Source organism: Elephas maximus, chromosome 16 (genome assembly GCF_024166365.1).
Source record: "Elephas maximus indicus isolate mEleMax1 chromosome 16, mEleMax1 primary haplotype, whole genome shotgun sequence".
NCBI lineage: Eukaryota > Metazoa > Chordata > Mammalia > Proboscidea > Elephantidae > Elephas > Elephas maximus.
Window position 1 is genome coordinate 30,938,427 of NC_064834.1, and position 144,179 is coordinate 31,082,605.

Consider the following 144,179-nt stretch of genomic DNA (forward strand, 5'->3'; position numbering starts at 1 on the left):
CAAAGCAAAGGGATGATATAACTGTGTCATTCAGATGTTTAGGTTACATGATACTTCGTAGACGACAGTGGCCGTCCAGAACTTCTGTGTGGTTGCAAAATTTTATTATTTTGTTTAAATATGAATATCACGTGTTGTCAGATAAATGACAATCAAACGGAGTCCTTGGAGCTTTTAGATCCTTAAGGGCAAGTGTGGCAGGTGTAACATGTATTCTTGATATGTCATATTGTTGTTGTTGTATGCCTTCGATTCCGACTCACAGAGATGCAATGTAACAGAGTAGAACTGCACCATAGAGTTTCTTAGGCTGTAATCTTTGAACATATTATCAGGAGGGACGAGTCCCTGGAGAAGGATATCATGCTTGGTAAAGTAGCGGGTCAGTGAAAAAGAGGAAGACCCTCAACGAGATGGATTGACAGAGTGGCTGCAGCGATGGACTCAAACATAGCAACAATTGTGAGGATGGTGCAGGACTGGGCAGTGTTTTGTTCTGTGATACATAGGGTCGCTATGAGTTGGAACTGACTTGAGGGCACCTAAAAACAACAACAACAGCAATATTTACAAGGTCACGATGAGTCAAAATTGACTTGACAACAACAAGTATAACCTTTATGGGAACACATTGCCAGGTTCTTAATCCCGTGGAGCAGCTGGTGGGTTTGAGCTATTGGTCTTTTTTTTTTTTTTTTTGCTTTTTTTTTTTTAATAACTTTTATTAAGCTTCAAGTGAACGTTTACAAATCCAATCAGTCTGTCACATATAAGTTTACATACATCTCACTCCCTACTCCCACTTGCTCTCCCCCTCTTGATTCAGCCCTTTCAGTCTCTCCTTTCTTGACAATTTTGCCTGCTTCCCTCTCTCTCTATCCTCCCATCCCCCCTCCAGACAAGAGTTGCCAACACAATCTCAAGTGTCCACCTCATATAATTAGCTCACTCTTCATCAGCGTCTCTCTCCCACCCGCTGACCAGTCCCTTTCATTTCTGATGAGTTGTCTTCGGGAATGGTTCCTGTCCTGTGTCAACAGAAGGTCTGGGGAGCATGGCCGCCGGGATTCCTCCAGTCTCAGTCCGACCATTAAGTTTGGTCTTTTTATGAGAATTTGGGGTCTGTATCCCACTGATCTCCTGCTCCCTCAGGGGTCCTCTGCTGTGCTCCCTGTCAGGGCAGTCATCGATTGTGGCCGGGCACCAACTAGTTCTTCTGGTCTCAGGATAATGTAGGTCTCTGGTTCATGTGGCCCTTTCTGTCTCTTGGGCTCTTAGTTGTCGTGTGGCCTTGGTGTTCTTCATTTTCCTTTGCTCCAGGTGGGTTGAGACCAATTGCTGCATCTTAGATGGCCGCTTGTTAGCATTTAAGACCCCAGACAGCACATTTCAAAGTGGGATGCAGAATGTTTTCATAATAGAATTATTTTGCCTATTGACTTAGAAGTTCCCTCAAACCATGTTCCCCAGACCCCCGCGCTTGCTCCGCTGACCTTTGAAGCATTCATTTTATCCCGGAAACTTCTTTGCTTTTGGTCCAGTCCAATTGAGCTGACCTTCCATGTATTGAGTGTTGTCTTTCCCTTCACCTAAAGCAGTTCTTATCTACTGATTAATCAATAAAAAACCCTCTCCCACCCTCCCTCCCTCCCCCCCTCGTAACCACAAAAGTATGTGTTCTTCTCAGGTTTACTATTTCTCAAGATCTTATAATAGTGGTCTTATACAATATTTGTCCTTTTGCCTCTGACTCATTTCGCTCAGCATAATGCCTTCCAGGTTCCTCCATGTTATGAAATGTTTCAGAGATTCGTCACTGTTCTTTATCGATGCGTAGTATTCCATTGTGTGAATATACCATAATTTATTTACCCATTCATCTGTTGATGGACACCTTGGTTGCTTCCAACTTTTTGCTATTGTAAACAGAGCTGCAATAAACATGGGTGGGCATATATCTGTTTGTATGAAGGCTCTTGTATCTCTAGGGTATATTCCCAGGAGTGGGATTTCTGGGTTGTATGGTAGTTCTATTTCTAACTGTTTAAGATAATGCCAGATAGATTTCCAAAGTGGTTGTACCATTTTACATTCCCACCAGCAGTGTATGAGAGTTCCAATCTCTCCGCAGCCTCTCCAACATTTATTATTTTGTGTTTTTTGGATTAATGCCAGCCTTGCTGGTGTGAGATGGAATCTCATCGTAGTTTTAATTTGCATTTCTCTAATGGCTAATGATCGAGAGCATTTTCTCATGTATCTGTTGGCTGCCTGAATATCTTCTTTAGTGAAATGTGTGTTCATATCCTTTGCCCACTTCTTGATTGGGTTGTTTGTCTTTTTGTGGTTGAGTTTTGACAGAATCATGTAGATTTTAGAGATCAGGCGCTGGTCGGAGATGTCATAGCTGAAAATTCTTTCCCAGTCTGTAGGTGGTCTTTTTACTCTTTTGGAGAAGTCTTTAGATGAGCATAGGTGTTTGATTTTTAGGAGCTCCCAGTTATCGGGTTTCTCTTCATCATTTTTGGTAATGTTTTGTATTCTGTTTATACCTTGTATTAGGGCTCCTAGGGTTGTCCCAATTTTTTCTTCCATGATCTTTATCGTTTTAGTCTTTATGTTTAGGTCTTTGATCCACTTGGAGTTAGTTTTTGTGCATGGTGTGAGGTATGGGTCCTGTTTCATTTTTTTGCAAATGGATATCCAGTTATGCCAGCGCCATTTGTTAAAAAGGCTATCTTTTCCCCAGTTAATTGACACTGGTTCTTTGTCAAATATCAGCTGCTCATACGTGGATGGATCTATGTCTGGGTTCTCAATTCTGTTCCATTGGTCTATGTGTCTGTTGTTGTACCAATACCAGGCTGTTTTGACTACTGTGGCTGTATAATAGGTTCTGAAGTCGGGTAAGGTGAGGCCTCCCACTTTCTTCTTCTTTTTCAGTAGTGCTTTGCTTATCCGGGGCTTCTTTCCCTTCCATATGAAATTGGTGATTTGTTTCTCTATCCCCTTAAAATATGACATTGGAATTTGGATCGGAAGTGCGTTAAATGTATAGATGGCTTTTGGTAGAATAGACATTTTTACTATGTTAAGTCTTCCTATCCATGAGCAGGGTATGTTTTTCCACTTAAGTATGTCCTTTTGAATTTCTTGTAGTAGAGCTTTGTAGTTTTCTTTGTATAGGTCTTTTACATCCTTGGTAAGATTTATTCCTAAGTATCTTATCTTCTTGGGGGCTACTGTGAATGGTATTGATTTGGTTATTTCCTCTTCGGTGTTCTTTTTGTTGATGTAGAGGAATCCAAGTGATTTTTGTATGTTTATTTTATAACCTGAGACTCTGCCAAACTCTTCTATTAGTTTCAGTAGTTTTCTGGAGGATTCCTTAGGGTTTTCTGTGTATATAATCATGTCATCTGCAAATAGTGATAACTTTACTTCTTCCTTGCCAATCTGGATACCTTTTATTTCTTTGTCTAGCCTAATTGCCCTGGCTAGGACTTCAAGTACGATGTTGAATAAGAGCGGTGATAAAGGGCATCCTTGTCTGGTTCCCGTTCTCAAGGGAAATGCTTTCAGGTTCTCTCCATTTAGAGTGATATTGGCTGTTGGCTTTGCATAGATGCCCTTTATTATGTTGAGGAATTTTCCTTCAATTCCTATTTTGGTAAGAGTTTTTATCATGAATGGGTGTTGGACTTTGTCAAATGCCTTTTCTGCATCAATTGATAAGATCATGTGGTTTTTGTCTTTTGTTTTATTTATGTGATGGATTACATTAATGGTTTTTCTGATATTAAACCAGGCTTGCATACCTGGTATAAATCCCACTTGATCAGGGTGAATTATTTTTTTGATGTGTTGTTGGATTCTATTGGCTAGAATTTTGTTGAGGATTTTTGCATCAATGTTCATGAGGGATATAGGTCTATAATTTTCTTTTTTTGTAATGTCTTTACCTGGTTTTGGTATCAGGGAGATGGTGGCTTCATAGAATGAGTTGGGTAGTATTCCGTCATTTTCTATGCTTTGGAATACCTTTAGTAGTAGTGGTGTTAACTCTTCTCTGAAAGTTTGGTAGAACTCTGCAGTGAAGCCATCCGGGCCAGGGCTTTTTCTTGTTGGGAGTTTTTTGATTACCATTTCAATCTCTTTTTTTGTTATGGGTCTATTTAGTTGTTCTACTTCTGAATGTGTTAGTTTAGGTAGGTAGTGTTTTTCCAGGAATTCATCCATTTCTTCTAGGTTTTCAAATTTGTTAGAGTACAATTTTTCGTAATAATCTGAAATGATTCTTTCAATTTCATTTGGTTCTGTTGTGATGTGGTCCTTCTCATTTCTTATTCGGGTTATTTGTTTCCTTTCCTGTATTTCTTTAGTCAGTCTAGCCAATGGTTTATCAATTTTGTTAATTTTTTCAAAGAACCAGCTTTTGGCTTTGTTAATTCAATTGTTTTTCTGTTCTCTAATTCATTTAGTTCAGCTCTAATTTTTATTATTTGTGTTCTTCTGGTGCCTGATGCATTCTTTTGTTGCTCACTTTCTATTTGTTCAAGTTGTAGGGACAGTTCTCTGGTTTTGGCTCTTTCTTCTTTTTGTATGTGTGCATTTATCGATATAAATTGGCCTCTGAGCACTGCTTTTGCTGTGTCCCAGAGGTTTTGATAGGAAGTATTTTCATTCTCGTTGCTTTCTAAGAATTTCCTTATTCCCTCCTTGATGTCTTCTATAACCCAGTCTTTTTTCAGGAGGGTATTGTTCATTTTCCAAGTATTTGATTTCTTTTCCCTAGTTTTTCTGTTATTGATCTCTAGTTTTATTGCCTTGTGGTCTGAGAAGATGCTTTGTAATATTTCAATGTTTTGGACTCTGCAAAGGTTTGTTTTATGACCTAATATGTGGTCTATTCTAGAGAATGTTCCATGTGCACTAGAAAAAAAAGTATATTTTGCAGCAGTTGGGTGGAGAGTTCTGTATAAGTCAATGAGGTCAAGTTGGTTGATTGTTGTAATTAGATCTTCTGTGTCTCTGTTGAGCTTCTTACTGGATGTCCTGTCCTTCTCCGAAAGTGGTGTGTTGAAGTCTCCTACTATAATTGTTGAGGTATCTATCTCGCTTTTCAATTCTGTTAAAATTTGATTTATGTATCTTGCAGCCCTGTCATTGGGTGCATAAATATTTAATATGGTTATGTCTTCCTGATCAATTATCCCTTTTATCATTATATAGTGTCCTTCTTTATCCTTTGTGGTGGATTTAAGTCTAAAGTCTATTTCGTCAGAAATTAATATTGCTACTCCTCTTCTTTTTTGCTTATTGTTTGCTTGATATACTTTTTTCCATCCTTTGAGTTTTAGTTTGTTTGTGTCTCTAAGTCTAAGGTGTGTCTCTTGTAGGCAGCATATAGATGGATCGTGTTTCTTTATCCAGTCTGTGACTCTCTGTCTCTTTATTGGTGCATTTAGTCCATTTACATTCAGGGTAATTATAGATAAATAAGTTTTTAGTGCTGTCATTTTGATGCCTTTTTATGTGTGTTGTTGACAATTTCATTTTTCTACATACTTTTTTGTGCTGAGGCATTTTTCTTAGTAAATTGTGAGATCCTCATTTTCATAGTGCTTGACTTTATGTTAGTTGAGTCGTTACATTTTTCTTGGTTTTTATCTTGAGTTATAGAGTTGTTATACCTTTTTGTGGTTACCTTATTATTTACCCCTATTTTTCTAAGTAAAAACCTAACTTGTATTGTTCTATATCGCCTTGTATCACTCTCCATATGGCAGTTCAATGCCTCCTGTATTTAGTCCCTCTTTTTGATTATTGTGATCTTTTACCTATTGACTCCCATGATTCCCTGTTATGTGTATTTTTTTTTAATTAATCTTAATTTGTTTGTTTTTGTGATTTCTCTATTTGAGTTGATATCAGGACGTTCTGTTTTGTGACCTTGTGTTGTGCTGATATCTGATATTATTGGTTCTCTGACCAAACAATATCCTTTAGTATTTCTTGTAGCTTTGGTTTGGTTTTTGCAAATTCTCTAAACTTGTTTTTGTCTGTAAATATCTTAATTTCGCCTTCATATTTCAGAGAGAGTTTTGCTGGATATATGATCCTTGGCTGGCAGTCGTTCTCCTTCAGTGTTTTGTATATGTCGTCCCATTCCCTTCTTGCCTGCATGGTTTCTGCTGAGTAGTCAGAACATATTCTTACTGATTCTCCCTTGAAGGAAACCTTTCTTTTCTCCCTGGCTGCTTTTAAAATTTTCTGTTTGTCTTTGGTTTTGGTGAGTTTGATGATAATATGTCTTGGTGTTTTTCTTTTTGGATCAATCTTAAATGGGGTTCGATGAGCATCTTGGATAGCTATCCTTTCGTCTTTCATGATGTCAAGGAAGTTTTCTGTCAGGAGTTCTTCAACTATTTTCTCTGTGTTTTCTGTCCCCCCTCCCTGTTCTGGGACTCCAATCACCCGCAGGTTATCCTTCTTGATAGAGTCCCACATAATTCTTAGGGTTTCTTCATTTTTTTAAATTCTTTTATCTGATTTTTTTTCAGCTATGTTGGTGTTGATTCCCTGGTCCTCCAGATGTCCCAGTCTGCATTCTAATTGCTCGAGTCTGCTCCTCTGAGTTCCTAGTGCGTTGTCTAATTCTGTTATTTTATTGTTAATCTTTTGGATTTCTACATGTTATCTCTCTATGGATTCTTGCAACTTATTAATTTTTCCAGTATGTTCTTGAATAATCTTTTTGAGTTCTTCAACAGTTTTATCAGTGTGTTCCTTGGCTTTTTCTGCAGTTATCCTAATTTCATTTGTGATATCATTAAGCATTCTGTAAATTAGTTTTTTATATTCTGTATCTGATAATTCCAAGATTGTATCTTCATTTGGGAAAGATTTTGATTCTTTTGTTGGGGGGGTTGGAGAAGCTGTCATGGTCTGCTTCTTTAAGTGGTTTGATATGGATTGTTGTCTCCGAGCCATCACTGGGAAACTAGTTTTTCCAGAAAATCCGCTAAAAAGAAAAATGCAGTCAGATCCCTATCAGAGTTCTCCCTCTGGCTCAGGCTATTCAGATGTTAATGAAGCTGCCTGGGGAGGGTGGGGGAGGGAACAGAGAGATAGGAGAGTAGCACCTCAGAATATAGCCAGAGTTGCTTGTCTTGCTTGGAATGGCTATTATATCTGAGATTCCCGCGGGCGCGTCGCCTATGTGTGCTGGCTGTGTGGAGATTGCCCCCGGGGGGTCTGGCCCGCTGGAGTCACGGTCAGATCCTCCGCTTCCAGCCCCACGCCCAGCGTCAAGGCTCCCCTACTGGGACGGTGCACTCTCGACTCCAAAATCAGTCGCTGCCTCCCGGGGACTTCTTGTCCCTCCAGCCACGTCGCCGTGCCGCCCCCGAGAACCAGTTGGGCGGCCTCCCGGGGTTAGTTCAGATGGGTGGAGCAGCTCCCCGTGCTTGTGCCGTGACCGAGTGTCCCGGCTGGGACGCTGTTCTCCCCTCTCCAATACCAGTCGCTGCCTCCCGGGGACTTCTTCTACCGGCTGAGTCCCACGCCTCCCGCGCAACCCGGCTGGTCCCCTTCCCGGGGTTAGTTCAGGGGGGTGGAGCAACTCTCCGTGTTTATGTTGTACCTGCGTCCAGTCCAAATCCCTGCGGGACGGTTCCCCGGCTCGGACGCTGGTCTTTCTGCTCCAAGACCAGTCACTGCCTCCCGGGGACTTCTTCTACCGGCTGAGTCCCACACCGCCCACGGAACCGGCTGGTCCCCCTCCCGGGGTTAGTTCAGGGGGGTGGGGCAGCTCTCTGTGCTTGTGCCATACCTGACTGGTACGCTGGCTCCAGGCTCTGGAAACAATCGCTGCTTCCCCATATTAGTTCGTTCTCCATGTCTAAATCTGTGTTTGTTGTTCAGGGTTCGTAGATTGTTATGTATGTGATCGATTCACTTGTTTTTCCGTGTCTTTGTTGTAAGAGGGATCCGAGGTAGCGTCTGCCTAGTCCGCCATCTTGGCTCCACCCTCTCGCTATTGGTCTTTTGATTAGCAGCCAATCACTTAACCATTGTGCCACTAGGGCTCCTTATATGTCATATCGAAGTGTATAAATTATCTAATTGCAAGGGTCACAAAGTGCAGAAATTAACAAAAGGGGGGGGGTCATTCAAGCCCTGCATTGGGATTAAAAAAATTTAGATGATACAAATTGTTTGTTCTTGACTACCAACCTAAAGTTTGGCAGTTCAAAACCCACCCAGTGGTGCTGCAGAAAAAAGGCCTGGCGATCTGTTTCTGTAAAGGCTATAGTCAAGAAAACCCTGTGGAGTAGTTCTACTCTGTAACACAGGGTCACTATGAGTTTAAATCAACTCGAGGGTAATGACTTGAGTTTGGTTTTGCAATTTTACATTGTTGTTAGATGCTCTTGAGTCAGTCTGACTCATAGTGACCCTATGCACAATGCAATGAAACACTGCATGTTCCTTCACCATACTCACAATCCTTGCTATGCTTGAGCCCATTGTTGCAGCCCACCGTGTCAGTTCATCTCACTGAAGATCTTCCTCTCTTTCGCTGACCCTGTGCTTTATCATGAGGCCCTTCTCCAGGGACTGGGCCCTTCATGATAACATGCCTGAAGTACTTGAGATGAAGTCTCCCCATTCTCTCTTCTAAGAAGCATTCTGGATGTACTTCTTCCAAGACAGATTTGTTTGTTCTTCTGGCAGCTCATAGTATATTCAATATTCTTTGCCAACACCATAATTCAAATACATCAATTTTTCTTCAGCTTTCCTTATTCCTTGTCCAGCTTTCACATGCATATAAGGTGATTGAAAGTACCAAAGTGACATCTTTGCTTTTTAAACTTTAAAAAGGCTTGTGTAGCAGATTTGCCCAATGCAATGCGTCATTTGGTTTCATGACTGCTGCTTTCAAAGGCATTGATTGTGGATCCAAGTAAAATAGAGTTCTGTACAAGAAATTAAATCAGAGGAAAAATATTAATCGTGACCTAAAAGCATGTATTGTCTTATCTCCCTCTGAACCACTAGGTTTTATTTACTAGTATTAGACAAATGTATGTGAAACCCATGACAGCAAATGCATGACAACTGTAAGAAAATTTGAGATATTCTTAAAAAAAAAAAAAATGAGAAAGGAGTGAAGATAATTTCCCATCATTCTAACAGACTTAAAAAATTTTTTTTTTTTTAACAGACTTAGCTGTTGGATAATTCAGTCTCTTTATTTCAGTGGTGATCAGGAAGATAATCTGAGATCAGATTATGACTTCACCAAGTGTCATTTTATTTATTTTTTTGTAAAACTGTGCTCCATAGGGTTTTCATTGGCTGATTTTTTTTTTCTATTGTACTTTTGATGAAGGTTTACTGAACAAACTAGCTTCTCATTAAATAGTACATATATTGTTTTATGACACTGATTGGCAACCCCATGACATGTCAACACTCTCCCTTCTCAAACTTTGTTCCCTATTATCAGCTTTCCTGTCCCCTCCTGCCTTCTAGTCCTTGCCCTTGGGTTGGTGTGCCCCTTCAGTCTTGTTTTGTTTTATGGGCCTGTCTGATCTTTGGCTGAAGGGTGAACGTTGGGAGTGACTTCATTACTGAGCTAAGAGGGTGTCCAGAGGCCATACTCTCAGGGTTTCTCCAGTCTTTGTCAGGTCAGTAAGTCTGGTCTTTCTGTGTGTGAGTAAGTTTTTTTTTTTTTCTGCATTTTTCTCCAGCTCTGTCAGGAACCCTCTATTGTATCTCTGTTAGAGCAGTCAGTGGCGGTAGCCAGGCACCAACTTGTTGTATGGAACTCAGTGTGGTGGATGCCATGGTAGTTGTGGTCCACTAGTCCTTTGGACTAATCTTTGCTTTGTGTCTTCAGTTTTCTTCATTCTCCCTTGCTCCTGAAGGGGTGAGACCAGTGCAGTATCTTAGATGGACGCACACAGGCTTTTAGGACCCCAGGCGCTACTCACCAAAGTAGAACGTATAACATTTTCTTTATAAACTATGCTATGCCAATTGAGCTAGATGATCCCCAAGACCATGGTCCCCACAGCCCCCACTCCAGCAATTCCATCCCTCAGGGAGTTTGGGTGTGTCTATGGGCCTTCCATGTCCTTGTCTTAGATAACTTGTTCTGGCTTCCCCAGAAATGTGTACTGTCTTAACCTTCACCAAAGTTACCTCTTATCTATTACTTAGTGTTTTACCAAACTCACCCAATCCCTCCCTTGTAACCATCAAAGATTGTTTCTTTTTGTGTGTAAACCTTTTCGTGAGTTTTTATAGTAGTGGTCTCATACAATATCTGTCCTTTTGTGATTGACTTATTTAACTCAGCATAATGCCCTCCAGATTCATCCATGTTATGAGATGCTTGGCTGATTCATCATTGTTCTTTACCATTGGGTAGTGTGCCATTGTATGTACCACAGTTTGTTTATTCATTTACCTGTTAATGGGCATCCAGGTTGTTTCTACCTTTTTACTATTGTGAATAATGCTGTGATGAAAATGGATGTGCATATGTCTGTTCATGTGACGGGTCTTATTTCTCTAGGATATATTCCTAGGAGTGGAATTGCTGGATCATATGGTATTTCTTTTTCTAGCTTTCTAAGGAAGCACCATATTGTTTTCCAAAATTCTTGTATCATTTTGGATTCCCACCAGCAGTGCATAAGAGTTCCAATCTCCCCACAGCCTCTCCAGCATGCGGTATTCTCTGTTTTTTTTTTTTTCCTTTTCTTTTTTTTATTCTTGCCAGTAATGCTGGAGTGAGATGGTATTTTGTTGTGGTCTTGATTTGCATTTCTCTAATGGCTAGTGGTCTTGAGCATTTCCTCATGTGTTTGTTGGCCGCTTGAAAGTCTTCTTTGATGAAATGTCATTCATTTTCTTTGCCTATTTTTTAGTTGGACTATTTGTCTTTTTATTGTAGAGGTGCTGGATTTTCCTGTAGATTTTAGAGATTAGACCTTTGTCTGAATTGTAGTAGTAAAAAATTTTTTTCCAGTCTGTAGGTTCTCGTTTTACTCTTTTGGTGAATTCTTTTGATGAGCACAAGTGTTTAATTTTCAGAAGATCCCAGTTATCTAGTTTATCTTCTGGAGTTTGTGTGTTTTTGGTTATGGTTTGTATTCTGTTAATGCCGTGTATTAGGGTCTCTAGTGTTGATCCTATTTTTTCCTCTATGAACTTCATAGTTCTTGGCTTTGTATTTACATCTTTGATTCATTTTGAATTAGTTTTTGTGTATGGTGTTAGGTATGGGTCTTGTTCATTTTTTTTTTTTCTGCAGATGAACATCCAGTTTTGCCAGCACTATTTGTGAAAAAGACTTCTTCCCATTCGATGGATTATGGGCCCTTGTTGAAGATCAGGTGACTGTAGGTGGATGGATTTACATCTGGGTTCTCAATTTTGTTCCATTGGTCAATGTATCTGTTATTGTACCAGTACCAGGCTGTATTGACTACTGTAGCTGTAGAGTAGGTTATGAGATCAGTTAGTGGGAGTCCTACGTTATTCTTCTTCCTCAACAGTGCTTTACTTATCCAGGACTTCTTCCCTTTCCATATGAAGTTAATAAGTTTTTCCATGTCTTTAAAGAATGTTTTTGGTATTTGGATCTAGATTGCATTGTATTTGTAAATCACATTGGGTAGGATTGTCATTTTCACAATGTTGAGTCTACCTATCCATGAGCATGGTATGTTTTTTTCCATTTATATAGATTTTTTTGGTTTCTTGCAGTAGTGTTTTGTAGTTTTCTTTGTATAGATCTTTTACATCCCTGGTTAGATTTATTCCTAAATATTTTATTTTTTTAAGGGTTATTATAAGTAGCACTGTTTTCCTGATTTCCTTTTCATCATTCTCTGATTTTTGTGTATTTATTTTGTATCCTGCTTCTCTGCTGAATCTTTCTATTAGTTACAGTAGTTTTCTCACGGAGTCTTTTGGGTTTTCTATGTATAGTATCATATCATGCTCAAATAGGGACAGTTTTACTTCTTCATTACCAATTTGGATGCCTTTTATTTCTTTTTCTTGCCTTATTGCTCTAGCTAGGACTTCCAGCACAATGTTAAATAGGAGTGGTGATAAAAGGCATCCTTGTCTTGTTCCTTTTCTCAAGAGGACTGTTTTCAGCCTCTGTTGGCTGTTGGTTTTGCATAGATGCCCTTTATTATGTTGAGAAATTTCCCTGTGTAGCAATTATATTGAGAGTTTTTATCAGGAATGGGTGTTGGACTTTGTTGAATGGCTTTTCTGCATTGATTGAGATGATCATGTGGTTCTTTTCTTTCCTTTTATTTATATGGTTTATTACATTGATTGATTTTCTAATATTCATACTTGGTATGAATCCTACTTGGTCATGTTGTGTTATTATTTTGATATGATGCTGAATTCTATTTGCTAGAATTTTGTTGAAAATTTTTGCATCTATACTCATGAGAGATGTTGGTCTGTAATTTTCTTTTTTTATCACATCTTTGCCTCATTTTGGTATCAGGGTTATGTTGGCTATATAGAATGAATTCGGAAGTATCCCTTCCTTTTCTCTGTTCTGAAAAAGTTTGAGTAGTAATAGTGTAGACTTTTCTCTGAATGTTTGGTAGAATTCTCCAGTGAGGCCATGTGGACCAGGGCTTTTTTTGTTGGGAGTTTTTTTTTAATACCCTTTCAATCTCTTCTCTTGTTGTGGGTCTGTTCAGATTTTCAATGTTGTTTTGTGTTTGGGTAGATAGTGTGTTTCTAGAAATTTGTCCACTTCCTCTAGGTTTTCAAATTTGTTGGAGTATAGTTTTTTATAATACTTTGTCATGATCCTTTTTATTTCATTTGGGTCTGTTGTAATGTCACCCATTTCATTTCTTGCTTGGGTTATTTGCATCCTCTTCTCTTTCTCTTTTGTCAGTTTAGCCAGTGGTTTGTCAATTTTGTTGATCTTTTCAAAGAACCAACTTTTGGTTTTGTTGATTCTTTCTATTGTTTTCCTAGTCTCTATTTTATTTACTTCTGCTCTGATCTTTGTTATTTCCTTTCTTCTGGTGGTTGTAGGTTTCTTGAGCTGTTCCTTTTGTATTTGTTCAAGTTGTGTAGCTAATATTTTGATTTTGTTCCTTTCTTTTTTTTTGATGTGTGCATCTATTGCTATAAATTGACCTTTGAGGACTGCCTTTGCTGTCTCCCAAAGGTTTTGGTACGATGGGTTTTCATTCTTGTTTGATTCTAGGAATTTTTGATTCCATCTCTGATTTCTTCTACTACCCAGTGGTTTTTAAGGAGGGCATTATTCAGTTTCCATGTAATTGATTTTTTTTTTTTTCGTTGCTCTTCCTATTGCTTCCTTGCTCCTTGGAAACTCTGTGGGGCAGTTCTACTCTGACCTATAGGGTTGCTATGAGTCGGAATCAACTCGACGGCAGTGGGTTAGTGGGTTCTTCCTATTGTTAATTTCCACTTCGGTGGCGTAGTGGTCAGAGAAGATACTTTGTATTATTTCATTATTTTGGATTTTGTTGATGGTTGCTCTGTGGCCTGAAGTGTGGTCTATTCTGGTGAATGTTCCATGTGCATTGCAAAAGAATGTGCACTTTACAGCTGTCAGGTGGAATGTTCTATATATGTCTATGGGATCAAATGGTTGCTTGTGTTAGCTCTTCAGTATCTCCACTGAGTTTCTTTCTAGATGTCCTGTCTTTTACAGGGAGTGGTGTGTTGAAGTCTCCTACTATTATTGTGGAACTGATGATGTCCCTTTTCATTGCTGTTAGAGTTTATGTCTTTTGGAGCCCTGTCATTGGGTATGTAAATGTTTTTTACGGTTATGTCTTCATAATGGATGGTCCCTCAATCATTATATTGTGCCCTTCTTTGTTTTTTATAGCGGATTTCATTTTAAAGTCTATTTTATCTGAGATTAGTATTGTCACTCCTACTTTTTTCGGTAGCTGTTTGCTTGGTATATTTTCTTCCCTCCTCTGACTTTTAATAAATTTACATCTTTGTTTCTAAGGAGTGTCTCTTGTAGACAGCATATTGATGGATCCTGTTTTTTTTTTTTTTTTTTTAATCCATTCTGTCACTCTCTGTCTCTTTATAGGTGCACTTAGGCCATTTACATTCAGTGTGTAATTATTGATAGGTGTGAGTTTATTGCTATCATTTTGTAGTGCTTTTTTGTGTGGGTGTGTGGGTGTGTGTGTGTGTGGTGCTAACATTTACTTTGTTCCTCTTACTGTCCTGTGGTGAATGCCTTTTGTTTGTGGATTTGTTTTCATTTCTTCTGTTTTTGTAGATTTTGTTTTTACTCAGGTTTTATGTTTTTCTTCTTTATTCTGATGAGTAGGTTTGTTAGCTTTCTTTGTGATTACCTTGAAATTTAACCTTATCTTTCTAGGTATGAACCAGTCTACTATGACTCTGTATTGCCTTGCCTTCAGCTTCATTAGAAAGTTCTCTATCTACACTGTTTATTCCCTCTTTTACTGTTCTGACTTTGTTGTTATTTACAAATTAATCTCTCTGGTTCCCCTGTTGTAATTCTTTTGTTTTGGATAGTCCTTGAGGGTTCATTTCCTAGGTCGGTATCTGGCTGGTACAATCTTGTGTCCTAGATTCAGGCTGTGATGTGATGTTGTTTGTTCTCAGACCAAAGGACTCCCTTTAATAATTCTTGAAAGTTTGGTTTGGTTTTTAAATATTCCCTTAATTTCTGTTTATCTGGAAATATCCTGATTTCACCATCATATTTCAATAAGAGTTTTGCAAGGTATATATATATATTTTTTCTTTCAAGCTCTTATATATGTCATCCATTGCCTTATTTCCTGCATGGTTTCTGCCAGATAATCAGAGCTTAGTCTTATTGTGTTCCCTCTGTGTGTGACTTTTCATTTTTCTTGAGCAGCTCTCAGGGTTCTCTCTTTGTCTTTGGTTTTACTGAATGTGATTATGATATGCTTTGGTGATTTTCTTTTGGGGTCTATCCTATATAGGGTTCTTTGAGCTTCTTGGATGGTCAGCTTTTCATCTTTCATGATATTAGGGAAGTTTCCAGTCAGCAAATCTTCAATAATCTTCTCTGTGTTTTCCATTTTCTCCCCCTGTTCTGGAACTCCGATCGCTTGCAAATTTTTGCTTTTGACTGTATCCCACATAATTCTCAGGGTTTCTTCATTTTTCTTTGTCCTTTTTTCTGATTTTTCCTCAAACAAAATTATATCCAAATGTTTGTCTTCAATTTCACTGATCCTGTCTTCCATTAATTCAGACCTGTTCCTCAGCCCTTCTATGGCACTGTCCATTTCTGGAATCTTCTTGTTTATCTTTTGGATTTCTAATTGTTGTTTTTGTATGATTTCTAGTTGTGAATTTATTTTAGCATTTTGTCCTGTATTATTTTCCTGAATTTTTGCTTTTTTTTTTTGGTATTTTCCATGAATTTGTCTACCTTTTCCATGAATTTGCTTATTTTCTCCTCATTTTTGTCTTCCTTTTGCTTCAACTCCTGGATAGCTATGAATATTTAAAAAATTATATATATCGGGTAGTCCTAGTGCCTTTTCTTCTAAGTCATCTGGTGTTTTATTTTGGATGCCTACTGGAACCATCCTGTCCTGTTTTTTTTTTTTTTAGTATGTTTTGGTATTAACTGGTGTCTTCAGGACATTCAGTAGTTATTTTCTTCATATAGTAATTGCAGAATTTTTGTTTCAACCTGCTTTTGTTTTTAATTTGGTTTTATCTGAGCAAGTGGGCTGTGCGTTCTTTGTTGTTTGTTCATCTTTGGGTATGATACTTTTCATCTCCTTGTCCAATGAGCAGAGCCAGTTGCTCAGATATGGTGCTGCAGAGCAGGTTCAGCTGAAGTGGAAGTTCTGGGATGGGTTGTTTGTGCCTAGTACTAGGGCCTACAGGGCAGGCTGGGCATTAGTACAGGGCAGGTTCCAGCAGACTGTGCCTGTGCTGCATGGTGCAGGTAGGTAGGAAGGAGGGGAGAGGTTGTGATGCGTGGAGCTAAGATGCGTATGGGAAAGAAGATAGAGAGGAGAGAGAAACAGGAGTCTGAAAAAAAAAAAAGAATGCTACAGGAGCTTGCTGTTGAAGTGGAGACAAGAAACCAGGAAATGGAGTAAAATAAAATAGACAAAAGAAAAAGAAAAAAATAAATAAAGATTAAAAAAAAAGGAGAAAAGAAAAGCCTCCAAGGATCCCACTGGTGTGACTGCACAGACTGAGTGGGTGTCTCCCAAGCTGCACAGTACAGCCCAGCTAGAGGGGGCTTCCAAGCAGTGATAAGAAAAATAAAACAAACAAACAAAACACAAAACAAAACAGAATAGAACAAAACAAATCAAACACAAACAAAACAAAAAGTCCCCGTGGATCCCCAGTGTGATGGCGTGGATTAGGGGAGCAATTCTCCAGCCAAGTGGTGCTTCACAGCCCTTCAAGAAGAAGCAAAGCTGTCACACAGTGCCAGGTATTCAAGAGAAAGGAGTGAGAGGAGGTGAGGGACAAGGAAGAAACCAAAAGAATTGGAGAATAGCAACACTAGCAACAAAGAACTGGCACTGAGAGAGCTGGCCTGAGTGAGTAGGTGAATCCAAGCAGCACAGAGCATAAGCCGGTACCTCCCAGCCAAAAGACTGTGGGCAGGGGAAGCGGTGGAGTCCAAGTAGGAGGGAAGAAGGGTAGGGGGTGGGAAGGCATATATTGCTGGTTACTGGGTGCTCTGTCTCCTGTTGGGAGTTCTGTGGAGCTGGTTTCCCATACTCCCCATCTGCCACTGTTCAATGTGGGCAGGGCAAATCCAAGCAGCAGCACTGAGTGTGAAGCTCCCAGCTGGCCAAGCTACCACCTCCAACTAGGAAACAGTGGGGGCCAAGCCGGGGGGAAGAGTGGGGAGGTGAGAGAATATGTATTGCTGGTTACTGGGTGCTGTGTTTCCTGTTGGGAGCTCCATGGAGCCACTTTCCCATACTACCTGTCTGCCACTCTTTGATGTGGGCAAAGTGAATCCAAGCAGTGGCATGGAGTCAGCAGCTCCTGGCCAGCAGAGCTATTGCTGCCAGCTAGGTAGAGGTTGGGGCCAAGGGGCGGGGGGAAGGGTGGGAAATGGTAAAGCTTATATAGCTAGTTACTGGGTGCTTTGTCTTCTCTTGGGAGTTCCATGAAACTGCTTTCCTGTGGTTCCTGTCTGTCAATATCTGACAGGAGTCCAAGATAGTGAATCTGTGCTGCGTTACCTGACAGGTGACCTCCACTGGTGTCTCTCCTCTGTTCTCCGTCAGTTTCTTATTCCACTAGGTGATTGGCTGAGTTCTTTATCTCTTCATTTGATGCTCAGGGTTCCAGAATTGATGTTTGTCTCAATTTCACTTAGTTTTTCAGGTCTTTGCTGTGGAGGGATGGCGTGATGTTTCTGCCTCTAGAGCCATGTTGGCTCCTCCCCCTTCAGTAAGTTTTTTTACTTAGGCAAAAGGATGATATTGAGAGTGTTTAAGTAAGAGCTGATACGAAGAGATCTGAACAGAAGATAAATAAGTATAAATGTGTCAACAGTGAAGAGTATAAAAATGAGAATAAGGATGACAGCAAAGGGGGGAAAGTAGCAAATAGGACTTCATGATGATAGAGATCTATTATGCAGGTGAGTATCAATTAGGAAAGACATACAAATATGTCTGACAAGGTGACAAATAAGGTACATTTAAGAGATAGATCTACCTCTTTAATAAGGTGGGTGAAGGGATGAATACTACTAGGATGACTCCTGGGCTGCTGAATTTGTTAACTGAGTAGAATCCACCAGGACAGAGACTAGAGGCAGTGTAGCAGGTTTGAAGAGATAACAACATGATGAGTTGAGCGCTAGACATCTTGCCATCACCATACCCATGAGACACAAAGGACCCGGGCAACTAGGGAATTTGAGTATTTTTAGCAAAAGGGAGACATAAGTCAATTAGCATGTTAAAGATCATTTGTCAAAGCTGTAGGAAAATAAATTCTGTAAAAGCAGAGAAAGTACTTCTTTTGGTTTGATGATTATAGGGGGAGCTCCAGCATTTTTAATGCTTCCTTAGTTTATATCCAGATCAGAAGCCTTGCCATAGTTGGATGAAAAAAAAATTCCTTTACACGCAGAGTTAATATTTTATAAAAATTGGCTGCACATTAATGACTCAAATGTGTCTGCAGTGTTTATGAAGACAGGCTCAAAATGAGTCTTTCAAATTACTTGTTGTGCCTACTTTTTTTCCTTTTCCTGGATTATATAAAGGGAAGTAATTGCATTGACAATATTAAATATACTACATTTCTCTCTATATACCAAAGGATTTTTCAAGATGTAAGTCAAAGAATGAAAATACCTCCAATGTCACCAACTCTCTTCCTCCTTAGGATCATAGAGAAGTATACCAGAGGAAAAAAAGAGAATATCTTTCCATTATTTTCTCCATGGCTTAGGCCTGAGCTGTATAGATCTAAGAGCAACATGAACTGCTTATCAATTTATTAATTATCCTGATATCCAAGGTATAGCTTTGACATGATTTTCTACTTTTGTGTTCACTGAACTCTATAACAGCATATGCTATAATGATGTGAATTTAAAGCTTTCACTGTATATTACCTGTAAGCAAAAATAGCAATTGCTGCCTGGATATCTGCCAGTCCCTCATACTATTACTGAGTTCAATTGTGTTGAAGATAGTGTTGCTCACTTATTCTGTTGTATAGATTTGAAACCCTGGTGGTGTAGTGGTTAAGTGCTATGGCTGCTAACCAAAGGGTGGGCAGTTCGAATCCACCAGGCGCTCCTTGGAAACTCTACGGGGCAGTTCTACTCTGTCTTATAGGGTTGCTATGAGTCGGAATCAACTCAATGGCACTGGGTTTTGGGTTTTTTTTTGTTTGTTTTTATGGTTTGTTCAGAAGAACCATCAGTGCTCGACGACACTGGGTTTGGTTTGGTTTTTGGTGTAGATTGGTTATTTAAATAAAAACCTAGCACATTTTCAAGGCCCATATAATTCCTTAAGCATGTCAGTCAATTCTATGGGTTTTATTTATTTATTAATATTGGCTTTATTTGTACCTAACTCTGACAGACTTTATGCAAATTATTTACTCTCTATCTGAATTTCACTGACCAAAGAGCTTTAACTGTTGAAATCTCTGAAAACACAGTGATTCACAAATGGAATATTATGATGATTGTGTCATTTTAATAAGAACAAGTTCCATTTGCCTTATTACACATTCCTATCATTAGTTTTTTCTCATGTTCAAGCTATGTATGGGTAATATTAACATTGGCAATATTAAAATCAAATAATTTTTTTTTTGTCCGAGTCAAATGCTCTGTCATAGAATTTGTATTCTCAGTATTTTCTAATACCATGAACCATCTTAAAGCTAAAATTCATGAAATCTCAACTGGATACAGTAAATACTTAAATACAAATGCTTGACTGCTATCAAAAAGTTGGCAGTTTGAACCCACCAGCTGCTCCTTGGAAACCCTATAGGGGCAGTTCTACTTTGTCTTATAAGGTTGCTATGAATCAGAATCGAATTGGTGGCAATGGGTTTGGGGTTTTTTGGTCTCATAAATAATAGTTACTGTTGTTGTTGTTAGGTGGTGTCAAGTCAATCACAACTCATAGGGACCCTACAGGACAGAGTAGAAGTGCCCCATAGGGTTTCCAAGAAGTGGCTGGTGGATTTTAACTGCCAAACTTTTGGTTGGCAGCCAAGCTCTTAACCACTTTGACACCAGAGCTCCAATAGTTATTGTAGTCATCTACAAAAGTGACCATAATTGCCCATCTCTTTTTTTCCCCTACACTCTTTGTAATGTGACTGCAGCTTCTCTCATCAACTGCTAGAGTCGATTTCCTCTCCCCTTCAATCTGGACTGCCCTTGTGACTTGCTTTGGCCAATGGACTGCAGTGGAAGTGACAGTGTGCCTTTTCTGAGTGTTGGCCTTGAGAAGTTTTGCATTGCTCTCTCTTTCTGTTTCTCTATTTCTATCTCTAACAGAATTTTGCCTATTCACCTTGTAAGTTAGTTGGCTTAGCCTTCTAGGATGTGAGAAACCACATAGACCAGAAACCAGTCTTCCTCGCTGGAGCCACCCTAGAAAAACCAGCTCCCAATGACCCAAAGTTGATTGCAGATGTGTGAATGACCCAGCGGACACCAGAAAAATCGCCTCACTGTGCCCAGCCAAAATTGTTGACTTAAAAAATTATAAGCTAAAAAAATGGATATTTCTTTTATGCCATTGTCTTGGCTATCTAGTTCTGCTGTAGCAGAAATACCACAAGTGGATGGCTGTAACAAACAGAAGCTTATTCCGTCATGGTCTAGTAGGGTAGAAGTCCAAATTCAGGGTGTCAGCTCCAGGGGAAGGCTTTCTCTGTCACCTCTGGAGGAAGATCCTTGTCATCATTATTCCCCTGGATTAAGAGTATCTCTGTGCAGAAACCCTGGGTCCAAAGTATGCACTCTGCTCCTGGTTCTGCTTTCTTCCTTGTATGAAGTCCTCCTCGCTGCTCACTTCCCCTCCCTTTTATCTCTTGTAAGATAAAAGGTGATGCAGGCCACACCCCAGGGAAACTCCCTTTATATTGGATCAGGGATGTGACCTGAGTAAGGGTGTTACATCCCACAGTAATTCTTTTTAACACAATCTAATCCCTTCCTCATTAACCACAACATCCATTAGGATTTACAACACATAGGAAAATGACATCAATCACAAAATGGAGAAAAACCATACAATACTGGAAATCATGGCCTAACCAAGTTGACACATATTTTGGGGGGACACATTTGAATCCATGACATCATTAGAGTGGTTATTATGAAGTAAATCTAATAGACCCGGTTAGAAATAGAATACTTCAAGGAAAACTGGAGAAGAGGAGATTTAAAGAGAGGTCTAGAGAATGGGAAAGAGTAATATAAAGAGTGGTTAAAACAGCTTTCCAGACAGAGGGAATGGCATGTTCTAACGCTTGTTGGCTACATTAGGTTAGTGCATTTTATGAGCTCAAAGAAGGCGCATGTGGATGAAATATATTAAATGAAGAGAAGAACGGCTTAAGAAGAGATTGGAGATGTGAACAAGAGCCATAGTATGCAAGGCCTTGTAAGTCATGTGCAGAAGTTGGATTTTATCCCTAAAGGCAAAGGAAAACTACTGGATTATTGTAAGCAGGGAAGTAATATAGTATAATTTATGTTTTAGAAAGATTAGTGGGGTAGACTAGGTTGGAGACTATTTAGTCTGGAAAAGAGATAGTAGTAATTTATACCAGAGCCCTGTTATCTCTCCTTTGATCTTCCCCTTAGTAGGCATGGACAGCATATGGCATTTCTTAAAATTGTCTTTGTGCTAGCCTCTAAGTCTGCCTACTTCCAGAGCTGTCCCTGAATAAATCTGTGATTTTTGCACATTTTTATATAGCTATATATCCGTATATCCGTTAACATGGATTTTGATGGGAGCTGCAGAAGCCTGTTTTAGAAACTTGCATTTCTAGTTATATGAAAAGGTCAGACTTGTCCACGGCAAAAAAAAAAAAAATGCTTTCCTTGATTTTTTAAATTTTCTACATAATGTAAATTCCCTTCCCCCCAACATTTGCTTTATTATTTTATGAATCTGATTCCTGATTTTAACCCAACATTATCAATATTTTATTCAAAAATTTTTTTAGTACTAATAGGAACATGATGAAATACTAATAAAATCATTTTTTTCCAATTTTTTAAAAACTTTCCCTGTTGTATTCTATGCAATCTGAATTAGCAGGCTCTGTGTCTTTCAGTCATCCTATCTACCTAGTGTATTAATTCACATGAATTGTTCCTTACTACTCATTTGCTCTAGATTTTTACAAAATATTAGAAAGGATATATTTTTCATTCAGATTGTAGTAACAATGTAACCTCATGGAATCAGAACTAAAAGGGAATTAGAAATTATTTGCCAACCCCTCTTATTGGTAGAGAAAATCCAGCTAGTAAACACCAAAATTAGGAATTATCACAGTTGTCATATCCCCTGGTATTGTGGACTGCCTATTATGAAGGGTAGTCTACCTATAAAAAAAATAAACCAGATAATTAAATGGGAACTCAGATGATTTGATTTTAAATTGGTATTCTATGTATTGTCCAGAATTTCTCATTGAAAAAAAATTATTAAATAGAAACATCTTCATAGACAATTTTAACTGTGTTTGTGCTATGGGCTTCCTGATTTCTATCCAGTACTTTTTTTTTTTTAATTGTTGTTGAGATGAAGGTTTACAGAGCAAACTAGTTCCTCATTAAACGCTTAATACACATATTGTTTTGTGACATTGGTTGCCAACCTCAGGACGTGTGAACACTCTCCCCTTCTCAACCTTGGGTTCTCCATTTCCAGCTTACCTGTCCCTTCTTATCTTCTGCTCCTTGCCCCTGGGGAGGTGTGCCCATTTAGTCTGGCTTTGTATTATGGGCCTATCTAATCTTTGGCTGAAGGGTAAACCTCAGGAGTGACTTCATTACTGAGTTATAAGTGTGTCCAGGGGCTATACTCTCAGGGTTTCTCCAGTCTCTGTCAGACCGGTAAGTCTGTTTTTTTTTTTAAGTTAGAATTTTGTTCTACATTTTTTTCCAGCTCTGTCTGGAACTCTCTCTTGTGATCCCTGTTAGAGCAGTTGGTGCTGGTAGCTCAGCACCATCTAGCTGTGCTGCACTCAGTCTGGTGCAGGTCATGGTAGTTGTGATCTCTTAGTCCTTTGGACTAGTCTTTCCCTTTTGTCTTTGGTTTTCTTCATCTTCCCTTGTTCCCAATGGGGTGAGACCAGTGGAGTATCTTAGATGGCTGCTCACAAGCTTTTAAGACCCCAGACACTACTCACCAAAGTAGAATGTAGAACATTTTCTTTATAAACTATGTTATACCAGTTGAGCCAGAAGTTCCCTGAGACCATGGTCCCCACAGACCTTAGCCCAGTGATTTGGTCTCTCAGGGAGTTTGTAAGTATCTATGGAGCTTCCATGACCTTGCTTTGTACAATTTGTGCTGGCTTCCCCAGTATTGTGTGCTGTCTTGCCCTTTACCAAAGTTACCACTTATCTGTTGTCTATTTAGTGTTTTTCCCTCCCACCCTTCCCCTCTGTCATAACCATCAAAGATTGTTTCTTTTTGTGTGTAAACCTTTTTATGAGTTTTTACAATAGAGTTCTCATACAATATTTTTCCTTTGGCGATTGACTTATTTCACTCAGCATAATGCTGTCCAGATTCTTCCATGTTGTAAGATGCTTAGCAGACTCATCATTGTTCTTTATTGTTGCATAGTACTCCATTGTGTGTATGTACCGTAATTTGTCCAGTCATTCATCTGTTGAGGGGCACCTAGGTTGTTTCCATCTTTTTGCTGTTGTGAACAATGCTGCAATGAACATGGGTGTGTATGTGTCTATTTGTGTGACAGCTCTTACTTCTCTAGGATATATTCCTAGGAGGGGAATTGCTGGATCATATGGTATTTCTTTTCTAGCTTTTTAAGGAAGCGCCATATAGTTTTCCAAAATGGTGGTACCATTTTGCATTCCCACTAGCAGCGCATAAGAGTTCCAATTTCCCTGCAGCCTCTTCAACATTTGTTATTTTCTTTTTTTTCATTTGTGTCAGTAATGTCAGAGTGAGATGGTACCTCATTGTGATTTCGATTAACATTTCCCTAATGGCTAGTGATTGCGAGCATTTTCTCATGTTTCTGTTAGCTGCTTCTATCCATTACTTTTCATTTTTCACTTCAACCTAGCTAAATATAGACCTGAAGATTGGTCCATTTCTTTTTTCATTTGAGTTCAATTTCCTATTCAATTGCAGTCTGAAGAAAAATGATAATAATGGTATTCATTTCAGCAGATTTGTTTTCAATGCTCTGAACTCATTTGTCCATAAAAGGAAGATATCATTTCCCATGTGATTAAATTAATCAACACAGAGAGAGATGAAATGATTTGCTTACTGTGACTGTATTACCTTAAGTCTCCTTTCTCAAATCGTAGTCTGCTTCTATTGACCCATAAAGATTTTCCTGGTGGTTACAGTGTTATTCTAACAACTATGAGATTACTCACATTAGTGAATTACATCTTCTTTGAGGGACTTTTGTTAAGAATGAAAAAGAAAGAGACAAAACAGAAAAATATATACATTGGTCCTATGAGGTACTGCATGCATACACACATATGCACACACACACGTGCACACACACACACGATAAAGGAACATTGAATATATATTTTTCAGTGATTTTTTGAAAGCTCTTTCAAGCTTTGACTTCTTTTTAATCAACAATGGGCTCAAAAGGTAATTGGAAACTTAAATGAAACATAAATATTTTTATTTCCTACTGCTTAAAGCACACAGAAATGGAAGGGAATTATCCATCTAACTCTAAAATTGTTTGCTTTCATTTTGAAATCAATCAATAAACTCAGAACAGTGAACTAAGATTCATGAGACACACAGAGGTTATGGAACAAAAAGTGACTAAAAATAAAAATGACTAGAATACATGACAGAAAATATTTCTCTGTATCACAGATGCTGACCATGAAATACCCACTAACACGTTTATAAATTCTGTGTTTAAAACCCACGCACTTTAAATTTAATTCATTTTTACTTTCTTTTTCATAGCCAGAGATAAATATAATTGACACCAAATTTTTCCCATAGCTTAGGGAAATATGTCTGTCCATATCTTTTCAGATTTAGTCAAATGAATGATTTAAGCATATCTGTTTATTTCAGGAAGGAATTGCCTAACCAAAATAGTTTACTTGTATGTGCTAAAATAGTACAAACTATTCCTCTGAAGCATGTCCTTGGAAGTTACCCATATGTTTGCTATTAATTGTATACAGTGCAGCCTTGTGAGAGCTTTTCTATTGCTAATTGAGCATTTCACAAAATGTTATAATCAGTCTCCCTAACTAGACCATAATGTCTTTGAAGAAAATGGTTGTAGCTGGTATTTGTATTCTCCACAGACCTTAGTAAAGTCTTAGCATGAAGCATTAAGTTATTCACTTAACAAAGCTAACTATTTGGAAGGCTAACCATTTAAAAAATCAAAATTCATTTGTTAGTTTTGAAATATCAAAACTCCAAAGAGAAAAGTGGTTATAAAAATCAACAAATAATTTTTTTTTTACAAAATATTGTATTTATTACTTTTGCTAAAGTCAACCTTATTTTAGATTGGGAAAGAGGAATACAACAAAAGCTGGAATTTTCTAGCTTTTTTGGTTCTCTTACTTTTGACTCAAAGTTCAAAAATTTAATAGAGAAATATTTCAAATGAGCTTGTACTTGTTAATGAGTATTTTTGTGTCCTTATTATATGCTAAGTGTTGGTCTCCATGAATCTTCCTCCCCTTTATATGTGGGGGGTGAGGCAGAGGGGTGGCTGTCCAGTGCAGAAAATAGACACTTAAATGTGTGTGTATATATATATGTGTGTGTGTACATATTTACACATATATGTATATATAATCATCTGTCTACATCATTATACATCATGGAAGTGCTATAAATAAGTAGAGTTACACCCTGTATCTTAACAAGAAAGAATCAACTTTAGATAGGGTGGTAAGAAAAAGGTGATATTTAAATTGAGGAAGGAGACATCCATATGGTCGTGGGGCAAAGGAATTCTGGGTAAAGAAAATATAAGACCTTGAAGATGTGTAGGGAATGAGCAAAGAAGGCGTCCAACGTGAGGATTGAGGTAAAAGCAGGGAAAAGTCTAAACAATGTTCCTTCTAGCCCTTGGAGTGGATTTCAAGTTGCAGCTGGAAGCTATTGACATTATTTAAACAGGTGTATGTTTTAAGTGGAGTTCCTGGGTGATATAAATGATTAAAGCACTTGGCTGCTAACCAAAAGGTTAGAGGCTTGAGTCCACTCAGAGGGGCATTGGAAAGGAGGCCTGGCAATCTACTTCCAAAAAATCAGCAATAGTAAACCCTGTGGAGGACAGCTCTACTCTGACAAATGTGGAGGTGCCTTGAGTAGAAAATGACTCCATGGCAAGTGTTTTTTTCTTTTTAAATTTAAGTAACAGCTCATTCTGCTTTCTGTGTAGAGAATGGATGAGTGAAAGGCAAATAAGTCAATCTGAATATGTCTTTAGAAGTCAACATAGTCACCCAATGACAAAGGCAAGGTAGCAAAGCCAGATAGATATGGACAGAAGAAAATGGATTCACAGTAGCTTTGGAAGGAGACTCCAATTTTGCATACTCAAGAGATTAAGGTAATGACCAAATGATCCTTCTCTCTAGTTTCCCAAAATGTTTGAAATTCCTTTAGTGCTAATCTATGAAAAATAAAATGAATATAAAAGTTACTAATATATAGTGTTGGTTAAAATTAAAAAATATAATGGCTTGGGCTATATACATTTCAGAAAAGAGTAAAATGTGTAATTAAAAAAAAAAACGAAGAAATCTAACTACTTTTTAGTATGTCATGCTACTGAAAAGACCATAAGTGTTTGTTTCTATTTAGAATTCATTGTAACCCAAGGAGGAAAAAGCTAAGAAATTACACAGTTATGAGAAAATGGATTTTGTCTCCCTCCACATCCCAGTGTTGATGGAGGTTTGCATTTCTACGTCTCCTATAACTTTCATAAATGGACTGGGCAATATGCCTGGTTGTCTACGAGGAGACCCATGACTGATTTAAAATGAGAATTGCATTAACCCTGAAAACATAATATGTGAAATCACAATCTGAAAAAAGATTTAAGACTTATCGTAAAAGGTGGCTTTGCCACACTCTCATTCCAGCAGTAATATTTTATATTATTGCTAGAGTAGAGCCACAGAATTTGTCTAGTGTTCTTTTTTTCCTTTAAAAAATTTAATGGCCAGTCTACAACATAAGATTTTTATAAAATGAGACTCTGAGCATCAGGGGAATAAAATAGTCTATCAATACTATGGTGAACTAATCTTTTTATTGCAAAACCTTTAATAACACTTGATGCATTTACTACTCTGACATTTAAGATCGCAAGAGACTTGAAGAGAGGTAAGTCACTTGGATGGGAGAGCTCTTTGCTCATGAAATATTTTTAGAAATGTAAAATGAAAAGAAAAAAACCTCTACTGGAATGACAAGAGAGTGTATAGATAATTTTCATTCTCAGTAATGTTTGTAATATTTATTACGGGCTGGTAAGTTCGGTGGTAGAAGTATTCTGTTACTGTTGAAACAGCTTGGAGCATATAATATGTACTTACTATGTTATGCAGCCAGCCCTGGAGGCATTTAGACAATAAAATACTCTTGATTAATGCACTATTCCTTCCTACTCTACCTATCACTATGAAATATTCATAATGTATATAAGTTCACTTTATAAAATACAGATGTGTCCACTTGCTAAATGGTACTTAAAGCCTTTGGTTGAATTTTTGTGATAATTTCAACTATTCCACTGCAGATTTTTCCTTCCAAGAGAGATAATTCTTTGCATTTTTTATTTTTTAATTAAAAGTCTATCTCAGAATTGCATTTTTAATTAACTCTTAAGGTAAAATATAATGTACAGTAGGATTTTGCCTTCAGCCAATATATAGAAATATTTTTTTTTAATGGAACATGTAAGATTAAGTTTGGTGTTTTTTGGAATTCAGGAAGCTTCTCTTTACTTCACATATGTGTTAATGTTTCTCTAGAACGTATAGAACCCATCGCCGTCAAGTCGATTCCTACTCATAATGACCCTATAGGACAAAGTAGAACTGCCCCATAGAGTTTCCAAGGAGTGTCTGGTGAACTCAAACTGCCGACCTTTTGGTTAGCAGCCATAGCACTTAACCACTATGTCACCAGGGTTTCCCTAGAACATATAAAATGATGCCTACTGAACTGTCATAGTTCATCCTCATGAATGGGATAGTCTTTAGCTGTTCTCTTGCAGAAGTTTTTGGAGAGCTTTGGTAAAATTTCTTCACACCATATGAGCTGCTAGTTCGGGAAAAATGATAGAGGAGAGCTATAAAAATAACTCTCTCATCAGTCTCAGAGTTGCAGAAAGCTTTACTTAGACCCAGAAGAGGCCAATGTATTAGTGGAAAGCTTTACATAGACCCAAAAGAGGCCAATGTATTAGTGCTGGTGCTCCTTGACAAGGAATATAAAACCAGAACATTTTATCTTTCTTCTCACAAGAGGCCGTGCTATCTGTGAAGAACATGCCACAGTCCTTTATGTTGTTTTTAGATACTGTCAAGTCAGTTCCGACTCATAACAATCCTATGAAAAGCAGAACGAAACACTGTCTAGTCCCACGGATGTGTGCAGCTGTTTCTCATTTTGAGCCATGCCACGTCAGCAAATAAAAGCCCGAAAAGCTTTAAGGTCGACTCTACTTTGAGGAGGCAGCTCTTCCCCAGTAGTATTTTGATACCTTCCAACCTGAAGGGCTCACCTTCCAGCACTGTACCAGAAAGTGTTCTGCTGCTATTTGTAAGGTTTTCACTGGCCTTATTTTTTAGAGGTAGATCGCCAGCTCCTTCTTCCTAGTCTGTCTTAGTCTGGAAGTGCCACTGAAACTTGTCCACCATGGGTGTCCCTGATGGTATTTGAAATACTGGTGGCACAGCTTTCAGCATCACAGCAACACGCAAGCCACAACAGTATGACAAACTGACAGATGACTGGTAGTCCTTTATACATGAATATAATCTGTATATTGTAAGTGCATCCATAGAGCAGAATGGATGAAAAAGACTACCCTATGGTTTGGAAGCCCTGGTGGCATAGTGGTTAAGTGCTACAGCTGCTAACCAAAGGGTCAGCAGTTCAAATCCACCAGGTGCTCCTTGGAAACTCTATGGGGCAGTTCTACTCTGTCCTATAGGGTCGCTATGAGTCGGAGTCAACTCAATGGCACTGGGTTTTGGGCTTTTTTGTTTGTTTGTTTTTATGGTTTGTTCAGAAGAACCATCAGGGTAAAATAATCAATTTGTAGACCTCTGATTTTAAATTTATCAATCCCGATTCTGAATATAATTTGATTTACCACTGAAACTTGACTACAGGAAACTAATGATAATCTACTTCATTTATACTTAGTATTTTCCATTACGTATTACTATTTTGGCATTCTGGTTTCTGTGTATGTATTTATGTGTCACATGATCTATGTTCATTTTTATCAATATATGTATTTTTAAATATGCAGTAATACATTTATGAAAACAAAATAACTTTAAATTCATGAATACTGTTAAGTCTTTTATTTGTCAGTATGTGTTTTTCTGATAAACTTTATAACCAACATGGTACATTTTTGATTCCCAGTAAACATTGTCAAAGCAAATTATTGAAAAATATATCAATTTTAACCACTACCCTACAAAACATAATACATCATTTTGTGGCGGTAATAGGGGAATGGTCACCTTACATACATTATGCTTTTGTGGCTGTACCAGGAGACTCCAATGTGGCAATAGAATCCAGGCATTTAATTTTCTATAGCCTTATAAAGGTATACCAGTGGTCAGTGTAGTTGTTTCTCTCTTTCATATGTTATGCTTTTGTATATTAAATTTCAGAGAAAATTACCTGGATATTTCAATTGATCAAACCTCAAGCCTACTCTCTAACGGCTCTTAAAATTTTAATTTTCAGGGTTTAGGGTAAAGGGAAGGGCCTTTCTACAGAGGCCAGGGAGTTTAAGGCAGAATTGGACAAGTGCTATCTGTCCATTCATAGTACTTAATTACCAGAATCCAGTCCAAAGAAAGAGAAAGGTTGTGAGCAGAGTATGCACAGATATCCATATGTGTAATCGACTCCATATTCTTTTTTTTTATTAACTTTTATTGAGCTTCAAGTGAACGTTTACAAATCAAGTCAGTCTGTCACATATAAGTTTACATACATCTTACTCCGTACTCCCACTTGCTCTCTCCCTAATGAGTCAGAACTTCCAGTCTCTCCCTTCGTGACAATTTTGCCAGCTTCCCACTCTCTCTATCCTCCCATCCCCCCTCCAGACAGGAGATGCCAACACAATCTCAAGTGTCCACCTGATATAATTAGCTCACTCTTCATCAGCATCTCTCTCCCACCCACTGTCCAGTCCCTTTCATGTCTGATGAGTTGTCTTCGGGAATGGTTCCTGTCCTGGGCCAACAGAAGGTCTGGGGACCATGACCGCCGGGATTCCTCTAGTCTCAGTCAGACCATTAAGTACGGTCTTTTTATGAGAATTTGGGGTCTGCATCCCACTGTTCTCCTGCTCCCTCAGGGGTTCTCTGTTGTGCTCCCTGTCAGGGCAGTCATCGATTGTGGCCGGGCACCAACTAGTTCTTCTGGTCTCAGGATGATGTAGGTCTCTGGTTCATGTGGCCCTTTCTGTCTCTTGGGCTCTTAGTTGTCGTGTGACCTTGGTGTTCTTCATTCTCCTTTGCTCCAGGTGGGTTGAGACCAATTGATGCATCTTAGATGGCCGCTTGTTAGCATTTAAGACCCCAGACAGCACATTTCAAAGTGGGATGCAGAATGTTTTCATAATAGAATTATTTTGCCAATTGACTTAGAAGTCCCCTTAAACCATGGTCCCCAAACCCCCGCCCTTGCTCTGCTGACCTTTGAAGCATTCATTTTATCCCAGAAACTTCTTTGCTTTTGGTCCAGTCCAATTGAGCTGACCTTCCATGTATTGAGTGTTGTCCTTCCCTTCACCTAAAGCAGTTCTTATCTACTAATTAATCAATAAAAAACCCTCTCCCTCCCTCCCTCCCTCCCCCCCTCGTAACCACAAAAGTATGTGTTCTTCTCAGTTTATACTATTTCTCAAGATCTTATAATAGTGGTCTTATACAATATTTGTCCTTTTGCCTCTGACTAATTTCGCTCAGCATAATGCCTTCCAGGTTCCTCCGTGTTATGAAATGTTTCACAGATTCGTCACTGTTCTTTATCGATGCGTAGTATTCCATTGTGTGAATATACCACAATTTATTTACCCATTCATTCGTTGATGGACACCTTGGTTGCTTCCAGCTTTTTGCTATTGTAAACAGAGCTGCAATAAACATGGGTGTGCATATATCTGTTTGTGTGAAGGCTCTTGTTTCTCTAGGGTATATTCCAAGGAGTGGGATTTCTGGGTTGTATGGTAATTCTATTTCTAACTTTTTAAGATAACGCCAGATAGATTTCCAAAGTGGTTGTACCATTTGACATTCCCACCAGCAGTGTATAAGAGTTCCAATCTCTCCACAGCCTCTCCAACATTTATTATTTTGTGTTTTTTGGATTAATGCCAGCCTTGTTGGAGTGAGATGGAATCTCATCATAGTTTTAATTTGCATTTCTCTAATGGCTAATGATCGAGAGCATTTTCTCATGTATCTGTTAGCTGCCTGAATATCTTCTTTAGTGAAGTGTGTGTTCATATCCTTTGCCCACTTCTTGATTGGGTTGTTTGTCTTTTTGTGGTTGAGTTTTGACAGAATCATGTAGATTTTAGAGATCAGGCACTGGTCGGAGATGTCATAGCTGAAAATTCTTTCCCAGTCTGTAGGTGGTCTTTTTACTCTTTTGGTGAAGTCTTTAGATGAGCATAGGTGTTTGATTTTTAGGAGCTCCCAGTTATTGGGTTTCTCTTCATCATTTTTGGTAATGTTTTGTATTCTGTTTATACCTTGTATTAGGGCTCCTAAGGTTGTCCCTATTTTTTCTTCCATGATCTTTATCGTTTCAGACTCCATATTCTTGTATACTGTACTTTAAAATATTTTTGGACGTAGATGGATCTATTCTACTGATATATATTTTGACGTTTTGTTAAATAATTGTACTAGGTTCCTTGACAACACTCTTTGATTAGTCTTGTTTTCATCTGTTTATAACCTCAGAATATTTTGCTTCTATATTAAAATTTAGGGACAAAGTAAGCCTGGAATATGAAAATAAATGCCTTATGAATTTAAAAATGTTACAAATTTAATTTAAATTTCTCACAATTCTGCAAAATAAAATATTGCTTCTCCATTCCTTTTGCAGTTTGCTGTAAGGTGTACAGATGTGTACTTTCACATCATTTTTTTAAGGCGGAAGAAGTAAGTGTCTAGGCGGTGCAAGCAGTTAACATTCTTGGCTGCTAACCAAAAGATTTGAAGTTTGAGTACACCCAGAGGTGCTTTGGGAGAAAAGCCGAGGGACTAACTTCTGAAAAATCAGCCACTGAAAACTCTATGGAGCACAGTTTTACTCTGACAGACATGAGGTCACCATGAGTTGGGGTTGCCATACATTGGAGTCAACTGGATGGCTACTGGTACTCATATTAGTACTATTTTTGGAGGGAGATTGTTTTAATAATAGAGAACATTATTCAGTGTTTTCCAATTTTGTTTTATTATTTGACAAAAATTGCATAACAATGACTAAAAATTGCTGTTTGAAATTAACAATCTTCTTAAGAGGAACGTAGATTATAGATGTCATTTCAGTTCATTAAAAAAGTGAACTTGCTTTCAAAGTGGGGATGCACTGAAATATAAAGAAGACAAAGCTGGACTGAAGTTTCTAAGTCCTGTGTTCTAAGTCACATTTTGTGACTTGACTTGCTTTGTAACTTTGGGTTAATGTTTTAACCTGTCTGAACCTTGTTTTCTTATTGGAAAAAGAAGAGTAATGAGGTTAGATGACCTACAAAATCATCTAAATGAATGCGTATGGCTGTGTTCCAATAAAACTTCATTATCAAAAACAGTCAGTGAGGAAGAATTGGTCCATTGACCATTGTTTGCTAACCTCTGATTTAATAGATGGTTAAAGTTTTTGAAGTCAGTATGATACTACCGTGGATTCACAAAGAATAATATTGTGGAAATTATTTTTAAATAAAAAAAACTTAGAAACGATGAAAAAGTGGCACTGTTGAATTTTTCTTCTTTAGATTCTGAGTTATTTTTACCAGTAATATCACATAAAAATAAAGCCACATTAATGATCTGACTGAGACTAGAAGAATCCCGGCAGTCATGGTCCCCAAACCTTCTGTTGGCCCAGGACAGGAACCATTCCTGAAGACAACTCATCAGACATGGAAGGGACTGGACAATGGGCTGGAGAGAGATGCTGATGAAGAGTGAGCTACTTGTATCAGATGGACACTTGAGACTGTATTGGCATCTCCTGTCTGGAGGGGAGATGGGAGGGTAGAGAGGGTTAGAAACTGGCAAAAGGGTCACGAAAGGAGAGACTGGAAGAAGGGAGCTGGCTGACTCATTAGGGGGAGAGTAATTGGGAGTATGTAGTAAGGTATATATAAGCTTACATGTGACAGACTGACTTGATTTGTAAACTTTCACTTAAAGCACAATAAAAATTATTAAAATAAAAAATAAAGCCACATAATACTTTAGTTTCTGGTCCAGCTCTTGAATACCTATTATGCACCATGATTGGGTATGTAAAGAGGTATATGCAAGCTAATAAAATGTGATATTCAGATCGGGCAAATTGAACATCTCATTTCTATTCAGTAGGAACAAATGGAATAATTGAAAAATGTGTATTAACGTGACAAAAATCTAAGAAGTATGTGCAAACTATTTTTTCAACAGTTGTAGTTCTTTTTTCCTCCTAAAGATTGTTTCATCACTGTAAGCAGGAGAATCAATCAGGGACATTTACTATGCTCCAGGCATTTTGTTAAGAGATTCACATCCGTTCTATCATTTAATAAACACGATAATAACACTGATGGCCTAAAAGAATGTATTTATATTGCAAATGAGGAAATTGTATGTCAAATGGCTCAATAAATTATGTATGTATAGTAGTTTCAAACCTAGGTCTGTGGACTTCAAAGTTTGTTTTTTTTTTAATATTGTACAGCCTCTCGGGCTGATCCATATTTCTCCTTCAGGTAGCCCTAATCTCTTTTTTTTTTTTTCTTATTTTTTAGATGATCAAATATGAAACTTGTTGGAAAAATATATGGGTATCTCTAATCAGGTTTTCAGAACCAAGAACAGAATAAAAAAGCTAATTCAAGTGAATCACAAGTAACAATCTTTCCGTTATTGTTGTTATTAGGTCCTCTATAGTTGATTTTGACTCATAGCAACCTCATGTGACAGAATAGACCTGCTCCATAGTTTCTATGCTGTAATCTTCCCAGGTGCAGAGTGCCAGGTCTTTCTGCTGCCTGACATGCTGGGTGGTTCGAACACCCAACCTTTTGGTTAGCAGCTGAGGGCTTAATCATTGTGCCAGTAGGGATCCTTAAAAGTCCTTCTACTTTCTACTAAATTTCTGAATATTTATTTAGTATTAACTTCCATTTGTCTAATATGAGGCACCACTCTTTGGAGGCAAAGTCAGTTATCTTTACGGTGACTACCTTGATCAATAAAACCTTTTATTGAGTTTTTCCTTTGTTCATCTCTTTGAAATTTTCCACCCAGATATAATTACTAAGAACCAATTTTGTTTAAGAGATATTAACTTTTGGGAATTAATCAAAATTGTATTTTCTTAATTAAAAATTAAGAATCAGCTAGAAAAGCTGTTCTTAGCCCTTCCTTCTATTACTACCCATATGATAGACAGCAGCTGTGGGAGCAATGCATATTGTTATGGGCATTATTGAATTTTTCCACTGATTTTAAATAAAGATCAATGAGGGTCACTGACTATGAGCCTCAGCATAAATAAGGTTGGCTATAATGCCATTCCCTGTTTCCTACTGGAGAAGGCATGTTGTTGTTGTGTGCCATTGAGTTGCTTCCAACTCATAGCAACCCTGTAGGACAGAGCAGAACTGCCCCATAGACGTTTCCTAGGCTGTTTCCTAGACTGCCAGTTCTTTTCTCCCTTGGACTCACTGGTGGGTTCAAAACACTGACATTTCATTTAGCAGCCAAGAGCTTAACCATTGCTCCACCAGGGCTCCTTAGAGAAGGCATACTCGATTGGAAATGAGGGAGACTAATGCTAATAAATGGAGAGCCTTGAATCATAGATAAGGATTTTTTTTGTGGCATATATATACCAAAACATTTGCCATTTTAACAGTTTTTACATATATGATTCAGTAACATTATTTTCATCGTGTTGTACAACCATCACAAGTATGCATTTCTAAAATTTTCCTTAATACACGATCAATACTTCGTGTATTAATGACCCCCTTTTTCTTCCTCCCTCCTGTCTGCCCCTGGTAATCGCTGATAAACTTTGCCTATTCTAGATATTTTACATAACTAGGGTTATACAATATTTGCCCTTTTGTGACTGACTTAGTCAACATAATATTTTCAAGGTTCATCCATGTTGTAGCATGTATCAGGGCTTTTTTCCTACTTATGGCTGAATAATATCCTGTGGTATGTTTCAGAAGCAGTGATTAAGCACTTGGCCACTAACTGAAAGCTCAGCAATTTGAACCTACCAGCCACTCCACAGTTTGTTTATCCATTCATCTTTTGATGGGCATTTAGGTTATTTCTACCTTTTGGCTATTGTGAATAAAGTTGCAATGAACATTGATATACAAGTATCAGTTTGTGTTCCTGCTTTCAATTCTTTTGGGTATATACCTAGGAGTGGAATTACTGGATCTGTGGGCTTTTCATCAGAAGTGTCTGTCTATTCCAACATCTTGGCTCCGCCTCCCTGGCTGGATTTTTATTCAGACTACAAAAGTTGAGCCTAAGGTGATTCTAAGCTTGATAGGGTAGAAAAAGATGTTATTTTTGAAGAGGGTTAGTGTCTAATGAAGAAAGAGACAGAAACATAGAAAAAGAGAGAGAAAAGTCTTATTCTGTATTCATAGCAGTGAAGTTATCAGTAGTAAATATATATACTTAATTAATTTAGGGAAATCTCAACCCACATAGTTCACCAAAGAAGGAATAAGCTCAGGCGACTGTCATTGTCTTACCAGGTATCCCTCCTTTTTGTCAGAGCTACAGGGATGAAGCATCTGGCCTCTGGACTCCTGTCACTAAAACAAAACCAGAGGCAACAATGGGGATCTGAACATACCGAACCTGAAGTTTCCACCAAATTTCTTTGTTTGGTGACAATTTTAGTTTCTGAAAATCTGGTTTGGTGTTGCTTAAAAGATACCCACTTCCTTAATTATATCTTTCTCAGGCCAAACCTGTGATACAGTCATTAACAAGCAAAACCAAAGGGTGGGGGGGGGGAAGACCATTGTTTCAAGTCGATTCCGACTCATAGGAACCATATAGGACAGAGTAGAACTGCCCCATAGGGTTTGCAAGAAGTGGCTTATGGAATCGAACTGCTGACTTTTCCGCTAGCAGCCATGCTCTCAACCACTGCACCACCAGGGCTCAAAAGAGGGGACCAAATCTGCTCAAGGCTGGAATTTTAGTGCAGCAGAAAATCTGAAATTAGGTGTTTCATGGAACATAAATTGGTTTTATAGGCATAAGATTTAGGTGGGAATCGAGAAGCATCCAAAGAACAAAGGAGTTTATGGCAATGCTAATATATACTTTAACCTTTTCTAAGACAACTCCTTATTATATACTAGTATTTTTTCATCATATTTTTAACCGAAAACCAGGGTTGTTTTCTTAAGTACTGTTGCAAGTTGCTTCCTAGAAACAGGACTTGGCTATGTGAATTTGCATCTGGGAAGTTTATTTGGAAATGTTACCAACATCAACATCTGTGAGGGAAGGAAAGGAAGCAGGGTTGGTCAGACAGAGAGGTTGACCTATGCATACACAACAGTGCCAGGGAAGCCTTAAGCTGGGGGTGGTGGTGGGTTGAGGTATCTGGGAGTGAGGCCTATGGGACAGGCCTTTAAACTCCTTCATAGACTCTTCACTTGGTATAGGAATTGCCTGAGAAGGAGCGTGCCCTTGGGTGAGGCAGCTCCCTTCCACCTTCCTTCAGTCAATGGGTTCTAGATAGAGAAAATGGACAAGTGACTGCCCTCAGACTCCTTGGTTTGTTTTGTTTGTTGGCTGCTGTTGACCGCAGGGATGCTGACTTCCGTTAAACATCTCCATAACTTTCTATGTGTCAGGTCCCCTGTCTGGTTTTCTGACCTTGTCTCTCACTACAATAATTACATCCACTGGATTTTTGATGATAATACACCACCACCTGACCTCTATTATTCCGAGGTTATTCCAGGATCTTACCTTTCCCCACAGAATTCAATGAACACATTTGTGTAGCAACATCTGTTACAATGAGTCCTGGCCTACAAGAAAACAGACACCATTGAGCTTCTCCTGATGCTGAGGCTGCTCTCGGTAATGAATTTCCTATTGCTTTGATAAATGTAACGCCTTCTGGAACCTCCTGCAGATCATCATCTTGATGCCTTCTTTTACTCCATTCTTCCACTGTCTGCCAGGGCAGCTTATCTCCACTTTACTTAAAGTGAGCCATTGCTTTCCTCAAGCTTCTAAGTCATTCTAACAGCATTTTGGAATCTTCTGGGGTCTTTGCCAAGTGTCTTTCAAGAGTGCTCTCATACCAATATACTCTTTCTTTTATGGTGTTATGTGCTCCTTCCTTGATCCAACACACTCAGGATCAAGTCCCATATATATGTTTACTAGTTCCTATAGCCCTTTGAGGTATTGTCATGGATTGAATTGTGTCCCCCGAAAATATCTGTCAACTTGGCTAAGTCATGATTCCCTTGTATGATTGTACAATTGTCTACCATTTATCTTATGATGTTATTTCCCCGTGTGTTGTAAATCATATCACTGTGATGTAATAAGATGGATTAATAGCATTTATATTAATGAGGTCTACGAAATTAGATAGTGTCTTAAGCCAATCTCTTTGAGATCTAAAAGAGAAGTGACCAGAGAGATATGTGGACCTCATACCACCAAGAAAACAGCGCAGGGAGTAGAGCATGTCCTTTGGACCTGAGTTTCTTGTACTGAGATGCTCCCAGACCAAGGGAAGACTGATGACAAGGACGTTCCTCCAGAGCCTACAGAGAGAGAAAGCCTTCCCCTGGAGCCTGTGCCCTGAATTCGGACTTCTAGGCTACTGGACTGTAAGAGAATAAAGTTGTCTTTGTTAAAGCCATCCACTTGTGGTATTTCTGTTACAGCAGCACTAGATGACTAAGACAGGTACAGTTCCTTTTTATTGATCAGGGGGCCAGGAAGGGAAGTGGAGAAAATTCTGTGGGGAGGTAATATTATCTGGCAGGAAAGGGTCATCTCTATCACTTTCACACAAGGGAGGAGCACTAGTCCTTAACAGCAAAGCATGGGCCACTTCTATGAGCTCAGTATGTCCAGAGGAATCTGGGAATCCAAGATTCTCAAGTTCACCAACCACAACCCACATGCAAGTGTCCCATTCTATCCTAATCAGGGCCCTGAGGTTGGTTAGCATAGCAGACCTGCCCAGGTTGTGAATTTAACTTTCTGATGAGCTCCGCTACTTTTATGACAAAAATTTTGGGCCCAATCCTCAGCTTTCTCTACATCTTCACTCTTGGAGATAAGACTCTTTTATATTGTGAAGGGGGCACTCTCATGTTCACATTTAACTTTTAACTGATGATTAATCTTGGCTAGCCTTTCACTTTATTTCTCCAGAACATCGCTTATCCCTATAACTATCTAATTTCTTTGCTCTTATAATTACTATTTTTCTCATATTTCTTAAATGTTTCATTCGTTTCACTTGCTAGTTGCATTGTTTTTACTGGCACATCGCTGAGTTGCCCATCAGATAAAATTTTAATGATTATACAGCTGCCTTTTACCAAAAATTATCCTTGCTGTCAGGATTTATACCCGTGGAGAAAGGAAAAGAAGAAGATTGGAGCAAGGGGAAATTTAGGCTGAAATGCACACAGATGCCTCAACCAACTCTATCAGGTAATCTGAAGCTAGGCTAGCCATTTAAAGTGCCTGTGTTGGATGTGAAATGGGCTTTTATACCTCTAGCAAGCATGAACTACAATTGAAAATGGTAGTTTATTAAGGAAAAGGATAAACTTCTAATACTGTCATCTTCTTACCTACTATTTGGACCACCACACTTATCCTTGAACTTTCCAATGACTAAGATTGTTTCTATAAAGTGAAAGGTAATACTAACTTAAAGGAAATGCATTGTTATAAACATTCACTACAAATATACCTGCACTCGTACATAGCTAAAATTTCTTTAGGTGATATATCTGGAAGAAAATATTACAATGACTTGTTAGTTTTTAAAAGAACACAGATGGACTATAAGATTTTTCTTTATAAAAATAATACAGAAAAATTAACACTGTAATATCTACAAATTAATAATGAAAAGTAGATGTGGGAAGAACTCATTAATCATAGCTTGTTATTTATTTGAAGATTTTTATGGAAGTATAACCCATAAATAACCTAATCGAAAAATAAAATATATATTTACAGAGTCTTAGACATTACAATGAATATAGAGTTCTACATCATAAAAAAAAAAAAAAATTATTAAAACTTTTCTTATGTAGAAAGGTTTGCTATAGATTATTTTAGACACATGTTATAAAATTACTCTAAAAGCTGCTTATGTTTTAATTTATGGTAACAGGCATATTTTTCTCAAAATAGCAGAAATTGCATTTCAGACATGAGAATATTCCATGATACCAAAATCTACCTCTAAAGCTAAATTTAAAGCAGATTATTACCAATTCTTGGTCTTCAATAATTGCTAGTTATGTGTTCCGACTCATGGGTTTTTTGGGTTAGTTATATGTTAAACATTTTAGGTCACAGTAGTTAAGTAAAAAATAAGCTAGTAGAATTTTATAAAAATTGTGCATTATTTCAAGACTAATTACATTGAATCAAGGAAGGTGGAACACCTTCCAAAGCAAACTCAATAATTCTTTATATCCGTGGAGATGTGGGACATCTCAATTCTTCAAGAGCAGTAAAATATATTTACTATGAAAGAACTATTTCATTATGGCTTATATAAAGGCAAGATTCAGATCATGCCTCTACTGATGATTTAATTATGTTAGTAACTATCATAGTGTCTTAGAGCTGAACATTGCTACTAATGTTGTTAGGAGCACTCGAGTTCGTTCTGACTCATAGCGATCTGTGTGCAACAGAGTGAAACAATCATTGTTATGCTTGAGCCCATTGTTAAGGGTACTGGAATTATCCACCTTATTGAGGGTCTTCCTTTTTTTCACTGACCCTCTGCTTTACCAAGCATGATGTCCTTCAGAGGCTGGTCATTCCTGATAACATGTCCAAAGCACATAAGATGAAGTCTTGACATCCTCCCTTCTAAGGTACCTTCTGGCTGTACTTCCCAGATAGATTTGTTTTTTCTTCTAGCAGTTCATGGTATATTCAATATTCTTCACTAATAGAAAGGCATCAATTCTTCTTCAGTCTTCCTTATTCATTGTCCAGCTTTTGCATGCATATAAGGCAATTGAAAATATCATGGCTTGGATCAGGTGCACTTTAGTCCTCAAAGTAATATATTTGCTTCTTAACACTTTAAGCAGACCAAATGCAATACACAGAAATCAAATCGAATACATCTGTGGAAAGGAACAATGGAGAAGCTCAACATTATCAGTCAGAACAAGGCCAGGGGCTGACTATGGAATAGATGATTATTCGCTCATATGCAAGTTCAGGCTGAAACTAAAGAAAATTAAAACAAGTCCATGAAAGCCAAAGTAGCACCTTGACTATATTCCATCTGAATTTAGAGAGTATCTCAAAAATAGATTGGACACATTGAATACTAAGAATCAAAGACTAGATGAGTTGTGGGAAGATATCGAAGACATCATACATGAAGAAAGAAAAAGGTCATTAAAAATACAAGAAAGAAAGGAAAAAGACCAAAACTGATGTCAGAAGAGACTCTAAAACTTGCTCTTGAACGTAGGGTAGCTAAAGTGAAAGGCGAAAATGATGAAATATAAGAGCAGAACAGAAGATTTCAAAGGGCGGCTGGAGAAGGCAAAGTAAAATGTTATAATGAAATGTGCAAAGACCTGGAGTTAGGAAACCGAAAGAGAAGAACACACTCAGCATTTCTCAAGCTGAAGGAACTGAAAATAAAAATTTAAGCCTTGAGTTACAATGTTGGAAGACCTTATGGGCAAAATATTGAATGACTTGGAAAGCATCAAAAGAAGGTGAAAGGAATACAAAGAGTCACTGTACCAAAAACAATTGCTTGACATTCAGTCATATCAGGAGGTAGCATATGATCAAGAACCAACGATACTGAGGGAAGAAGTCCAAACTTCACTGAAGGCGTTGGCAAAAAACAAGGCTCCAGAAATTGACAGAATACCAACTGAGTTGTTTCAAACAACAGAGGCAGTGCTGGCAATGCTCACTCATCTATGCCAAGAAATTTGGAAGACAGTTACCTGGTCAACCAACTGGAAGAGATCCATATTTGGGCTCATTCCAAAGAAAGTTGATCCAACAGAATGTGAAAATTATTGAATAATATCATTACTATCACACACAAGCAAAATTTTTCTGACGATAATTCAAAAAGTGGTTGCAGCAGAACATTGACAGGGAACTGCCAGAAATTCAAGCCAGATTTAGAAGAGGACATGGAATAAAGAATATTATTGCTGATGTCAGATGGATGTTGGCTAAAAGCAGAGAATATCAGAAAGACGTTTACCTGTGCTTTGTCAACTGCAAAGACATTTGACTGTGTGGATCATAACAAATCATGGATAACATTGCAAAGAATGGGAATTCCAGAACACTTAATTGTGCTCATGCAGAAAAAGACCGAGAGGCAGTCATTTGAATAGATCAAGGGAATACTGCATGGTTTAAAATCAGGAAAGCTGTGCACCTGAATTTTATCCTTTCACCATACTATTCAACCTGTATGCTGAGCAAATAATCTGAGAAGCTGGACTATCTGAAGAAAACTGGGCATGAGGATTAGAGGAAGACTCATTAACAACCTGCAATATGCAGATGACTAACCTTGCTTATGGAAAGCAAAGAGGGCTTGAAGTACTTACTGGTGAAGATCAAAAACTAAAGCATTTAATATGGATTACACCTCAACAAAAAGAAAACAAAAAAATCCTCACAAGTGGACCAATAAGCAACAACACGATAAACAGAGACAATGTTGAAGCTGCCAAGGATTTCATTTTACTTGGATCCAAAACCAATGCCCATGGAATCAGCAGTCAAGAAATTAAAAGACATATTGCATTGTGCAAATCTTTGTGAAAGGCCTCTTTAAAGTACTAAAAAGAAGTTAATTTGAGGACTAAGGTGTACCTGACCCAAGCCATGGTATTTTCAGTCACCTCATATACATGAGGAAGCTGCACAATGAATAAGCAAGACTGAAGAAGAACTGATGAGTTTGAATTATGGTGTTGGAAAAGAATTTTGAATATACTATGGACAAGAAGAATGGAAACCCTGGTGGCATAGTGGTTAAGTACTATGGCTGCCAACCAAGAGGTTGGCAGTTCAAATCCACCAGGCACTCCTTGGAAGCTCTGTGGGGCAGTTCTACTCTGTCCTACAGGGTTGCTATGAGTTGGAATCGACTTGACGGCAGTGGGTTGGTCGGACCAGAAGAAAGAACAAATCTGTCTTAGAAGAAGTACAGATAGAATGTTCCTTAGAAGCAACAATGGCAAGACTTTGTCTCAAGTACTCTGGGGATATTATCAGAGGAACCAGTCCCTGGAAAAGGACATCATGCTTGATAAAGTAGAGGGTCAGCGAAAGAGAGGAAGACCCACAATGAGATGGATTGACTCAGCAGCTGCAGCAATGTGCTCAAACATAGAAAGGATTCTGAGGTAGGCACAGGACCAGAAGTGTTTTGTTTTGTTTTACATAGGATTGCTATGAGTCAGAACTGACTCAATAGCACCTAACAACTACAAAGAGGTCTTTGCATCAGGTTTGATTTCTTGACTGCTGCTTGCATTGTGTGTTGATTGTGGGTCCAAGTAAAATGAAGTTCTTGACAAATTCAATATTTTCTTCATTTATCATGATATTGCTTATTGGTCCAGTTGTGAGGATTTCTGTTTTCTTTATGTTGAGGTGCAATGAATACTGATATCTGTAGTCTTTGATCTTCATAAGTAAGTGCTTCAAGTTCTCTTCACTTTCAGCAAGCAAGTTTGCATCCTTTGCATATAGTAGATTGTTAAAGAGTCTTCCTGCAAACCTGATGCCCACTCTTCTTCATATAGTCCATCTTCTCAGATTATTTGATCATCATACAGATTGGATAACATGGTGAAAGGATACCCGGATGTACACCTACCCTGATTTTAAGCCATGCGGTGTCCTCTGGCTGTGTTGGAATGACTGCCTCTTGGTCTATGTACAGTTTCTGCATGAGCTCCACTCATTTGTCAGTTCGTCATACTGTGGTGGCTTGTGTGTTGATGTGATGCTGGAAGATATGCTACAGGTATTTCAAATGCCAGCAGGGTCACCCATGATAGCCAGGTGTTAGTGGAGCATCCGGACTAAGACAGACTGGGAAGAAGGACCTGGTGACCTGCTTCTGAAAAAATTGGCTGGTGAAAACCTTATGCAGAGCAGTGGAACATTCCTGTTAACACCAAATTCAAATTCTGCCAACATTTGCCTTGATTGTAACAACAGGGAAATTTTCATCTTTATGATGCTTCGCTACTGAAATTTTCATTTAGTGTTGTTCTGTGCTGACCAGTCAATTCCGACTCATAGTGACCTTATAAGAGAAAGTATGGGGTTTTCTAGGCTGTGATCTTTACTGGAGCAGATTGCCAGGTCTTTTCTCCTGTGTAGCCACTGGCGGGTCAAATCATTGTGCTACCAGTGCTCCTTAACTTGTCCTTTACTTCCCCAAAATTCATTATTTACCTTTTTTTAAAATTATACTTTGTGTTTTAAAGTAGTAGTTCCTAACTCTGCCACAATGTACTCTTTTCAGTTTGCCAAATATATATCTCAAATTATTTTATAATTTTAAAAAACATGTATCTGTTCTCAAAAAATCCCAGTTAAGAATTGTTACCCTATAAGAGAAGTTTTGAATTTTAATCTGTTTAAAGAATTCAATTTTACTGTAAGAACATGAGACTATTGTAATTTTGACATTATATCATGTCAATTTAAAGGCACCAGACATGTTGGCATTTACCAACACATTAAATGTCATCTCTTTAGGGAATCACTTAGCTTCAAACCAGCCACTGACACCGCACACTGGCATTTTTCTAAATGGAAGTCATTAATGTGATCCAAAATCTGCTCATATTTATTTTTGTTAAAATTGAAAATGTAAATTTAATATTTGTTTTGGAATTTGAGGCGTATTAAAGCAATTTGTTGGCTACTATACATTACAAATTTTGGAAAACTTACACAAAATAAAAGATAAAAATAGTACTCAAAGAGAGGTGACATTTGGGGGATGAATTTTATCTTGTTTTGGGAAAAAAGATAGGCACAAACACGGTTGCTCAAGATGCTTTCAAAGTCTCCACGAATCGCAGCAAAGACTCTGCATTTATACACCATGTAAAAAAGGGAGACACCAATTCCAGAGAGAGCCTGTAGGGTGCGCCATAAACTACCTGCAGTGTCATTGTGGTTTCACCTTACGGAAACAGGTGGCCAGGTTGGCTTATATTGAGTAAATATATTTAATTTTTTTTTTTAATGTTATCAACTTCTTTCAAAATGATTTTGAAAGAGCTTCAAGGCATTAGGTATAAAATTTTTTTGAGGGCCAAATCATAACAATAGCCTCTACTAAAAGAATAAGTACAGTTACCCTGCATGAATAGAATGAGTTGCTTTTAATACAATTGAAGTTTTTCAATTTTTTTCTTATTAACAATATTCAGTATAAATCTATTCAATGCAAGTTCCATGTACTTGTCACTAGTAGTTATGCTAACAGAAATGGTAGTAGTAATATTTTCTATTAGCACACACTAATAATAACCCAGTAATCACTTATCTTCTCAAGGACTCCATAATGTAGGTGTTATTTTCTATATTTTACAGGTAAGGGGGTTGGTGCTTTGGCAAATTATCAATTGGTCAAAGGTGAAATCCAGTAAGAGTTCAAGGCCGAATTGGAACCCAGGTTACAAAGTCCACGCTCATCTTCCTGTTCTCTTTACAAGGTGTTTTGAAGGAGTTTCAACCTTTACTTGATAATGCAGTTTTAGTTGTGAACATACGCACTGTAGGGTCAGAACATATAGGGCCGCTATGAGTTGGAATCGACTCAATGGCAACGGGGTTTTTTATGCACTGTATTGATTACTGTCCTCAGATCCTACTGAGGGTTATTTATCACCTAAATAAATAATCCAGGATGGTATGCTTTGAATTCTTAAGTTTTTCTGTGTAGGTTTTTGTTCCTTCTTTTTGACTGTAGGACTGTATCAGGCACTCACAATTCTGCCTATTGACCTACCTATCTTCCTAAACCTAATCCCTTACACCTCCATTTCCTGCAAACTGACATTTTTTATTTTTGTGTGAGCTAAAAGATCAGAAAAGAGTGCTAGTCACACTTGTCTGAATGACATATCTAGGGATAAAGTACATTAGTCTGTTTTTGTCTTTTAACATAGTACTTATCTATAGAGAGAGGCTATGTTAAAAGACAAAACCCTGATAGCATAGTGGCTAAGAGGCTGACTGCTAACCAAAAGGTCTGCAGTTCGAATCCACCAGCTGCTCCTTGGAAACCCTATGGGACAGTTCTACCCTGTCCTATAGGGTCGCTATGAGTCGGAATCAACTTGACGGCAACAGGTTTATAGTGTTTAAGTTGGCTACTAGGAAAATTTTCTAGTTATTCTCTGGTTCTCATTTCATTTTGGAAGATGGAGTTTCCAGAGAAGAGAATTTTGTATAAGTGGGAACAATTTAAGTGACTTAAAAAAAAAGTAGTTTTATTAGTTTTATGGATGTGATTTTAGTATGCATAAAATTATTGACAAACATGGGGTATTTTGCTTTGTTTTGTAGGAACTAGATTTTTGTGGTTTCAAAATTTGTAAAAAAAAAAGAAGCAAACATTGCATGCCAAATTACGAACAGCAAATTACTAGTTTCAGGAGATCGTCCATCTTAAAAGTTTCTATGGAAAATATCCCTCTGGAATTTTTCACACTTGTTATTATCTTGGAGATTTCCAATTCAGCATGGCGTTTAAAAGCCATGAAGTGTTCTGTAAAAAGTAAACCTAGTTTTATTGATTTAGCTCTTGTTTCCAAAGGAGAAACAAATTTTATATATATATATATATGTATGTATGCATTTGGCTTCGGAATGTACTTTTTGTTTACTTCAATTTCTCTCTTTCTCCTATTAAAACAGACATACAACTACACATTGACTGAAAGATGTTTTTCTCATATATTAGCATATATTCCTTATATATTTCATTCTAAAGCCAGTGAAACAGTATTCTAAGTTGGAGCTAAAGATTAGGAATCATATAGATATTAAAATGGCACATTATCATAACAGCAATAAATTTTAATTTTATAACTTTCAATACTTCTTGAGAGGAAGGAAGAATGGTTTGCACTCCAGCCACTCAGTGGTAAAAAATGTACCACAGAAGAAAAGGCCTGGTGATCTGCTTCCATTAAGATTACAGAAAGAAAACACTATGGAGCAGTTCTGTTCTGTGACACATGGGGTCTCCATGAGTCTGAATCAACTTAATGGCAACTATCAACAACAACAACAAAAATATATTTGTTTTAAAAGAAATTACTTTGTACTTTTCTGAAAGCTATTGTTTAGAAATTCATTTTGTCTGAGAGATAATTCAAGATAACAGTTTAGCCCTTCTGAGGAGTCATGAATTCAGGAAAAGATTTACTCCATTTATTAAATATCCTAGCACCCTTAAACTGAGTTCCAGGTTAATCTGCATCTGAGCTCTTCCTGAGAGGCATACATTCTCTCCTGCCAAATCTATATATTACAAATATCAAGAAAGCGTAAAGTAAAATAAGAAACCGTGAAAGCCTGGTGAATAATGTAGAAAGCCTACCTGTTGCATTTAAGCTGGTCTCTCTTTTCCTTGGCCTGGCACCAAGCTTAACTGACATGAGAAGTTAGAAACAGTGGCATATGATCACACTGGAACCATGCTTCAAGTTTCTGAGAATCTCAAAGAAGCATGAAACTCAGAATGAAAGGCCAATGAAAATAGAAACAGAGGATTTTTAATATGGACTATTAGGACATTTCAAGGAATCTGGCATTTGGTCTGCTATATATAGCGATTCAGTGAAGAAACTGAAATTCTTAAGGATTTCATTCTATCCAGTTAGACAATTAAAACCCACGGAAGCAGCAGTCAAGAAATCAAACAACGCATTGCACTGGACAAATCTACTGAAAAAGAGCTCTTTAAAATCTTGAATACCAAAGATGTCACTTTGATGACTAAGGTACACCTGACTCGAGCCACCATATTGCCAATTGACTCACATGCATACAAAGGGTAGACAATGAAAAAGGAGCATTGAAGAAAATTTGACACATTTAAATTGTAGTGTTGGCAAAGAATGCTGATTATTTCATGGAATACCAGAAGAAAGAACAAATCTGTCTTGACAGAAACATAGTCCAAATCCTCCCTAGAAGCAAGGATGGTGAGACTTTGTCTCTCTTTGGACATGTTATCAGAGGGAACTAATTGGAAAAGGACATCATGCTTGGTAAAGTAGAGGGTCATTGGAAAAGAAAGACACCTTCAATGAGTTGGGTTGACACAGTGGCTGCAACAATGGGCTCAAACATAGCAATAATCGCGAGGATGTCCCTGGAGGTGTAGTGGTTAAGAGCTCAGTTGCTAACAAAAGGGTTGGCAGTTCTAATCCAGCAGCTGCTCCTTGGAAACCCTATGGGGTAGGGTTTCTACTCTGTCCAATAGGGTCACTATGAGTTGAAATTCACTCAGTGGCAATAGGTTTGGTTTTGGTCTTAGCACAGGATCAGGCAACATTTTGTTCTGTTAAACGTAGGGTTGCAATGAGTCAGAGCCAACTGAAGGGCACCTAACAACAACAGCAGCATAGCACTTACGTTCTATTTAACCTGTAAACCTGTAAACATTATATGTGTGGAGGCTCTTAGAGTAAATGAGTGTCATAACAGATTTTTTACTCCCATTTCATGTTTTCAATAGATTCCTTGGGCTTCATTTGATTTTCCAAAGCACTATGTGGAGAAGATCATTTACTTTCAAAATTTAGGATTATAAAATCATAAAATATAAAATTAAAGAAAACATGGACTATTTAATAAAATCTTGCTTCTTAATTGGAGAAGAAATAAACTAAAGCTTAGTGAGTTTTATTGGACATATTGTCTCTATAGATTTGACAACTGGCATTCTGAATGCTTAGCATGCTAAGCCAATATCCCTAGTAGGACAAAAAAAGTAAAATATGAATCTATTTAGAAAACACATTTTTGTCTAATGTTGCCTCACAAATTTATGAAGATCAAAGTAAATGTTGCACTAGAAATGAAAACAATATCTAAACTATAATATATATCAGTTTCATTCTTTGTTTTGTTAATAAAATTTTATTTTCTGATATAAAATTATCCTATGTTAATTGCAATGGCATATGTTAATTTTTTCTGGGTATGATTTGTCCTTTAATAAACTACTAAGTGACATTCTGATGAGTAAATCTGGGTGAGTGTACACTGTGATGCAGAGATACAACAGTAACACAGGGCTTCTTTTAACTAGCTGTCTTGATCCTCTGATATAAAATACAAGTGTCACCTTCTTAATATTTCATGTCATTTCTGTTTTTCACTGTGTAGAACTTGAGACTTTTGCTTTACATTTAAGGAAACATTTTTCACATTTATGTCTTTTTTCTCCTTTTGTAGCTTTCGTGCTAATAAGGGGCTATTTATCCATACCTAACAAAACATTTTAATACAAACACTATAGTGAAAGTCCATAACACGACTGCCAACTTGTTTAATGGTTGGCATTAAGAATGCCCATTTCTTTACCTTCGTAGAGATTCTCTCGAAAAAAACAAAACATTTCACTTTATGCCATCAGGGTGCTTGATAAATTCAAAGGACAGAGCCTGAAAAACTGTCAACTCCTGATCAAACAAAGAACAAGGGAATATTAAAATAATAGACTAATTCATTGTTGACAAAATGTTTTTGAGCCCTTCTGAGAGAGACACTGCAAATGTCAAGCCAGCTAGCTGCTGCTTCCTGAAAAATGAAGGGTAGTGCTTACAAAACTGTAAAGAAGGCTAAGTTTGTTTATGGATCCCTCATGCATCTTCATTCAGAGTCTTTCTCTTCACTTATACCTGGAGACGATATCTCATAGAAACATCCCACACGGAGAAGAGGAAAAATGCCAATATTAGAAATGTTGTCTCTTACATTCAACTATGCTTTCATTCTGTGATAGAATTATTCATTAAATCATTACCATCAATTAGTGAAATACCTTTTCTTATAAAGTGCTATGTGATCTAGTTCTTTGTGAAATAGATTATGATTGAATACAATTTAATGAGCCAATAGATATGTATACCTTAACTAAGAGATACTAATAAGCACATTTTGGCATGCAGCAGAAAACCTTCAGTACAGAATATATATATATTTATATATATCCTTTTGGATTTTTAAGTTTACTGATGCTGCTCAAGTAAAATGCTCTTTGAAGCTCATGAAATGCTCTTTGAAGCTCATGACACCAATCAGCAATAGCTCCATTCTGTGAAAAGTTACTTACTTTGGATAAGTCAACTAGGGATATCAGAAAAAACTTGACATTTACTTCCTAGCTTCTCTACAACATTAACACAGTGAAAGAAAAATTACATCTAAATTTGTCTCCACTTCCAATAAGATTGCTATAGATCACAGTCTCAATTCGGCGTACGTAATTCATTATTGTTCTATTTGATTTTGGATCTCTAGATAAGTAATTTAAGGTTGTGTGAGTTCAAATCAATAGCTATGCCTTAAGCACCTGTTCACATGAATCACTGAGCTAAATATTGTAAGGATAAAAAATAATTTTGAGTCATACTCCCTTTTACTAAAATTGTAAAATAGGTCAGAGTCTAACAAAATTCTGTGATCCATTCAATTATTTTTAAAACATGCCGAACCTGTTATTTTTCTGCAAAAAACCCACATTTCCTGCAGAAAAAAAAATATGCTGAGCATATAAATCCGCTGACAAACCACCCTTCGTATACTCATGTTGATTATAATTTGTGATTTTAAACCATTACAACTTATAATATTTTACAGATAGTTTTTTATCTGAAAGATTTTCTTCATCGTTTAAGATAAATTCTTCAAAAGGAAAACAAATTGCTTTTACTAAGCACATATTTCTCATTTAGACCAAAAAAATGGGGAGACAGTTACCTGGCTAACCAATAGGAGAGATTCATATACATGCCTGTTCCAAAGAAAGGAGTTCCAGTGGAATGTGGAAATTATCGAACAATATCAGTAATATCACACACGTAAAATTCTGCTGAAAATAATTTTAAAAAATGGTTGAAGCAGTACATCGACAGGAACCACCATGAATTCATGTCAAATTTAAATGAGAATGGGGAGCAAGGGATATCATTGTTGATATCAGATGGCTCTTGGCTGAAAGCAAAGAATACCAGAAAGATGTTTACCTGTGTTTTATTGACTATGCAAAGGTGATAGACTGTGTGGATCATAAGAAATTACGGGTAACATTTTGAAGAATGGGAATTCCAGAACACTTAATTGTGCTGATGTGGAACCTGTACATAGACCAAGAGGCAGTCGTTTGACTAAAACAGGGGGACACTGCATTGTAAAAAATCCCGAAAGGTGTGCATAAGGGTTATATCCTTTCACCATACTTATTCAAACTGTATGCTAAGCAAATAATCCGAGAAGCTGGACTATATGAAGAAGAACATGGCATCAGGATTAGAGGAAGACTCATTAACAACTTTTGACACGTAGATAACACAACCTTGCTTGCTGAAAGTGAAGAGGGCTTGAAGCACTTACTGATGAAGATCAGAGACTACAGCCTTCAGTATGGATTACAACTCAAGATAAAGAAAAAAAAAAATCCTCACAACTGGACCAATAAATAGCATCGTGAAAAACAGAGAAAATATTGAAGTTGTCAAGGATTTCATTTTATGTGGATTCACAGTCAATGCCTACTGAAGCGGTAGTCAAGAAATTAAATGATGTATCGCATTGGGAAAATCTGCTGTAAAAGACCTCTTTAATGTCTTAAAAAGCAAAGGTGCTACTTTGAGAACTAATGCGTGCCTGATCAATCCATGGTATTTTCAGTCACCTCATATGCATTCAAAAGGTGGACAATGAATACATAAGACTAAAGAAAAATTGATGCCTTCAAATTATGGTGTTGGCGAAGAATATTAAATATACCATCATTGCCAGAGAACGAACAAGTCTGTCTCGGAAGAAGTACAGCCAGAATACTCCTTAGAAGCAAGCATGGCCAGACTTTGCCTCAAGTACTTTGGACATGTTACCATGAGAGATGAGTCCCTAGAGAAGGACATTAGTACTTCTCCAAAGTTTTCTTTTTCATTTTAACTATCTTTTTCTTTTATTATCTGGTGAAATAAATTCTCTTGTAATAATGCAAGTGGATTTTGTATCAATATTTTATGACAATATTTCTAGATAAAGATGAATTTTTAATTTGCAGAATGCAGAGCTCTGATTACATCTGAAAATCAGCAGATACCTTGGATGCCACAAAGGGTTTTTCCACCACAGGGAGAAATAGTGTGTCTGTGGTGGTAGAAATTTAGGTTTACTGCCTGTGACTCCTTTTGCTCAAAGGCTCCACCCATCCTCACCCCCAACATCTTCCCCAGTTCTACATTCTTCTGCTTCCCCTTCACCCAACTTCCTCAACCCAACCTCAACTTTAAGGCGGTAATACACAGTGTTCTTTGGGCAGTCAAAAAAATATCCCTAGGCACTTTGTCTGCAGCAACTGCGTGCTGACGTACATGTCTAGCTTTGAGGGTACATCCTTCGCTGTTTTCAATGCATTGTGATGAAGCAGCAACCGAATGGCATTGCCAGTAATGCTCTCTATCTATGATGACTATGCCGTATGCAGTCATACCTCATTCACCTTGGTTGTTCTCCAGGGTTTTCTAAACCAGGAAGTTTATCACCACAGGCAACTGGCTGGAGCTCTGCATTCCCTCGCGCGCTGAGAGTATCAGCATTTTGATGCACAACTGAGATCCAGCTAATAATAAACATGCAGAATATTTTCCCCGTTACCATTAAATTTGGACCAAAAGAAAAGTTATAATTATTCATAAATATCATGACATTAATTTTGTTTTTCATTTATCTCAGGTGCACAGAATTGTTTTCATCATAACCATGTGCTATCCTTATTAGTCCATTCCTCTATTGCAAAATAATCATCGATTCAGGAAATTTATTATTAAAATTTAAAAATATTGAACAGAGCAAATTCAAAATAAGGTAACAAATGACATAATAAAAACATTCAATATAAACTAGCACTGGATAATGGAAAAATAGTAGGACATGTTCTTAACATGATACACAATTCTTCATTTTACTGTAGCCCCCATTATGAATTTACTTGCAAAGCATAAGATTCATATCAGCACAGTTAGGAATATAAAACAGATGCAAAAAAAAAAAAAGTTAACCTTTATTACATAGTAGTAATCTGGGAGTTCTAGTCAATGCAATAAGATATAATCTGATTAAATAATTTTAATTATTAGAAAGGAGACAATGAATCATTTCTATAACATAAAATATGACATAATAAGCTTAAGATAATAAAACCAAAAGTGATATGATGTTACATAATTATTAATATGTTTGAAGAATTTTAATGTATGCTAATTTGTAATAGTAGCTCCGGCAGCGCAGTGGTTAAGAGGTTGGCCATTAACCAAGATGTTGACAGTTCAAATACACCAGCTGCCCCCTGGAAACCCTACGGGGCAGTTCTACTCTGTCCTATAGGGTCGCTATGAGTCTGAATTGACTTGATGGCAACAAGTTTGGTTTTAAGTTTTATTGAACTCATAATAAAATAAATTAATATTATAATGATAAAATGAATTAATACAGATTATTACTAATGTCAACATGTATTGTGACATAGTATAAATATATAAGGATATATATATAGTCATAGCATAATAATACACACATTTAATACAAATATCTCAAAGAATAAATAGAAATTCAAATTTTCAGTAATGTATACATATTTTTATACATATACTCGTATATTCAACATGTACACAAATATATGTATAGCATATGAATTTTATATAAATAATCCATAGAAAAAATATCTTAAAAAATCCAAACTATCATAATGGTTATCACTATTTTGTAGAATTTGAGGTCTTTTTGCTTATTTGTTTTATGTTTTGATATTTCTCAAATTCTCTACATGGACAATGAATTCCATTATCAGAAATAGACCTGTATTTTTTTAATTGTATTTATTTTGTTATTGTTGTTGAGAATATACACAGCAAAACATACACCAATTCAACAGTTTCTATGTGTATAATTTAGTAACACTGATTACATTCTTTGAGTTGTGCAACCCATTCACACCTTTTTCTGAATTGTTCCTCCCTAATTAACATAAATTTTTTTTTAATTAACATAAACTCATTGCCCCATAAGGTTCCTATCTAATTTTTAGAGTTGCTGTTTTCAGTTTGATCCTATATTGACAGTTCTGAAAATTGCTTAATGCCCAAGGCAAACCTTTCTTATCAGTAAGTTAAACTATGGTTCGGTTTTTTGGTGGCTTCAGGGGATATTTTTGGTTTGAGGTTTAAAGATTATCTCAGGGAAATAGTTCTAAGGGTTCATTCAATCTTCATGGCTCCAAAAGTCTGGAGTCCGTGAGAGTTTTAAATTCTGTTCTATATTTTCCCCTTTTTGATCAAGATTCTTCCACGGTGTCTTTGCTCAAAATGCTCAATAATGATAGCCAGGCACCATCCAGATCTTCACGGCAAAGAAGGCAGTTGCTCAAGGAGGCAATTAGCCCTATCCTTCTCCTATTCCTGACTCTCCTTCTTCCTCTGTTGCTCCAGATGAATAGACACAAATTGTTGTGCCTTGGATGGCTGCTGGCAAGCTTTTAAGACCCGAGGCACTACACGACAAACTAGGAGATAAAACAGAAGCACTAAACGTATTAGGCCAAGTAACTAGGATGTTCCATGAAACCATGACCCTAAACCTCCAAACCAAGAAACCAAATCCCATGAGGTGTTTGGTTGTACATAAACAGCCTCAGCAGCTACCCTTTTTTTGGTCATTGTTGTAAATATACCTACTCCTCACTTATCAGCTATCTTGTTATCCAATATTACAACAGAAAAAAAATCTATTATTGGCCTATTTTGCACATTAACAAGTAGCCAAGGCAGAGGGGGAGGAGGAAGAGAAGGGGGTGCTTTGTGAGAGGGAGCGAGGCCACATGAGCCAGTGGTGGTTTGTATTACCCTGGTCGGGTGGAGGAGCTAGACTGGGCCCAAAATGAGCTTGGATCAGGCAGGTGGGTGGTGCACAGAAGACGGGGGAGCCAGGGCCACAGGATTTAGGCGGGGGGCTTGGTAGTCTGTTCTTCCGAAGAGGCCTCTCTGCTGCCTCCACAGTCTGCTCCTGGCCTAGGTGGCTGGGCCTCACCTACCGGCAGGCCCAGGAGCCACCAGCCACTGAGGCCTGTCTCTGAGGCCAGCAGAACGGGAGGGAGGTGGAGAAATAAGGCGCAGGGGTCTGCATGAAAGCCTGAAGCATGGCCAGGTGACTGTGGGTGCCTGCTGTTCCAATGGCAGTGGGCAGCCCACAATGACGACCACCACCACCTCCAACCCCCTGGGTTCTGTAGTGGTGAGGAAGGCATGGCAGAGAAAGAGAGCCCACCACGCCATGTGTATTCTGAGATGCAAGAGGGGCAACCAATGGACAGTGAGCAACAGGGGGCACCAGCTTCAAAGATGGGTCATGGCTTTGACTGGCATAACACTGATTTTCACATAATACCCTTGTCTTTGGAATCTAACCATGTTGTTAAATGAGGAGTGGGCGTATATTTACTACATAACTTTTGCCAGTTCAACTCTTAACGCATGTACAACTTTTTGACAGCAATTACAATAATCAGCTGTGCAACCCTACCTTAATCAATGTGATTTTTCCATCATCATTAACCTCCCTTTTTCTCCTCCCTCCTGCCCCTGGTAACCACTAACAAACTTTGGTCTCTGTAAAATTGCCTTTTCTTATCTTTTTATATAAGTAAGGTCATACAATATTTGTCCTTTTGTGGTTGGCTTATTTCACTCAACATAATGCCTTCAAGCTCCATCCAAACTGTAGCATGTATCAAGGCTTCATTTCTTCCACTAGCTGAGTATTATTCTGTTGTCCGTATGTACCCCAATTTGTTTATCCATTAATCCGTTGATGGTCATTTAGGTTGTTTCCACCTCTTGGTTATTTTTTGAGTCTCTGGTTTCAAGTCTTTTGGGTATACACCTAGGGGTGGAATTGCTGAGTCATATGGTAGTTCTGGAAACCCTGGTGGTTCAGTGGTTAAATGCTACGGCTGCTAACCAAAGGATTGGCAGTTTGAATCTGCCAGGCGCTCCTTGGAAACTCTGTGGGGCAGTTCTACTCTGTCCATAGGGTCGCTATGAGTTGGAATCGACTCGATGGTACTGGGTTTGGTTTTTTTGGTTTATGATAGTTCTATTTTTAGTTTTTTGAGGAACAGCTACACCATTTTGCATTTCTACCAGCAATATGTAAGTTTTCCAATTTCCCCACATCCTTGCTGATATTTGTTATTTTCCATTTTTTTTTTTAACTTTAGCCATCCTAATGAGAGTGAAATGGTATCTCGTTGTAGTTTTCATTTGCATCTCTTCAATGGCTAATGTTGCTGAGCATCTTTTCATGTGTCCAGTGGCCATTTGAATATTCTCTTTAGTGAAATATCTATTCAAATTCTTTACTCATTTTATGATTTGATTATTTGTCTTTTTGTTGTTAAGTTGTAGAAGTTTTATGCATATTTTGGTTATTAGATTCTTATTGAATATATGGTTTCTAAAGATGTTTTCCCAGTTGGCAGCTTTACTTTTCACTTCTTTTTTTTTTTTGGTAATAAAAATTTTTAATTTTTATTAAGTTTCATTTATAGTTTTGCTGTTTGTGGTTTTGTTATTATATTAGATAATCCATGGTTGAAAACTAGGTCTGACAGCATTGCCGCTGCCTGTTCTTCTAAGCATTTTATGGTTTTAGTTTGCACATTTAGGTCCTTATTCCATTTTTAATTTTTTTTTTTTTTGTGGATGATGTGAGGCACGGATCCTCTTTCATTTTTCTGCACGTGGAAATCAAATTTTCCCAACACCATTTATTGAAGAGATTCTTCTTTCCCTGTTGAATGGTCTTAGCACCCTTGTCAAAAATCAATTGCCCATAGATGTATGAGTTTATTTCTGGACTCTCAATTCTATTCCATTGGGCTATGTGTCTATTGTTATGCCATTACCAGGCTGTTTTGATTACTGTAGCTGTACAATATATTTTAAAATCAGGTAATGTGAGTCCTCCTACTTTGTTCTCTTTCAACATTGTTTTAGCCGTTTGGGGCCTCTTGCCATTCCATATAAAGTTGAGAGTTGTTTTTTTTATTTCTGTAAGGAAGGTTGTTGGAATTTTGATCAGGATTGCATTGATTTTTTATATTAATTGCAATTGTTTTAGAATGTAAATGTCTAGTATAATATTTTCTTTTTTTTTATTATTGTACTTTAGATGAGGGTTTACAGAACAAACTAATTACTCATTAAACAGTTAGTATACTGTTTTGTGATATTGGTTACCAACTCCACTACAAGTCAACACTCTCCCCTTCTTGACCTTGGGCTCCCTGTCCAGCTTTCCTGTGTGCTCCTGCCTTCTAGTCCTTGCCCCTGGCCTGGTGTGCCCATTTAGTCTCAGTTTGTTTTATGGGCCCAACCAATCCCTGGCTGAAAGGTGAACATCAGGAATGACTTTTTACTGAGCTAAAGCGGTGTCCAGGGTGTGTACTGTCACGGTTTCTCTGCCTCTGTCAGGACAGTAAGTCTGGTCTTTTTTGCAAGTAAGAATTTTGTTCTACATTTTTCTCCAGCTCTGTCCAGGACCCTCTATTGTGATCTCTGTCAGAGCAGTCAGTGGTAGCCAGGCCCCATCTAGTTGTATTCAGTCCAGTGGAGGCTGTGGTAGTTGTGGTCCATTAGTTCCCTGGACTTATCTTTCCCTTGTGTCTTTAGTTTTCTTCATTCTCCCTTCCTTTCAATGGAGTGAGACCTGTGGAGTATATTAGATGGCCACTCACAAGCTTTTAAGACCCCAGATGCTACTCACCAAAGTAGAATGTAGAAAACTTTCTTTATAAACCATATTATACCAATTGAGCTAGGTGTTCCTGGAGACCATGGTCCCCTCAGCCTCCAGCCCAGCAATTTAATCCCTCAAGGAGTTTGGATGTGTCTGTGTAGCTTCTGTGACCTTGCCTTGTACAAGTTGAGCTGGCTTCCCCAGTATTGTGTACTGTCTTACCCTTCACCAAAATTACCACTTATTTATTGTCTGTTTAGTGTTTTTTCATCTCCACCTCTCCCCTCCCTCATAGCCATTAAGGATTGTTTCTTTTTGTGTGTAAAACTTTTCATGAGTTTTTATAGTGGTGGTCTCACACAATATTTGTCCTTTTGTGATTGAATTATTTCACTCAGCATAATGCCCTCCAGATTCATCCATGTTGTGAGATGCTTTGCAGATTCATCATTGTTCTTTGTCCTCACATAGTACTCCGTTATGTGTATGTGCCATAGTTTGTTTATCCATTCATCTGTTGTTGGGCACTGATTCCATCTTTTTGCTATTGTGAATAATGCTGCAATGAACATGGGTGTGCATATGGTCTAATAATGTGATGGCTCTTATTTCTCTAGGATATATTCCTCGGAGTGTGATTGCTGGATCATATGGTATTTCTATTTCTAGCTTTCTAAGGAAGCACCATACTGTTTTCCAAAATGATTGTACCATTTTGCATTCCCACCAGCAGTGCATAAGTGTTCCAATGTCCCTGCAGCCTCTCCAACGTTTGTTATTTTCTGTTTTTATTTTTTTAATTCATGTCATTAATGCCAGGGTAAGCTGCTATCTCATCGTGGTTTTGATTTGCATTCCCCAATGGCTAGTGATCTTGAACTTTTCCTCATGTGTCTGGCAGCTGCTTGAATGTCTTCTTCGGTGAAGTGTTCCTTTGCCCATTTTTACATTGGATTATTTGCCTTTTTGTTATAGAGGTGTTAGATTTTCCTGTAGATTTTAGAGATTACATCTTTTTCAGATTTGTAATAGCCAATTTTTTTTTCCCCAGTCTGTAGATTCTCTTTTTACTCTTTTGGTAAAGCCTTTTGATGAGCATAAGTGTTGAATTTTTAGAAGATCCCAGTTATCTAGCTTATCTTCTGGAGTTTGTGTATTGTTATTTATGGTTTGTATCCCAGTAATGCCATGTTTTAGGGCCTCTAGGGTTGATCTTTTTTTTTTTTTCCTATGATCTTTATACTTGGTTTTATATTTAGGTCTCTGATCCATTTTGAATTAGTTTTTGTGTATGGTGTGAGCTATGGGCCCTGTTTCTTTTTTTTGCAGATGGACACCCAGTTTTGCCAGCTCCATTTCTCTTTTCGCCTTTTGATGGACTTTGGACCCTTGTAGAAGATCAGGTGACCATAGGTGGGTGGATTTACATCTGGATTCTCAATTCTTTTCCATTGGTCAATGTCTTTGTCATTGTACAAAAACCAGGCTGTATTGACTACTGTAGCTGTGTAGTAGGTTCTGAGGTCAGGTAGTGCAAGTTCTCCTACATTATTCTTCTTCTTCAATATGGTCTTACTTATCCAGGGCCTCTTCCCTTTCCATATAATGATTAGTTTTTCCATCTCTTTAAACAATGTTGTTGGTATTTGGATTGGGATTGCATTGTGTTTGTAAATTGCTTTGGGTAGAATTGTCATTTTCACAATGTTGAGTCTACCTATTCATGAGCATGGTATGTTTTTCCATTATGTAGATCTCTTTCGGTTTCTTGCAGTAGTGTTTTGTAGTTTTCTTTGTATAGGTCTTTTACATCCCTGGTTAGATTTATTCCTAAGTTTTTTATTTTTATAGCAGCTGTTATAAATAGTATTGTTTTCCTGGTTTCCTTTTCATCATTCTTTTTATTAATATATAGGAATCCAACTGATTTTTACATGTTTACCTTGTATCCTGCTACTCTGCTGAATCTTTTATTAGTTCTATTAGTTTTCTCATGGAGTCTTTTGGGTTTTCTACATATAGTATCATACCATCCAAAAATAAGGACAGTTTTACTTCTTCCTTATGAATTTGGATGGCTTTATTTCTTTTTCTTGCCTTATTGTTCTAGCTAGGACTGCCAGCACAGCGTTAAATAGGAGTGGTGATAGAGGGCGTGCTTGTCTTGTTCCTGTTCTCAAGGGGAATGTTTTCAGCCTCTCTCCATTAAGAATGATTTTGGCTGTTGGTTTTCTATAGATGTCCTTTATTGTGTTGAGGAATTTCCCTTCTATACTTCTTTATTGAGAGTTTTTTTTCAGGAAAGTGTGTCAGATTTTGTCAAATGCCTTTTCTGTGTCTATTGAGATGATCATGTGATTCTTTTCTTTTATTTATGTGTTTATTTATGTGTTGAATTATGTTAATTAATTTTCTAATGTTGAACCTGGTATGAATCCTACTTGGTCATGGTGTATTATTTTTTGATATGGTGATGAGTTCTATTGGCTAAAATTTTTGTGAGAATTTTTGGGCATCATGAGAGGTATTGGTCTGTAATTTTCCTCTTTTTTTTTTTTTTTGTGGTGTCTTTGCCTGGTTTTGGTATCATGGTTATGCTGGCTTCATAGAATGAATTCGGAAGCATCCCTTTCTTTTCTATGTTCTGAAATAGTTTAAGTAGTACTGGTATAATCTCTTCTCTAAATATTTGGTAGACTTCAGTGAAGCCACCTGGGCCAAGGATTTTTTTGTTTTGGAAGGTTTTTTTTGTTACCTTTTCAATCTCTTCTCTTGTTATGGGTCTGTTCAGATATTTTTCAGCATCATTTTGTGTTAGTTTGGGTAGGTAGTGTGTTTCTAGAAATTTGTCCATTTCTTTTAGGTTTTCAAATTTGTTGGAGTGTACTTTTTCTTAATACTCTGTTAATGATCCTTTTTATTTCAGTTGAGTCTGCTGTAATGTCCCCCATTTTACTTCTTATTTGGGTTATTTGCATTCCCTCCTAAACACTTTTGCCAATTTGGCCAGTGGTTTGTCAATTTTGTTGATCTTTTCAAAGAACCAATCTTTGGTTTTGTTGATTCTTTCTATTATTTTTCTATTCTCTATTTCATTTATTTCTGCTCTGATCTCTATTATTTCCTTTCTTCTGGTGGCTGTGGGCTTTTTTTTTTTTTTTTGCTGTTCTCTTTCTATTTGTTTGAGTTGTGTAGCTAATGTTTTGATTTTGTCCATTTCTTCTTTTTTGATGTGTGCATCTATTGCTAGAAATTGACCTCTGAGGACAGCCTTTGCTGTGTCCCAAAGGTTTTGTTATGATGTGTTTTCATACTCATTTGATTCTAGGAATTTTTTGATTCCATCTCTGATTTCTTCTGTTACCCAGTTGTTTAAGCAGGGTATTATTCAGTTTCCATGTAATTGATTTTGTTTCCTTGTTCTTCCTGTTGTTAATTTCTACTTTGATGGCACTGTGGTCAGAGAATATACTTTGTATTATATGTCAATATTTTGGATTTTGTTGAAAGTAGCTTTGTGGCCTAAGATGTGGTCTCTTCTGGAGAACACTTCGTATGCTTTGAAAAACTGTTGGGTGGAGTGTTCTATATGTCTGTGAGGTCAGGTTGGCTGATTGTGGCCTTTAGATCGTCTGTATCTTTGCTGAGTTTCTTTCTAGATGTTCTGTCCTTTACCAAGAGTGGTGTGTTGGAGTCCCCAGCTATTATTGCGGAAGTGTCAATTTCTCTTTTAAGTTCTGTTAGGGTTTTTTTTTATGTATTTTGGAGCCCTGTCACTGGATGTGTAGATATTTATTATGGTTACATCTTCATGAAGAATTGTCCCTTTAATCATTATATAATGCCTTTGTCTTTTATGGTGGATTTTGTTGTAAAGTCTATTTTATCTGAGATTAGTATTGTCACTCCTGCTCTTTTTCAGTAGCCATTTTTAATTTTTTTTCCATCCTTTGATTTTTAATAAATTTATGTCTTTGTTTCTAAGGTGTGTCTCTTGTAGACAGCATATTGATGGATCCTGTTTTTTTAATGCATTCTGCCATTCTCTCTTTATGGGAGCATTTAGGCCATTTACATTCAGTGTAATTATTGATAGGTGTGAGTTTATTGCTGTCATTTTGTAGACTCTTTTTTGTGGCGTTGACATTTTCTTTGTTCCTCCCACTCTGCTGGGCTGAATTCCTTTTGTTTGTGGATTTTTTTTTTCATTTCTTTTGTTTTTGCAGATTTTGTTTTTAGTGAGACTTTGTGTTTTTCTTCTTTATTTTGATGAGTAGGTTTGTTAGCTCTCTTTGTGGTTAAGTTGAAATTTACCCTTATCTTCCTAGGTTTGAACCCATCTTTTATTACTTGGTATTGCCTCGCCTTCCTCTCTGTTAGAAAGTTCTATACCTACACCATTTATTCCCTCTTCTATTGTTCTGACGTTGTTGTCATATACAGATTAACCTCTCTGGTTCCCTGCTGTAAATCTTTTAGTTTTGGCTAATATTTGAGAGTTCATTTCTTAGGTTGGTATCTGGTTGGTGCGGTCTTGCATCCTAGATTTGGGCTGTGATCTGATGCTGTTTGCTCTGAAACTGGAGGAGTCCCTTTAATAATTCTTATATATTTGGTTTGGTTTTTACATATTCCCTTAATTTTTATTTATCTGGAAATATCCTGATTTTGCAATCGTATTTGAACAAGAGTTTTACAGGATATATTATTTCTGGTTGGCCATTTTTTTCTATCAAGGTTTTATATGTGTCATCCCATTGCCTTCTTGCCTGCATAGTTTCTGCTGCATAATTAGAGTTTAGCCTCATTCTTTCCGCTCTGTATGTGACTACTCATTTTTCTCAAGCTGCTCTCGGGGTTCTTTCTTTGTCTTCAGTTTTAGCAAGCATGATTACGATATACATTATTGATTTTCTTTTGGGGTCTATCCTATATGGAGTTCATTGAGTTTCTTGGATGGTCAGCTCTTCATCTTTCCCGATGTTAGGGAAGTTTTCCATTAGCAATTCTTCAATGATCCTTTCTGTGTTTTTCATTTTCTTCCCCTGTTCTGGAACTCCGATCACTCACAAATTTTTGGTTTTGATTTTATCCCACATCATTCTTGGAGTTTCTTCATTCTTTTCTCTGATTTTTCCTTAAACAAAATGATACCCTGGTATTTGTCTTCAGTTTCTCTGATCCTGTCTTCCATTGTTTCAAACCTGCTCCTCAGACCTTCTATGGCACTGTTCCTGAAATCTCGTTGTTTATCTTTTAGGTTTCTAATAGCTGTTTTTGTATGATTTCTAGTTGTGAATTTATTTTCACATTTTGTTCTTGTATTATTTTCCTGAATCCTTCCATTATTTTTTTGCCTTTTCCATGGTTTTGTCTAAATTTTACTTGTATTTCTCTGCTGTTTTCCCTCATCTATCAGATAGTTCTAAATATCAGAGATTTGAATTCCCTAACAAGTAGTTTAAATGCCTTTTCTTCTACCGGAAAGTCATCTGGTGTTTTATTTTGGATGCCTACTGGAACCATCCTGTCCTTTTTTTTTTTTTTATGTTTTGATACTGTTTGCTCTCTTTGGGACATTCAGTAGTTATTTTCTTTGTTTATTGACTGTAGATTTGTTTGTTTCATCCTGCTTTTTTGTTTTATTTGGTTATGTCTGAGCAGATGGGCTATGTGTTCTTTGTTGTTTACTCATCTGTGGGCATGATACTTCTCACCATCTTGTACAATGGGCAGGACCAGTTACACAGCTATGGTGCAGCAGGACAAGTCCTGCTGAAGGGGAGGGGCTGGGATGGGTTTTTTTGGTGGCACATGGTGGGGTTGACTATTTATGGGATTTTCATTGGCTAATTCTTTTTAGAAGTAGGCTACTGGATCCTTCTTAACAGTCTGTTCTAGTCTGAAAGCTCAGCTGAAACCTGTCTGCCATGGGTTACCCTGCTGTTATCTGAAAACCGGAGGCATAGCTTCCAGCATCAGAACAACATACAAGCCCCCACAGTATGACAAACTGACAGACACATTGTGAAGAATGGGAATTCCAGAACACTTAATTGTGCTCATGAGGAACCTGTACATAGATCAAGAGGAAGTTGTGCCAGAGTTGTATCCTTTCACCATATTTACCCAAACCGTAACACTGAGCAAATAGTCTGAGAAGCTGGACTATATGAAGAAGAATGGGGCATCAGGATTGGTGGAAGATTCAACAACCTGCATTATGCAGATGACACAATCTTGCTTGCTGAAAGTGAAGAGGACTTGAAGCACTTACTGATGAAGATCAAAGGCCACAGTCTTCAGTATGAATTGCACCTCAACATAAAGAAAACAAAAATCCTCACAAGTGGACCAATAAGCAACATCATGATAAATGGAGAAAAGATTGAAGTTGTCAATGATTTCATTTTACTTGGAAACACAATCAGCAGCCATGGAAGCAGCAGTCAAGAAATCAAAAGATGCATTGCATTGGACTAATCTGCTGCAAATGACCTCCTTAAAGTGTTGAAAAGCAACGACGTCGCCTTGAAGACTAAGGTGTGCCTGACCTAAGCCATGGTATTTTCAATAGCAGCATCTGTATGTGAAAGCTGGACCATGAATAAAGAAGACCAAAGAAGAATTGACACCTTTGAGTTGTGGCGTTGGCGAAGAATTTGAATACCATGGACTGCCAAAAGAACAAACAATTCTGTCTTCGAAGAAGTACAACCAGAAAGCTCCTTAGAAGCAAGGATGGTGAGACTATGTCTTACATAATTTGGATATACTGTCAGGAGAGATCAGTCCCTAAAGAAGGACATCATGCTTGGTAAGGTACAGGGTCAAAGAAAAAGAGGAAGACCCTCAACGAGATGGATTGACACAGTGGTTTCAACAATAGGCTCAAGCATAACAATCATTGTGGGCAAGGTGCAGACCAGGCAGTGTTTTGTTCTGTTGTGCATAAGGTCGTTATGAGTCAGAACTGACTCGATGGCACCTAACAACAATAACAACAACTGGGGCTGATAGAGCAGGACTGAGGGCCAGTGCAGGGTATATCCTAGTAGACCTTTCCTGTGCTGCTTGTGGTGCGGTGTTCAGCACAAGGTGCAGGTAGGCAGAAGGGTGGGAGGAGGCCGTGATGTGTGCAGCTAAGTAGGTATGGGAAAAAAAGAGAAAAAGGGCAGAGAAACAGGAGCCAAAAAAAGTGCTGAGGGAGCTTGCCGTTAGAGGGGCATGGACCCAGGGAAGCTGTGTGCTGGTGGCTTTCTAGCCAGGCATTGAGGCACAGTCCCTTAAGAAGGGACAGATAGAGCACACACAGCCAAATGAACAGAAGAAAGGAAAGGAAGGAAGAGAGAGAGATTAGAAGCTAGATTTTTTTAAAAAAGGAGAGAGACAGGCACACGTGACTAGAAGGATGGGGAAAGGAATGGAAGGAATATAGAGAGAGGCAAGAAACTGAAAGAAAAAAAAATGTCAGGTAGCTGGGAGGAAGGAAAAGAAGGGAGGTAGAGAGAGACACAAACCAAGAAATGAAAAACAGAAAAAATCATAACAATAAAATGAATTGCCCCCAGAACTCCCACTGGAACTGGGGAAGTGGCTCCTAGCCCTCAGGGCACAGCCTATCTAGAAGAGGCAGAGATGACACACAGTGCCAGTCCTTGCTTGAGTTCTTTATCTCTTTATTTGACTCCCAGGGTTTCAGGGTTGACATTTGTCTCTGTTTTGCTTAGTTTTTCAGGTCTTTGCTGTGAAGGGACTGCGTGGTGCTTCTGTCATGTTGGCTCTACCACCTAATATTTTCTATGATTAAAAATTATATTTAATTATTTTTATTTCACTTGGAATTTTAATGGAAATGAGTATAAAACTTTATCAATGTCATTTTAAGCAGTATTGTAAAGCATTTTTACATTCTGTTATTTATAATGTAACTGTTTAAATTAACACATTTGCTTAGTTTTGCATAACTGGAATAAATCCAACTTGGCCATAAATTATTTAGATATATTCCTGGTTTTTATTTGCTAACATCTTACTTAGAATTTTTGTGTCTGTACTTATTAGGGAAGTATATAACTCTCCTTTGTAGCACATTTACCAGTATTTGTCAATTCATACTGGAGTTTACAGAACTGGAAAGTTTTCCAAATTTTACTATACTCTCATTTATATAACATCAAAATTTTGTATTTTTTATATAGCACGTTTATATATCAGGTTATGGTGATTTTAAAACAAGTCTGCACAAAGACACAATGTATAATATAAAGGGTTACAGTCAGAAGAGGTAGCAGGAACGTGTTGTGATTAGCTGAAGAGGGAACTTTGAGTTTTAACAATGTACAGATCATTCACATATTCTGCATTTGGTTCTAAATAACTAAATGTTGACTGCTAGCCATCTTGAGGAAGTGTGGCAGTAAAACTATGGTACCATGTGAGCAAAAGGGGAAGTTGCCCTTGGCCTAGTTCATATTTGAAATTTATCTGCATTGTTGCTGTATCCCACTGCCAAATTTTTGTTCTCTAATGTACACCCTGACACTGGTTTCTTAGGGTCAAACTCACTTAGTTAGAAATAAAGGAAACAGCCAGTCAGCATCTAAATATATCACTCTTTGGTGATTTACTTAAGCAAAAGTAAGAACAAGAAATTTTACTGCCAGCTGGAAATTTGCCACAAAGATTCTCAAGAGTGCTGAATTTCAACATTAATTAAATTTTAAATAAGGGAATTGCATTAACTGTTTTAGATCACAAGGGCACTATTCAGTCCAACCTAAGGTAGTAATTTTCTAACTTTGACCCAAGTGGCCATTAAAAATAATGACATTTGGAAAAAAATGCTTATTTTCTCAGTGCAAATTCACAGAAATATTGTCTGAGTAATTATCTAAATTGCATAAGATGACACTAGTATCCTAAGGGAGGAAGGTTCATTGAAAGATTAGGGAAAAATAATTAATTGCAGATTAAAATGCTTGATTGTATCTTTATAAAAGATCACTGTGGGGTAAGCTCTCTCAATACAGACAGTTTACCCTGGATCACATAAATTCTGATACTAGAGATAGCTGAGTGAATATTCACATCCACCTTTAATGAAAGGATTTTAAGAGGAAGGTCATTGACTTGTAGTTGTCCTGTGATACAATAGAATAACTCCTGTAATAGAAAAACCTGTTGCTATTGAGTGGATTGCAACTCTTCATGACTGCATATATGTCAGGATAGAACTGTGCTCCATGAGTTTTCAATGGCTGATTTTTTGGAAGTATATTTTAAGGTTTTTCTTCCGAGGTGCCTCTGGTGTAACCTCAAACTTCCAGCCTTTCAGGAACCAGACAAGCAAGTTAACTGCACCACCCAGGGACTCGTCATGAGTCAGAATCAACTTCATGGCAACTGGATTCAGATATACAAAAGATCTTAAAGTGCATGCCTTGTAAACTCTTTGAAATCATTTCTTATAATCTTAAGGCTGACACAGGAAGCTTCAGTGGAAACTTGAGATAGAGAAAGTGTTGTCTCAAGGAGTTTTGTGATTTTGACTTTTGTCTGATGAAGTGAAATTCAATAAAATTCATAGAATACCTAAAACTGTTTTAAAGGAATTCTAAGAGTAGAAACACGGCCAGCTTAAACTGAAATGGACAGAGACAGTAAAAAATGAAAATAGGCCTTTGAACCCTAAACTTCTATAGGCAGGAAGCAGGCTGTTAAGGCTTCTCAGCAGCAAATAGGAATAGGAAAGATGACACAGAAGTACAACCAAAGACCCAAAAGAGTGGAGAGCAGAGCAAAGATTCATGGAAAGTTACCAGGGAGCAGTAATGGGCCTAATCAAGGAACTGATGATATTTATCTGGCTGAAGTTCAGAGCTGCTTAGAGACCATACTATATGCTTACCGCTTTCTTCTTGTTGAATGGAAGTGTTTGTTGAACTTATGTTATCCCCTGTATTTCCATTGTATGTGGAGTGTGTGGGGGAAAGAAAATAAGTCTTTAGAATGAGGAAACCGAACTCATGACACTGAACTTGAAGAGCCTTTAACACTGATTATGAATCAGATGACAAGAACCTAAGCCTAAGTACCTTGAACTGATGTTAGGGGTTGTTGAGGTACAAGTGTATTCTGTAGTAACTCTTCCTTCTGGAAGCAACCACAATTTGATTTTTATCTCATGGTCTTTTTTTTTTTCTTGATCTTAGACTTCTTATAAATGGATTCATATGGTATCTGCTCTTTTGTGTCTATATTCTTGTTAATATTAAGATTTGTCCACCTGTTGTGCATATCAGTAGTTTGTAATTTCAACAGCTTAGTGACATTCCATTATGTGAATGAATGTATTACAATGTGTTTAATCCATCCTGCTCCTGATAGACATTTTGGTTGTTTTCAGTTTGGCTGCTAAGAACAGAACTATGAATATTCTTTACAAGTCTTCATGTAGACATGCTGTTTCGTGTCTGGTTAGTAAATACCTAGAAATTGCTGCTCAAATATGATCTGTAGTATTCATGACACCACCCATTTGTCAATTTGTTATGCTGTGGTGACTCGTGTGTTTCTGTGATGCTGGAATTTATGCAATTGGTATTTCAAATTCCAGTCGGGTCACGCATGTGGACAGGTTTCAGACTAAGACAGACTAGAAAGAAAGGAAAGGCCTAGAAATCTACTTTGAAAAAATTAGCCGGTGAAAACCTTATGGATCACTACAGAATTTTGTTTGATATAATATTGGAAGATGAGTTCTCTAGCTACAGCAATGGACTCAGGCATACCAACAGTCATGAGAATGGCACAGTACAGGAAAACATTTCGTTCTATTATACATAAGATCACCACAAGTTGGAACTGACTTGAGAACTAACAACAAGGAACATAAGAAACTGAAAAAAGTTTTTCCTAACTGGTTGCCCATTTTATCCTCTCAGCTTCATAGTATGAGAATTCCAGGAACTCCATATTCTTGCCAAAACTTGGTATTGTGATTATCTTTATTTTTTGCTATTCTGGTTGATGTTGGTGTTATCTAACTTACGTGTTTTGTATCTTTTGTGTTTTCAATCTTGCACATATCACAATTTTTTAATTTAATTGTGCTCTTGTTTATCTCCTGAGACACTTCTCATAGCACAAGGAGTTTTTCACTTATTTGTCAACACACTTAGGGCTAAGCTTTAATAGTTCTATGTTGAATGACCAAGGAAAATGTAAAGTAAGAATGCTACAAGTGTTCTGGATTTAGAGATCTTATTGTCAAGTTCTTATTCTGCCAATTTGAAAAACATGGACCTTTAGACAAGCACCTATTTAATTTTTCCTGTTTTTATTATTGGGATAAAGATCAGAAGTGCCTTATTGACTTGCTATAAGGACTAACTCTAAAGCTCTTTGGACAGTGTCTGAGATTCATTTAACATTCAATAAATGTCAGCATTTGTTTAAAATGAATTGATATTTTCTGTTTATCCAAAGAGTATTTTTAAATATTAATTCTTACAAAAGAAGAAAAAAGAACAAGTGAACAGGAGTGTTTACTTTTAAATATCTCCCAGGCCTAGAGTTATGTTACCATGAAGTACAAGGCTGGCTTTCATTTTCTCAACAACCACTGGATAGCATGTGCACCATTGCTGTCAGTCCTGTTGCTCTTATGGCTGCCAGCGTTCTCATTTTCCACTCATCAATATTCACAGTCATTCCTGTGTGGCCTTGGAGCATTTCCTCCTCCTGACTCTTGCTTGATAGCTGTTCTTTCTCCATCAGCTCAGTCCACAGCAATTGCTGCAAGAGCCCAATTTTATCCCATCACCTGCCTCACCAAATCACTACCATCAGTGGGAGAAATTTTTATGCAAAAAAGCATACAGACACACACCTTTGTCTTCCTCAGAATGGAAAGCGTTTCTTTTCACTGAAGCCAAATTATTTATTTATTTAGTTTGCTTCTGGCTAGTCACATTATTTACCTTGGTTTTCCAGGTTTTCTTACATTTTAATGAAGCAAAATGGATTCTTAATATCGGCTTATAAAAAAATGCGATGTGTGAGAAAACTGGGGAAAACTTAGAAGTTGAAAAACTATGGACATAGTTATAATATTATCATCATTGTAGATATTTGTTTCACTTTTTAGAGGCCTGTCAAGCCCAAACTATATTTTTTCCCTTCAACATATCTTACTCATCTATTTGGAATATTTCAGTTCAAAATAAGCCTACATTATCAATATAACCAAACCAAACCCATTGCCATTGAGTCGATTCCAACTCATAATGACCCTAGAGTCTCTATAGACCCTATTGACCCGTTGTCAATGCTAACTCAAAAACATTGGCTTTCTTTCAGTCTGCATTTTAGAAGCAATTTGCTCAGTAGTCAATTATCTATTTGGCCTTTAGGTCAGTAGAAGGCATCATTATGATCCATTGAGTGAAAACTCAGCTGTATGCATGAAAGAGGTGTATTCTAGTGTTACCAACATGAAGCTACAGATGGAGGTTTTGATTTCCTCTCCTGAGCTCAATACAACAAGTTTAATAAGTAACATAACAAACACCCTGTATACATAGGCCCAAAGGGTTGTGTCCAGTGTAGTTAAATTTAGTGAACAAATTGCTATGTCACACATTTGATGCCACGTTGGCCTTAAATTGAACATCAAAATTTAATGCTAGTTTTGCCTAGTTCCTTTTGTTTAATAAAATTTTATTAAAAATGGTTGTTTTGAAATTTTGTCCAGTTTTATTATTGCCTTGGGGGCAGGATTGGCGAAGCTTCTCATTAAGCCATTCCGGTAGTCCCACTAGTCTGCTTACTTTTACTGTAATCACTGATTTATTTGAGATTAAATATGCCCTTTTATATGTGTTTTCTTTTTTTTATTTTTTGCCTCTTGCATGTTTATTTTTCTCTCTCTTGCTTTTGGAAGGTTTATTTATGTATTTTGCTCTCTATTAGCTCATTACATATTTTTTCACTATTGTTTTATTGGTTACCCTAGAAATTGAAACCTGCATTCTTGATTTATTGACGTCTAGCATAAGCAGCTCTTTTTATAATTTACCTCACATAATATTGACCTTAGAATACTTTATTTGTATCTATGCCTTCCTGCCTTATGGGCTACACTTGTCATGCATTTTAGATAGATAAATAATAGATATATAGCTAGATGTATGCTTGTATTCACAAAACATGGGTTATCAAATTTATTATTGCTTGTAAAGGCAGTATCGCCATTTTTCTCTTGTTCTTTTAAGATTTTTTCTTTAGTTTTTATTAATATTACTATGAGCTCCCCAATGTATTTTTCTGTTTGTAATTTATAGCAGTTGTAGTTGTTGAAGGTGTTGTCCCTTGTCCAGTTTCTCTTCAAATACATCTTCTGACCCATTATCTTACTTCTTATTTTTATGTACTCCAATTACACCAGCATTAATTATTTTCAGCATGTTCCATAGCTGTATTACACTATTTTCCATAAATTCTAAATCTAATTCCTTTTTTTTTCCCTCTGTGATGTACCCAATGCATTTTCTTCTCTCCTATGTTTCATTTTACCTGTTTTCTTTTTAATTGTGTCTAATTGGATGTTAACCTCATTCCTAAAATTCTTAATTTTAGTTATTACTTCTTCTATTGTAGAATAAAAGTATAAAAAATTCTTTATGCTTTCCAATTGTTTTCCAAAATATATTCTTTAATATGTTAATCATATTTATATCATAGTCTGTGTCTATTAATTTCATAATCTGGGTGCCCTATGGTTTTTCTTTTTTATTTCATTTGTCTTTTTCCCCTCTTTTTATTTCTGTAATGATTAATGTTATGTGTTAACTTGGCTAGGCTATGATTCTCAGTGGTTTGGCAGACGTTAGACTGATTGCTCTTGCATAATGTAATATAATATAATCACTTCCATGAAGTGATCTGATGTGGTTGGCCAATCAGTTGAAAGCGGAGTTTCCTTGGGGGTGTGACCTGCCTCCAGTATAAAAGTGGGTGTTTTAGCAAGTCTCACTCTCTCTCTCGACTCTGCACTCTTCTCATCACCTGACCTTTGGTTCTTGGGACATAAGTCTGCAGAAATCTTCAGCCTGCTGCCTAACCTACAGATTTTAGATTTCCCAGCCCCTGCAATTCCATGAGTCAGCAGAAGTCTCCAGTCTAACACCTGACCCACAAATTTGGAACTTGCAAGCCCCTATAATTGCTTGAACCATTTCCTTGAAGTAAATCTCTCTGTGTATATTTCTATGTATGCTTCACTGGTTTTGGTGTCCTAGAGAACCCAGACTAAGACAGTTTCCTATTATGTTGTCATATCTTTACCATCTTTACCTATCCCTAGTTATTTTGTCTTGGGTGCCTAACACTGTCATAAAAAATGGTAGAATCCTCAACAAAATTCTAGCCAGTAGAATTCAATAATATATAAAAAAAAATAATTCACCATGCCCAAGTGGGATTCATACCAGGTATGCAGGGATGGTTCAACATTAGAAAAACAATTAATGCAGTCCACCACATCAATAAAACAAAAGACAAGAATCACATGATTTTATCAATTGAATGCAGAAAAGGCATTTGGCAAAGTTCAATGCTCATTTATGATAAAAACTCTCAGCAAAATAGGAATAGAAGGAAAATTTCTCAACATAATAAAGGGCATTTATACAAAGCCAACAGCCAACATCACCCTAAATGGAGAGAGCCTGACAACATTCCCCTTGAGATCGGGAACCAGACAAGGATGCCCTTTATCACCACTCTTATTCAACATTGTGCTGGAAGTCCTAGCCAGAGCAATTAGGCTAGATAAAGAAATAAAGGGCATCCAGATTGGCAAGGAAGACGTAAAAGTATCTCTATTTGCAGATGACATGATCTTATACACAGGAAACCCTAAGGAATCCTCCAGAAAACTACTGAAACTAATAGAAGAGTTCAGCAGAATATCAGGATAAAAGATAAACATACAAAAATCAGTTGGATTCCTCTACACCAAGAAAAAGAACATTAAAAAGGAAATCACCAAATCAATGCCATTTACAGTAGCCCCCAAGAAGATAAAATACTTAGGGATAAATCTTACCAGAGATGTAAAAGACTTATACAAAGAAAACTACAGTACGCTTCTGCAAGAAACCAAAAGAGACTTACATAAGTGGAAGAACATACCTTGCTCATGGATAGGAAGACTTAACATTATAAAAATGTCTATTCTACCAAAAGCGATCTATACATTTAATGCAATTCCGATCCAAATCCCAACGACATTCTTTAATGAGACGGAGAAACAAATCACCAATTTCATATGGAGGGGAAAGAGGCCCTGGATAAATAAGGCATTACTGAAAAAGAAGAACAAAGTAGGAGGCCTTACTTTACCTGATTTTAGAAACTATTATACTGCCACAGTAGTCAAAACAGTCTCAAACTGGTACAACAACAGATACATGGACCAATGGAACAGAATTCAGAATCCGGACATGAATCCATCCACATGTGAACAGCTGATATTTGACAAAGGCCCCAAAACAGTTAAATGGGGAAAAGACAGTCTTTTTAACAAATGGTGCTGGCATAACTGGATAACCATCTGCAAAAAAATGAAACAAGACCCATACCTCACTCTGTGCACAAAAACTAACGCAAAATGGATCAAAGACCTAAATATAAAATCTAAAACAATAAAGATCATGGAAGGAAAAACAGGGACAACATTAGGAACCCTAGTACATGCCATAAACAGTATAGAAAACATTATAAAGAACATAGAAGAAAAACTAGATAACTGGGAGCTCCTAAAAATCAAACACTTATGCTCATCCAAAGACTTCACCAAAAGAGTAAAAAGACTACCTACAGACTGGGAAAAAAGTTTTTAGCTATGACATTTCTGATCAGCGCTTGATCTCTAAAATCTACATGATACTGCAAAAACTCAACTGCAAAAAGACAACTAACCCAATTAAAAAATGGGCAAAAGATATGAATAGACACTTCACTAAAGAAGACATTCAGGTAGCTAACAGATATATGAGGAAATGTTCACGATCATTAGCCATTAGAGAAATGCAGATCCAAACTACAATGAGATTTCATCTCACTCCAACAAAAAAATAAAATAAAATAAATAAAAAACACAAAGTAATAGACGTTGGAGAGGCTGTGGAGAGATTGGAACACTTATACACTGCTGGTGGGAATGTCAAATGGCACAACCACTTTGGAAATCAATTTGGCGCTTCCTTAAAAAGCTAGAAATAGAACTATCATATGATCAGCAATCCCACTCCTTGGAATATATTCTAGAGAAATAAGAGCCTTTACACAAACAGATATATGCACACCCATGTTTATTGCAGCACTGTTTACAATAGCAAAAACATGGAAGCAACCAAGGTGTCCATCAAGGGATGAATGGATAAATAAATTATGGTATATTCACACAATGGATACTATGCATTGATAAAGTACAGTGAGGAATCTGTGAAACATTTCATAACATGGAGGAACCTGGAAGGCATTATGCTGAGTGAAATTAGTCAGTTGCAATAGAACAAATATTGTATAAGACCACTATTATGAGAACTTGAGAAACAGTTTAAACAGAGAAGCAAACATTCTTTTGTGGTTACGAGAGGGGGGAGGAAGGGAGGGTAGGAGAGGGTATTCACTAATTAGATAGTAGATAAGAACTACTTTAGGTGAAGGGAAAGACAGCACACAATACAGGGGAGGTCAGCATAATTGGACTAAACCAAAAGCAAAGAAGTTTCCTGAATAAACTGAATGCTTCGAAGGCCAGCATAGTAGAGGCAGGGGCTTGGGGACCATGGTTTCAGGGGACATCTAAGGCAATTGGCATAGCAAAATCTATTAGGAAAACATTCTGCATCCCACTTTGAAGAGTGGCGTTTGCGGTCTTAAACTCTAGCAAGCAGCCATCTAAGATGCATCAATTGGTCTCAACTCACCTAGATCAAAGGAGAATGAAGAACTCCAAGGACACAAGGTGATTACAAGCCCAAAAGACAGAAAGGGCCTCATGAACCAGCGACTACATCATCCTGAGACCAGAAGAACCAGATGGTGCCCGGCTATAACCGATGACTGCCCTGACAGGGAACACAACAAAGAACCCCTGAGGGAGCAGGAGAGCTGTGGGATACAGACCCCAAATTCTCATAACTAGACTTAATGGTCTGACTGAGACTGGAAGGACCCCGGTGGTCATGGCCCCAAGACCTTCTGTTGCCCCAGGACAGGAAGTATTCCTGAAGCCAACTCTTCTGACATGGATTGGACTGGACAACGGGTTGGAGAGGGATGCTGGTGAGGAGTGAGCTTCTTGGATCAGGTGGACACTTGAGACTATGTTGGCATCTCCTGCCTGGAGGGGAGATGACAGGGTGGAGGGGGTTAGAAGCTGGTGAAAAGGACACAAAAAGAGGGAGTGGAGAGAGACAGCGGGCTGTCTCATTAGGGGGAGAGTAATTGGGAGTGTGTAAAAAAAGAAAAAAAAATTTCTTTTTTTAGCAAGGTGTATACGGGTTTTTGTGTGAGAGACTGACTTGATTTGTAAACTTTCACTTAAAGCACAATAAAAATTATTAAAAAAAAATGGTAGAGACAATGTGAAATTCTGAATAATGTTATCTTATTTTTTAGTTCGGGCCTGCTGCTTGGCTACTGGAAGATTATCTTAATCCATTCAGAGATTAAATTGACACTCCCCCTCAATTTTTCATAACCTTTTCATATATTGGCAAATCAAGTTATTCATTTTGTCCTGAAAGATATCAAAAAGTCTTCTATGTGGTAATCATGTCCTTTCCATAACTTCCTTACTAATAATGTGTTGGCAAATGATAATACTATTAAGGCCAATTATAGCAAAACATCTTGAAAGATTTTTTAAAAAGAAAAGAGATGTAACAGAACAGTTGTGAATTAGTTTAAGCTGGCAGCTCTAGCTCTGTACCAGGCCCTCTGCCAGACACTAGTATGTGATGCTTATCAAAACAGATACTGCCCCTACCTTGTTCCTATCTTCACAAAGCTCAGAGCCAGGTGAGGAAGGAACAAATATAATGAAAGTTAAAACGAAATAAATAACTCTAAATAGAAGTAAAAATTGTCCTAAAAGTATTTCCTATAATTCGTATGAGTACATGTAATTATTTGTTAGCCTAAACCAACCCAGTCTCTTACACAAACATTCTATCTTCTGCTCTGGAACAGTTTCAGAGACAGGAGTTTCAATGTCTAAAGCAGGGTTTCTCAACCTCAGCACTATCAACACTGTGTGTCAGGTAATTCTTTATTTTGAGGAGCTGCCCCATGTGTTGTAGATGCTTAGCATCATCCCTGGCTTCTATCTACCAGATACCAGTAGAAAGACCCTCCCCAGTTGTCACACCCAAAAATGTCTCCAAACCCAAAGCAAACTCATTACCATCCAGTTAATTCTGACTGATAGCCACCCTATAGGACAGGGTAGAACTGCCCCATAGAGTGTCCAAGGAGCACCTGTTAGATTCAAACTGCTGACCCTTTGTTTGGCAGCCATCGCACTTAACCACTATGCTACCAGGGTTTCCAAAACACCTCCATATATTGCCAAATTTTCCCTGCAGTGCAAAATTACCCTTCTTGAGAACTCTTGATCTACAATATTTTTATAGATGGATTAGAAGCAAGTTCACATCTCTTTGGAGGCTCTTTCAGTCAGCAAAGGTATCTGAGCTGCCTCTCAGGTGGTCAGAGTCTAGATCTATTGCTGACAACAATGCTTGAGGACACACCTGTTCCAGCTTCTGTGTTAGGAATTTCCACCCAGATTCCTATCGATGATTGACACACACGAGAAATTGGCCCCCAGGGTGACATCCAATCACCTTAATACAAAATATACCATGAGAGGGCAAAGGATTGAGAAGAAAAAGTAGATCTAGCTGAGAATAGCAAACACTATACACAACTTAAATCTGTGCTATTGTTTCAAATTATTTCCTGATCAAGCATTGTATCAAAATTACTTTCAAGCAGTGCTTTTTCTTTTATTTTTATTGAGCTTTAAGTGAAAGTTTACAGACCAAGTCCGTCTCTCACACAAAAACTTATATACACCTTGTTATATACTCCTAGTTGCTCTCCCTCTAGTGAGACAGCACACTCCTTCCCTCCACTCTCTATTTTCATGTCCATTTGGCCAGCTTCTGACCGCCTCTGCTCTATCATCTCCTCTCCAGACAGGAGCTGCTCCCATAGTCTCTTGTGTCTACTTGATCCAAGAAGCTCACTCTTCACCAGTGTCATTTTCTATCCCATAGTACAGTCCAACCTGTCTGAAGAGTTGGCTTTGGGAATGGTTCCTGTCTTGGGCTAACAGAAGGTCTGGGGACCATGGCCTCCAGGGGTCCCACTACTCAGTCAGATCATTAAGTCTGGTCTTTTTACAAGAACTTGGGGTCTGCATCCCACTGCTCTCCTGCTCCCTCAGGGGTTCTCTTTTGGTTTCCTGTCAGGGCAGTCATCAGTTGTAGCTGGGCACCATCTACATCTAGTTCTTTTGGTGTCAGGCTAATGTAGTCTCTGGTTTATGTGGCCCTTTCTGTCTCCTGGGCTCATAATTACCTTGTATCTTTGGTGTTCATTCTCCTTTGCTCCAGATGGGTTGAGACCAATCAATGCATCTTAGATGGACGTCAAGCAGTACATTTTTTAACAAAGTAATTTAACTTCCTTTTTCCCCAAGATGTCAAGAAGAAAATTTTTTTTAATCCTAAAATTGTCAAAATGTAGGACTAAAGTAGGCTTAAAAGAAGATGAGAATAACAAAGAACGACAGATCTTGTTAAATCATATAGTAGATTTCCTTGGGTCTTTGAATCATATTTGTCCCTTTGTTATGTAGTATCTGTCTTAAAAGTTGAATCAAACTGAATTTCATGTTGCTAAGAAGTATTTAAGAATTATCTTAAAGCAATATTCATTTCAATGTATTAATTCAGCATCAACAGATAGCTTTATAATCAAGACCTACATGTTGCAAGCTATAATATGGTTTGAATCCTCTGTATGAGAAGAGACTCCCTACTTTGCCTCTCCCTTCTTCTCTAGATATGTATGAGCTGATAGAAGGTGGCACAATCCAATTACTAGCATTTGGTGGCAAAGGTAAGGACTGGGTAATTGTAGGGGCTGTTGAGCACCATGGGGCAATTTTCTTCCTGGCACATAGGCAATTAACTTTATTGGGAATTGTGTGGCTAATCTGGAAATTTTCACACTGAATCAGCACAAGAGAACAAGTGATTAACTGATGGAGTTAAATTCAGAGCTGAATAGGTTAAAAGACCAAAGAATAAAAACTTACCACTTCCAAAGATGGGAAGGTCTGCAAAACAAAATTTTAGACTAAATTTGGTACAGACAAGAAAATTTTATGAAAAGAACAAAGAGAATCTATCAAAGAAATCTTAGTTTTATCTGATACAGTAAATTTGGTTGTAGATATGCCTCTGTCTTTATTTGCTCTCCAAATGTACAAGGAAAAAATTAAAAGTTATAATATTAAAAAAGTTACATTATTTTGGAATTTTTGGTTGAAATTCTGTAATTATCAATGTTTTATGTTTTTAAATTCTGTAGATAAATAACCGTCTTTCCAAATCTCTTTTTTAGGTACTGAAACATTAAGCTTTCTTCTTTAATGTGTTCTTAATAAAATGTACCCAATACACCTAGGAATATGCTTCAGTAAGAATCAACGAGATTGACGTTTTTTGGTGTTCAGTGAGGTAGAAAAGTCATGACCTTACTACATGATTTAAGCCACAAGCAAGAAACAGAGCTCCCAAGAATATTTAGGGTACTTTTTCTAGTTACCCTAATACAAGAAGAGTGCCATTAAAAAAAAAAAAAAAAAAACCTAGGTGAATATATATATACACACACACATATCACCAAGTAACCTAATATTACGTCTGCGTTCTCCAAATAAACACTTTTATTTCATTGTTATTTTGCAGCTTACTGCTGAGTTATTTCATAATGAATATCATTTGAGTGCAGTGCCTATATTATTACATGATGAGGATGGCTGCACCTTTGTTTTTAAAATGTTAGAGTTTATTTCACTTCTTATATTTCTTAATTATGTGGGAGCTTATATTCACATGGATTTGCTAAAAACAAAAACAAAAAACATGTTATCATGTACTCAGGATTTTTAAAAAAGGGCATTTGTAGATTGTACAATTAGTAGATTCTACAACCTTCAATGGGAATGTGTGATCCCATTTCGTGGGACAGAGCTAATCTGGTCATTCATTCAGAAGCCAGTACTCTGAAAATCCTTCTAAATGTATATTGAGTAGAAAGTAATCTCTGTTGTCACACATATGTGAGTTTTGAATACTTACATGTCCTCTGACAAGTCATGTAGTCTTAAAACCTCTGAAATTCAACTTCCTGGAATACAACAAATCAATTGCTATTGAGTCAATTCTGACTCATGTTGATGCCATGTGCACAGTAGAGCTGCTTCATAGAGTTTTTAAGGCTGTGACCTTTTGGAAGTAGATTGCCAGGCCTTTCCTCTGAGTGCCTCTGGGTGGGTTCAAACCACCAACTTTTCACTTAGTCATGGAGCCATTAACATTTTGTGTCACCCAGAGACTCCTTCTGGTATATGTGTTGTTGTTAGGTGCTGTAGATGGGATTCCGACTCATAGCAACCTTATGTACAACAGAAAGAAACACTGCCCACTGCCCATTTCTGTGCCATCCTCACGACTATTGCTACGCTCGAGTCCATTGTTGCAGCCACTGTGTCAATCCATCTTATTGAGGGTCTTCCTCTCTTTGCTGACCCTCTATTTTACCAAGCATAAAGTAATGTCCTTCTCCAGTGACTGGTCCCTTCTGATAACATGTCTAAAGTATGTGGGACAAAGTCTCTCCACCCCTGCCTCTAAGGAGGATTCTGGCTGTACTTCTTCCAAGACAAATCTGTTTGTTCTTCTAAGAGTTCATGGTATATTCAGTATTCTTTGCCAACACCATAATTCAAAGTCATTATTTCTTCTTCTTCTTCCAGTATGTAATAAGATAATAATAATTTGTGCATTTTCAGGATCAAGTGTGAGCTGTGTTTGCCATTTAAACCAAATCAATAAATACTTCTTTTCCTTTTTCTCATGTGTTAGCAACTGAAAATACTTTTAAAATCCATTGTTATGAAGACCCAGTACCTTGAGAAACAATCTACACTCAGTCATTTTTTCTTTACATCCATGTTTCTAGTACTAGTTTTTTTTTTTAATGTAATTCTTTTTATTGTACCTTAGATGAAGGTTTACAGAAAAAAATAGTTTCTCATTAAACAATTCATACACATATTGTTTTGTGACATTGCTTGCCAAACCCATGACATGTCAACATTCTCCTCTTCTTAACTTTGGGTTCCCCGTTGTCAGCTTTCCTGTCTCCTCCTGCCTTCTCGTCGTTGCCTCTGGGCTGGTGTGCCTATTTAGTCCCATTTTGTTTTATAGACCTGTCTACACTTTGGCTGAAGTGTGAACCTTAGTAGTGACTTCAGTACTAAGTTAAAAGTATGTCTGAGGGTCATACTCTCGGGGTTTGTCCGGTTTCTGTCAGACCAGTAAGTCTGGTCTTTGTTTGTGAGTTTGAATTTTTTTCTACATTTTTCTCCCACCTGGTCTGGGACCCTCTGTTGTGATCCCTGTCAGAGAAGTTGGTGGTGGTAGTGGGCACCATCTAGTTGTGCTGGACTGAGCCTGGTGGAGGCTTTGTAGTTGTAGTCCGTTAGTCCTTTGGACTAATCTTTCCCTTGTGTCTTTGGTTTTCTTCATTCTTCCTTGCCCCAGATGGCTGTTCACAAGCTTCTAAGACCTCAGATGCTACTCACCAAAGTCGAATGTAGAGCATTTTCTTTATGAACTATGTTATGCCAGTCGAGATAGATGTACCCCAAGACCATGGTCCCCAGCAATGAAATACCATTATCAAGTAAAAAGGAATTTCAAGGTGCCAAACAATGCATACGTTATGATCCTATTTACATAAAAAATATATGTGTGTATAATATGTAATGTAAATACTGTCAGAATACATACCAAATGTTTATCATCTCTAGGCATGGAAGGGAAACCCTGGTAGCATAGTGGTTAAGAGCTACAGCTGCTAACCAAAAGGTCGGCCATTCAAATCCACCAGGCGCTCCTTGGAAACTCTACCAGGCAGTTCTACTCTGTCCTGTAGGGTCACTATGAGTGGAATTGACTCCACAGCAGTGGGTTTGGTTTTGGGTTTAGGCATGGAAGTTAATTGCACAGAAGTATTTTCTTACTCAATGCGTATGTCTCTTGTTTAAATTATTTACAGAGATAATATACTCATATATGACTTTTGTAAATTTTGAAAGGAAAAAAGTGTTGCATTATGAAAAAACAGTAAGGTCTTCATATTAATTTTGATGGCTGAGAAAAAAATAACATTTTCTTATGGACTTTAGCAAATTAAAGTTGTAAAAATGCACATTTTTTTCTATGAGTTGCAATTAAGCTTGTGCATTTTAAATGGGGAAAAAGGCATGTGTGAACGTATTTTTTTTTCTCTGAATTTGCTCTTCCATAAAATATCATAAGGCCAAATTAGATTAAGATAAAACACAACAAAACAAAAAAAACTTCCACGTATAAAGCCCTGGTTAGCAAAGGTCTCAATAAACAGTGCAAAGCCTTAGTCTGATAGGCATGTCTTTCCAGATGTGGACCCAGGTGAATGTCAATGGTGCACCTCCATACACACTGCAGTCCAATGTCTCCAGACTATTCTTTGTCCCCTCAGTATATTGCACGCGTTCACTCATTTAGTTTTACTTGTTATTTCTTTAGTTTGGGAATTCTGTTCTCCATTTCTACTTGCCGAAATCCTAATCAGCCCTTGGGACCCAGCTTGGTAACACTTACATGATTATTTTCTAATTCACTGAGATGCTGGTCCTTGTTCCTTCCCTTGAATTGTCATATACTCTGTCTTCTACTACAGAGAACTGTGACTATTTCAGACTCCACTGCTGGCCTCGGTCTTCTTTAAGACAGAGGTTATGTCTTATTATTGAATATCCACCTGCACCTGGGAAAAAGATCTTTTGCAAAGCAGATGTCAGATTGACCTGAATGTGAATCTAAGATGTTCTCATTTCACCCTGACATACACCACTGATCTTAAAAGATGATAGGTGGTAATTTTCTGAAATTTCTTAATGCTGTGTTGTCAGAGTTAAAAGGTGAGTTATGATCAGCTTTTACGTAGTTATTCAAAGGCTGTTTTAAAATACCTCTGAATGTGTATAATCTCCAATGCCATATCAAAGAGTGATTAATTGGTAATATGTCCAGCAAAAATGTTTTCAGATAGCATTCTGTCAATAGCTTTTACTCAACCAGATACTAAAGATAAAAGTTATTTCCTGAAACTTGCTATGTATCTTTTCTCATCTTTCTTTCTTTTTTGACATTGGTTTTAATTTCTATATAATCCTTTCAAATTGTGCTGATGAAGAAAAGTTCTCCACATAAAGGAAATAAATATGAAATTTATGAGGCTTCACAAAGTTTAAACTAGATGCTAGAACTTCTCTTCATTTTGCAGTGGTTAACAACTGTTGTCAAGATGCTGAAGCAGAAAGGCAATTTTCTTGGTAAGGAATGAAAAGAGATTACACAGGGAGGGAAGAAGGGAAAGCTAGCTACTTGGAGAATAGGGACCGCTTAGGTCATAGTGGACAGAATCTTTGGTCAAAGGTGAATATAAGACCTGGAACAATGAAGACAATTCAGTGGGAGAACAGATGGTCCCACACTTGAAGTGAGAGAGAAAGAGAATTTCTGGTTTTGCAGCCAAGGCACATGCAATGTCAAAAATTGAATATAATATGTTCTACCTTAAACTGCTATATTAAAAAAAAAAAAAACTGACTAAGGATTCATTATATACAAGGCACTCAAAGCTTCAGTAATGTAGCAATAAACCGTTAAAAAAAATCTCTGTTCTCTCAGACCTTACCTCCTATTCATTGGTTTGTTTGTTTACCAGTTGCTTTTTGGTTTGGTTTAATGCATATCTTTTCCTTGTGAAACATATTTAACTAGAAATCTCTGATTCTTGAACTCTAAAAACAAGTATATTGTGAAATGTACTAAACAGAAAGACAGCACTGTCAAAGTAATGACAGACTAAATGAGCCAGAGACTACATAAAGCCATACCTGAAATCTGCTTCAACATGGGGCTTCTAATTATATCTTATTTAAAAACAAGTTTGAATGTGTGCTTCTGTTTTTATAGATTAAGGACTCAACTGAAACAATGTCACAAACTCAGCTTCCACTCTAAGACTTGTAGCCTTCATACTTTCTCTTAATAACTACCAGAAAGTTACAAATACCCTAAATTTGACCCATCAGATTTTGTTCTTAGATGTCATGACTGTTACACACAGAGAGCAAATGAAAGGTTTGAAGCTTGGTATAATAATCACAAATAAATTTGGAAATATTTATCTGTCATGAAATTGCTTAAGTCTGTAATAACTTAAGCAATATACTAGTTAATACAAGTGCCATTAAGTCCACCCAAAGCCGGTGCACTTAAAAAAATTAAAAAATCTACTAGATAATGTTAAAGAGGGTACTCTGACTGAATGCTTCTTCTATCAATAGAAACACCAGTGAGCATATTAAATGTGATATAAGATTCACAGGCTTCACAATTTTATCCTTAAACTCCCAGAAAATATGCTGTACCTATGATACCTCATTAGACATAGTTCATACCTCTTTTCTCTGACCAGCTCTTCATAAATGAGATTGAGAAACTCAGGATATGGTAAGAGACCCTAATAGTCTCATAGTCTGACCTCATTTAGAAAAGGAACAAGGTAAAGGATATGAATATTTTAGCTCAAATTGATCATTCTATTGGAAAAAAAAAAAAAGCTCAACATGGTGCAGCAATGTAGAGTTGGTGACATTGTTTTCCTGTGAGGGGGGCTGCCGATACGTGTATTATACACCTATTGTTTACTATGTGGAGGATGAACATCTCAGTGAATTACTTCTAGTAAACCAGCATACAGTATATTAGCTAAGAAAGTGCTTTTCTAGAATAAACCTGGCTTGATTTTACTCACAGCCCTGATTACCAAGTAGCAAACTGCTTAGCAGATTAGGGTTGAAAGCAAAGGCATAGAATGTTGGTGGGAATTGAATGAATTTTTGTGTGTAAGCCAGTGTCTAAGCAATGGGATATGAGTATTCTCAATAAATATTAGACACTAATTTATTACAAAAAAGATAGGATGTATTTAATCAAGCAAGAAGGTTACTTTGAATATACATTTTAACATGTTTATAAATTAGCAGAATTGTGTAAATACAGATTTTAGAAATTAAAAAAAAAAAACTTTACATGTCTTTTTTCCCCCACTTTGCAAATGTAGAGCCTAAGAAACAAAAAGTATTTTATGTAGGACAGTTATGATTTAACCAGTATTTATTCTTGATCCTAAAAGAAGTGAAACATAATTTAAACCATTTTATTTTCTTAGTTGATCAAAGTTCATCTCTTATGAAGATGAACTAACTTTCTTTTTTAAGTGAAAAGCACATACAGGACCTCAGTGCCAAGGGCAATTAGATCCCCACATCTGTAGTCTACAATGCATGGGATGATTGAAAGGAGGGGAAAAGGGGGTCAGAGCAAACAGAATCAGCATTATATGGCATAGCCACTGTCTCATTGCATGTAGCAGCTATTTCCTGGGCAATACGACATGCAATTATTGAACTCCACAAATAAAACAGTACTTTGCAATTGAAATATCTACTTTTCCGTAAAGCAGAGGCTTCAGATTTAAATGTCAGTATGTTTATGCCAATTAAAATCCCTATTAAAGTAGATGACTAAGAGTTTTGTATGGAAATAGTGACAGGTGATCATAAATCATTCTGAAGTACCTGAGGTAGTCTTCTTTCTGAAGTGGACTATTTCACTTAAATAAATGATGGAAAAGTCAATATACTGGAAAGAAAAAAATGCATGTATTACTCAAATATTTTAGACTCCATATTATTTCTGATGGTGAGGTTATGGAACATACATGTGTTTATGTGATAAGCTCTTTTTTTTTTTTTTGGTCTTACTAGCTATTGCCTATCATATAGCTAGCTTCATTTACAGGAATTTACTTGTATATTTTTGGTGAAAAAGAATTACATTTAAAAACTATCAATCTTCATACAGCATACAAAAGTTTTGCATGTATTTGTGAGAACCTTGATTTTATATGATCTATTTGATCATATAATAATTTCATATTTGATATTGCTCCTAAAATATGGCTAAAGGGGGAAAGCCTTCTGGGGCAAATTCTCAAGGAGAAATAGAAACAAATAGACAAGAGAATTCCATAGAATAAAAGAATATTACTATTTGCCTATACGTAAAGGTAGCTGAGAACAGGACAGGAATATAGTCGTAACTAGGTGCATTTTACTTTCTCTCCTATCAACCCCTTTTTGTTCTATTCCTCTAAGCACAGAAATTATTACTTTCTCTCTAGGTAGCAATATTAAGGGATTATAATCCTAGAGGGAAACATATCTTTCTAAAAGATATGCTGAGAGGGATTTGGTAAGGCTCACGAAAAACAAAGTTGACTTCACTTGAAAATAGCTCAAAAACTGGAACAATTTTTCCAAATTTCCCCAGGGTTGAACATCTTGTGCACCAAGGATACACTCCTAAATTTAGGGCAGCCACTCTCTTTGTCGAGTAGGCTATCACCATCATATACCCTTTATTATACAATTATTTTCTGTGTAAGCAATGTCTAAATATTATCCCACTGAAAGGAACCCTGAATCATTGGCATTTTCATATTTACCAGTTATCTGCACTGTATTTACAGAAGTAAAAAATTCTGTAGCATAATGGTCCAGGATAGCTTATGAGGCACACCTATATACACTCACGGTTTGTAAAATGAGAATAATTGGTTAATTCATTCTTGGAAAACCTACCAAAATTTGAACTGACTCATCACTACACACTTAATAGGGATTTGTAGCATCTATTAAATGACATCTTCCTTATTTCCTGCTCTTGCAATTTTAGCCTTCTTTGATTAACATTTTAAAAAGGCCAAAAACCAACAAAAAATACCAACAGCAAAAAAACCTGTGTTGCATTGAGAAGTTGGGCTTGAATGGTATTGGACCTGAAGTTCTCTCCTTCCAGGAAACACTGATGAACGTACCCGCTGAAGCCTGTATCTGAAATGATGTTCTTAAGGTGTTATTTTAGCAATGGTTAACATGAAGCATTACTAAATAAAATATATTCCTGCAGAGCCATTTCTCAAACAAATAACCACCATGTCAGGCAAAGAGACCATGAGACAAAATGAGACATTCTAGAGGCCATGAAACAAAATGACACTCCATTACATTGTTCTACTGAAAAGAAACACTCTTAGGTGGTCAAGTGTCTGAATAGGCATTCAGCTCTGATTCTTTTTTATTTGCAAATCGTCCAGTTAGGTGTATTACAGCTATAATGATCCAGTTTAGCAACTGTAAAAGCAAAACCAAACCAGTTGGCATTGAGTCAACCCTGACTCATGGCGACCCCACGTGTTTCAGAGTAGACCTCCGTTCCATACTTTCTTAAAAAATTTATTTTGTTGTTGTTGTTGAAAATATACACAGCAAAACATATACCAATTCAACAGTTTCTACATGTACCATTTAGTGACGTTGATTACATTCTTTGAGCTTTGCAACCGTTCTCACCCTCTTTTTCTGATTTGTTCCTCCCCCATTAACATAAATTCACTGCCCTCTAAAGTTCCTATCTAATCTTTTGAGTTTCTGTTGTCAACTTGATTCCGTATAGGTAGTTCTTACTAGAGCATAATGATCAAGACAGACCTTTTTAATTAGTTAAGCTAAAGTGTTATTCAATTTTAAGAACACTTCAGAGGCTGTTTTTTGTTTAAGATTTAAAGATTATCTCAGGGCAATAGTTTCAAGGGTTCTTCTAACTTTCATGGCTCCAGAAAGCCTGAAGCCTATGAAAATTTTAAATTCCATTCTGCATTTTCCCCCTTTTGATCAAGATTCTTCTATGGGATCTTTGATCAAAATGTTCAGTTATGGTAGTTGAGTACCATCCAGTTCTTCTGGTCTCATGGCAAAGGAGGCAGTTGTTCATGGAGGCAATTAGCCACACATTCCATATCCTTTTATTCCTGACTCTCTTTCCTCTGTTACTCCAGGTGAAGAGAGACCAATTGTTGTGCCTCGTATGGTGACCTCTAAGCTTTTAAGACCCTAGGCACTATGTTTCAAACTAGGAGATAGAATAGAAGAACTAAAAATGTTATTAGGCCAACTAACTGGTTGTCCCATGAAATCATGACCCTAAACCTCCAAACCAAGAAACCAAATCACTTGGGGTTTTTAATGGCTGATTTTTCTAAAGTAAATGATCAAGACTTACTTTCATGGCAGGCCTGGGTAGATTCCAACTGCCAACTTTTCAGTTAGGAGCTAAGCACTTAACTGTTTGCGCTACCCACGGACTCCAGCAGTTTTAAAAAGCAAGAGTTAAACAAAAGCTTGGATATTTATGTGAAACATACATGTGCGTGTGTGTGTGTGTGTGTAGGTAGACAGAGAGAGAGAGATTTATCTTTTGATACATGGTTTTTTTTTTTACCATTCCCAGTCCAAATTTTCCTGTATATATTTTAACCAATATAGTTGTGTTAACCTTCTAGAAACAATGCATGATTGACAATTTATAATTTCATGAAGGTAGGTTATTTATTTTTTATACAGCCTGTAAATATTACGAGAAGAACTACACAGCATAACCTGCTAACATAGATTGATGACTCTACTCTCACACAGAAGGCAATAGGTGGAAAGTTAGAGAGAAAGCAATGGAACTGAAAATGAACCTTTGTAATCCATTATAAGGTAAACTTAATTCTCTTCATGTTCGTAATCTATATTCGCTTTCCCCACTGCCATTTTCCTCACAATCAACAACAGGGATACATGTCAGGTAAAACAGTATTCATTCTACCTCGTTCTCTGGAAATCTACTAGCAATCTCGTGAGCAAATTCATAGTGAGTTAGTGCTTCACAAAATTCCATGAAATTCCACTTTATGTTTAAGTTAAACAGCCAAATTTGGAATAGTACAAAGCATTAGTTTATCCCTGCATTGAACCCATATATGAATTTGAAAAATCAATCAAGCGTGTATTTTTTAAATATCTTAAAAATTTATAAGTGAGAACTAAGTATCTATTCTTAAAAAAATGGAATATGGAAGAAAATAGAACATCAAATATGCTCTCGAAAAGCCCTGCTTTGGTTGATTCATGTTTGCCTTACCTTTTATATGGGAAGCTTTGACATGCTTAAAAAAAGTAAATAAATAAAGCTTTAATTGATACTATTCAGGAAAACTTTTTCATTTTGAATTAATATTAAGTATGAAATATATAATATTTAAGGATCAAATTTTAATACCTAAAGTATATATAATATGTAGAACTTGTATCTTAGTTGTTGGTTCTTTACTTTTTAAAAATAAATGGGAATGGCTTATAATTGTTATGTCAAATGTGTATGAACACATTTTGATAGTTTTTTTTTAACTGTTCTTTAGTAGCATGTTCCTACTATAGAGTTATTTTCCTTTGTCATACTCTTTTATTCTATAACACTAAGTTGTTCTTTAGCTCGGCTTTCTCAGACCATCATCATTGTAATTAGTTGCTTCTAAGTATTAAAAAAAAAAAAAAAATTTTTTTTTTTTTTTTAAGTATATTAAGATGTTCTGTTTCTCAAATGAAATGTGATATTGTCCTGGTTGCAAGCGCACCACTGCTAATAGTTCTGAATTATCATTGGAGTCTAGGGACGTGGTGTGGTCCTTACAAAATCCAAGGATACTAGTGACTTCTACCTAACCTCTCCAAGAAATTCTGAACCTGGTGAGGAGAGCTTTACCATGGCACCATATCTTTTCTTTATTGCTTTGGTATTGCTGCCCCTTCTGGTTAGGAATTTCCTCTCTTATCCACCACTCCAAAACTCTACTTCTTAAAGTCTAGTGTTTGCATCACTTTCTGAAAAAGACTTCTATATTTCATCCAAACTTCAGGCTCTCATAATGACTTGTGCACATATCTGTCACTACGCCTTTATGTATTCATTTAAGAAGGAATACGTTTCTAGTTCCTTGACAGCAGAAAAACTTCATTTCATTTGTGTTCTCTGCATTTAGCAAAGCTCTGGGCACAAAGCTAAAGCTCAGTTACTTTGTATGTATATGTCAGTGGAAGTGTCCCAGGTCCTTATAACATTCCATGCTCCAACAGCAGACCAATCTTCTGTTTGATTGGCTTGCTCTTCCTCTGGATTTGCTAATTACATTCATTCTTTTTTTTTTTTTTTTTCTGGTCTTCAATGTTTCCTCAGAGTAAAGGTGAAGAACAAAGTCAGGGCATTTATTACTCTACTGTCCTTCCTGTGAGGTTTACTTGGTTTGGTTTTGTCCTTATAAAGCAAGATCACTGGTCCTTGGATGCCTGGCAACTTCAGACAACTCTCTTCCTTTCTTTTTTACAGTAACCTTTCCAACTTACTGTTCTTTGGGACCTAGGGATAGCAACAGCTCTGCTTTTCATAGCTCCAAGTCACTGTACCCTCTCTTATGGTTCCCCTATGCTCAAAGCTTTGCAAATAGCTTCTCGTTAAAAAGAAAACAAATAAGAAAACTAACAAAAAAATAAAACAAATAAAACTCTTGTATTATTCTGTCGTGAGTCTGCTTATCCTGTTTTAGTCATGCTTTCTGCTTGTTCATGAGACTTTGACTGATGCAACTATTGTCTTTGTTTTTATCACAACATGGTGATAGCATGGAATGACTTTTTCATTTGTTGGCTTACTTTTTACTGTGCCTCTGCTCACTAGAATATAAACTCCACAAGGGCAGGAATTTTCCTTTATTGGTCATGTTGATTACTGCCAGTTTCTAGAATAGTGTCTAACACAATGTAAGCACTGATTAAATGTTTTGAATGAATGACTGAAAAGCTAAAATCAGATAGAATGATTAGTATGTTACCATGCAAAGAGTCTAACAGGAAGAGTTGAACTTAAAATTAAAATGATTATATTCAACTAGCACTTTGTTCTTTGAGCGTCTAAGTGTGGATTATCATCCTGTGACTATAGCTTTATAAAACTGCAAAGCTTTATAACTTGAATAATGTAGAAAACACATTCAGATGTTTAAACTTTTATGATGCCAAAGAAGCAAGTGGTTCAAAATAAATCACATTTTAGCAGCAATGTTCAGTTTTATGCAGATTTATAACATAACTTAACAGTATGCAATTGCGATCCAAGTCCTCTGTTCTTAATATCATCCAGTTGAGGTGACTGGGATCATTTAATTCAGTTGGCCAGATCATTTCTGGAAGAACAATCAAACAAACTGTTGCTCACATTTATAGCTTTGGCTTGCTGGAAATAGAGGTTGTTGCGAGCAGTGAGGGACAAGAAGTCACTCTAAAAAACAGAGATTGGTTCAGTACGCAGATATACTGCACCTCATTATTTTAAATCTTTTTTATGTTGGAAACCCTGGTTCCGTAGTGGTTAAGAGCTACAGCTGCTAACCAAAATATCGGCAGTTCAAATCCACCAGGTGCTCCTTGGAAACCCTGTGGGGCAGTTCTACTCTGTCCTACAGGGTGGCTATGAGTTGGAATCGACTCGACGGCAATGGGTTTGGGTTTTTTTTTTTTTTTTTTGGTTTTAGAGCAAAGTGTTATCTGATAAGTGATATATTTTCTGTACTCTGTCTGAGTGGCCTAATCTCTAAGGGGAGCCTGAGCTTTTCAGTAGATTAAAGGAAGCTATGCCTTCCAAACTCACAGGCTGCTGAGTTGAAGACAGAAATGTGCCTGATACAAGGGAGATAGCGCTGGATTTCAGGGGTCTATGTCACAGTGAGGAAGTCCTGAGGAGAGCACAGGGCCTTGTTACAACATTATTGAAGTCTATTTTTCCTTTTTCTCCTTAAGAACAAAAGTCTTTCTTGTTAAATGAGATTAAATGCCTGCATCCTGAATCCTTAGTATCAAACTCCATCCAAATAGCATCCCTTCATTTTAATATAATCTTTGTCATATATCTTTATTTGAATATAAAAACAATGAAGTAGTGCTTCATATTTTTCAAGAGTTAAAAAAAAATTTGCCATGTTTTCTAAACAACCCTACTTAAGTAGTGCTTCATATTTTTCAGAAGTTAAAAAAAATTTCCTATGTTTCTAGACAACCCTACAAACTCTTGTTTTAAATGAATATTTATGCATAGAAATACTTTTTGAAATTTTTTTCACTGAGAAAACAGTTTACAAAAATCATATGATTCAACTTTTATGAATATATGTATTCATTTATATACATTATGCACATACATGCACAAATAGGAAAAGTTCAGAGAATAATTACTTCTGGGTTTTAAGATTATAAGTATTTTAAATTTTTTACTTAGCTGTAATTTCTATTCTTTCTACTACATTTTCATTCATCATATTATATACTTATTACTTATTGCATGTTATATACTATATACATTATCATGCTATACACAATATTATATATTATAATTATATTCATATATTCATTATATGAATGACATCTAATTGTCATTTCTGTTTTGAAAAGAGCCCATGAGTGAGATGGAAAAGATGTGTAGATATCAGAATATAACTTCAGACTTGGTAGAGTTGAACGGCAAAGACTTAAAGTAACATTTAATGAAGAGTTCCTTGTTTAACCTCTGAATACTGACCTAGAATAAGACCTGTCACGGAAGTGCACGTGCATGTTTGTTGAATAAATAAAAAAGTTTATAAATAGACTCTCAATTTATAGAAGAAAACAAACAAAATCTAATAAGCTATATGTGCTTTCAGAGTGAAAAAGAAATGGCCTAAACAATGTAACATTTTAATGTACCTAAACTGATATAGGAATGATATCTATATCATTATTTTGTTATTGTATTGAAAAAAAACCTGTTATATTTTTAAAGTACTTCTTAAAAACATTGATTATATAATATGTTATTTCTTCCTGAGAGATATCTGACAATTTCAGAGCAAAAAGATGGCCCCAGGATGGCAGATTTCCAAAGGTTAAGTTACATTCTGAGCAATGAAGTAGGGAAAAGAAGGATACCACAAAATTAAGAATGTGATGTTCCATCATGCTTTAAATTCCATTCAACTCAATTAACAAGGCTTACTCTGCATTAGGCATGGAATCTCTTGAAGCAGTGGTTAAGAGCTATGGAGAGCTACAGCTGCTAACCAAAAGGTCAGCAGTTCAAATTCACCAGCTGCTTCTTGGAAACCCTATAGGGCAGTTCTACCCTGTCCTATAAGGTCGCTATGAGTTGGAATTGACTCAACAGCAATGGGTTTTGTTTTTTCATTAACTCTGCATTAGGCATTAGGCTAAGTGACAGGAACAAAAATATGAAGAATATATAGTGTTTGAATTCAGAGTCTTACAGTTTAACAGAAGTAGCAGAATTAAATCATGAGGAAATTAGGTGATTTAATGAAATAGTGGCATAGACATAATGATAAAGCAGCACTTAACTATATCTGAGTTACTTAGAAGACATTTGAGCTAGATCCTTAGCAATGATATTTGAGCAAGCTTTACAGAATAGGTAGAAAATGCCTTAAAAATGGAGCATGGACTTGTTGAATGGAGCAGTATATGGAAGTTAGAAAAGGTCATGTTTGTTGAGTCAAGGTAAAAGATCATCATACTTATCGTCTTGAAAGTCAATAATACTCCTAGCTAGAATCTATATAGAGGAGAAGTGAGAAAAAATTCAGAATATAGTAGATTTAGAGGCAAATAAAGCATGACGAGGAAGAGTAAAGATACCACTTTTAAGAAGATTGGTAAAGAAAGAAAATAGCTGAAGGAAGCAAAGAAAGAAAAATGAATTTGAGGATGGGGTAACTTCATTTTATTTTTATGCCAAAGAATATCTTAATCAACAGACAGAAAAATATTAAAATATGTAATTGATGACACGAGGTTGCTGACTAGATATGAGGGTGTTAGTGTGCTTAAAAAAAAAAAAAAAAAAAGGTTACCATCCCGTTAGATTGAGACTTACAATGACCCCATGTGTGTCAGAATAGAAAGGCGCTCCGTAGGGTTTTCAGTGGCTTCCGGATAGACTGGAACCACCAACCTTTCATTTAGCTTCGAGCACAATAACTGTTTCCACCACCCAGGAACTCCTGTTATTTCCCTTTAAAGTGCAAGGGAAATAATTTAACTTCAATTAAAAATAAACAGATAAGAAAGAGAAAAGAAAAAAAAAAAGGAAATTCATTTATTCATTATTTCTAATTGTCAAGACTTAGATATTGACATTTAAAAGGACAATAGAACAGATAATTTGCCAAAGTATGAGGGATATCTGCAAAGGAATAGTAACAAGCGATGAGTCTAAACTCAAAATAGGAGAACAAATCTGGGGTAGAAACATCAAGTCATTTCCACCCCGGGTTGAAATTCATTCCATATATGAAAGAATAGCTGTATCAGTCATTAGGATTTTAAAACACTTTTATACTGCTTTATAAATGACTGCTGTTGCAAAACTCCCAAGCACCGTGTTGCAAGTACCCTCATACAGCTCCAACTACTCCATTCTCTTCCCAAGATCTTACATCATCCAATGACTAAATGTAAGTTCATGCAAAGCCTGGGTACATATTACTTTTTTAAATATTATCTTTGATTCCATGAATACAGAAAGCAATCATGTAAGAATTTATATGGAGCCAGGAATAAGATCCATTAACAAAGTCAGCAGGGTGGACTATGACTTATAGAATAATGCTCAAGTGTTGAGTAGAAGAGAAGTTCAGTAAAAAAGCCCGATTAAGGAGTATTCATAAATTCAAGAATCAGAGAGCTTAGAGGAAGGAAAATGGTGGGGAAGATGGCGTATGTGGAAGAGGTTGCCGAGCAGAATTTGGCTTAAAGCCTATTGCTTAGATTGTTGCTGTTGTTAGGTGTTGTCAAGTCAATTTCAATGCATAGTGACCCCACATAATAGAGTAGAACTGTCTCATAGGGTTTTCTAGGCTGTAATCTTTTTTTTTTTTTTTTTTACAGGAGTAGATCTCCAGGTCTTTCTTCCATGGATTCACTGGGTGAGTTCAAAAGAACAACATCTCTGTTAGCAGCCCAGTGCTTAACCTTTATGCTGCCAGGGCTCCTTTTATGTGCGCATAAAAAAGGAGTTTTCTTTCTGAGTAGAGGATCTGTGGTCAAAACAGACACACTGAACAATGGTTTACAAAGTGGAGTATGATACACATGTAGGAAGTTCACATAAGGTTTAAGAAAAAGAAAAAGGAGAGAAAGACTCCTTGAGAATGCGAAACTACCAAGCAGGTCGAAATGGTACACTGAAGAGATTTTACTTTAAAGTAAGTTTTGAAACATTTCTCCCCAAAGCCTAATTAACACCATTCTTTAGAATGTCAGGCAAATATTGCTTACTATCCTCGTACAGAACTCCAAGACAAGGGACTGTCACACTTAAGGGCTTGTTAAAAGAGTGCCGTGATTGGTGGGATGTGGTCACCGTTGATACTGAAATTTCCCCGTGAGTGCAGGCGCTAGAAAAGAGAACGGCCGGCTGCTCCTTATCTGCCGCTGTAGTCCCAATGGACAGCTTGCTTTTCTTCTAATTATAAGCAATGGTTTTCTAAACAGCTGCTAGCATAAAACAAATATTTGAGACAGTATTTCTTTTTGAACTTAAAAATTTACAATGGCTAGAAAAGGAAGGTGCTTTGCAAAAAAAAATAAAAGCTCTTGGTGTGTTTTTTTGACAGGAATTTAAATTGAGATCTAAAAAGCGAAAGGGGGAACCAATTGTATAGCTGTTTTTGTGTTTTGTTTTAACGAGTCTGTATTTTATAGTTTTTTTTGAATAAATAGGTATCCTTATGTACAAAGATATAGATGTATAGATCAATAAAGGTAAATAGATAAAGATAAGTAAAGACATATAGATAGAGACTGTCAGTTTTCCTTTTAGCATCTCTGCATATATGTGTGTGTGCTCATTCTTCAAAAAAAATTTTTAAATAGTCATGATTCACAATCATGTATACTCTGAAGGATGCAAAATTAGTTATAATTTGTGAGTAGGGTTTTCATACAGTGTAAAACCACAGAGGGACATTTAAGTTGACATTTCTATTTGTTACTTGACAGAAATGAAAAAGTTGCATAAACATTAAAATCACCACACTTGCTTTTTGAGCAGCCCCTTCCTTGTCTTCCTTATATCACCTTGATTTCAAAGATACAACTAATGAAAATAGCAGAAATATAACCTCTCTTATACAGATTTGTGTTCTTGAGTGCCAGCTGGTGACACCATGATGATACATAGCACTAATAATTGATTAAAATGACTTTTCTCACGCCCCAGTGCTCACTGATATATGACACTTGGCAATATATTATTAAAGCTCTGTTGTACTGGTGATGCACTGGGACAACATATCACTAGAGGCTCCTTCCCTGAAGGGTATATTTCTCCTTCACAGACTGTGAAAGTCTAAGGATGGACTTTCAAAGCCAGTTTCATGGGCCTATTTAAAGAATAAAATCAACTATAAAAAAAACTTAATACTTCAAATATTGTGATGTGTGTATTACGGCTGGAAGCCCAGGCAATCCAAGCTCATAAATTATGCATTATGGTTGCATTGTGTACATATGAAAAGGAGGGCCTTTCCTCCAAGGAAAAAATTGTGTGGTAAAAGGCAGACACACTGAAAGATGGCTTACAAAATAAAGTGTGATTACGGGCCTCAAGATTTATGGAAGAAGTTCTGATAAAGTCTAAAACCAGAAAAAAAAGAAAGAAAGAAAAGACTTCATCAGAATGTAGAACCACCAAGGAAGCAGAAATCACAAGGTTAAAGGCTGTGGTTACAACCCCATGTATTTAAGCTCGTAACTATAAATAGCACAGAAATAAAAGAACAGTAAGTGAGTCTCAGAGTCCCGACTGAAATCCAAAGATTAGAGTAATAGTAATATTTGTCTGCACATTCCAAAGGACTTGCCAAAAAGTGGATTAAATAGGTCATTTAGATATCCATCCTTATCACCTCCTCCAGCCCCAGTAACGCAGTGGGTAAGAATTCGGCTACTAACTAAAAGTTCGGCAGTTTGAATCTACCAGCTGCTCCCTGGAAATCCTATGGGGCAGTTCTATTCTGTACTATAGGTCACTATGAATCGGAATCCATGCGACAGCAACAGGTTTGATTTGGTTTTATAGCCTTTAGAAGAGAAAGCTAGTGATTCATTAAGTACTTTTTTTTTTGATTAATTTTTACACAGAGTCACAAGTGGTCGCAGCAGAGGGGTGTTTCTTATACCTAGTCAAAATGAGCGATTTCCATAAGAATCATTATTGGAAATTAGGATTGCCTACAAAAGGGGCAACAGACATGACCTTCAACAGAAATGTCGAAGCCTCATGCTGCCATGAAAATAATGAGAGCATGTTGGAAGAATTTGACACGTGTGCCCTGGAATTTGGGAAGAAGGAGATGCTGGATGCTTGATTATTGCTTGGAGGACCCTGAAGAGTCAATGATAGCTAAAGCAGCCCATGATGACAAGGAAAGCAGAGGCCAGCAATGAGAGCTGCCGGCATTTCCAGAGTCTGAATGGGCAAGCATATGTAAATTTTTCTATGGGCCCAATGCTCACTATTGACAACAGCTGAGTAGAAGATAGGACTGAGTCTTTTTGAGTGACCCAACCCAAGTGGACATTCTGTCAGGGCTAAATTATTAATAAAAGCAAGTAAGCAAACAAACAAAAAATTAAGGCTGTGTGGTACATGCTCTGAAGAGCAGAAGTTAAAGGGTTGGAATAAAAGGTCAACCCAAGTGAGCAGGCTTTGTGTCAGTGTTGCAGAGCAAATAACTCCAGCCAGGACATTTGCAAAGAACCTATAAAAGCAGTTCACTTAAGAGATAGCCCGTATTTAGACTGCATTTTGTCACAAAGAGTGATAAAACACATGCTCTAGTATACCAACTATAGTCAAAAGACCCTCTGCCCTCCCCGCATTCCCCATTGCCACTGAGTCCGTTCAGACTAATAGAAACTCTATAGGACATGGTAAAACTGCCCAATAGGGTTTCCAAAGCTGTAAGGAGCCCTGGCGGTACAGTGGTTAAAGCAGACAGCTGCTAACCAGAAGGTTGGTGTTTTGAAACCACCAGCTTCTTTGGGGGAGAAAGATGTGGCAGTCTGCTTACAACCTTGGAAACCCTATGGGTTAGTTCTTCTCTGTCCTACAGGGTTACTATGAGTTGGAATTGACTAGACGGCACTGGGTTTGGGTATTTTTTTTTTTTTTTCCAGTTCATCTTTAGGGAAGCAGATTGCCACATCTTTGTCCTGTGGAGGAGCTCACAGGTTCTAACCGCTGGCCTTTTGGTTAGCAGCCAACCGCTAAACCACCAGCCATTAGGGCTCCTTAGTTAAAAGATACTGACCCAGAAAACTTCCCTGCTGCGGAACCCTGGTGGTGCGGTGGCTAAGTGGTATGGCTACTAACCAAAAGGTTGGCAGTTTGAATCTACCAGCCACTCCTTGGAAACTCTATGGGGCAGTTCTACTCTGTCCTACAGAGTGGCTATGAGTCAGCATTCACCCAACGGCAATGGGTTTGTTTTTTTATTTTTTTGGATGCCATGAAAACTGGAAAAGCCAGAAGTCACAGAATGAGTGTAAGAAAGACAGAACCAGGAAAGTAAAACAACAGATTTCAGCCCCTTCTCCATGGCTCATCTGTGGATTTATGGTTAGATTTGAGCTGAGTGAGCATGAGTTAAATAGCTTTGAATTAGTTGTGAAACTTAAATTTGATTTAGATTGTATTGGACTTTTTAATACCTGAAAATGTAATCCTTCTAATACTCACCCGTAGTGATGAAAATATTAAAGATGTACTCAAAATATCATCCGGAGACAATGAGCAGAGATCTGAAAGGATGTACTTGAAAGCAGTGACAAGAAAAGAACAGTGCCTTTAAAAAAAATCTATAGTCCCTGTCTTCCTAAGGAGTTAAGCCCATTAAAAACAGTCAGGCACAAAGAAGCCTGAATATTGCAGAGGCAGATATCTTGAGGAATAGTCTACAAGGCCGTGAGGCGCCTGAGATTTACCAAGGGACACAACAGGAGTCTAGAGACAGACAAATCCATGATGCCAAGGCCGGAGCACCTATGATGCCAAGGCCAGAGCACCTTTACTGAGACCATCAGAGCAAGAGGTGGCTAATTAAAGCTGAGTTCATCAGGACAAGTATTTCTGAAGATTCCAATTTGGGAGAACCTTCAATTTATTGCATCTATAACTAAGGGAATTCAGAATGAATAAAACAGTAGCGAGGATTCGAATGTGTCAAATTCTCTAAATTGATCCATTGTGTCCACTGTTATGTTGAACACATCCCATTTCTGCCTAACTCCTCTACCGCCTACTCCCTGTATATATATGCTAAATTAATTTGGAGGTGATGATTCATTGTTGTCCAGATTTTTTAGGGAAAACAAAACAAAAGCAGATTTTTTTTTTCTCTTAGGAACTGTCACTTATTGCTTCTAACCCAGACTGCTGCTACAAAAGATGCCCTGTAGCATGTGAGCATAATTTGCAGTTAGTGAGAAATTTAAAAGCCATCATGTCCTCTCTAACTTTGAGAACGAGCTTTATCTGCCTATTCTGTATGTGAGTGTTGACTCTTCTGAGCTTTCCAATTGCTCACTGACTTCAGATAGTACATATTATTTTATAAAAGTATTACACGGAGAAGAATATTTTCTAAAATATTTAACCTGATCAGTTATCAAGATACATTTATAGATTACAAACCATTTTAATCTGAAATTTGTGTGGAAAACAAAGGTTAGAAATAGCACAAGACTGTAGGTGTAGGATGGAATTTAAGGAGGAGTGAAGGAGCCCTGGTGGTTCAGTGGTTAAGAGCACAGCTGCTAACCAAAAGTTTGGCAGTTCAAATCCACCAGCCGCTCTTTGGAAACAGTATGTTTATAGGCCTTATAGACCCTGTCCTATAGGGTGATGTGAGTCAGAATCAACTTGACAGCAATGAGTTTGGTTTGGTTTTTGGAAGCATAAATGCAATGTACCAAGAAGAGGATCAAGATATGAGAATCAGGGCTACGTATTTTCCCCCTTTGGCTTGTCCTATCAAAATGTGTCATTTCCTAGCACAGAAAAAGCACTTAAAATACTTAATAGTTGAAGGAGTAAGTTATTGTTCAACACATCTCAGTTCTTTAATACTTTGATTCTTCTCAATCCTTTCTTTCTCAATGATATGAAATGAAGAACAGGGAGTAGGAAAGGAAACCAGATTCTAATACAGAGTAGTCTTTATAGCACATGCTTTGGAATGAGAGACAAAGGTGTTAGAATGCCAGATTCTTCAGTAACTGGCCACCTAATATTTGGCAAGCTTCTCAACTTTTCTGTGATTCAGTTTCTTCACTTATAAAATGAGAATAATTACAGCATCTATATTACAGGGTTCTTGTGGCTATTGAATGAGATAGTACCTACGAAGCACACAAAACAGCGCCTGAGGCATAGGAAAGATGATTTAAGTGTGTATTGCATAGTTTAGATGAAATTGAAAACACCCTGACCCATTCACTTTTTACAAATCTAAGGCCAGGCTTGGAGTTGAAAGAGCATGATTCCTGGTCCTTCCTTTAGGAACCTGAACACTTTGCTAACCCATCTTCTCCCATACAGTAGCCTGCAATGCCCTCTCTCTGGATTTCTCTCCCTCACCTGGAGACATTCCGTTAGACACTTTTGGTATGCTTATCAGAAGTGAGAAGGTGTCAGAGGGACCTAAGGCTGCATCAAAAGTTTAACATATGGAGTTTCCATGCCTTCCATTTCCTAACAAAGTGCTTTCCAGGGAGAAAAAAATGGAGTCAGTTGACCTTTAAGCTGGATTTCTGTACTAATTGGGCATATGCATTCTAGATTTCACTGAATTTAACATTAATGATGTCAACATAGGCATATGGATGCTGTCTTAGAGATATGGGCTTCTGGCGACTGGAATTATACCTGTATAAAAAACCTGTTGCCACTGAGTTAATTCCAACTCATAGTGATCCTATAGGACAGAGTAGAACTGCCCCATAGGGTTTCCAAGGAGTGGACAGTGGATTTGAACTGCCTACCTTTTGGTTAGAAGCCAAGCTCTTAAACAGTGTGCCAGCAGGACTCCAAACCAAAGATAAAACCAAACCTAGTGCCACCGAGTCTATTCCAACTCATAGCGACCGTATAGGACAGAGTAGAACAGCCCCATAGAGTTTCCAAGGAGTGCCTGGCAGATTCGAACTGTCAAGCCTTTGGTTAGCAGCCGTAGCACTTAACCACTATGCCATCAGGGTTTCCAACCTATAAATTGCAGACTCACCCTATATCTTCCACCCTGAAGAAAGACTAACAATGGCTGTAACATAACATTAAAACATACAATTCAGAGCTAAATGACAAGTTACAATTAATATAAAGATATTTATTGAAATACATTATTTCTCATCAATTTTTTAAAAAGCCATTTATCTTATGTGCTGCCAAATCCATCACCTCACACCCATGCCCACACCCACACAGACACAAATCTCTTCAACTTATAAAAAAAAAGCTAAAACTCACTGATATCAAGACTTTTTAGGTGTAGTAGGTAGATAGGTACAGCGCTCAAAACCTGTAAGAACACCAAGATAAAAGCTCCTCTATGTTCTGGGAGCATTGGCTGCTGACAGAAATTCTTTCCCCAGAAATTGCTGTAGATATATGGGAGCTGAGTTGCTTAAGTTAATGTCATCTCCCCAGTTGGGGCTTGTAGCCAATAACTGGTTGCCTCAGAAGTACAAATGTCTAACCCCCTTACCACAGATTGGCATGACTCTAAATGGAGAAACTAGCTTCCACACTCCCTTTGGGATCCACTAATGAGTTTGTTACATCTGCATTCTTTTCAATTCAACTTCTTCCTCTGCCCAGTCCTGCTTCTTTTGTTCCTTGAAAATGGCTGTTCCTAAATGCATGTCCCAGTAAACTTATGCATGAAAATCTCCATCTCAGAGTCTCTCCAGGGAACTAACCTAAAAGGCTAAGCTAGAAAGACTTGAAGATGAAGAAGATCCAGTTTTTGCCTTCACAGAACTCAAGTTCTGACATTTCCTGATGCTTAAACACCATTTGTTCATTCGTTTATTTGATCCTTGAATAAAGAGTTTTTAAGTGTCCACTTTGTGCCTAGAATCCTGCTACTCAGGTGCTCTTTTCATATCACTAGACAGTTGTTGTTGTTAGGTGCCATCAAGTCAGTTCTGACTCATAGCGACCCCACAGGAAATAGTAGAACTGCTCCCATATGGCTTCCAGGGAGTGGTTGATGGTTTTGAACTGCTGATCTCTTGGTTAGCAGCTAAGCTCTTAACCACTGTGCCACATGGGCTCCATCATTAGACTAGGTAGTATTTACTACAAAGCATTCATAGATGTTTATCAAATGTTTACTGGAGAACATTGTGTAGAACTCAGAAAATTTCCAAATCCCCTATTATTGGGCTTCCGTAGTCATGCAGGGTAAACTTCATATTTTTATTAGGTTTGCTACCATTCTTCTTTTCTTCAATCTAAAACAGTCTACTATACAGTAGTAGCAAATCTGTAATGAATATTATTCTCTTTTTAAAATAATTGGAATAAATGTCCATTTAATTCAGATTTCATTAGCACTGCAGGTTTAACTTATTTTGGAGTGGGATGTCCAGCTTTATGGTTATTAAATAGTACATTCTTAACAGTGGAATTATTTGTTGGGGGGGTTTGTTTAAATATGAAGACTTAACGTTTGTAAATCCATACTGTACAAAGTACTTATAGGAAGAGGCACACACTGTAAAGGAATAATTGAAGTAAAAATAGAAATATAGGTTAATTTAAAAACAGTGAAAAACATAGTACAACAAGGGATCTGTATTAAATTTCAAAATGTAAAATCCATGCACCAAATTTCTCTTTGGAAAAAGTGTTTCATTGATTTATGCTATTTGCACATTAGCATTTTCCTGTTAGGCTTTGTATTTTTTTTTTTTTATTATTCCTAAGTCATTGTATCCTAGCACCCAGCTCTGTATTTTTTCTATAATAATCTTCCTAAGGACAGATGGAGGAGCCCTGGTGGTGCAGTGCTTAAGAGCTCAGCGGAAAGGGCCATGATTGGAACCCACCAGCGGATCCTTGGGAGAAAGATGTGGCAGCCTTCTTCTACCAAGATTTATAGCCTTGGAAACCCTATGGGGCAGTTCTCTGTTCTTTAGGGTGTCTTTGAGTCGGAATCCACTCAGTGGGTTTGGTTTTAGTCCAGAAGGAAAAAAGGAGATAGTCACTATGTTTTGGTATTTCACTATGAAGATATTTTATGATAATGTATTTGCCTCCTTTTGGGGTGGATATATTTATTCTTATTGTAATGTAAATAATACACAGGGAAGATGTGTACTTTCAGGGGTTAATGAAAGAAGGAATGAAACCATTCAAATGGGAATTCTTAATTATTGGAAGACTAGCGGGTCATCTTTCTGAGAATAATTCTGTAGAATATATTGTCCAACAAAAGTTCAATTAAAAATCAAAAAACACATCGTCATCGAGTTGATTTCGACTCCTAGTGACCCTATAAGACACAATAGAACTGCCCCACAGTGTTTTCAAGGAGCAGCTGGTAGTTTCATACTGCCACCTTTTGGTTAGCAGCCTGAGCTCTTAACCACTGTGACACCAGGGCTCCAAAGTTTAATTAGTACATGTCAAAATAACGGTGACAAATATGATAATAACAATTTAAGAGAAACTCATCTGGTTTTTAAAAAAAATTTTTTTTGATATTCATAGTAGGAGAAGGTAATGCCTTCTATTGGGATTTTTTGAGTGCAGTGTAATGTTGCTCAAATTGAGGCCTGCAGGTTTACATGGGAATATCATTGGAGCTCCATGAATTATTTACAAGATTTTAAAATTATGTGTTCTCTTTTCTGTGAAATTATTAAAAATAAAGTAAACATTTATAATAATAACAACTGTATAATTGAAGTGTTACACATTTAGGTGCTCAAATTTGTACACTTTTAATCATATATTTGTTTTAAGTAAAAGTTAAATTAATGTATACTATGCAAACAAGTGACTTTTCATTGTTTGAAATAGCACAAAGAGCTGGTAGTTTGTCCCACAGCACACCTTAGTGTAGGCAACCAAAAAAAAAAAAAAAAAAAATAGCATTATGTGCACACTTTGAAGAGAATATTTCTTGGCCATGATTCACAAATTCTAAGTATTAACTTGCAATTGTCTATTATGACGTTTTAGTAAATAGTCAATAGCATTGAAAAATAATTGAAACAGAAAGCAATTTAAATAAGATTTAATTGAAACTTAATTGGTCACAATCTTCACCATTGATACCAGTGACCGACTGACATTATCATTGGGCCGGTGGTGGTGGTGTTTTCTTACAGGAGAGTTAATTGAAAAGTGTTATGTCTTTATCAAAAGATAAACTGTAAGGATTAAATATTTCAGAAAAAAATAAAAAGAATCTATTTCTTTGTAGAAGTGAAAAAAAAATTTTTATGAGATTAATATGCAACGTGTTTCTAAATCAAAAGAGCACAACCTAAGATGTCATTATAAAACAAAATTGGCTGGCTTTTCTAAATTATGTTACCTACTTGGCTGTTCAGTTCTTGTTTTTATAACTTCTCCCTTAGACTCCAAATTAAGATCTTATGTTTAAGACTGCCATACCAATATAATGATGTATGATGTATGTTAATATAATTACATTAAGGTTATTGATAAGAGAGTTATTAATACAAATAAAATAAAATGAGGGGGGAGCAAAGAGTCTAAAGGAAAGATAGAAGCATTTAACTAAATAAAAAAGTTATATTTTTAAAAATACTCTTAATAAGTTTAAAAGAAAGATAAATGACAAGAAAAATATCTGTAGTCTGTGATAGTCAAAGGGTTGTTCCCTTAAAATTCAAAAGCTCTTGCAATATATTAGGAAAAAAGAGCACTATAATAGAAAATTAGACACATGTGTAGATAATATTTAAAAAGAAATAAATTGATTTATAAAAACTTACATTAAAAAATTAAAGAACTATAAATCAAGTGTATCAATTAATTAAGAGATCTGGCTTTTAGAGTCAGAAAAGCTCAAGTTCAAAACCTGGCTTTGTCACTGAATATCTGTGTAACATTGGAGGAGTTACTTTAAGCTCTGTAAACCTCAGTTTCTTTATGGGGACTAAACTATTTATTAGCTCAAAAGTACTTGCAAGAAAATATAAGCAGATGAAAACCTCAAAGAGTACCTGGAGCAAGAAAAAATGAAGAACACCAAAGACACGAGGTAATTATGAGCCTAACAGACAGAAAGGACCACATAAACCAGAGACTGCATCAGCCTGAGACCAGAAGAACTAGATGGTGCCCAGCTACAACCGATGACTGCCCTGACAGGGAACACAACAGAGAACCCCTGAGGGAGCAGGAGAGCAGTGGGATGCAGACCCCAAATTCTTGTAAAAAGACCAGACTTAAAAGTCAGACTGGGACTAGAAGGACCCTGAGGGCCATGGTCCCCAGACCTTCAGTTAGCCCAAGACAGAAACCATTCCCAAAGCCAATTCTTCAGATAGGGATTGGACTGGAAAATTGGATGGAAAATGATACCGGTGAAGAACGAGCTTCTTGGATCAAGTGGTCACATGAGACTATGTTGGCATCTCCTGTCTGGAGGGGAGATGAGAGGGCAGAGGGGGCCAGAAGCTACCCGAATGGACACGAGGAGAGAGAGTGGAGGGGAGAACTGTGCTATCTCATTAGAGGGAGAGCAATTAGGTGTGTATAGTAAAAAAAAAAAAAAGATGTATGTAAATTCTTGTAGGAGAGACTGACCTGATTAGTAAACTTTCAGTTAAAGCACAATAAAAATTAATTAAAAAAAAAAAAAAAAAGATTTAATTGAAACTGAAACCTAACTTTGGGTGAACTGGATGTCTTTAAGGAGCCCTGGTAGCTCAGTTCTTCTGAGCTCAACTGCTAACCAAAATGTCGGCAGTTCAAATCCACCAGCTGCTCCTTGGTAACCTTATGGGAGAGTTCTACTCTGTCTTATTTGGTTGCTATAAGTTGGAATGGTTTGTTTTCTTTTTTGATGTCTTTAAAGTTGTTAAATGACACAACTTACAAAGTAACATTTGTCTCTTAGGAGAGATTTGGTTAAATATGAAGCATTATGATTATTAATTCCATATTGTACAATGCAGTTATAAAAAGAGGCATACTCTACAAGAGAATAATTGAAGCCAACAGAACATAGGTTTCATACACTATAGTTCCTGGCAATGGTAATGGATTTGGTTTTGGGTTTAGGACCTAGGACATCATTTCTCCATTCTAAACCCCAAGCCAGTGAGTTATTTCCAACATAAAAAATGTCATTTATCGTGATAAAATAATACTGTTAATGAGAATTTTACTGCTTTGGTTGTTTTGCTTTTTATTAATTTGTAAATTTTCAGGGGGCTCATAGTTGTATAAGTATCTCAAAAGTTTATAATTATGCTACATTTATACAGAAATAAAAATAATTTGTCATCTGTGGAGTTATAAAATTATGCTTATTTTTAAATGAAACATATCATTCAAGTTTGAGGAAATATCATTAATGGAAAGATCATTGCTATAAATGTATTTGTAGAACATCTACTTTTTAAAAAAACATGTACCTTACATTCCTTTGTTTCTCAGAATCACTTTGTGAGGTTTTTTGTTGTTTTTTCAGTGATAAAATTCCTGTTTTTTTTTTTTCTGAGTCAAAGTGAGTTGTTGTTGTTAGGTGCTGTTGAGTTGGCTCCAACTCATAGCAATCCCATGTTTAACAGAATCAAACATTGCTCAGTCCTGTGCGATCTTCATGACTGTAGGTATGTTTGATCCCATTGTTGCAGTCATTGTGTCAGTTCATCTCATTGAGGATTTTCCTCTTTTTTGCTGACTCTCTCTTTTTTTTTTTTTCAAGCATGATGTCCTTCTCCAGGGATTTGTCCTTCCAGATAATACGTCTAACGTAAACAAGACAAGCCTTGCCATTCTCTCTTCTAGGGAGCATTCTGGCTGTACTTCCTCCAAGACAGATTTATTCATTCTTCTGGCAGTCCATGGTATATTCAATATTCTTCATCAACACCATAATTTGAATGCACCAATTCTTTGGACTTCCTTTTCATTTTTCCAGTTTTCACGTGAGTATGAGGTAATTGAAAAGACTATGGTTTGGGTAGGGTGCACCTTAGTCATGAAAGTGACATCTCTGCTTTTTAAGACTTTAAAGAGGTCTTTTGCAGCAGATTTACCTAGTGCAATACTTTGATTTCTTGGCTGCTGCCTCTGTGGGCGAGACAGTTGGTAAAATGGAATCTATTTCTGCTTCCCAGGTACAAAAGTTCCATTAGTGGTAAAAACATTTTAAGTTACTTTTAAAAAACTAAAAGCAGTACACAGAGCAAACATTCCTAAGAAAAATGTAGAATAATAACTTACGTATGGTTCTATTTTACAAACTTTATTGTTTATTCAGTGAAAAACAGTATTTGAAAAAAAATATGTTGAAGGGCAAAGAAAGTGTCTAATCTTCCTGTTGAGACTGGTTGTTCATCATAATCAACACTTTTGTGGATTTCCTGAAGGGTTAGTGATTTCACGAGGTTTGTAATAGGCAGACCTATAAGGAAGAAAAGCATGTCTTTAGGGAATTCCACTGTTCACTAACCATTAAACCAGTCACTTCTCTTGACAAAAGGTATCTGGCTGTTATCCAAGTCAGCCTCTCCCTAGTTTGTCATTGAGAGTAATGTTTTTTCTTTTTTTCACTTGCTGAGTACACATGTCTTCCATCAGATTTCAGAATTATAAATGATGACATTATCTGAGAAGCTCACAAGAAAATAATTACAGCTGATTAACTGCAAACAGCACTTATTTCAAAAAAATATTTTTTAGTCATCAAATGTTCCCAAGGGCTTGTCTCTTAGTACAAAACATTTCAATTTGTGGCTTCATGGATGAAAGAAAGTTAACTACTATCTGTCAACATAATTAGCATCCCTAACTTTGCCTTGGTGTGTTATCAAATGTTTATGAAGCGTACACATTCATGTCAGCAATAGTTTCTCTCAGAGTTCCAACACTGTAAAGGCTCTCGGCAGCTCCAAGTTATGAAAAACCAAGTGATATGTTACAGGGTCAAACAATCACAAGGGACTTAGCTCTTATGAAGTCCTATAAAAAAAAATAAAACACAAAAAAGTTTTGTAGCTGTTCTTCCAATAATATGATAATGGATTCACAAATTAATCCTTTCTCTTGAAATACTTATCTCTCATTCAGTTATTTCATTGATTAGTGTGATATGTAAGGTCGTTGTTGTTATTGTTAGGTGCTGTTGAGTTGGTTTCCACTCATAGCGACCCTATGTACAACAAAACAAAACATTGCCCTGTCCTGGGCCCTGCCCACAATCGTTATGCTTGAGCCCATTGTTGCAGCCACTGTGTCAATTCATCTCATTGAGGGTCTTCCTCTTTTTCATTGACCCTGTACTTTACCAAGTATGATGTCCTTCTCCAGGGACTGATCTCTCCTGATGACATGCCCAAAGTATTTAAGACATAGTTTCACCATCCTTGCTTCTAAGGAGCATTCTGGTTTTACCTGTTCCAAGACAGATTGGTTTGTTCTTTTGACAGTCCATGGTATATTCAATACTCTTTGCCAATACCACAATTTAAAGGCGTCACTTCTTCTTCTGTCTTCCTTATTCATTGTCCAGCTTTTGCATGCATATGCTGCTATTGAAAATAACCATGACTTGAATCAAGAGCACCTTAGACTTCAAGGTGACATCTTTGCTTTTCAACACTTTAAAGAGGTCTTTTGCAGCAGATTTGCCCAATGCAATGCATCTTTTGATTTCTTGACTGCTGCTTCCATGGGTGTTGATTGTGGACCCAAGAAAAACGAAATCTTTGACAACTTCAATCTTTTCTCCATTTGTCATGTTATTGCTTATTGGTCCAGTTGTGAGGATTTTTGTTTTCTTTATGTTGAGGTGCAATCCATACTGAAGGCTGTGATCTTTGATCATCAGTAAGTGTTTCAGGTCCTCTTTAGTTTCAACAAGCAAGGGTCTGTCATGTGCATAACGCAGGTTGTTAATGAGTCTCCACCAATCCTGATGCCCCATTCTTCTTCATATAGTCCAGCTTCTCGAATTATTTGCTCAGCATACAAATTGAATAGGTATGGTGAAAGAATACAACCCTGATGCACACCTTTCCTGTTGTTAAACCACGCAGTGTCCCCTTGTTCTGTCCAAACAACTGCCTCTTGATCTATGTATAGATTCCTCATGAGCACAATTAAGTGTTCTGGAATTCTCATTCTTTGCCATGTTATCCATAATTTGCTGTGATCCACAGTCGAATGCTTTTGCATAGTCAATAAAACACAGGTAAACATCCTTCTGGTATTCTCTGCTTTCAGCCAAGATCCATCTGACATCAGCAATGATATCCCCGATTCCGCATCCTCTTCTGAATCCGACCTAAATTTCTGGCAGTTCCCTGTTGATGTTCTGCTGCAGCCACTTTTGAATTATCTTCAGCAATATTTTACTTGTGTGTGATACTAATGATACTGTTCGATAATTTCCGCATTCGGTTGGAACACCTTTCTTGGAAATAGGCATAAATATGGATATCTTCCAGTCACTTGGGCAGGTAGCTATCTTGGCATGGACGAGTGAGCACTTCCAGTGCTTAGACCATTTTTTGAAACATTTTGGTTGATAATCCATCAATTCCCAAAGCCTTGTCTTTTGCCAATGCCTTCAGTGTAGCTTGGACTTCCTCTTTCAGTACCATCAGTTCCTGCTCAAGTGCTACCTCCTAAATGGATGAACATTGACCAGTCTTTTTGGTATAATGGCTCTATATTCCTTCCATCTTTTTTTAAAATTCTTTGATCTTTTTTTATTGTGCTTTAAGTGAAAGTATACAATTCATTTTCTCATACAAAAACTTATACACACATTGTTATATGACCCTAGTTGCTACAATGTGACAGCACACTCCTTCTCTCCAATGTGTATTTCCCTTGTCCATTCAACCTGCTCCTGTCCCCCTTTGCCTTCTCTTCTCGCCTCCAGACAGGAGCTGCCCACATAGTCTCATGTGTCTACTTGAGCTAAGAAGCACATTCCTTACCAGTGACATTTTATGTCTTATACTCCAGTCTAATCTTTGAAGAGTTGGCTTCAGGAGTGGTTTTAGTTCTGGGCTAAAAGAGAGTCCAGGGGCCATGACCTCTGGAGTCCCTCCAGTCTCAGTCAGACCATTAAGTCTGGTCTTTTACTAGAATTTGAGGCCTACATCCCATTTCTATCCTGCACCATCAGGGATTCTCTGTTGTGTTCCCTGTCAGGGCAGTCATTTGTGGTAGCTGGGCACGATCTTGTCCTTCTGGTCTCAGGCTGATGTGGTCTCTGGTTTGTGTGGCCCTTTCTTTCTCTTGGGCTCATATTTTCCTTTTGTCTTGGTGTTCTTCATTCTTCTTTGCCCCAGACGGTTTGAGACTAATTGATGCATCTTAGATGGCAGCTTGCTAGTGCTTAAGACCCCAGGCGCCATTCACCAAAGTAGGATGCAGAACATTTTCTTAATACACTTTGTTAGGCCAATTGACCTACATGTTCCCTGAAACCATGGTCCCCAGAACCCTGTGCCTGCTACTCTGTCCCTCGAAGTGTTTGGTTGAATTCAGGAAACTTCTTAGGTTTTAGATTGATCCAGTTGTGCTGACTTCCCATGTATTGTGTGTTGTCCTTCCCTTCACTTAAAATAATTCTTGTCTGCTGTCTAATTTTTTTTTCACTATCTAATTAGTGAACACCCCTGTCCCTCCCTTCCCACCCTCATAGTCATCAAAGAATGTTTTCTTTTGTGTTTAAACCTTTTCTTGAGTTCTTATAATGGCGATCTCATAAAATATTTGTCCTTTTGCAACTGACTAATTTCACGCAGCATAATGAATTTCAAATTCTTCCATGTTATGAGATGTTTCACGGGTTCTTCACTGTTCTTTATCACTGTGTAGTATTCCATTGTATGACTATGCCATAATTTGTTTATCCATTAATCAGTTGATGGGTACCTTGTTTGTTTTCATCTTTTTGCTATGGTAAACAGTGCTTCAATGAACATGGGTATGCAAATATCTATTCCTGTGAGGGATCTTATTTCTCTAGGTTATATTATAAGGAGTCGGATTGCTGGATCACATGGTAGTTCTATTTTCAGCTTTTTAAAGAAGTGCTAAATCGATTTCCAAAGTGGTAGTACCATTTTACATTCCACCAGCAGTGTACAAGTGTTCCACTCTCTCCATAACCTCTCCAGCATTTATTATTTTGTGTTTTTTGGATTACCAACAGCCTTGTTGGAGTGAGATGGTATCTCATTGTAGTTTTTATTTGTATTTCTCAAACGGCTAATGATTGTGTGTATTTCTTCATGTATCTGTTAGCCACCTGAATGTCTTCTTTGGTGAAGTGCCTGTTCATAGCCTTTGCCCATTTTTTAAATTAGTTTATTTGTCTTTTTGTTGTCGAGGTTTTGCAGTATCTTGTAGATTTTAAAGATTAGATGTTGATCAGATTTGTCATAGCCAAAATTTTTTTCCCAGTCTGTAGGTTGTCTTTTTACTCTTTTGCTGAAGTCTTTGGATGAACGTAAGTGTTTGATTTTTAGGAGCTCCCAGTTATCTAGTTTCTCATCTGGTGTTTGTGCATTGTTAGTAATATTTTGTATACTGTTTATGTCATGTATTAGGGCTCCTAGCATTGTCCCTACTTTTTCTTCCATAATCTTCATCATTTTAGATTTTATACTTAAGTCTTTGAGTTAGTTTTTGTGCATGGTGTGAGGTATGGGTCTTGTATCTTTTTTTGCAGATGGATATCCAGTTATGCTAGCACCATTTATTAAAGAGGCTGTCTTTTCCCCATTTAACAGACTTCGGGCCTTTGCAAATATCAACTACTCATATGTGGATGGATTTATGTCTGGATGCTCAATTCTGTTCCATTGGTCTATGTATCTGTTGTTGTACCAGTACCAGGCTGTTTTGACTATAGTGGTGGTATAATAGGTTCTAAAATCAGGTAGTGTGAGGTCTCCCACTTTGTTCTTCTTTTTCAGAAATACTTTACTTATCCAGGGCCTCTTCTCTTTCCATATGAAGTTGGTGATTTTTTTCTCCATCTCATTAAAAAATGCTATTGGAATTTGGATCGGGATAGCATTTTATCTGCAGACTGCTTTCAGTAGAATAGATATTTGCACAATATTGAGTCTTCCTATCCACAAGCAAGGTATGTTTTTCCACTTATGTAGGTCTCTTTTGGTTTCTTGCAGTAGTATCTTGTAGTTTTCTTTGTATAGGTCTTTTAAGTCTCTGGTTAGATTTATTCCTAAGTATTTTATCTTCTTGAGGGCTATTGTGAATGGTATTAATTTGGTGATTTCCTCTTTGACATTCTCTTTGCTGGTGTAGAAGAATCCAACTGATTTTTTTATGTTTATCTTGTATTCTGATACTTTGCTGAGCTCTTTTTTCTATTAGTTCCAGTAGTTTTCTTGTGAATTCTTTAGGATTTCCTGTATACAAGATCATATCATCTGCAAAAAGAGAGATAATTTTACTTCTTCCTTACCAATTTGGATGCCCTTTATTTCTTTGTCTAGCCTAATTCCTCTGGCTAGGACCTCCAGCACAATGTTGAATAAGAGCGACAAAGGGCATCCTTGTCTGGCTTGCATTCTCAAGGGGAATGATTTCAGACTCTCCATTTAAGATAATGTTGGCTGTTGGCTTTGTATAAATGCCCTTTATTATGTTATGGAATTTTCCTTCTATTCCTATTTGTTGAGAGTTTTTATCATAAATTGGTGTTGGACTTTGTCAATTCCTTTCCTGAATCAACTGATAAGATTATGTGGTTCTTGTCTTTTGTTTTATTTATATGGTGGTTTACATTGATTGTTTCTCTAATATTGGGCCATCCTTGCATGCCTGGTTTGAATCCCACTTGCTTATTCATTATATTTTGGATATGTTGTTGAATGCTATTGGCTAGAATTTTGTCGAGGATTTTTGCATTTAAGTTCATGAGGAATATTGGTCTGTAATTTCCTTTTTTGTGGTGTCTTTACCTGGTTTTGGTATCACGGTTATGCTGGCTTCATAGAATGAGTTTTGGAGTATTCTGTCATTTTCTGTTCTCTGAAATACCTCTAGTAGTAGTGGTATTAACTCTCATGAAAGTTTAGTAGAATTCTCCAGTGAAGTCATCAGGGCCAGGGCTTTTTTTGTTGTTGTTGGAAGTTTTTTAATTACCTTTTCAATCTCTTCTTTTCTTATAGGTTTATTTGGTTGTTCTACCCCTGTTTGTGTTAGTTTAGGTAGATAGCGTGTTTCTAGAAATGTATCCATTTTCTCTAGGTTTCAAATTTGTTTGAGTACAATTTTTTTATCGTATTCTGTTATGGTTCTTTTAATTTCAGTTGGTTATGCTGTGATATCACCCATCTCATTTCTTATTCAGGTTATTTGCTTCCTCTTCTGTTTTTCTTTTGTTAGTTTGGCCATTGGTTTATCAATTTTATTGATCTTTTTAAAGAACCAGCTTCTGGTCTTGTTAATTCTTTCTATTGTTTTTGTATTCTCTATTTCGTTTAATTTTGCTCTAATTTTTGTTATTGGCTTTCTTTTGGTGGCCAAGGGTTTCTTTTGCTGTTCTCTTTCTATTTGTTCAAGTTGTAGGGTTAATTCTTTGATTTTGACCTTTTTTTTTTTTTCTTTTTTGGATGTGTACATTTATTGCTATAAATTGATCTCTGAGCACTGCTTTTGCTATTTCCCAAAGGTTCTGGTAGGATGTGTTTTCGTTCTCATCTGATTGCATGAATTTCTTTATTCTCCCAATTTCTTCTATAACCCAATAATTTTTTTAGCAAGGTGTTATTCAGTCTCCATATGTTTAATTTTTTTTTTCCTTTCTTTTTCTGTTATTGATTTCTACTTTCGTGGGTTTATGGTCAGAAAAGATGCTTTATAATATTTTGATGCTTTGGATTCTGTTCAGGCTTGCTTTATGGCCTAATATGTGGTCTATTCTGGAGAATGTTCCATGTGCATTGGAAAAGAAATTATACTTGGCTGCTGTTGGGTGGAGTGTTCTATATATGTCTATGAAGTCAAGTTTGTTGATTGTGGCATTTTGATCTTGTGTCTTTATTGAGCTTCTTTCTGGATGTTCTGTCTGTCACCAAAACTAGTGTGTTGAAATCTCCTATTTTTGTGGAGCTGTCTATCTCTCTTTTTTCTGTGCTGTTGGAGTTTGTTTCACATATTTTAGAGCCCTGTTGTTGGGTGTGTAAATACTTATTATGGTTATGCCCTCTTGGTGTACTGACTATTTAATCATAATGTAGTGTCCTTCCTTATTCTTTGTAGTGGATATTATATAAAGTCTATTTTGTCAGAAATTAATTTTGCCACTCCTGCTTTTTTGATTGTTGTATGCTTGTTTTAATTTTTTCCATCCTTTGAGTTTTAGTTTATGTGTGCCTTTTAAGTCGAAGGTGTGTCTATTGCAGGCAGCATATAGGCAGATTGTATTTTTTTTTTTCCATCCTGCAACTCTCTGTCTCTTTATTGGTGTATTTTGTCCATTTACGTTCAGCATAATTATTGACAGGTATGAGTTTAATGCTGTCATTTTGATGCCTTTTTTTTTTTTTTTTTTTTTTGGTGGTGCTGACAGTTTCTTTGTTCCACTAAATTTTCTGTGCTGAGTTGTTTTTCTTTATATGTTTTCTTTCCCCTTTTCTTTGTGGTTGATTTTGCATTTGCTGAGTCTTTATGTTTTCCTTTTTTTGTTTTTTATTTTGATGTGTAAGATTGTTAGTTTCCTTTGTGGTTACCTTAATATTTACCCCATATTTTTCCAAGTTTAAACCAATCATTTATTTCTTTATATCACCTTAACTTCCTCTCCATATGAAAGATCTATGACTATATTTTTTAGTCCCTCTATTTTGTCTTAATGTTTTTGTCTTTTACATAATGATGTCTGTGTTTCCCTGTTTTGAGCACTTTAGCTTTGATTTATTTTTGTGATTTTCCTATCTGGGTTAATACCTCGTTGCTCTGTCCTGTGTTCTAGTTTTGGGTTGTTATCTGGTATTATTGACTTTCTAGCCAGAGAACTCCCTTTAGTACTTCATGTAATTTTGGTTTGGTTTTGCAAATTTCCTAAGGTTTCTTTTGTCTGGAAATGTCCTAATTTTGCCATCATATTTGAAAGACACTTTTGCTGGATATATAATTCTTGCCTGGCAATTTTTTTCCTTCAAGGCTTTATATATGTCATCCATTGCCCTCTTTCCTACGTGGTTTCTGCTGAGTAGTCTGAATTTAGTCTTATTGACTCTTCTTTGTAGGTGACTTTTTGTTTATCCCTAGCTGCTCTTAAAATTCTCTCTTTGTCTTTGGTTTTGGCAAGTTTGATTATGCCTTGGTGACTTTCTTTTGGGGTCTACCTTGTGTGGGGTTTGATGAGCATCTTGGAGAGATATCTTCTCATCTTTCACTATCAGGAAAGTTTTCTGCCAACAAATCTTCAACAATTCTTACTTTATTTTCTGTTAACCCACCTCCATTCTGGTACTCCAGTCACTCTTAGGTTATTTCTCTTGATAGAGTCCCACATAATTCTTAGAGTTTCATCATTTTTTTAAATTCTTTTACCTGATTTTTTCTCAAATATGTTGGTGCCAAGTGCTTTATCTTCACCCTCGCTATTTCTGACTCCATTGCCTCAATTCTGCTTTTATGACTTTCTATTGAATTGTCTAATTCTGAAATTTTATTGTTGATCTTCTGAATTTCTTTTTTTGGTCTCTCTGTGGATTCTTGCAGACTATTAAATTCATCATTGTGCTCTTGTGTAATCTGCTTACGTTCCTCTAATGCTTTGTGTGTGTGCTGCTTGGCTTGTTCTGCATTTTGCCTGATCTCCTTCCTGATCTCTTAAAAAAGTTCTATATATTAGTCTTTTGTATTCTACCTTCAGTAATTCCAGGATGTTCTCTTCATCTGGAAGATATCTTGATTCTTTGTTTTGGGAGCCTACTAAAGCCATCATGGTCTGTCTCTTTATGTAATTTGTTATTGACAGTTTTCTCCAAGCCATCAGTAAGTTGTTATATTTATTTATTTTATGTTTACTAAAAAAAAAAAAAAAAATTTTTTTTTGTACTGTGTACTATATTCTTGTTTTGTTTTGTTTTGATATGCCCAAATAGGCTGCTCAAGTGAGCTAGTTTGATTATTGGCCACCTGAAGCCTTAAGATCCTGTCGCCAGGTGTTTAGAGCTGTTACTATGTATGTGAGCCCAGGAGTCCATTCACTTTTCTTTTATGGATTCAGCTCAGGTGTCCAGGTAGTCAGCCACCAAGTGTGAGGTGCAGGCTGTGACCTACAGTTGTAGAAGAGCAGAGGTGATTGGTGGAGGCACAGGTATCTGGGAGCAGTAGGAAGTCATGTACTGAGCATGGCAGGGGGCTGACAGCTGCCCCCCCCCAAGTGTCTGTGAGGAAAGTGTGTCCCTGTTCCCTAGAGTGTGTAGGTGGGTGGGTTTTGCAGCCGGACTATGGTCACCCAATACTGTTGGCTGTAAAGACTGAGAGACACCACTCATTCTTTTACCCCTGTCATGGGTGGCTAGGTCTTGTGGGTAGAGCCACCAGTCCTCAGGCCTCTGTTGTGGGTAGGTGATGACCCAGCTTAATAGGCACAGCAGTGTCGAATATCATAAGTCTGCCTTTCCACCAAGTAGATGAAACAGTTGAAGTTAGACTTCAGGTATCTATCCTGCTATACTGTGCTAATGAGGGCCTACACTGTTGAAACAGGCCCACATAGGTCTACGCAGGGGTGAAAGGCATTCAAAGTCTTTGGACCCCTTCCACCTGTGTCTAGGCAAAGGAACTATTTCTGCCTTGAGTTCTTGGCTTAGGGGAGACAGAAGATTATTTTTTACTCTGTTTGTTAATTTGTTCCCTCTCCAAGGCCAGGAGAATGGCTCAGGGTAAGTGCAGGGTACTTCTTCTGGGCCAGGGAATGTAGCTGGCTGGGACCCAGTACAGAGTGGGAAGAGAGCAGATAAATGGGAGAGAGATTTTTCCCAAAGGGGTATTTTTGGATCCACAAGATAGGTTAAATGCAGGTATTTATCTGTTTTCTGACTGAGGGCCTCTTCATGCGTGTTCTAGGGGGTTGAACAGACTCTCCTCCACTCATTCTCTTTGAGTGTGGAAACGTGTCCCAATCACCACTGCTTACCTCAAGGTGCTTGTGCCAGCAGAATCGGCCTGCAGGATGCCATTTCCCACCGGGTCAGGTCTTACAACTCCTTGCTGCTTCTGAACCATTTCTCCCTCCCTCTGCCATTCAGTCTGATTCCTCAACTTTTCCTTTGATTTTCAGGGCTCCTAGCTTGTGAAATATAATAGATTCACTTGTTTTTTTAGGGTCTTTGTTTTAAGGGACCACAGGAAGGGTCTGAGTACCCCACCATCTTGGCCCGGCCTCCTCTCCTTCCATCTTCTTTTGATGCCTCCTCCATCATTTAGTATTTTCCACATAAAATCCTTCACTATTGCAAGTCAAGGCTTGAATTTTTTGTAAGGTATTGCTCTGAAATATGGAATGAGATGCAGATGCTTGATATCGTCATTTCTATTTAATATTTACTAGAGAGACTCTCAGGGCTAAAAAAATAAAATGGTATGAGAACCAGAATATAAAATAATAATAATAATTGAAGAGATCCAAGTTATTCTAGATGCAAAGTATTAAAATTAATAAATGTAATCATTAAGATCACTGTCATGTGGTCAATGCATAAAAATAAATTATATTTTATAAACTGGAAACAGGAATGGAAAATTTAAGATTCTAAAAGTTATTCAATTGAAAGTGCATCCATATCATCAAATACCAGGGTATGAATATAACAAAAGGTATGCAGGGAATCTCAAGTAAAAAGTACGAAACTATAGAGAAACTACAAATACCTAAGTAAAAGCAGGGATTAACCATTTGAATAATCTTAAAGTCAAAATATTGTAAAGATGTCAATTCTCCGCCATTGATTAATAAATTACATTCCAATTACAATGATAGAAGTTAATTTTGTAGATATGGAAAAATTCTGATGAATTTACACTGCGTGTTATTAAAATGCATTATAAAGTTATAGAAATGGAAGCAGTTTGGTATCAACGTGAGGAAGTAAAAACAGATCAATAGAACATTATATATAATAGATAATCCTGAAACACGGACATATATAATCACGTGTTTTAGAAAAAAAGATGATGTTGCATGGAAGTTGGAAAAGATGATCTTTGCAATAAATGATGTTTGTCAATTGAATATCCAAATCCAAATAAATGACATTTGACATAACACAAAAATTCAATCCAGACAGATTACAGATATAAATGTGCCAAGTAAAACATAAAACTTCTAGAAGCTAACATAAATATCTTCTTGACCTTGGGGTAGGCAAAAATTTCTGAGGAAACAGAAAGCACCATCAATAGAGTTTTGTTTTGTTTTTTTTACATAAGTGAGGTATATTAAAATAAAATTAAAAAAAAACTTACTCTCACAAAAATGAATCACTAACTGAATCAAAATACAACTCATAGTAGAAAAAATATTTGCAAATACATTTATCTGACAAAGGGTCACATACATATAATATTTTCCTATACATCAATGAGAGAAAAAATAAAAGGAGGACCAGATAGAGAAAAAAAAAAAAAAAAAAAATGGGTGGGGGAAACCTGAACAGATACTTCACGATATATGATATTCAAATGGACAATAAATTCTCAAACTCATTACATTAGTTACAAGAATTCATATTAAAACAAAAATTAGATATCATTAAACACTAACCAGAAAGTTTGAAGAAAAAAATATTACAGTACTAAGTGTTGATGAAAATGTGGCTCATTAGAAATGTCATACATTGCTGTTGAGAGGTACAAATTTGTATAACTATTGTTGCAAGGTGTTCACCATTGTCTACTATATATAATATATATTATATATAATCATATATATGCCCAATGATACAGTAGGTATATCCCCAACAGAGATGCATATATCTGTTTAACAAAAGTTAGGTACACAAATGTTCCTATCAGCCCAGTTCATAATAACATAAATATACAGTCAAATATACAACAATGAGATTAAACAAAAGGACATCTAATATATAAAAATACAAACACTCTTTGCTGTCAAGTTGATTCTGACTCATATCAACCCTATCTATTTCAAATACTGGCAAAATTAACTTGGTTTCATGGACTCTTCAAATGGCGATGGAATCTGTTCTGTTGATTTAATTTGGACACCTTGACTCCTAACATCTAACTCGAAGCTCTCCTTGGCACCTTCCAGCCAGTGACTGAATATGTTGTTGGCCTACTAGGGCCATCTTTGCTCTGGAATTTCCTGTTGGGTTGGTTAAGATTTTCTAAGAGATACACTCCTATCTGAAACTCTTTTCCAAGATGTCAGGTCTACAACATATTCTAAAGGTTTTCCCTGTCCACTCCTGTTATCACTTCCTTTATTTTGCACAAATGTCAGGCCCCTCCTCCCCCTAAATCTCTTGCACTTCTAACTGTGTCTTGACTTGTGCTTCCTCCAGGACCCAAATCAACATACTAGCTTAGTAGTTTTGACAACAGCTTAACCTCTTTACGCTTAACTACCAATCATGTAAAATGGGTATAGAAATTGCATCTAGTTCATGTGTAGTCTGAGGTCTAAGAAGATCATTCATAAGAGCATGTATCACACTGCCAGGCAAATAATTTAAAAAAAATTAATCAGGAAAAATATTAAGTAGTTATTATTATTGTTGTTATTTCCTTTTGCAATTCTCAAAGAAATCGACTATCTACTCAAATCTCCAAGACAATATCCCAAGATTGTCCTGTACTATAGCATTAAAAAAAAAAGTTTATTATTCTAGTCATGAAATTAGTCCACTTCTGCAAATTGGTTTGAAAGAAAATTTATATTCACTGCAAATTCACATAGTTGCAGAAGCAGATATATTTAGTTGTCCTTGACCCAGTAAGATCCAAAATGCATAATTATTTTGGAATTTTTCCAAAGGCCTAGTCATCATTTTGAATCACAATGACAATGTCCAACCAGGTTAGTCACGTCATACCTTCTATTCCTTCATATTGTAAAGTCTGATGAAAAGTAGGCAGTTAGATCAAAGCAAAGAGCTAACTTATTTTTCTATTGCCATCATTGGAAGGCTGATTCTATGAAATATTAAAATTATGGAAAATCAATTCTAACTAAATATTTTTTTAAATGACCGACCAGAGGATTAAAAAAAACCAAAAACACAGACCTATTCATAAATCTATTTACCTCATAAATTATAAACATTTAACATAGATAAGAAATTGTGAGAGTTCTAGTGACAAAGCAATGTGTACATTCTCACGTTTCAAGACCACAACGGAGATTAGAATTAAATGGGTAAGACAATCTGTATTCAAAAGTTACACAAATAAATACAAAATGACAATTGTGTTAAATGTCAAGAGGACAGGGACCTGGTGCTATTACAGCATATCATAAAGGAACTTATCTAGTGAGAGAAGTCAAAGTCAGTTCTTTGAAAAATTGACAGTGACAGACACTATCTTCCTCCGGCTAACATCCATTTACAGACCACTTAACTTCAGTCTAGATTCTTTTCCTCCCTTCCTGGAGGAGAGGCTTGGCTGTCTAAATAACAATTCTAGGTAATGAACTGAGAAGTGGCAGAATTCTAACCTTGTTTACACTTTTTATTTCTTCCCGAATTAAAAAAAAAGAAGATGAAGTTGTACTGGCACCGCCATTACCTTCACTTCCTACCTTTAGCGTGGAGCTAAAGTATAGATTTTGCCAGCAATCAGTGAGATAGTAGAAAAATTTGAGAGTGGCATGTTTGCATTTAATCCTTAGAACTATTATACTTTCATATTTGTAACACTTAGTAAAGTGTTACATCCCAATCTCACAAATGACAAAACTTAAAATCACAGAGTGTAAGTAATTTTCTGAGGTCAATCCATCTATTCTGTATTGAAGTTAATAGTTTTAACCTTGTGTTTGTCTATCCCCAAAGCCCATGTTATTATCATTACAGTGTATTGCCACTCATTATACCATGTCTTGGGCTTCAAGGACAGGTGGAGAACAAGTTGGGGCTTACAGCAACAGAGAGGATTTTGAGAAGATAGACATGGTCTGAAGAGAGCATTTCTAATATTTATGTTATCTTCGGCAGTATCCCCAGTGTTTCAGTCAAGGGTTGATGGGTTGTAGTCACTCCAGAGATATTTGTTGAATGAATGGTTAAGCAACATAACCGTAATTACAAAGGTGAGAATGAAAAAAAAAAAATTGAATTTAGAGGCAAATTTTCTTTTGAAAAGAATAATTTTAATAACATTAAACTCCATTTGCTGACCTTATTAATCAATATAAATTAATTTTTGAACTTTTTTGGAGAATGTGTTTTGGATAAACTATCCTAGGAAATATATTTCAGAGTATCTATGAGCTCAATATCTGCCCAAATCTATTATCTTTCTGCAGCCCACAAATCATTCTATGATGATCAGTGTCAGATGTCTTTGTTTGGATTGTAATCTTTCAAACATTTTATTGCAGAGAAAATTAATTTCACGATAACATATTTCAATTATGAAGTAAAATACATTGGCTATAAAGTCGAGCTTGCAAAAAAATATAGATATAACAAGCTACAGTCAAAGGAGCAGGAAAGTATTTGATGAAGACATAATAGTTTATTTTCAAAATGTAAAGAGTTAATACTTATAATCATGTGTAAAAATCATTACTGTTGAGTCGATCCTGATTCACAGTGACCCTGTAGGACAGAGTAGAACTGCCCTATAGGGTTTACAAGGAGTGGCTGGTGGATTCAAAATGCCAACCTTTTGGTTAGCTGTTGAGCTCTTAACCACTGCACCACCAGGATGCCAAACATTTATAATGAGCAATAACTTCCTACGCTACTTGAGACTAAAGATTATTCAAATTTTTATATACACATTCTTTTTGTTTATTAGGGAATAAGGGGTGAAATGTGGCTCAAAAAAGATAGATTGTTTATCCCTCATCTGCTGAGCCGTCTCTGCATCATGAGGTTATTGGGAGAACCAAGTTGCTTCATTTTATTGTTCCACTATTCACCACAGGCTTGTCCTCTACATGGTCGGATTTGGTCACTGCTTGTATTAAAATTTTTTTTTTTTTGTATTAGTTTTCTATTGCTGCTGTACAAATTACCACAAACATAGTGACTTAAAACAACACAAATTCATTATCTTTCAGTTCTGTGGGTTAGAAGTCAAACACTACAAAAGGCAAGGTGTTGACAGAGCTTCATTTCCTCCTGGAGGCTCTTAGGGAAAATGCATTTCCTTAACTTTTCCAAATTCTAAAGGCCATTCTTTAGTTCATCCCCTTCCTTCATCTTCAAAGCCAGCAACCTGGCATCCCTCTGGCTATTCTTCCGTAAACAAATCTCCCTCTGACCACAGCTGGGAAAGTTTCGCTACTTTTAAGGAATCATTTGATTATATTGATTAGTTTTCCCACCCGGAGAACTGTTATTCTTAAGGTCCTTAACTTAATCATATGCAATGTTCCTTTTGCCATGTAAAGTAATTTTTCACAGGTTCCAAGGGATTAGAACTTGGACATATTAGGGGGCCCATTATACTACTGACAATATCACTATATATACTTAACAGCTTGTGAAAATAGAATGAAAAAGGGAATTTATGGATATCAAGTCCATTCGCATTCTTACTGACAAGATTTTAACCAAATGGCCATATCTAGATACAAGAAAAACTGGAACATATAATTTTTAACTGGTTATTCATTTGCTCAGCTAAAACATTATTACAATGGAAGAAGAAAAGAAAAATATTAGAGGAATAACTAGCTGTCTTTCACAGTGATTCTTGTCAAATAGATCTCTATTCTCAAATTCATCCTAAAGGCACCTTCCATTTCAAGAAAATACAAAGTATTATTATGCTCTAGGTGATGGATGGAAATTGTATTTAGACTTGTTAGCCAAATTTGATCGATTGGTAGTGGCTATCCAGAATTCTCTGATAAGAGGAAACAGTATTCTGAATGATTAAAAACACCTACAAGGAGAATGTATGTGTGTGTGAGGTTTAGGGAATTGTGGCAAAAGCATTTCCTTTTGTTATCGTTTTTAGAATGAGATGAGAATGTTGAAGGAAAAATTCTCACAAAATAAATTAAGCTAAATAATAATGATATGCATGTTAAATGCTTAATGTCCCTCATAGGTAACTTGTAAAAGAAGAATAATTTTGCCCATTTTAAATGAAAAAAATGAGACACACAGAGTTTAATTAACTTGGTAAGGTTACACCTAGTAAGTGGCAAAGAGCCTATAGGGGCCCCATTCTGTCTGACTCAACAGCCACCAAGCTCATCTCCTACCCTCAGTAGCACCTACAGCAGTTTGATGCTCTGAGATAGTTCTGTCAAGGTTGGATGAACTGAGGAAAAAAACGTATAATGATGTGTATCCTGTTGAAGAAACAGAAATAAAGGCAAAAAAAAAATCTTTATATTAGGTATGCGAAATGTCAATTTGTGCATATCAGTTTCTTTTTTTTAGTGTTTTACATCGCAGGCATATTGATTCAAATTAACTTCCTACATCCTCACTGACCTCTCCTTACCCTTTCCCTAACATAGCTTAAAAACCCAAATACAGAGTTGAGTAAGCACAGAAATATTCTTTTTCTCCATTTTACTGAACAGACTTGTCATTTTATCAATTAAACCACAGTTCTTTTGCTAGTCTAAAACTATGGCATATACTTCTCTTCACTCTGTCATGAAAAATGTTATCTGTTAAATAGTAATGTCCTTTAGTATATTTACAGAGGTGTGAGGCATTAATAAACACATCATAGAACTATACTTAAGTATTTAGATGTTTAAATTAATGAATATACAAATCATATTTTTTAGACAAAGTCAAACAGTTGATGTCTTACTAACTTAATATAGTTATTTTAAAGAAGGCTAATGGTGTGAATGAATTTTTTTTGACATATTAAATTGGTAAATGTCGAATGATGACTCATTCATGGTAGTGTTTGCACCATACTTGTGTCATCTGTAACAGGTGTGGCTCTCCTTTGCTTCCTCATATCCTTGCAGGGTGCAGAATGAATTCACTCCCTCCCCTCCTAGAGTCCAGGGCTAAAGCGTGCCAGAATTAAGGAAGACAGAAGAAGACCGAAACTTTGAGTGACAATGAAAACACATTTGGATTGTGTTAAGATTTTTAACAGTAAAAATAACTTATTCATCTTATAAATTATTTACCCTATAGTTAGAACCTACAGCGATACTCTCTTGGTCCTCTCCTCCCAATTTTAGGATTAGAATCAGCTCAAGACACAGGCATACCCGTGCAAACCACCAGCTCCATTAACAGGAAAATCTCTGAGTCTTGGTCAGAAACCTAGAGAAAGAAGACATGATTGTTGGAATTATGCACTTGGGCAAATTAGGAGCATTAATGGACTAAAGCACCATTAATGCTCCTAATTTGCCCAAGTGCATAATTCCAACAAGGATCATAATGGCAGAGAAGAAGAGAAAGAGAGACTATAGATGAGGAAATCCTTAATAATACTCATCAGAAATGAAACCTGTAAGAATTGATAGGGTCCTTACTGGAATATGTAAGAAATTTTTGGTCATCATGTATACCCATCAGTATAAATAATTACTTAATATTATGAGATTTGGTTGGGACCAGAGTGAGAGGATCTTGAATGCTGGACTGATTTTGTCAAAGGGACAAGAATTGGCAGATGAAAATCAGGAACACAGTCTCTTCTGTGAGACACTGAATCAGTGAAACCATAAAAATGTATTAATTATACAATATGTAAGTTCCAGATGGGAATGTGGGGCAAGGGATGAAATCGTTATTAAAAAAACACCCAAACCCATTGCCATGGAGTCAGTTCTTACTCATAGGAGCCCAACAGGCCAGAGTAGAACCACCCCATAGGATTTTCAAGCCTGTAAATCTTTACGGAAGCAGTCACATCTTTCTCCTGCAGAGTGGCTCGTGGGCTCAAACCACAGACCCTTCCTTTGGCAACTGAGTGCTTTAACCACTGTGTCAGCAAGGCTTACCTGTAAAATCATTATTGTTGTTGTTAGGTGCCCATCAAGTCGGTTCCTACTCTTTGTGACACCACTTACAACAGAATGAAACACTGTCTGGTCCTGCGCCATCCTCACAATCATTACTATGCTTGACTTTCTTCTTGCAGCCACTGTGTCAGTTCATCTTGTTAAGAGTCTTCCTTTCTTTTGCTGATCTTCTGCTTTCCCAAGCATGATGTCTTTCTCCAGGGACTAGTTCCTTCTGATAACATGTCCGAAATAAGTGAGTCTGTCTTAGTTTGGAAGCTCTGCTGAAACCATGGGTTATCGTGCTGCTATCTGAAATACCAGTAGCATAGCTTCAAGCATCAGAGCAACACAAAAGCCACTACAGTTACACACACTAACAGGCAGATGGTGGAACTCATAATTGGCCATCTACAGTGTTCTGGGATCATTGCAAGATGCTTTCATATACATTATCTCATTCAGTCCTAGGAATAACCCTTCACTGTAGATGTTTTTGCTCCTAATTTGTGGAAGTAATCCAAAAAGGAGAAAAACGCAAATTGTAAATTTACAAAGCTAATTAAACCTGAGGCTTAAATTGCTACACTCAGATCAACCTGACTAAAAGTCCACATTCTTTACACCTTATCTAGCTCCTCCCCTCCCCCGCCTTTTTTTTAAACTTAAAAGCAAAAACAACAGTGGATTTTTTGTCTATTGTTATTTTTTGTTTTTGTGTTTGTTCAATGTTTTCAAAAATCCATTGATGTGGGTAGATACTATTTAAAGTTAATGTCTGGTAGACACAAAGTGAAGTAAGGCCTTCATAACAAACTACCTAATTTGCTATGAATGCTTAAGAAGATCCAATATATCATATTACATGTGAAAAGAAGGTTGAGGAGATAATCTAATATATCCTTTTATCTCAGGGTTACTGTGGGGTTTGCATTAACTCTACCCAAAGAATTTAGTCTTTGTCCTTCATTCCTAAGGGATAACCTTAGGAATTTCCCCGGTGACTGAAGTATCCTTGATGAGGCCTCCAGACCACATATGAAGGTTTATGCTAATGAGGTGACTCGGGTGGAGAAAGACTGCCCAGTGATATCAACTGACCTCAGGAGAGGTGGGCTGATTCAATCAATCATGCCTACAGTAAATACTCTGGACACAGAAGCTCCACGGGCTTCCAGTTTGGTGAAAGACACTAGCACACGTGGGAGGTAATATGTCCCTATTTGGTACATGGAAGCTCTATGTTGGGAGTCCTCCCAGACCTCACTCTATGTCTCTTCGTTTGTGTCATTCTTAATGTAATAAAACTGCAATCCTAAGCATAGCACTTCCTGTGAGTTCTGTGAGTCATTCCAATGAATTATTGAACCTGAGGGAGTAGTGGGAGCCAGCAGGTCAGAAGTGAGGGGATTGGGAACTCCTGAGCTTACATTTGCTATTCTGAGGGTATAGAGGGAACTCTCAAATTTGTAGCCAGTAGGTCAGAAGTGAGAGAGCCTGAGTGACTTCCAATTTTGCAGCTATAGTCTGAGATCTTGGCAGCCTGGAGGGCTGTGTCCTTTAACTGGTAAGTTCTGACCTAGCTCAGGACGGTTAGAGTCAGAGGAAGAAGTGCTGCGTGCGCAGTTGGTGTCAGAACAGAAGTGGCAGACAAGTGAGATGAATGGATTTTGATATATTCGTATAGTTAAAAAAAAAAAAAACCTAAAAATTGTAATATGTTGTTCATCTGAATTTTCTGAAGTCATTGGCTGAAATGGAGTTATTGCAATCTAAATTTGAGTGGAGCTGTGTAGGAGACTTTAAAAGAACTGGAAACTAAAGGCCATGACTCACACTAATAAAAACCACTGAAGCAAATGCTTCTATTTTATTGTTTTGTTGATAAAGTCTGAGTTTATGTACATGTTTAAAATGCCCAAGTGTGATGTTAAGGCATGAAGCCTTGGTTGCCACATTATCTAATCTGGCTGTCCTTGATCTAATTCACTATCACTTTGTAAATATGAAAATGCAAAGATATATTTCATGCTTGAGAATACCCAGAAAAATATTAATTACTTATTGTGAATGTGTAAATACATACTTCTTGGCTCTAAGTAAATCTAAAATGAATATAATACACTTCAAAAAAAAAAAACTGAAACTCATAAATGTCAAATAAACTACTTAAATAAAATTTGACATAAAATCTGACATGTGGGTTTACATACACTGGCAGCCCATAAATTATGTATTATAATAATAAATAATGAAATATTTAATTATTAAAAGATGTCCAATGTGAAGCTCTGAAAGAATACATATTAATCACATATTTATCAAATTTGTATTAATAAAGCTGAATTTTGGAAGGTATAGTAATGCAATAATTCATAATGCCCAAAATATTTCATTAAGAAAAATATATAGCAAACGTCTTCAAGATAACAAATTGTTAGTTGAAAAATATCTAGCAGAAAGGAAAATAAATTGAAGAAACTAGAGGTAAACAATTTTTATTTAATCACATAATAGCAACATAAAACATTGTTTGTAGAAAAGTTTTTCATCAATTTCCCCTAAGATTAACCCCATTAGCTGTATTGTTGCCACTTTGCACATATAAAGTAATATTGTTATACCCAAATGACCGTTTGAATCATGAAAATTGGTTTAAGAAATAAACATCTCTTTTTGAAGCTAAGGAGCCCTGGTGGCCCAGTGGTAAAAAGCTTGGCTGCTAAATGAAAAAGTCCGTGGTTTGCACCCACCAGCTGCTCATTGGCAGAAAGATGTGGCAATTTGCTCCTATAAAGATTACAGCCTTGGAAACCCTATGGGGCAATTTTGCTCTGTCCTAGTTTGAATCCACCGGGCACTCCCTGGAAACTCTATGGGGCAGTTCTATCCTGTCCCATAGGGTAGCTGTGAATCCGAATCAACTCGACGGCAGCACCTTTTTTTTTTTTAAATAGGTACACTGGGTTTTTTTTTTTTTTTTTTTTTTACACTATGAGTTGGAATGAACTCAATGCCAATGTTTTTTTGTTTTGTTTTGTTTTTTTAATGAGGTTTAATTCTGAATATTGGGTGATGACGGAATATTAAAAAAATAAGTATTTCTATCTTGGGAATATTTTATCCATGAACATTACCGAAGTAAAAACTGTTACGTTACATTATAATCTTCAGGATATTTAAAAAATCTGGCCGTTTGAATGCTTCTAATGCAGCTATTTGTTAACTAGGTGATGCTGCTGAAGGATATGATCAGAACATTTTGCCTTGGAATTAAAATTCAAAGAGATCTATACCTTTAGTTCCTATCATAACTATCTCCTACAGTAATATTTTATGACAATATTTCACATTTTTTATTTACCTAAATTATAATTGATACGCAAAATGGCATTGCATGCTGGACAGATGTTAATATCTCCCTTTTATAAATAAGGAAACTGCTGTTCACAATGTTGTATTAACCCACGTCATACAGCAGATAAATGGTGAAGCCACTGTTTAATCCAGAGGGTTTTTTTTTTTTCTTCCTAATAGCATGTATTACCTCTGTCAGTAAAATATTACAAATGTAGAAAACAAAACCTTCATGAGTTAAGTAAATGACAGAAATCTTAAGATGATTTATCTTTTTCACTTAAAAAAATGACTTTTGAAAACATTGGATTGACTGGTTGTTGTTGTTGTTAGGTGCCATCAAGTCGGTTCTGACTCATAGTGACCCCATGCACAACAGAAGGAAACACTGCCCGGTCCTGTGCCATCCCTACAATCATTGTTATGCTTGAGCTCATTGTAGCAGCCACTGTGTCAATCCACCTTGTTGAAGGTCTTCCTCTTTTCCACTGATCCTGTTCTTTGCCAATCATGATGTCCTTCTCCAGGGACTGATCCCTCCTGACAACATGTTCAAAGTTTGTAAGACGCAGTTTCGCCATCCTTGCCTCTAAGGAGCATTCTGGCTGTACTTCCTCTAAGACAGATTTGTTTGTTCTTTTGGCAGTCCATGGTATATTCAATATTCTTCGCCAACACCACAATTCAAAGGTGTAATTCTTCTTCGGCCTTCTTTATTCATTGTCCAAATTTCACGTGCATGTTATGCGATTGAAAATACCATGGCTTGGGTCAGGCGCACCTTAGTCTTCAAGGTGACATCTCTGCTTTTCAACACTTTAAAGAGGTCCTTTGCGGCACATTTACTCAATGTAATGCATCATTTGATTTCTTCTTGTTGTTAGGTGCTATAAAGCTGGTTCCCACTCATGGTGATCTATGCACAACAGAAGGAAACACTGCCCGGTCCTGCACCATCCTGACAATTATTGCTATGTTTGAGCTCATTGTTGCAGCCACTGTGTCAATTCATCTTATTGTGGGGCTTCCTCTTTTTTGCTGACCCTCTACTTTACCAAGTGTGATGTCTGCTATGGATTGACTTGTGTCCCCCAAAGATGTGTGTCAACTTGGCTAAGCCATGATTCCCAGCATTGTGTGATTGTCCACCATTTTGACATATGATGTGATTTTTCTATGTGTTGTAAATTCTACCTCTATTATGTTAATGAGGCAGGATCAGAGGCAGTTATGTTAATGAGGCAGAATTCAATCTACAAGATAAGGTTGTATTTTGAGTCAATCTCTTTTGAGACATAAAAGTGAAAAGCCAGCAGAGAGACAGGAAGACCTCATATCACCAAGAAAGTAGTGCCAGGAGCAGAGCATATCCTTTGGACTCAGGGTCCCTGCACTGAGAAACTTCTAGTCCAGGGGAAGATTGATGAGAAGGGTCTTCCTCCAGAGCTGACAGAGAGAGAGAAAGACTTCCCCTGGAGCTGACGCCCTGAAGATGGACTTCTGGCCTACTAGGCAGTGAGAGAATAAACTTCTTTTTGTTGAAGCCATCTACTTGTGGTACTTCTGTTACAGGAGCCCTAAATGACTAAGACAATAACCTTCTCCAGGGAATTTTACCTCCTGGTAATACGTCCAAAGTACCTGAGATGAAGCCTCTCTGTCCTCGCTTGTAAAGAGCATTCTGACTGTGCTTCTTCCGAGACAGATTTGTTCATTCTTCTGGCCAAAAAAAAAAAAAAAAAAACCCTTGCCATAGTGTCAATTCCATCTCATAGTGACCCTATAGAATAGAGTTAAACTGCCCCATAGGGTTACCAGGAGCCCTGGTGGCAAAGTAGTTAATTAAGGGTACTAATTAAGAGTCAGCAGTTCAAATCCACAAGCTACTCCTTGGAAACCCTGTGGGGCAGTTCTACTCTGTCCATAGGGTCGATATGATCTGAATCGACTCCATGGCACACAACAAAAACAACAACGTAGGGTTACCAAAGCTGTAATCTTTACAGAAACAAACTGCCACATCTTTTTCCCTTGGAGTGGCTGTTGAGTTAGAACCGCTGACCTTTCAGTTAGCAACTAACCGCTTTAACCTCTGTGCAACCAGGGCAGTCCATGGTATATTCAGTATCCTTCGCCAACACCATAATTCAAATGCATCAATTCTTCTTAGGTCTTCCTTATTCATTTTCCAGCTTTCCTATGGATATGATGTGATGAAAAATACCATGGATTGGGTCAGGTGCACCTTAGTTCTCAAGGTGACATCTTTGCTTTTTAATACTTTAAAGAAGTCTTTTGAAGCAGATTTGCCCAATGCAATACATCATTTGATTTCTTGACTGCTTCTTCCATGAGTGCTGATTGAGGATCCAAGTAAAACGAAATTCTTGACAAGTCAATGTTTTTCTCCATTTATCATGATGTTGCTTATTGGTCCAGTTGTAAGGATTTTTGTTTTCTTTATATTGAGGTACAATCCATACTGAAGGCTGTGGTCTTTGATCTTTGTCAGTAAGTGCTTCAAGTTCAGTCACTTTCAGCAAGCAAGGTTGTGTCATCTGCATATCGCAGGTTGTTAATGAGTCTTCCTCCAATCCTGATGCCTCATTCTTCTTCACATAGTCTGGCTTCTTGGGTTACTGGCGCTGCATACAGATCAAATAAGTATGGTGAAAGAGTACAATCCTGACACACACCTTTCCTGATTTTAAAGCACATAATATCCCTTTGTTCTGTTAATATGACTGACTCTTGGTCTATGTACAGGTTCCACATAAGTGCAGTTAAGTGTTCTGGAATTCCCATTCTTCACAATGTTGTCCATAGTTGACATAATGCCCACGTTGGAAGCCTTCTGAGACCTTGTCCTGTGAGTTGCTTCATTTTTACCATCACTAGTAATGGAACAAATTGACACAGACCTCCTTATACAATGCACTGAGAAGAAGAGAATATCCTTCTGTGGCATTCCTGCCAAATGTACCTAAACTGAATCATAAGGCAAACCTGACTGAGGGATAATCTACTACATAATTGGTCTATACATTTCAAAAATGTAAAAAAAACAAAAACTTCTAGGTAGCCCTCTAGTGTGTAGAACCTAGGAATCTGCATTTTAAGTGCACACTTCAAGCAACTCTAATATGTGAAAGTTTAGGAAACTCTGTAGAATACATGGAAAATAAATGGAAAGAGAGCAGATAATTTGCTTAAGTAGTTTAGCAAAGTACTGTAGCACTAAATACACTATATCACATACATAAATAACTTACGTCATCATGGATACTCAAACTTGGTTGATCGTCTAAGCAATTCTATAACGCATTCAGAAAGGAAGTCCCTGCATATCTGAAATGAACCCAAGGCCAGCCCATGTCTACTCTGTTGCTTAGAGTTTTGATGCCATCTCTTAAGGCTTCAGTGAATTAAATACGATAATATTTGCAAGGACTTTTGAGATCTTCATTATATCTTAAAAGTAATGGGAATCTTTGCAAAAATACATACATGAAAGATGCTTTAAAAATAGTCAACTGTGAACTGATTTATTGTTGACAAAATTAACTACTAACTCATTATTTTTTTCTGACAGACAATAATTAAAAGTTAGTGTTATGGTTTTTTTTTTTTTAATAGAAAATAACTTTGGAACTTTACTAATTAAATTTCTCCTTAAACTTGCCAAGAATATTAAAGGCTTAGGTCACAAATATATGGTAGCTATAATTACTGTGCCTACACTTAACATTTTTAGTTAGGCAGTTTTTTTTTTTTTTTCCTTCTCCATTCTCAAACGGACTATAATTATTCTTGTCAATTTCAAAAGCATTACTCTCTAGAAAATACTGCAGTTTGCCTCTGGTCCAAGTTGCCTTTTAAATTGTAATTCAAGATCCTGAAATAGGATATTCTCTGACACAATCCAAACAATAGATATAAAATTTTCTACCCATTTATCTTTATTCTAATTCTATATGTGCTGGACTATCATATCAGGCCAGACTGACTTTTTTTTTTTTTTGCGTGGTCAAGATTACTTTATGTTACTCTCAGCTACCCAGCTAGAGAATGGTGATTAAATATTAAATTGGTCTAAATCATCATACTACAAATTAACAGGCTGTTATGAGCAAATAATTCCAAACTTTGAACAGTACAAACCAGCTGCTATTATTTGAATATGTGTTGCTGGGTAAAGTCTAACCAATCATTTCTCAGCCTAAATAATATTAGTATTAACTGTATAAACATATAGTTGTGATTATAAATGTGTGTGGGCAAAAAAAATAAAATCCATACTATTCCCTGGGATGTGACCGAGTTGATAGTAAATTTGTCTCTCATACTTTCTGATTTTAGTTTTATCTATACAAAAAATTTCATACATTTTTATGACAAATCTTAAAAAAAAAGACTGCTACGAGGCTTTCGACCTAAAGTTCATAAGAAAACAAAAAATAACATTTCTTTTTTTAAAGAATGCAATTCACATATAGAAATGTCAAATGGCAAAACAGCTCTATAAGTTCTGTGTTCGAATATGTCATGTCAGTTATTTTTCCTCCCCTCTCTTGCTAAATTCCCTGGCAAGACAAGAAGATGGACAAATAAAGGACAGACCCCTCTATAGGACAAAACCCATCGCCATCGAGTCAATTCCAGCTCATAGCGACCCTTAGGACAGAGTGGAACTGCCCCATACAGTTTCCAAGGAGTGCCTGGTGAATTCAAACTGCTAACTTTTGGTTAGAAGCCATGCTCTTAACCACTTTATAGGACAGGGCTGATCAATAATCTGTATGCTTTCGGTGTTATTAGAAAAGTAACACAATCTACTTTTACTGTTGATAGCTCTTGAAAAATGAATATTCTTCTTGCATTCATAATAGTGTAGAACACTGACAAAAATCCAGAAAAGTGAATAATTTGTTTAGCTAATTCTAGGAAAAACAGGATTTTATTTTTTATTATTGCATTTAAAAAGGAAGTTAAGCTCTAGTCTCATTTATTGAGGTTTAGTGTAGCAGATAAATTACTTATTATAGAATCTTCAAGTACTCCAAGATACAACAGAAAGATATGTTACAAAAGGTAGTATCCTCTTGAGAAATGAATATCAGTTGAAAAGGCTGAGAATCCAAGAGGAGAGCAATTTATTTTAGGATTATTTTCCAGATGAAGAAAAATAAATAAATAAGCAACAAACATAAAAACATGATTTCTAGAAACAGCGGGACAAGGAGGCAGAAACCAAAACAAGCTGTAGGCTATCTAACCTGTGCTATTCTTTCTTTCTTTCTTTTTTTTTTTAGAATAACTGAGACCACACCATTAGCACCGCACCATGGTGAACATTAAACTAACACAATCCCTGCTGTTGGGATAACCCTTAAGGAGTTTCAGAAACCATCATCCATCAAGATGATGCATTCAACTGCAACAAGAATGGGTTTAGAATTAGGAGATATGAGTTAGAAAAGCTAGTAATGAATCCAGTCTTTTAGAAGAACAGAGAAGCCACTTCTACAATCTTTATTAGCATATATCCCTTTGGATGTTCAGAGCATCTTCTGATAACAACATTCGACACTGTGAGTATGCAACCTGTTTCTAATTTTTTTTTTTTTTTTGACCCTCAGTGTAGGGATGAATTATTGTTTGTTTGCCTGCATGAGCCAAATGCATGATTCTTTATTGGCCCTTTTATTTTTATTTCTATATTTGTACATCATAGTCCTGAACAGAAAAGGTTTTATTATGTTGTTGTTGTTAGATGTCTTAGAGTCAGTTCCATCTCATAGTGACCCCATGTACAACAGAACAAAACACTGCCTGGTCCTGTGCTATCCTTACAATCTTTATTATGTTTGAGCCCACTGTTGCAGCTCTTATGTCAGTCCATCTCTTTGAGGGTCTGCCTCTTTGACCATCTAACTTACCAAGCATGATGTCCTTCTCCAGGGACTGATCCATCCTGTTAACATGTCCAAAGTACATGAGACAAAGCCTTAACTTCCTTACTTGTAAGGAGTATTCTGGCTGTATTCTTCCAAGATAGGCTTCATTCTTCTGACAGTCCGTGGTATATTCAATATTCTTTACCAACACCATAATTCAAAGGCATCAATTCTTCTTCAGTCTTCCTTATTCATGTCCAGCGTTTGCATGCATAGGAAGCAATTGAAAATATCATGGCTTGTGGCAGGTGCACCTTAGTCTTGCAGGTGACGTCTTTGCTTTGAACTCTTTAAGCATGTATTTTGCAGCCGATTTGCCCAATGCAGTGTGTCATTAGATTTCTTGACTACTGTTTCCATGGGCGTTGATTGTGGACCCAAGTAAAATGAAATCCTTGACAACCTCAATATCTTCTCTGTTTAAACATGATGTTGCTTATTGGTCCAGTTGTGATGATTTTTGTTTTCTTTATGTTGAGGTGTAATTCATACTGAAACTTGTGGTCTTTGATTTTCATCAGTAAGTGCTTCAAATCCTCTTCACTTTCAGCAAGCAAGGCTGTGTCATCTGCGTACTGTGTATAGCAAGTTGTTAATCATTCTTCCTCCAAACCTGATGCCTCATTCTTCTCCATATAGTCCAGCTTCTCAGATTATTTGCTCAGCGTACAGACTAAGTATGATGAAAGGATACAACCCTGACGCACACGCCATATATAATATTTTCCTGGTGAATAATAAAATAAATATATTGAAATAACTAATAAATTAATTTAGCACTTACAATTAATATTTTTTAAAAATTCTCTCACAAAAATACAATATATAAATTATTCTACAACTTTCCATTTATCTTTAGTACACAACCTCTTTGGTACCATGAAAGGTAAGAGAGTTTTAATGAGTTTAGATAGTAGGATTTCTATATGGATACTTGCAAATAATAGTTCCTCTGATCAAACAACATAACACATTGATTTCCTATTTTTAATTTTAATACAACCACCCTACTGTGGCAGGCTTCTTTATTTGAAGAGAAAGACTTTGGTTTCAAAAGAGGAAATTCAATCAGAATTTGTAAGTTTGACATGTTAAAACACCAAGACATCAATATCCAGGATAAATTAATCATGAGTCAGCTAGCTGCAACAGTCTCTCTTTGAGGCTAAATAGGACACCAGCAAATAATCTGTTTTTGTCTTCAATGGAATCTCTATCTTGGCAAAATATCAAAAATCCAGCTGTCTTCATGGATCAGCCTACACTCTGATATTGCTCTTCTTACTAATATGAAATCCATTATGTATGTGTATGTGTGTGTATATATACAAAAAAAAATTTATATATATATGTATATAATTTAATAGTGGAGCCTATTTCCAAGTGGTGCTTATTAGCTAACTCCTCTGATAATAAACAGTAGCAAAAAGACTTGCAATTGTTAAAAAAAAAAAAAACAATAAACCAACTCCTTCTTACATTTCAGTTCCTAGAAGCAAGGATGGCAAAACTTCATCTTCTGTACTTTGGACATGTTATCAGGATGGACCAGTCCCTGGAGAAGGACATCATGCTTGGTAAAGTATAGAGTCAGTGAAATAGAGGAAGAACCTCAATGAGATGTACTCACACAGTGGCTGCAGCAATGGTCTCAATCATAACAACGATTGAGAAGATGGCACAGGACTGGGCAGTGTTTTGTTCTGTTGTACATAGGTTCACTGAGTCAAGAATGATGTACAGGGCCCCTTTTTATTATGCTGAGGAATTTCTCTTCTATTCCTATTTTATTGATAGTTTTTATTAGGAATGGACATTGAACTTTATCAAATGCCTTTTCTGCATCGAGTGAGAGGATCATGTGATTCTTTCGTTTTATTTATGTGGTGGATTATGTTGTTTGATTTTCTAAAGTTGAACCATCTTTGCATACCTGATATGAATCCTACTGGTTGTGGTGCATTATTTTATTGATATGATGCTGAATTCTATTGATGTCATGGATTGAACAGTGTCCCCCCAAAAATGTGTCAACTTGGTTAGCCCATGATCCCCAGTATTGTGTGGTTGTCCTCCACTATGTGATTGTAAATTTATGTCAAAGAGGATTAGGATGGGATTGTAACACCCTTACCCAGGTCACATCTCTGATCCAATGTAAAGGGAGTTTCCCTGGGATGTAGTCTGCATCACCATTTATCTTACAAGGGATAAAAAGGAAAGAGAAGTAAGCAGAAAAAGGGGACCTCATACCACAAGAAAGCAGTGCCAGGAGCAGAAAGCATTCTTTGGACCCAGAGTCCCTGTGCAGAGAAGCTCCTAGTCCAGGGGAAGATTGATGAGAAGGCTGACAGAGAAAGGGAGCCTTCCCCTGGAGCTGACACCCTGAATTTACACTTCTGGCCCACTAGACTGTAGGAAAATAAATTTCTTTTTGTTAGAGCCATCCATTTGTGGTATTTCTGTTATAGCAGCACTAGGTGACTAAGATAATTGGCTAGAATTTTGTTAGGGACTTTTGCACCTATATTAAAGGGGAAAACCCTGGTGGCACAGTTGGTTAAGAGTTTGGCTGCTAACCAAAAGTTTGATAATTCAAATTTGACAGGTGCTCCTTGGAAACCTTATGGGGAAGTTCTACTCTGTCCTATAGTGTTGCTGGGAGTTGGAATCAACTTGATGGCAACAGGTTTGGTTTTGGTTTTAGTATATTCATGCGCGATATTGGTCGGTAATTTTCTTCTTTTGTGGTGCCTTTTCCTGGCACTGGTATTAGGTTTATGCTGGCTTCTAAGAATGAGTTTGGGAGATTTCCTTTCTTTTCTATGCTCTTAAATAGTTTGAGTAGTAATGGTGTAACATCTTCTCTAATGTTTGGTAGAATTCTCCAGTGAAGTCATCTGGGACAGGTTTTTTTTTCAGGGGGGGATGATGGGGGTTTATAAGCCCTTCAATCTTTTCTCTTGTTATGGGTCTGTTCAGATTTTCTATCTCATTTTGATTTAATTTAGGTAGGCAGTGCGTTTATAGAAATTTGACAATTCAATCTAGGTTCTCAAAATTGTTAGAGTGCAAGTTTTAATCCCTATGTATCTGTCAGTTTGTTGTACTGTGGTGGCTTGGTGTTGCTGTTAGGCTGGAAGCTATGTCACCAGTATTTCAAATACCAGCAGAGTAATCCACGGTGGACAGGTTTAAGTGAAGCTTCTGGGCAAAAACAGAGTAGGAAGAAGAACCTGGAGTTCTACTTCTGAAAAAATTGGCCAACAAAAACCTTATGAATAGCAGCGGAACATTTCCTGGTATAGTGCCAGAAGATGAGCCCCTCAGGTTGAAAGGGAGTTAAAATATGATTGTGGAAGAGCTGCTTAATCAAAATAAAGTTGACCTTAATTACAATGATGGAGTGACGCTTTCGGAACCTTCATTTGCTGATGTGGCACAACTCAGAAGGAGAGGAAGCTGCTTCAAACTTCCATTAATAACCAGAACATGGAACATATGAAGTATGAATATAGGAAAATTGCAAGTCATCAAAAATGAAATGGACCACATAAAGATATATATCCTAGGCATTAGTGAGCTGAAAAGAACTGGTATTAGAATTCTGAGTTGGACAATCATATATATAGTCTACTATGCTGGGAATAACAAATTGAAGAAGAATGGTGTCACATTCATCATCCAAAAGAACATTTCAAGATCTATCCTAAAGTACAATGTTGTCAGTGATAAGAATAATTTCCACTCACCTACAAGGAAGATCAGTTAATATGATTATTATTCAAATTTAAGCACCAATCACTAATGTCAAAGATGAAGAAATTGAAGAGGTTTATCAACTGCTACAGTCTGAAATTGATCAAACATGCAAAGAAGATACATTGATAATTACTAGTCATTGGAATGCAAATTTCAAAAACAAAGAAGGATTGGTAGTTGGAAAATACGGCCTTGGTGATAGAAATAATGTTGGAGATCGCATGATAGAATTTTGCAAGACCAACAGCTTCTTCATTGCAAATAGTTTTTCAACAACATAAATGGTAACTACAGACATGGATCTCATCAGATGGAATACACAGGAATCAAATTGACTACACCTGTGGAAAGAGACGATGGAGAAGCTCAATATCATCAGTCAGAACTAGGTTAGGGACCAATTGAGGAACAGACAGTCAATCGCTCCTATGCAAGTTCAAGTTGAGGCTGAAGAAAATTAGACAAAGTCCATGAAAGCCAAAATATGACCTTGAGTATATCCCGATTGAATTTAGAGACCATTTCAAGAACACATTTGACACACTGTACACTAATGACCAAAGACTAGACAAGTTGTGGAATGACATCAGGACATCATACATGAAGAAAGAAAGTCATTAAAAAGATGGGAAAGAAAAAAGACCAAGATGGGTGTCAGAAGAGACTCTGAAACTTGCTTTTGAAGATAGAGTAGATAAAATGAAAGGAACATCTCACAACATGGATGAATCTGGAGGGCATTATGCTCAATCACAAAAGGACAAATACTGTATGAAACCACTATTATAAAAACTCATGAAAAGGTTTACACACAGAAAGAAACAATCTTTGATGGTTACTAGGGAGGGAAAGAATTGGGAAGGAAAAAACACTAACTAGACAGTAGATAAGTGGTAATTTCGGTGAAGGGTAAGACAGTTCACAATATTGGGGAAGCCAGCACAACTTGACCAAGGCAAAGTCATAAAAGTTTCATAGACACATCCAAACTCCCACAGGGATCAAATTACTTGGATGAGGGCTGGGGACCATGGTCTTGGGGAATGACTAGCTAAATTGGCATAAAATAGTTTGTGAAGAAAATGTTCTACATTCTACTTTGATGAGTAGCATCTGAGATCTTAAAAGCTTGTGATCAACCATCTAAGATACATCTACTGGTTCCACCCCATCTGGAGCAAGGAAGAATGAAGAAAACCAAAGACACAAGGGAAAGATTAGTCAAGGGGATTAATGGACCACGATTACCACAGCCTCCACCAGACTGAGTTCAGCACAACTAGATAGTGCCCAGCTACCACCACTGACTGCTCCGACAGAGATCACAATATAGGGTCCCAGACAGAGCTGGAGAAAAATGTAGAACAAAATTCAAACTCGCAAAAAAAGATCAGACTTACCCGTTTGGCGGAGACTGGAGAAACCCTGAGAGTATGGCCCCTGGACACCCTTTTAACTCAGTACTGAAGTCACTCCTGAGTTTCACTCTTCAGCCAAAGATTAGACAGGCCCATAAAACAAACAATAATACATGTAGCTCTACCATGCATATGAGGCAATATGGGCACACTAGTCCAGATGCAAGGACAAGAAGCCTGGAGGGAACAGGAAATTTGGACTAAGGATATGTGGAATCCAAGTTTGAGAAGGGGAGAGTGTTGACATTTCGTGGGGTTGGCAACCAATGTCACAAAACAATATGTGTATTAGTTGTTTAATGAGAAACCAGTTTGCTCTGTAAACCTTCACCTAAAGCATAATAAAAAAAATAGTAAATGATAATAATAAAAGACAGGAAAGAAAGAAAAGACTAAAATGGATTTTGGAAGAGATTCTTGAACTTATTCTTGAAAGTCCAGTAGCTAAAATGATGACCTAAAAGAGCTGAGCAGAAGATTTCAAAGGGCAGCTCAAGAAGACAAAGTTAAATATTATAATGAAATGTGCAAAGACCTGAAGTCAGAAAACCAAAAGGGAAGAACATGCTCAACACTTCTTAAGCTGATAGAACTGAAGGTAAATTCAAGACTTGAGTTGCAATAGTGAAGGGTTCTTTGAGGAAAGTACTAAACAACACAGGAAGTATCAAAAGAAGATGGAAGGAATAGACAGAGTCACCGGAACCAAAAACAAAAAAAACAAAGGTCAACATTCAACCATTTCAGGATGTAGCATATGATCAAAAACCAATGGTACTGAAGGAAGAGGTCCAAGCTGAACCAAAGGGAATTGTGAAAAACAAAGCTGCAGGAACTGACTGAATGCTAATTTAGATGTTTCAAAAAACAGGCGCAGCACTAGAAGTACTCGCTCATCTATGCCAAGAAATTTGGAAGACAGCTACCTGGCCAACTGGAAGAGATCCATATTTATGCCTATTCCAAACAAAGGTGATCCAATAGAATGTGAAATTTATCTGACCATATCATTAATATCACACACAAGTAAAATTTTGCTGAAGATCATTCCAAAGCGTTTGCAGTAGCACATGGACAGGGAACTCCCAGAAGCTCAAGCTGGATTCAGAAGAGAATGTGGAGAGGGGAATATCATTGCTGATGTCAGATGTATCTTGGATGAAAACACAGAATACCAGAAAGATGTTTACCTGTATTTTATTGACTACGTAAGGCATTCAACTGTGTAGATCATAACAAATTATGGATAACACTTAGAAAAATGGGAATTCCAGGACACTTAATTGTGCGCAAGGGGAACCTGTATATAGGTCAAGGGGCAGTCATTCAGACAGAACAAGGGGATACTGCATGGTTTAAAGTCGGGAAAGCTGTGTGTCAGGGTTGTATCATTTCATCATACTTATTCAATCTGTATGCTGAGCAAATAATCTGAGAAGCTGGACTATATGAAGAAGAAATCAGCATCATAATTGGTGGAAGACTCATCTACAAGCTTTGATATGCAGATGACACAACCTTGCTTGTTAAAGAGAGAACTTGAAGCACTTACTGATGAAGATCAAAGGCTACATCCTTCAGTATGGATTGCACCTCAACATAAACAAAACAAAAATCTTCACAAGTGGACCAATAAGCAACAGCGTGATAAACAGAGAAAAGACTATAGTTGTCAAGGATTTCATTTTACTTGTATCCACAATAAATCTCCATGGAAGCAGCAGTCAGGAAATCAAACATTTTGCATTGATAAATCTGCCGCAAAATACCTAACCAAAGTACTCTTTTAATATTTCTTGTAAATTTAGTTTGGTTTTTAAGAATTCCCTTAATTTTTACTTATCTGGAAATTTCCTAATTTCATGACAGTATTTGTGAGTTTTTCAGGGCATATTATTTTTGTTAGCAATTTTTTTTCTTTCAAGGTTTTATACATGTCACTCCATGCCCTTCTTGTCTGCATAGTTTCCGCCAAGTAATCAGAGTTTAGTCTTATTGTTTCCCCTTTGTGACTTTTCACTTTTCTCGAGCACCTCTCAGGATTCTTTCTTTGACTCTGGTTTTGGCAAGTGTGGTTATGATACCTCACAGAGATATTCTCTTGGTGTCTATTCTACATGGGGTTTCTTGAGCTTCTTGGATGGTCAGCTTCTTGTCTTTTATGATATTTGGGATGTTTCCTGCCAGCAAATCTTCAACAATCTTCTGTGTGTTTTCCATTTTCTTGCCCTATCTGGAACTTCAATGATGTGCAAATTTTTTGCTCTTGATTGTGTCCCACATGTTTCTTAGATTTTCTGTATTCTTTTCTCTGATCTTTCCTCAATCAAAGTGGGACCCATGGATTTGTCTTCAAATTTTGCTGATTCAGTCTTCCATTGTTACAGATTTGCTCCTAAGACCTTCTATTGAGTTGTCCATTTCTCAATTTTGTTGCTTATCTTTTGGATTTCTAGTTGCTGTTTTTATGTGATTTCTAATAGTTTATTTATTTTGACGTTTTCTTCTTGTGTTATTTTCCTGAATTCTTCTATTGCTTTGTCTGTGTTTTCCTTGATTTTTTCTATTTTTTCCTTGGTTTTGTCTGGGTTTTCTTTGATCTCTTTCCTAATCTCTTGGAGACCTTTACATATTGGTCTTACGTGTTCCATACCAGGTAGTTCTATTTCCTTTTTTTCTACCAGGAGGTCATAGGATTCTTTATTTTGGTCAATTTCTGGAGCCATCTTGTCCAGCTTTTTTTTGTTTTGCTATTGTCTGCTGTCTCCAAGACATTAAGACATCCTTTCCTTTATTTATTGATTGTGTTTATTTGTTTCATCCTGCTTTTTTGTTTTGTTTTGATATGTCTGGGTAGGCAGACCAGGCATGTTTTGCTTCTTGTTGTCTGTGGGCATAATATCTCTCATCACCTTGTCCACGCAGGCAGGGTAGCAGCAGGCAGGGTGAGCCCACTTCTGTCTTCACTGGCTTAACAATGTGACTGAGGGTGGACTGGGTGGGTGATTTCTGCCTCCAGATGTTAGTTCAGTAGTATGGGAGCATTCATAGCTCCTTGCTACACAGGTGGGGTTTCAAATAGGGAGTGACATGGGCTCACTTTCCAGCATTCAGCACTTGGTCATGTGGCAGGAGAGGAGGGGCAGTGTGAGTCCACTGTAGGGATGCTTTAGCTGTGATGGCACCACAGGGACTGGCTGGAAGGGGGAGTGGTGTATAGGGCTAGGCGTGTTGGAGAAAGAATAGTAAAAAGGAGAAAGAAAAAAGAAGGAAAAGAAAAAGAGAAATAAGACAAAAAAGAGGAAAAAAAATGATAGCGTGGAGTGGCCAGCCAGTGGAGGCAGGGTAGACCTGGTTGCTGGTGGAAGTGAAGGGAAGTGATGTACTGGGCTAGGTGGGAATGAGAAAGAAGAATGAAAAGAAAGGAAGAAAAGAAAGAAAAAATTGGAGGAGTGGTGGGAACTGCAGGTGGTTGCAGGGTAGATCCAGGGCAGTGGTGGTTTCTAGCCTCAGTGTAATGGAGGTGTCTGGCAGGAAGGGGGGTTTGTGTTCACGGCTAAGTGAGAGGGAAAAAGAATAGGAAGAAAGAAAGAAAAAATAGAAAAATAAAACTAAAAAATAAATAAATTTTAAAAACTGATTGGGCAGTGTGGCCCAGCAAGTGGGAGTGGACTGACCTGAGGGCCAGTGGCAAGGGAGGAGAGGTGACTTATGGGACTACAAGGTAGGGGGAAAGAAAATAAAGAGAAGAAAAAAGTGGAAGTACAGCAGGAGTCGATGCGTGGGGGCTGGGTAGACATGGGGTGGTGGTATCCTGGTGGTTCTATAGCCTTGGTGGTGCAGTGGGGTCTGGCCACAGGTGGCAGAGGTGGTGTACAGGGGGAAGGAAAAAGAAAAGGAAGCAAGAGAAAAGAAAAGAATTAAATAATAAAACTAAAATTAAACAAATAAAACTGTTGGCATGGTGGGGGTCAGTGAGTGGGGGCATGGCAGATCTGAGAGCCAGTTGGAAAGGAGAGGAGATGATGTATGGGTTTAGGGGAGGAAGAAAGAGGAGAGTGAAAAAAGCAAAAAAAAAAAAATGGCAGCAAGGCAGAAGCTGGTGGGAGGGGGCGGGGCAGGCCCGGAGCGGCCACGTGCTGCTGGCTCTCTAGCCAAGGCAGCATGGTGTGGCCAGCTGGAGGGGGAGAAGGTGGCATACAGGGCTGGGTGAGAGGAAAAAAAAGGAAGGGAAAAGAAGAAAATAATAATATATATATATTTTTTTAATCGCATGAGAAGCCAGCAGGTAGGGGCATGGCGGGAAGGGGTGGAGGTAGTATGAGAGGCTAGATGGGAGGGAAAAATGGCACTGTGGGAGCCAGTGGGCAGGGATGGGGTGGACCTGGGGCAGCAGCAGGCTGGTGGATCTCTAGTCAAGTGATGTGACAGGGCCCATCGGGAAGGGGCAAAAGTGGTGTATGGGGCTAGGTGGGAGAGAGAAGGAAAATGAAGAAAGGGAAAAAAATAATGTGGCTGGAGCCAGTGGGTGGGACCAGGGCAGACCCAGGGTGGTGACAGGCCAGTGGCTATCTAGCCGAGCTGCACAGTGTGGTCATCAGAAGAGGTGAAGGTGGTGTATGGGGCTAGGTGGGAGGGAGAAAGAAAAGGAAGAAAGGTAAGAAAAAAATTGTGTGGCGGGAGTCAGCTAGTGGGGGTGGGGCAGATCCGAGGTGGCTGTGGGCAGTTGGCTTTATAGATGAGAGGTGTGGCATGGCCTGTTGGGAAGGGGCGGAGGTGGTGTATAGGCTTGGTGGGAGGGAGAAACAAAAGGGAGACAGAGAAGAAATAAGAGACCAAAAAAAAAAAAAAAAAATGGCACAACAGGGGCTCCTGGGTAACAGCGGGGAGGACTCTCGTGGTGGCGGCTGCCTAATGGCCTGTTTGTTGGGAAGGAGAGGAGGTATTGTATGGTACAGAAGAATGAGAGGTGAGAAAGCCTGTTTTTCTGGTTACCACATGTTCTGTCTCCTGTTGGAAATGCTGTGAAGTTGCCTTACTTTACTCCTTATCTGGGGCTGGGGTCGTTGCTAGCTGTGTTCCAAGATGGCAACATTCACTGTGTTAGTTGGCAGGGTACTTCCATTTTGTATCTCTCTT